General features: G+C 37.7%; 3 protein-coding genes and 1 long non-coding RNA gene across 6 annotated transcripts; 3 read left to right on the forward strand and 1 right to left on the reverse strand.

Annotated features, from left to right (window-relative positions):
* Positions 1-1,336: 1,336 nt before the first annotated feature.
* Positions 1,337-27,385, reverse strand: RO60 (Ro60, Y RNA binding protein). 2 transcript variants are annotated; one of them, XM_043567851.1, is made up of 10 exons: positions 27,271-27,385; positions 22,908-22,981; positions 17,254-17,853; positions 12,119-12,339; positions 11,474-11,620; positions 11,085-11,222; positions 10,199-10,315; positions 9,769-9,882; positions 9,345-9,491; positions 1,337-7,780 (listed from the first exon to the last, which is right to left on the reverse strand). In XM_043567851.1, exons 2-10 carry the CDS (start codon positions 22,912-22,914, stop codon positions 7,628-7,630), a joined length of 1,644 nt encoding a protein of 547 aa, XP_043423786.1. In that variant the 5' UTR covers positions 22,915-22,981; positions 27,271-27,385; the 3' UTR covers positions 1,337-7,627. The 2 variants fall into 2 exon arrangements, with proteins under 2 accessions (XP_043423786.1, XP_043423787.1); XM_043567852.1 differs by lacking the exon at positions 22,908-22,981 and having other exon boundaries at positions 27,271-27,373.
* Positions 8,506-9,542, forward strand: LOC122475767. The gene is made up of 2 exons (XR_006295302.1): positions 8,506-8,550; positions 9,363-9,542. It is a non-coding gene; the product is annotated as an uncharacterized LOC122475767 (long non-coding RNA).
* Positions 27,386-27,550: 165 nt separating the features above from the next.
* On the forward strand, positions 27,551-69,468 carry UCHL5 (ubiquitin C-terminal hydrolase L5). 2 transcript variants are annotated; one of them, XM_043567853.1, is made up of 11 exons: positions 27,551-27,855; positions 36,348-36,411; positions 37,353-37,458; positions 50,828-50,953; positions 51,045-51,106; positions 51,182-51,312; positions 52,124-52,187; positions 57,237-57,339; positions 58,443-58,556; positions 61,295-61,393; positions 67,121-69,468. In XM_043567853.1, the coding sequence occupies exons 1-11, from the start codon at positions 27,780-27,782 to the stop codon at positions 67,163-67,165; spliced, it is 990 nt and encodes a 329-aa protein (XP_043423788.1). In that variant the 5' UTR covers positions 27,551-27,779; the 3' UTR covers positions 67,166-69,468. The 2 variants fall into 2 exon arrangements, with proteins under 2 accessions (XP_043423788.1, XP_043423789.1); XM_043567854.1 differs by having other exon boundaries at positions 27,653-27,855; positions 58,446-58,556.
* Positions 35,062-35,602, forward strand: LOC122475766 (60S ribosomal protein L8-like). The gene has a single exon (XM_043567859.1). It carries the CDS (start codon positions 35,151-35,153, stop codon positions 35,589-35,591), a length of 441 nt encoding a protein of 146 aa, XP_043423794.1. The 5' UTR covers positions 35,062-35,150; the 3' UTR covers positions 35,592-35,602.
* Positions 69,469-144,179: the final 74,711 nt, after the last annotated feature.

Here is a 144,179-nt window from a genome sequence, read left to right on the forward strand (position 1 = left end):
AAGGAGACAGAGACAGCATGAGTGGGTGAGGGGCAGAGAGTGTGGGGACAGAGAATCCCAAGCAGGCTCTTAAGTGTCAGTGTGGAGCCTGACGAGGGGCTCAAACCTTTGAAACTGCAAGATCACAACCTGAGCCAAAACCAAGAGCAGGACGTTTAACCAACTGAGCCACCCAGGCTCCGCTCCCCACCTCCCACCACCCCCCTCCAAGACTTTTAGTTTTAACTGAAATGGGCTAGTTAACTGTTAACTAGCAGTTAACAGTGATTATACCTTCTCTTTTCAGAGAACATTATTATTTAAGAATTTTTTTAAGTGTTTATTTTTGAGAGAGAGAGACAGAGCACGAGTGGGGGAGGGGCAGAGAGAGATGGAGACAGAATCTGAAGCAGGCTCCAGGCTCTTAGCTGTCAGCACAGAACCCGACACAGGGCTTGAACCTGTAAACCGTGAGATCATGACCTGAGCTGAAATCAGACGTTTAACTGACTGAGCCACCCAGGCACCCCCGTCTATTTAATTTTTCATGTTACGATATGAAAAATACACTGTTTGCTGTAGCCTACCAATATTAAAAACATGGGCCATTTGTTTCTCATTTTATCACTGATCAATTTATACTTGAATCAACAACATAGCTACCAGGGAAGCTGGAAAGCTGTTAAGAAAAAAAAAGGGGTATTTTGTCTTAATATATCTGGATTGTTTACTAATATAAAAATTAGCATTTGAACAATATTTTTAAAGTCACGTCTTCTTGATTAAGGTTTAATATTGTTAATTACTTAAGTCTAGTTTTCTCATCTGTAAAGACATGTATAACTTGTGATCTTTCTTCATATAATGACAGTCATCTTGAAATAGAGAACTATAAAGTCAACAAAGATGTCCAAATTCTTCGTAGGTGTATTCTGATGTAACTTACTCTTTGCATAACCTACAGCTCAGATCTTAGCAGAAGTGTTATGAGAATTCAGAGAAAAAATAAATGTCTGCATTGGCACTAAAACAAACTTTTTGCTGGCATAATTGATTTTTGGTGTTAACATCACTTTTCCCAAAGGTAACTGAGTAATTTTTTCACGAAAGAAAACTATTTTAAAACTCCTTTAGAATGTGCATTTTGGTTAAATCCAGAGATCTACAAAAGAATCCTCAACCACATGTATTTTAAATATAATTATATACAATTAGAGGCATTTTAAAGCCAGTGTTAATTATCAAACTTTAATTTCATCTTATTCAAGTATTATAACATTACTAAGTGCCTTAGCTTTTATAAGACATATTATATAACCTTAAAATTCTTAGTTCGTTGAAGAAATAAAGACAATTATTTGATGTGCATAGAGTTTATTTGGTGTGTCTATCAATTTCTACAATACAGTTGACTAGAAACTGTTCCCGCAGTGTGTGTCTGTACCCCATGTCTAAAATGATGTATTCAGTATGGGATTTTGCAAGGCTAGAAAAGGAGAGAAAGTCAAAATTTCACAGTATTGGTGAAAACTTTTATCATGAAATAAATTTAATTCTTTAGTATTTCATCCATTTTCTACCAGAAAAACAGCAAAATTACATTGTTAGGTATATTATTTACAGTGAAAACTTGGAAGACTCAACAAAGCATCAGTAAGTTTATCAACAGAGCTAAGAACCCTCCCACCCCCCTTTCCAGGGTCCCTTCCTTTGAAATGAAACTTGTATAAATCAAACTTTGTATCCTTAAGCACCAGCTTGACAATTTAAAGTTTTCTTTCAATATTATAAAATATTCCTGCTTTGAAAGGCAAAGTGAATGTAAAAATGTGAATGTAATTAAACAAATCACTGGCCCGGATACTCTTTATTGCAACAATTGCAATGTTTTACAACTGTATTCACTTCTTTGAATGAATTTGCTTATAGGCTTGAAACAGTATTTGCCTTTTGTTTTCAAAAATTCCCTCAAAAAATTAATCATTTTTGAAACTGTACACCTGTATTTTTCATTCATGGTGTTTAAATATGCAGCTTGGTCCTTGGAGATTATGTTACGTAAAGTCCAGCTTCTTGGATAGTTTGTTATACCAAACAATAAAAAACCTTAAACTACCACAAAATATTAGTGATGTTAACAGTCATGTATGTAGAACTTATCAGTGTACCCAGATTATCCTATTAATAGGTGCTTAAACTACTAATGTACAATCAGGTTATGAAACTCAACCATTAAATTTCCATTCATTATGCAATGAAAGCTCTAAACACCCTCAGAGTTCCTGTACTTCAGAAACACTAACACTATTAAGGCATTACTTAATGAACAGACCCTATGGAAAGTAACTAATATGCCTGTTGGAGAGCTAGTCATATTTTAAGGCAGTCAGAAGATTCATTTTTTTCACTTTAAGGCTCTTACATACTTAAATGTTATTCTATGCAGGCATTATTCTGTGTAATTTAAATAGTAAGTGGTCATTTATGGAAATCAAAGCCTTTATATAAAGCAAATGGACAGTTTCGAACTAGATTGTAACACCCTTCCCCCAACCAGTTTTTTTTAAAAAGAGGATTTCAATCCCTTTGGAGAATTTCTTCATTATCAGAAGCTGGCAATAAAGTTAGAAAATGTAACTCAAATGCATTACAAAAGCTTTGTTTAGTCATACCAAGACACATCATGTATAGTCCATATTTAAAATAATAGAGCAACAGAAACATTTTTGATTACTATTCATTGTATAATATTTTAAGCTTAATTTGGCTGTATATAGATTCTAAAGTTTACATTGCAAATAAAGCCTAATAAGTATTTTAAACATAAGTTTCAATATTCACCAATTTTATGTGGTAATAATACATAAAATAGCAAGGTTTTACCTCATTTACTACCTCAACCATCCAAGTGTTCATTAAGTGAAACCAGCAGAAATGTAGTTAACTTACCATTTGTTTTGTTCAGTTTTCTTACTGAACTTCTAAACGTACAGAAATCTAAATATATTTTAAAATTAAGTATCAATTGTGTTCATAAAGTTAATATGATACATGGTGGTGCTAAATTAAATAGAAGCAAAGGGAAAAATCTCTTTAGGCTCAGAAACAGCTTTTGTGTATTTCCATTGTATTTACAAAATTCATAATCATTGAAAATAAATGCCTTAATTGTAGTAATAGGATGTTGCAATGTAACTCCTTCAGTTTATTTTTCTACCAATTTCCAATATAATTTGACACTTTCAGGGTTTAGGAAAACATGTCACATTATAATTTTATTCAAACAGTATGCTTAACTACATTAAATTTCTACATGAAAAAATATTACCATAGAATTTTAAATTAACTTCCTAATTTTTCAAAAGCAAATAAACTTACCAATTAAAGAAATGTTAAATGTGAATACAAATTATTTACAAGATCTTTTATGCTACAAAAGATGTATATATAAGCTCAGTGAAGTACTTAGATGAAAGATTTGAAAGTGATCATTATATGGAAATAAGAGTATGGAGATGTGCTCAGAGTATTCAGTTAATTATTTTTCTAAGAGCAAATTAGATCTATAATTGCAAACAATGGCTGAATAATCTTACCCAAAGGCCACAAAATTTCTGCAAACATCTAACATGAAGGATATACAATGTAACTTGATTTGGGGAGAAAACATACTAATCCAATTATTGTTCCTAGAGACCTGCCCATTATTAATTTGAAAAAATATGATCTTAAATCTATATTGAGCAAATGGAGATCTGCAAAAAGATTCATCCCAAACCTAACTATGTGTGATTTTTGTGTCATTCATTTTATTACCCAGGTAAGAGCAGGATGAGAAACAGAGGACACAAATGTGAGAATAAAGTAATTTTAAAAGAAAAAATGAGGTATAAAAGTAATTTTCCAACAAATAAGATTAGGGAGCAGATAATAGGAAAATACTAAATAAAATCTGTACAGTAAATACAACTAAATTCATAGTGTTATCTTTTTTTTTCTTTCTGATTCTTCCTTGTGTATGTTTACCATGAGCTCGTATGACATTTCTCTAGAGAGGATACTGCCTTAACCAGTCACCCCAAACCTGTGGTATACAAGAACAGAAATTCATTTTTGGTAACTTACTGTAAGGGCATCACTTTTTAAGACATTTTTCTTTGTGGGTATGAGATCTTTAGGTCAAATTACGGCACTTCCAGTAAGTGATCACAATGATTTCCCTTCAATTACGGTTTAGATGTACTTTTAAAAATGTTCTGCACTGAAATGTCAGATCCTCTGACTCATTCAGGAATTGTGCCTTAAATTTCCAGAACGATCTTATATTATTTCTGCAAAATCTCATAAAATGAGGGGAAAAGCCTGACGAAATTATATTCTATCATTTGTGGATTTACCTGTTAAAAGATTAATCAAATGCTTATTAATAGTTTCTTCACTTAGACTATAAGTTTGTTCTTCTAGGTCTATCCAGGCGGATCTGAGACTCGGAATATGTTCTTTTCTCTTGACCAGAGAATACTGACTTCTTAGTCAACACTCACCTTCACTATAAACGTTTTTCTTTCACATTTTCCCATTCAGAACAGGAAATTTGTTAAAATGACAAATTATTGAGCCTACTGAATATTTTTCTAAACATTTGTTCAAAATATGTTAACTCCTGTGAAGAATGCTTTTAATTAAAAAAATTTCTAATTTGTATTGCAGGCCCTCCTCCTAATTTAAACTTCTATATAGATATTAAATAGTTGATTCTTCTAAGATCCAATCATCATCTAGGTTACATTTTAAAGATAACAAAATTGGTAAGTTAAATTGGTTGTCTACATTCACACAGTAAGTTAGATAAAGCAAGAGGTTCTAAAGAGGTAACACTAAATTCCACTCACTGGCATCTTCCTCACTAATGTTCCCATAAAACTAAACTAAATAATATATAATAGTGTTAATGGAATTTTCAGGAGGTTTCAACTAATAAGGAACGGTAGGATTTTAAGATTAGTTTTAGTTTCACTAATTACAACTATATCCTGAAAATATTTACATATTTTCTAGGAAATAAAGTTTAGTTGTTTTTCTTAGGATTGATTTATTTTAAAAGCAACATTTCCATAAATGTTAATGTAGCAATAATCCTAAAAGTAATTCAGAAAATAAAACTTCTTTATCACTTGAGTACATTTTACTCATAATGAGGTAAAGTTTTAAATTTTTTTCTATAGGACTATGTTATATATAGCAACACAAGTTATTAAGACATTAATTGTGCTTGAGAGTTACTATGAACTATAAAAGTATACATGTTCACAATTTGTGTTTCTACTACTAAACCAATCATGTATATACATTATTTCCTAATACCTAAAAAGATAAAAGTCTTGAATAATTTTATGTCACCCATTTTGTAGGGAGATGAATTCTGGAATGGGAATGAAGAGCCCAGATTGCTAGATTTAGTGCTCCAAAGCCATACTCTCTTAGACCTTGGATCCCTAGGCTACAGATAAAAATTAACTTTTAAAAATTTCTAAGGTTTCTTCCAGCTCTAAAACTTCATGATTTGAAAATAAAGCTACCTTCTATAATGGCCTCCTTTATATATTTTTTCTTCCCTAAATCTTACCCTAATCCAGTTAATTGTATGTATCTAAATATTTCAAAAAGGTGACATCTAATCATCTCTGATGGACTGAATATTACTATTAGCTTGTGAACACCTAAAAGCACTATATGACCAGTACATGACTGAAGGAAATAAACTTTTATGCTTTATTCCAGTTAACATTTCTATTAGGAATAAAGTTAGATCATGTTGTCATTTTTAATTTAAGATCTTGGGTTTACTTTGAAACTCCAAATACTATTATATAATAGGCTCTTTAAACTTTAAATTCAATCTGAACATATATTTTAATGTATCAAATGTAGCTAACACCTTACATCCAATGCTTGGCAGGGTGACACCAGAAGCAAAGTATAGAGGTGGTGGTGGGGTGTGTGCACTACTTTGCTGACCAAAAAAAATCTCAGATAAATCATTCTTGCAAACTGCTACCAGCAGAATGGCTATGTAATAGAGCCAGCATTAGTATGTCAAGTATGTTTGAAAGGGACCATTTTCTTGTCACTTCCAGAGCCCAAATTTCTTATAAAAGAGAAGATCTCTTCACAAATTCTAACACTACTAAAGTTTCCCCTTGGTGCTCCAAACAAAACCTGTAATTCCTAAGTACACAAAAGGCCATAATTTACATTTACTAGTCTGACTTTCCCATGACAGTGAGAAGAGCATTATAAATCCTCAATAAATCATTATTATGAAAAGTATATAAATATTGAAGTTTTATGTTCTCTTAAACAACCATGATATAATTATGAGCAGAGATATTGGCATTTCAATAGGTTAAACCACCCCAGAAAGAAGGGACATTTGCTTAAGAAAATAATGCACTTTAGTGTAGTGAAAAGGTTTATACACAAATTAAAACAGAAAAAAATTTTCTTACAGACTAGTGATAATGTTACTCAAAAGTTGACTTTCAAACCTGAAAGACCTAGCTTGCTTTATTATTTTTTTTACACTATCAAAAAAGAATGTTTTGTCACAAATGAATGGACAAAAAGATATGTCACTGACATGTTTACAATTAGGAAATATCTAAAACCCATTTACAATTGGCTAAAAAAATAAAGGTAATTAGAATATTTATTTTAAAGGAAAAAGCTAATCTGGTTATAGTTGAGTCTAATGGTCATACTTTCAGATTTATGAGTGGGGGAGTTAAATGATTAAAACATTGTATGTCCTTTTCATTTAAGAGTGTGAGAAAAAAGTGTAATTACATGTGGATATGTTATATTTTAGCAAAAATTGTGAAGTCATGCCCCACTCACAGCAATAAAATGCACCAAAACAAACAAAACGTAAACCAGATAGACCCTCACCTGACACAAACTTTATAGTCTCTTCTCAGGGGTCTCCACCATGTTTCTTGTTAATGTTAACAATCCTACAAGTGTAAAAATATCAGATTCAAAGTATCTTTTTCATTGAGTATGAAAGCTGCTATTTATGTGATCTTAGAAAACTCCAAGGAATCTGTAAAACTGATTCATAATTTAATCAAATGTCTTTTTTTTTAAAACCCCTTGGTATAAAAATTTACAGATGAATTTCATATTCCATCACAGTTACATGGTCCAGTGCATTTCAGAGTATTTGGACATTACCAAAGCTGTCCTTTTCCAATGCAAACATTTAAGAAAATTTTAAGCACTTCTCAAACAAGTGACATGATGTGGAACTACTTACACTTTTGGCTCTTACTTCTTTTAAGTATAAATGTAATTATTAACCACAGCAAAACTGTTTGACTATTTTATGGTATCTATCAATAAGAAGTTCTCTGTTAGACAGAAGGAGCTACAGTGTATGCTGAAGCTATTTCCCAAGAGCTAGTTTAGTAGACAGAACTTTGGGCTCATCTTATTTTTCCTTCCTTTTTGTTTTTGTTTTTTGGTAACATACGCACATCCTATACTATCATCATCACTGGATTAAGTAAGATCAGCTGGGAAGTAGCTACATATTTTTAGCGAGATCACTGATGGCAATGGACCTCTTAGATCATGCTGGTGCTTATGGTTAAATCACATCTAATGTGAAATTTCGAATTACATCCAGAGCTCCGGTATCAAAGCCACACATATCCAACATGCCTCTATCATCTGGGTCTGCAATGGTAAAACCATTTGATGTCATTCCACAAACAATCAATTTAGCTGGAATGTCCATTTTCTGTAGGAAGATCAAAATACATATTAAAAAATTGTATGCAAGCAAAAGCAAATAACCTCCAAAGTTAAAACACTTCAAATATTATCTAGCTTTTCATTACAAAGTCAATCTTTTTTTTTCTCCATAAAATCTGTTCATCTTTCAGTCAGACTCTGTGATTTCAGAAAAACAAAAAATAAAATTGTGTGAACAATCTGCCTGAAATTCCTGCTTCTGTTCTGTGGGCCAGAGTACATTCCTGAGCAGCCTAGAGACTTTCTACTTATGAAACCTGTCAGGATTACTTGGGGGCATCAGATATTTTTACCAACATATCAAACAGTGGGGCCAGTGTGTGTGGGTATATGTAAAGAGGTATTTCCTGATGATTAACAATGTTAGATCTATGATTTTATTATATATATAACATACACATGTCACATGTAAGACCCTGTTCTCTATAGCTATAACTTAAGGTTAAAATAATTGATTTCTGGAAAAAACCCAACAATCACTGAGTATGCACTATGTCAGAAACTATAATTAGCTCTTTAAGTAATTTATCTAATTGTTATAACAACTCTGAAAGGTAAGTAGTACTACTTTTTTTTAAAAGTTTATTTATTTTGTGGGGGGAGGGGTAGAGACAGATGGAGAGAGAGAATCCCAAGAAGGCTTCACGCTGTCAGCACTGAGCCTGACGCGGAGCTCGAACCCACAACTATGAGATCATGATCTGAGCCGTAGTCAAGAGACAGATGCTTAACCGACTGGGCCACCCAGGCACTCTGGTGAGTAGTACTATTAACTACTAAGACCTATACTATAGTAGTAATATACTACTATGACATACATCAGTTAAATAATTTGCTTAGATCCACAATGGGTAAAAGAGACTCAAAACCCAGGCTGCCTTGACTCCAAATTCTCTTCTCTCACTTGTTCTCATACTTATTCATCAGAATCCCTAGGAGAGTTTTGTTAAAACACAGTCTGACTCTCCAGTTTCTGATTCAGCAGGTCTCCTATAGGGTCCAGGAATTTGCATTTCTAACAAGATCCTGGGCCAAGCTGCTGGTAGGAAAAACACCTTTTGAGAACCAGAGCTCTTCAGCAATTTGTTTCTTTTTCCAGTCACATTAGCCATAATTCAAGTGCTCAACAGCCACATGTGACTAGTAGCTACCACAATGGATACTGGAGATAACATTTCCATGATTTCAGAGAGCTCAGTTGGAGAGCACTGATTAGAACAAAGAAGTAGCCATAAAACTTAAAACAGAGATTATAGCTTTGCTTTAATTTTATGTCGTCCTTTAACAAAACTCACAATTGATACTTTATTTTGATTGTTACCAAAAGCAGTTTAAAGAGGATGTTTTTAGTAATGTATAGAATTGGAACTAGTTGAAATAAATCATGTATGTATAGCCAATACTTTTTATTTCAAGTGCTGCTGCATTCAGAACTGGCGTGTATTACTGTACAAAGCTATAGACTTATCTTCGATATCAGTTTTTGGAAAAACGGTGAATATTTGAGAACTGTGTCTTATTTTGGGATGAAAGAATACTTAAAATGTTACCTTTCGATACTCCCTCAGAGCAACAGCAGGATGGACACTTCCAGCAAAGGTCTCATTATCAGTGAAGACAATGAAGACATCAGCAGCTGTGTTTGTCATTTGAGCCCAGATCATCGGAAGAGAGCAATCAGTTCCACCTGCTGGGATCTAATGCAAAACAAAAACATGGATTAGAATAAAAGTGCCCTAGTTTCCATACTGAGATGGCTGAAATAATTAAATATTTAAAAATACTATTTTTTACATTATCACTTTACTTAGAGCCACTACACAGACCTTCTCAAAGTGTGTATTTTTATTTTGTGCTCATGAGAAATTGAGATGAAACAATTTGTTCTCATGAATTTACTAGTATCAGTCACGACATCAATATAAGATTATTATATAACACATGTTAAGTAAACTTAATCAAACTGTTATTTACCTGATTCATAGCCATTAAAACCTGTTGTAATGTCATATCTGTAGTCACTGGACAAGGTACCATTTCATCTGAAAAAGCAACTACATAAGAATCTTTTTCTGTTCGTGTGACAACCTGAAAAATTCAAAGGTGGTAAGTTTTAGCAGATTAGGGTAAAACAAATACAGTATCTTAAATTTCTTAAAATTCATCTTTGAAAGCTTTATAAATATACCTATATTACCATATGCATACAGTATACTCAAAACTTTATTTTTAATTATATTTAGATATGAAGTATTTAACTGAAATAAAAATGTGCCAAATAAAATGAAATGACAGAAACAAATGAAAATATAATCCTTGATCATTATCTGCCTTCATAGTTTTGTCCCACATTAAACATTTTTTAGGGTGGCAAAAATCCTGAAATGGCCTTAGGGGTTCTCACCATACACATTGCTGCTGCAACTGTGCTAGCGTTGAGCACACTGCCCAAAACTCTTTGGTTCATCGATGCACTGACGTCAACAGCCAGCAAGAAACGCTTTCCAGTAGGCTCTACTGTCTAAAGAAAACCAAAACAAATAATCATGAAAAACAACCAAAGAAATTAAAATTAAATTTCTAAAACTCGCATTTACTTATCTTTCACTCAGACTTCTAAGATAACAGGTCTTATTTTTGATGTACCAATTGACAAGTATTTGAAAATGTCTGGCCTTTTTTTTTTTTCTTTATTTATTTTTGAGAGAGAGCAAGCGGGAGACAGAATCCAGAGCAGGCTGCAGGTTCTGAGCTGTCAGCACAGAGCCTATTGTGGGGCTCGAACTCACAAACTGTGAGATCATGACCTGAGCTGAGATCAAGAGTCAGATGCTTAACCGACTGAGCCACCCAGATGCCCCTAGTTGCTACTATTTTGCTGAATGGCCAGAATATTTTAACACCAAAAATTTTAACTTATGGCTTTAATGTAGGATTTTCAGTCCTAAAAAAAAAAAATCACTTCCCATAAAGACAGAAGAGATGCCCTACTGATTAACAGAATGACAGAGGACCAAGTCAAAGGACTCAACAGGAATAAAAAAATTTAAATTTGGTATTTCAAAACTTATCAAAATGATAAGATAATTGGGTATCATCCAAAGGTGAGGAGAAATCCTTAAGCTTACAATGCTAACTATATATCCACATTTACATGAACTGTGGAAAAACACATGAATATATAATAAAAAATGATTACACTATAAGTATCATCTTTAAAATGTGTTTTTATAAAATATATGAAGTCCGAATTGGGTCATTTGTTATGAAATGAAAAGTCAAACCATTACCTTAAATGTTTTATAAAAAGCAGTATCCAGAGCTTTCAAAATTTCTTCATCAGGGAGCCACTTCAGTTTTCCTCTGAGTCCATGACCTGTTTTATAAGTTTCTGATGCAATTAAAACATGAAATGGATGTATGCGAGCCTAGAAACAAGACAGAGACAAAAAGAAAATCAAAAATCAAATGAAAAATACTCATTATGTCTTTAGGTTTTGTTATTGTAGCTAATAAATAAGTTTCATAAAGAAAAAATGAGGACATATTAATCTTAGATTTCAAAGTCAAAATGAAATTTGGTATAAGTCTCAGAACACCTAAAACTCTACTGACTACAGTTCTAAAACTTAGGTGCTGACTTTTTCAATTAGTAGTAGCTAACAAAGGCAATACTTACCTTTTTTAACAGCTTTTCATTACACAGTTTTTCACATACTAAAGATACTTCTGAATTTCCTGGTTCAAGCACTGAATTAGCAGTCATCTTTCCTAGATTCCTTAGTAATGCAGTAAGAGGCATTTCTTGTAACAAAGCCTTCCATACCTATTGCAGTAACATAGATTGAAATGTAAGGAATTGAGAGGAAATGAATCAATATGTAAACTGTATAATATTAAGAATATATTCCTTAAGGTTTTCTTATGGGGTTCAAAGTATTTCTAAAATAAAAATTTGTGTGCATTGGTCAAAGACTTATCAAATTAACTTGCTCTTCACTAGAGTAAGAAAGTGAGGTCTATTTTACGAAGGAATCACATAGAAGAATTTTATTTATTTTTAATTAACAAGGCAAATTAACCAGCCTTTCTGAAGCAGAAATAACACTTAACTGAATGCAAACTCCATCTGGACATTGTATTAAGTGTTTTAAATAAATATTAACCTCAAGATATATTTAGATTTTTGTTAAAGAGAACTGAATGTATAGTTATCCATATAAATCACATATCATAAATTACTTTTATACATAGCATAAATTTTAATACCTGATACATATCAAATTACTCATGCTTAATCACATGCATACTATAAGCCACTTACCTCTTTAGACTTTAAATGATTTGTTAGAAGATGTTCCCTAACTAATCTATGCTCTTCTATTAGATGAATGACTTCCAGTTCATCTTTTGTGCGTTTCACTTTCTCTACAGCCTCCAGATACTTTAATAATTTTTCAGTCTCCACAGAAAGTGCTTTTTCTTTATACAATTCATGGACTTCTTTCCAGCCCTTTGTAATATATTTGGTTACAATAGCAAGTCCTTTAAGAAAATAAAGAAGTCAAACAGCATGAGAATATGGTATGGGATATACATAACTAGACAGAGAGGAGCTTAACCTTTTAAGCTGTGAGGCTGCTTTCTGTGATATAACAAACACATTCAAGCCAATGGAGTCAAAGGATTTTGCTTATTCCATCATAATTGTTTTAAAAGAAGCTCTGGAGAAAAGTCTCTTATACCATTAGTCATTTTACGATAAACCTTTTTTTTTCTTTTTGAGACACCAGCATTAGAAACTTGGGTAGACAATACCTATCTCAGGTTCACAATCTTAGAAAATTCACAAAAGTACAGATCTGTCTCAGTTAATCTCCTTTCACTTGTCCCTTTCTGCTGCTAAATAAATAAGCATTTATAAATAGCAGAGGTAAGTGGAAGTGGACAGTTAGGTAGGTAATTTGTAATTTTTTAAAGATAAAGTATTACAGTCCAAATTAAAAAAAGGAAAACAATGTGTTCATTTCTTCTATAAATTCTTAAAAAAAATTTTTTTTAATGTTTATTTTTGAGAGAGAGAGACAGCGTGAGTTGTGGAGAGGCAGAGAGAGAGGGAGACACAGAATTGGAAGCAGGCTCCAGGCTCTGAGCTGTCAGCACAGAGCCCGATGCAGGGCTCGAACCCACGAGCTGTGAGATCGTGACCTGAGCCGATGCTTAACTGACTGAGCCACCCAGGCGCCCCATCTTCTATAATTTCTTTTTTTTTCAAATTTTATTTTGTTTCCATTTTCTGATTTTTATAATTTTGTTTTTTAACGTTTATTTATTTTTGAGACAGAGAGAGACAGAGCATGAACGGGGGAGGGGCAGAGAGAGAGGGAGACACAGAATCGGAAGCAGGCTCCAGGATCTGAGCCATCAGCCCAGAGCCCGACGCGGGGCTCGAACTCATGGACCGCGAAATCGTGACCTGAGCTGAAGTCGGACGCTTAACCGACTGAGCCATCCAGGCGCCCCTATAATTTCTTTTAATAGTGAAAGAGTTCTTGATTGCGGGGCTGAGGAAATTTGGGTTCTAGCCTACATTCTGCCAATAGATGGCTGTGTGATCATTCCAGGCCTTAGGTTTTACTTCTGTAAAATGCGGAAGGGGAGATTTGAGTTATCACACTCAAAAAGGTCTATGGGGTAAATGTTGGTAAAATAAACAAATGGAACAGGTTATATAATAAAGAGTGTTTAAGACTATGGGACTAGAGGGGTGTCTGGGTGACTCGGTCAGTTAAGCGTCCAACTGCTGGTTTCCACTCAGGTCATGATCTCATGATTTGTGAGTTTGAGTCCCACATGGACTGATAGCACGGAGCCTGCTTGGGATTCTCTCTCTCCCCCTCTCTCTACCCCTCCCCTGCTCACACATGCTCTCGCTCTCTTTCTCAAAATTAATACATAAACTTAAAAAAAGAAAAAAGACTGTGGGACTAGTGAGTATGCCCTACAAATGTTTTAGTGAAGTTTTGGCTTAGTGCTGCCAAAAAGGGTATTTTCAAAAGTATCCAGGATAGGTATTTTTATGTATCTTCTGAATTTTCCAAAAGTGATATTAGCAAAGAATTCATTTTTTTTCTAAAATATTGTGCAGGCCAAGTAAAATCCATCTCTAAGGCAGATTGAGCTTATGTGTTGTCCCTAGTCTCTAATTTAAATAATTTGATCAAAAGTCAACATTAGTATGTAGAAACTTGTAAAGTACTGTGACTTGTTACCTTCCAGATTTTAGTACAAAATCTTATATTGCCTTAAATTACTAAATGTTTCATATGTAAGCATGTCTTCTATTTTGTCTTTCCAACTAAAATAAAACTTTCTTAAAGGCAGTCTTCTTATTTTTATCATACCCAAATTCTATGGTGGCCACACAGTTAAGTACACAATAAATACCTGATTAATTAAATCATATTTTGACTTGTTTTATCTGTTTTAAATACACATTACGGTCAAAATGTTAAAATTTTACTTATTTGGGGGGCGCCTGGGTGGCTCAGTTGGTTAAGTGTCCGACTCTTGGTTTTGGGTCGGGTCACGATCTTGTATTTCCGGAGTTCAAGCCCATCCGTGTCAGGCTCTGTGCTGATAGTGTGGAGCTGGCTTGGGATTCTCTCTCACCCTCTCTCTTTGCCCCTCCCCTGCTCACTCTCTCTCAAAATGAATAAACTAAAACTTTTTTTTTTTAAATAAAATATTACTTACTTGGTGGCTTAGAGTTTGATTCTATATTCTTTTCACTCTGAGAAGCCTAGGGATCTCTTATGCCTGAACATACTGTTATGACCGCCAGATTTTAAGTATGAGTTCTGCCCTCAAAAAATTTAGAATTAAAGAATACTGTCTGTGGGAACAAGTTTAGGAAACATTTACTAATTCTTCATTTTATCGACCAAGAATTCAAAACCCAGTATAACCATTTGCACAAATTCAGAAACCAACTTTTCCAATTAGAACTAGCACTTAGGTCCACACCACCATTTGGTGTCTCAACAGACAAATAAAGCTGGATCCCTACATTCTTCTCATACTGAATCAAAAATTTAAAAGTAAAAAATTAAAGCATGAATATTTTAAGGAAAAAAACACAGGTAAATATTTTTATGACTTTATGTTGGAAAAGGCTGCTCTAAATCTAACACAAAACAAAAATCTATGAATAAAAACACGTAAGTTTCATTACATTAAAATTCCAAACTTTAGTGTGCCAGAAACTCCAATCAAAAAAATTGACAAAAAAAAAAAAGGGGGAAAAGTGCATGATAACATGTTATTAATTCCTAAGTGTCCCAAGTTCTTAGAACAGTGCCCATCCATAGTAGGTGCCCAATAAACATTTGTTGAATGAATAGTGACTATCAATATTAAGAACAGCAACTCAATGGATAAAAGGGCAAAGATACAATATGCTCCGCAACAAATTACAAATCAGCAGCAGCACATGGAAAGATAAACTTTTGCCCACAAACACAAATTCAAGTAAGGTATAATTTTTCACCTATCCTATTGGCAAAGATTAAAAACCACTGGTAATAGTCACTGTTCAAATGTCAGGAAACTGGCCACTTCTATATACTCTTTGTGGGTTTAGTCTTTATAAAAATATTTACATTATACACATTTTTTCTCTATTTTTGTAATAGTATGAAAACCCAGAAGCTACTTAACTGTCTTCAATGAGACTAAATAAATTATAGTGTATTCATTCAATGGTATATTTGCAACTATTTCTACTGACTTGAAGAAATACCAATCTGCTTTTAACTGAAACAAGGTCTAGGGGCACCTGGGTGGCTCAGTCGGTTAAGTGTCTGACTCTTGATTTCGGCTTAGGTCATGATCTCACAGTTTGCGGGTTCAAGGCCCACACTGGGCTCTGTGCAAACAGTGCAGAGCCTGCTTGGGATTGTCTCCCTCTCTCTATGGCCCACCCCTCCACCTCAAAATAAATAAACATTAAAAACAAAACAAACAAAAAAACCCAAAGAAGGTCTATAAAAAAATTTTAAATAAAACAATGTATTTTAGGAAAAATCTGGAGTAATATACAATGTATACAGCAATTTCTTTTGAGAGGCAGGATTCTACTTTCTGTATTATATTTTTATGTATTATCCAGCTATTTAAAACAAGCATGTAATTTCTAATAAAAAAACCAAAACATCCAGGTGTTTGTATATGTAAATATTCGCAACAATTTACTGCTTAAATTTCATTTTAAAAAGTCCACTCATGGGGCGCCTGGGTGGCGCAGTCGGTTAAGCGTCCGACTTCAGCCAGGTCATGATCTCGCGGTCCGTGAGTTCGAGCCCCGCGTCAGGCTCTGGGCTGATGGCTCAGAGCCTGGAGCCTGTTTCCGATTCTGTGTCTCCCTCTCTCTCTGCCCCTCCCCCGTTCATGCTCTGTCTCTCTCTGTCCCAAAAATAAATAAACGTTGAAAAAGTCCACTCATAATAAAAAATGATAAATTAGGAATTCATGAGGAGCTGTCTTTTCAAGTTTCATTTCTGGTATTAAAAAAAGCAAATTTTGGACATGTTGATTTTTGTGGATGTTTATACTTTACATTCTTCTTGACCAAAAGTTTTTATTTCCCTTCTAAGAAGGACTAAGTAATTAGTGTACATCCAACTAACTTCTCAAAAGTCTCTTCCCATAGACACAGAAAACTGCCCCAAGTTACCATGTCCCCTGGCTGACTGCTCGGAGACAATTAACATCCTGAATTGTTAAGTTCAGCACTATTTCAGGCAGCCTTTAGGTTCCATGGAACATATGTCCTAGGAAGACAGGGAGGGAAAGAAAAATCTTAAGGGGCTGGAACAGTACAGCCTGGCTATCTGCCATCTACTGGCTAGGAGCCGCTTTGCTTCCTACAGCTTTCATCACGTCCATGCTGCTGTCATAGTCCGTAATCACTTGGGTAAGCATTCTAGCTAGCACAGTGACACTGTGAGATCTCGAATATTAAATTAATCTGTAAATCTGTCATTTGATTCTTGATTACTAATGCCCGGATTGCCTGTGGTAGGTGTTTAATTCCAAGGTAGTAGTAAACATTTGAATTAGTCAACCAATGTGTTTTGAGAATGAAAGCCTGTTTCAAATAAAATTTTTTTTTTTTTTTAATTTTTCTTTCAACGTTTTATTTATTTTTGGGACAGAGAGACACAGAGCATGAACAGGGGAGGGGCAGAGAGAGAGGGAGACACAGAAACTGAAACAGGCTCCAGGCTCTGAGCCGTCAGCCCAGAGCCTGACGCGGGGCTCGAACTCACGGACCGCGAGATCGTGACCTGGCTGAAGTCGGACGCTTAACCGACTGCGCCACCCAGGCGCCCCTCAAATAAAATATTTCTATTTATCGGTATTTGCAACTTCCCCCAACCCAAAGGTTGTTATGCTTACCTTCATTGGAAGGTTTAAGATGTGACAATCTTAATAGATCTTTGTGAGACCAGCCATTTCTTTGTTTATACTTTGTAACTGCCAGAGCAAGGGCCATGCCCCCCTTTTCATTGTACCAGTCTGCTATAGCCTTCCGGAGGGCACGACCCCACATGCCACATTTCATGCTTTCCTTTAGATCTTTCTTAAACTGGATAAAAGTAAACAGATGTGTAGGAATGCGACAAACTTCAGAAACAGCTTTGAATGCCGCTTGTTTTGTGCTTATGTCGGAACACTGGGAACAAATGGCAAGTGCGAAGAGCATAGGCTCTTGCTTTGCCGTTCTGCCTTCTTGACTAAATGACTTTATTTCCTGTATCACTTCACATCCTCTGCCGTCTTCAATCAATCTAATTAAAGCTTCAGCATTTTCAAGGCCCAACTTTTGTTCTTTGATATAATAAGTCCCACCTTCAGAACCAAAACATAAGAACCGGTGTAGTCGATTCATATCAGTGACTTGCCATACATATCCATCTTCGGAATTGGTTATCTGCTTCTCATTCAGTGGTTGCATTTGGTTCACTGATTCCTCCATTCTTCTGTCTTTTAAGAAACCTATCAAAAAGCAAAATGTTATTATAGTTAGAAAGAAACAATAAAATTATAAGAAGGAATACATTTATTTTTATTTATTTTTGAAAACCTTTATTAATGTATATTTTTTGAAATCTGTTACAAAGTCTTTTAACTTAAAAGCATTTTTTAGGCTCATTAAGTGGTAGTATGATAACCAGAAACAACAAAGAGGTTATATTTTGGAGGTATAAGTTTGTTGCGTCAGAGACTAAGCAGGCAATTTAGCATGCAGTCTGAAGGCCCAGAGAGAAAATAAAAAGGGGTAGGGAGAGAAGCTGTGGTAGCTGAGGCTAAGAACGGTCTTACTCCCTGAATAACTGCATACACAGTTTTGGTTGCATATCCAACATCCGTTCCTTCCCTCCCCTCTCTTCCTGGCAGTAATGTCCTTTAGGGGAGGCTAGACCTTTTTCCAGACCTATGGGATGAATCTTCATTTACTCTAAGCCAGTGGTTCTCAAACTCTGTGTGCATCCAAAGTAACTGAATTGCTACTTAACATCCAGAATTGTGTGTTCCACCCACCACCCCCAAAGTTTCTTTCTTAATTTAGTTTATGTCTGGGGTGAGGCCTACACATTTGTACTGATCACAAATTCTCACTCAGGTAATGCTCGCATTTCTTTTGCCATGTGACAAGTATAGGGGATGGGCATCTAACTGGCCAGTGTGCAGTAAGTCTGCAGAGAATACTTCTGAGGTTTTCTTCACTCTTAAAAGTGGGCTTGGGCTCTTACTAAGAACGCTCCGTTTCTACCCTGAGACATTCATTTAAAGTGATGCTTGGAGTGTGGCAACTATCTTGAGCCACAGGGGAGCCAGTTTAGGAAGACACACTCATTTATAAGGATGGTAGAAGGAATCTGGGTCCATAGTATCATCGAGCAACCTGGAAATGCCTTACTTAGAAATTCTGTATCCTTGCATCTTTACTTAGAAATTTTGTATAGCTAAGCCGTTTGTAAGTTTTCTGTTACCTGTAGTTGAGAACATACTGATTAACATCCTATTAACTGTGCTCATTTGTAATTTATGTGATCAACTACCTGTACTTTCTTCCTCCCATTATCTCTAAAGCTACTAGCTGTATGGCAACAATATCGTTTTTTATCCTCCTAATGGAACAACCACAATGTCCACTACTTTATCAGTCCACTGCTACTCCAACTATAGTACAGCTGCATATCTAGATGCCCCAAGTCTCCTGTCTATACCACTATAGTGCACTAGGTTTCTCCCCATGACAAACAAAACAACACGACCAGAAAATAAAGCTCAACCAGCATTTATTGCATATTAGATGTAAGACATGAAAGAGAGCCCTGTTCCACTAACAGGATTTTTTTAAGTGTTTAAGAAAAAGAGTGTGTGTGTGTGTGTGTGTGCACATGTGCATGTGGGGGAGGGACAGAGAAAGGGGGTGGAGGAGGGAGAGACAGAATCCCAAGCAGGTTCCATGCTCAGTGCGGAGCCTGAAGAAGGGGTCAATCTCACGACCCTGAGATCAGGACCTGAGCCAATATCAAGAGTCGGATACCACAGAGCCTGCTTGGGATTCTCTGTCTCCCTTTCTTTCTGCCTGCCCCCTCGTACCCCCCCACCCCACCCACTATCTCTCTCAAAATAATAAACATAAGAAAAAAAAAAAGAGTCAAACACCTAACTGACTAAGCCATCCAGGTGTCCCTAAAAAGATTTTTTAAAAATGTTTTTCCCTGCCCTCAAAAAAACCCCACATTCTAGTCAGTGAGGTAGAAATATACATATAATACAAAGCAAACTGTAATTAAGTGCTCTAATAGAAGTGTACTGAGAGTCAGCAGAGAATAATGTTGTCTCAATAATACAGGAAGACTTGTGCAGAATAGGCAAACTGAAAAACTGGTATATAAAGTTTGGGGGAATGTATTCCAGAAAGGGATTTCTGAAATCTTGCTGTCTTTAGATTTTAGAAAAAGAACTAAGTATATTGACACAGCTGTAACGTAACGTTAACTGATAAGGTAGTAGTAGCTTAAAGGGCAACACAAGATAAAAGAAATTCTGTATTTCTTGTACATCATCATAAAGATGATACAAGCTTAAGCACGTTTATATATTGTAGGGAAGGCTTAAGATGGAATCCTCGTGAATATTAACAATTAAGAGCTAGTGAGAAAAGGGCCCTTTAAAGGAGAAAGAGAAGGTGGGGTACACAGACTTAAAGTGAACCAGGGGCAGTGGTATCACGGACCACAGGGAAGAGAATATCAAGGAGTCCATAGCTGTAATGTCAAATGCTCAGAGATGAAGTAAAGTCTGGAAAATGACTACTGGATTTAGCAAACAGGAGTGAATGAAGAAGGGCAATTGTTGTAGAATCCTGCAAGAAGGAGCCTGAACAAAGTGAGATTAGGAGGGGCGCAAGGGTCGCTCAGTAGGTTAAGCATCGGAGTCTTGCTTTTGGCTCAGGTCATGATCTCACAGCTGTGAGATCAAGCCCAGCAATGAGCCCAATGTTGGGCTCTGCGCTGGGTAGGGAGCCTGCTCAAGATTCTCTCTCTCTATCCCTCCCCCCACTCACACGCCCTCTCTAAAAATAAGTAAGTGAGATTAGGAGTATGCAATGAGGGAGGCTTCACAAGTGGACTACTCTTTTACAGAAGCATAAAGGGAAGGTAAGAGAGATGAGAAGACATTGAGGTGAAGTGGAATGATTCAATTTGGAGTGGAAGACAGTAAAGGATGTAACCAAGGGGATGAGATCACTAAAAGAAGTCAAACAGAGTAAGCTTTAGAGCTTATCCAGGTTGAGACTGGCCTACTGACAGCAAGAGAGACATCTCTTTCACTAAGGGTGTACACAGATTTGAGAAAAGAGAGGAATAAGGAGATTGAGGGAAGTCTGGCAGGTAAGGGAGCCATGAGGTTGGGTCTCAGAGAGGGGAACACATCATGATATGGGGATAAATGCATGGGAGAATGGAGAGCCTCACATTTTGAAGGTGACTGGGGGCAGGGGACAGTAATTTGAATTGTGTTGGAAATAATCAGTGTCATTATGAGGCCTAGGCCTCAGATGGTGTCACCGTGTAATGACCATATTATATTAGTCATTAGGGACTGATTTACTGAGTGCAGCATAGGCTGAAACTGCTGCTGCAGTAATGATGCTTCTGCTATTTATTCTTACCCCCTCTTTAACATGGCTGTTTAGCTGCCTTTTAATCCAAAAAACTTTTGAGAAGGATAAGAGGCTTCTCAAAGACTGACACCTTAACTGCTAATTCCAGTAGAAAATTTTCTATTATTTTGACCTTTGCACTGCATTTGATATTGCTAGCCCCATCTTTAGCTTTTACAAAAATACCCTTGGGTAGTACTTTCACCTGGCTATTGCTGCTTATTAGTTGAATAATATAGAAATGATATTCAATATCAAATTATGCTAATACAACAGCTTTCCTGAACCAAAGCCCAAGAAGTGTGATTTAAAGGTCCCAGTTCAAATCTCAAAGTTCTTTCCCTTATTATTTTTTGTCAGCATGTCTGGCTGGTATCTTTAGTTCCACTAAGAGCAGGGACCGGGTCTTAGTTGTGTATCCCTTCTCTGAACCTAGGATATCACTCTTAAGTAATTAGTAATATATATTTAAGAATAACAGAGCAATATTAAAGTAATTTTCTGAACCATCTAAGAATTATGTATGATTGCCTTTTCTTTCCTCTAACATTTTTAAAAATAAGTCTCAACATGTGCAATTAAAAATATAATTCAAGCCTTTAAGATAAATTCTGTAATTAGAAAAAAGTACTATATGCAGTAAATGGATATACAATAAAAAATAATACATGAGAAGTTATGAAGAGGAAGTAATGAATACTAAGTAAAACTGTCTTTTGAGAATAGTATTTCTTTGAAAGTTTTTCTAATGCATTTAGTATCAGGTATAAGTATCTTGTTGAGCAAGCAGCAAAATGAACTTTTAAATCTAGGGAAGATGCCTAAGAAAAATCCCTAAATGTAATCCTTGTAATCTCTACCATAAGAAATGTAGTTACTTATTCATAGCTGTGTCAATGGAATCTTATCCTTGCATATATTAATGACAACCATGAAGACATACCCTTTCAACATTTTTACAGGAAAAAATGCCCAGCTTTTCACATGGTTCTATGACTATTCTTTCCAGGATGAAACATAAAACAGTAGGACAGATTGCATGAATGGCCCCTCTCTACTTGCTTGTGTAAATTTATCAGACTCAAAAATTTAAAGTTAAATATGAAAAGCAGAATGGCACTACTTCTAAGCTACTCTCCTGGTACCTGACTGCTGATATATAAATTAACTTCAAAATTGTCTAGGTGGTAAGACAGCGGTATAATAAAGAATATCTAGTTTTTTTTCTTGGCAGAGCTTCAAAAATGCTAGGAATTTCCAGATTGATAAGTCTTTTTGTTATGCTAATGTGGTGATTTATTCTGGGCTTCAGGATGGGGGCTGGTCACCAAAAAGACTAATCATTTGATTAGAGGGTTGGAATTTTGGGCCAGATCAAACTCCCAGGAGGGCTGTAGGGCCCAAAATTGGGCTCAACCACACAGTCAACCAATCATAACCAATCATGCCTAGTAATAAAATCCCATATACAAACTGTGAATATCAAAGTTCACTGGTGCTTCCTAACTGGTAAACAAACTGATGTGCTGGGAGTGTGACCAGCCAGGATTCCACACAGAGGGTATCCCTCTCCTGCCTCCAGAGTTTGGCTTATAGGTGTCTTCCATTTGGCTGGTCCTCAGGCATATCATTTAACTGTAATCATTAGGATAGCGTTTTTAGAGAGTTATGTGAGTCATTCTAGTGAATTATTGACCCTGAGGGGGTTGTGTGAAGCCCTGAATTTATAGTTGGTTGCGTAGACTAGAGACCCTACTTATAACAGGTGTCTCAAGAAAGAGTAGTCTTGTTGGGGATCTTGCCCTTTAACTTGTGGTGATGTAGGAAACAAAGGCAGAAGAATAAAAGATTAAATTTCCTTATAACTTACAGGCCATTGACAAGTCCTCAAGACAGGCAGATTGACATTCCTCTGGGAGCTCAGCTGCCTCGATGTTGACTTTGCTAAGGGCAAAAGGCAATCTTATTAGCCTGACCCCCCAGAATCGTATGTCTACTTAACATATAAAAACTCCTTTGGAAACTTCCTTTACCTCTACTACCTGCCCCCCCCCCCAAGATATATCTTGGCAATCATACTCCAAGCTTATGGTCCCCTGATAGATATCTGAAGGGTCTCATTACTGAGTTTTTACTAAACAGTAATAAATGACCTTTTCCTAACAGCAGCTAGCCTCTCAAGGTCCTGGAAACCTTGTTTCCAAAATACCTTCGAGACTAGACCCTGAAGATATATAATCAGTCACCCATCGCAACCCCAGTGCAGCTCTTTCTGCCCATGGGTCCAGTCCCCGCGTTTTAATAAAACCACCTTTTTGCACTGAAAACATCTCAATAATTCTTTCTTGGTTGTTGGCTCCGAACCCCAACACTTCAAACCGCATCAGTGGGATCTTAAGCTAACTCTGGAACTGAACTGAACTGAACTGCGGAACACTGAGTTTGTGTCAGAGAACTGGGTCAAAACAGACACCAAAGGCACAAGGACAGTAGGAAAAAAAAAGATAAACTGCACTTCACCAATATTTAAAATCTGTGTTTCCTCAAGAAAGTGAAAAGAGATCCCAGAGAATGGGAGAAAATACATGCAAATCATACCATAAGGAACTTGTATCTAGAATATATAAAAAACTCATAACTCAATAATAAGATAATAACCCAATTAAAAAACAGGCAAAGCATCTGAGCAGGCACTTCTTCAAAGATGTACAAATGGCCAATAAATATATAAAAAGATGCTGAATATCATTACTCATCAGAAAAATGCACAACAAAACTGAAATGAGATCCCACTTCACGTTCACTAGGATGGCTACAATCAAAATGACAATAATAAGAAGTGTTGGTGAGGAGCTGGAGAAATTAAGACCCACATACATTGTAAAACGAAGGATCATATGGTAACTCTATATTTAACCTTTTGAAGAATTGCCAAAGTGGTGAGGGGTTTCTTTACGGGGTGATGAAGATGTTCTGAAATTAGACAATGGTGAACGCTCACACTGAGCTACAGAAACTAAAGTGACTCCACGAACTGTGTTTTTGCTCCTTTTCCTGCTTCTACACTTGCTAGGACCTGCACCCCACCTTACACACGCTTTACACTTCTAGTACAAAAAATGTATTCCCTTTCTGTAAGGGTCAAGGAGCTAATGATTTCTTTGGAGTCTTCCAGCACAGATCGGAGTGAAAGAGCAAGGTTGCAGACACTGACTCCAGGCACACTGCCGCCAGATCCCTGGCTCCAGGGCACAAGTGACTCATGGAGGACACCTGAGCACTCCTCGTTCTGACCAGTTTCTGGATGCCTGAGAAGACATATGGACCAGACCACAATCCTTAATAAAAGCACCAGAGCCCAAACAAAACTGAGACTACTCTACTCTCCTTTCTGAGTCTCTCAGATACTCTGTATCTGTCCCCTCTCTGTATCTTCAATAAACTCTGCTCTCACTTGATGTCTATCCTTCCTAAGGCCAAGGATCCTCTTGGCTGGTCCTGCAGGACTCCTTCTGGGTCCATGGACCCAGTCTGCCTATGTCAACACAAGTCTGTGAATATACTAAAATTCACTGTATTGCATACTTAAAATAGTGAATTTCATGACACGTCAATTCTATCTCCAAAATCTGTCATTAAATGAAAACTAAAAATTGGCTATATTTGGGAAGTTATTTAAATAGACATTCAAATGATATTTAACTATCTATTTAACTATTTATCTATTTAACTATTTATCTAAATATTTATCTATTTAACTTTTTATCTACCTATTTATTTATAGGTATTTCCTATATTTGTCTTTAGAAAGCAATTTGAGATACACACAGATATATACAGTATCTTAATTTCTCCTCTCCCCAACTCCAATCATCTCCCCCCTCGGAGCTTAAGCTCCACTGTCAGTGATTTAGAAGGCAGTTGGGCAGTGAGTGAGGTCAGAGCCTGGTCATCAATTAATCCACTCCTGAATAATCAAGTGTTGTAAATCCAGATTAACAATTAAAAAAAAAAAGACAGTTAATTCTTTGGGTTGGCCTGTCCTATCCAGAGCTCTTAAAGCACACCATTCTAAAGACTCTAATATAGCTGAAGTTATTTTAAACTTCTGTAAATTAAAATTTGGGGAAGAATTAAACAGGTCACAGTATTTTTAAAGGCATAGACACAATTTGGAAGTTGGTTGTGGACATTTTATACATTGCCCACTTCTTTCTTTCTTAATATTGACTGCAAAATCAGTGAATGCCAGTAATTAATATACAAAATGTATATTGTATATTACAGTATACATATTGCCTTGGGTACTGTCGTATGTATGTAACAGCAGTTCTTTCTGCTTTGTATTCATTAGAACAACGTTTACTGTTATCTTTTAACAGTACTAATAATACAGTGTTTTTGAGGATTCCTGTTTTTCTTGAATGTACACATCTGAATATCTTTGCAAACTCTCTTGACCGTTTATTACTTGAAAATGTTTCATCCCATGAGGTCGAACAAGTTTTGCAGCTTAACCGTTTTTAAATGAGGTCAAAGCTGATGTACACCTATGAGAGAGTGCCAGACAACTTAAAAGAAACAATACTGCAAAAACTGGGGCCACAAAGTCAAACAACTGTCATTCAGACTGCTGGTGTACCTGAGTTGATCATGTCATGGGGGATGCAACAAAAAGTGGTGAGGACCTGTTGCAAACATGACAGCATGCCATCCCGAAGGCGTGCATCTTCAGCCAAGTGGTCGCCATGTAGTATGCACTTTGTATTACCAAATCTTCTCATTTTCCTCAAAGACCCAGAAATCTGGATTTTTTATGCAAATTTAGGATTAAATGTGAAAATAAGTGAAAAAAATTTAAACTCCCTTTCTGGTTACTTCTAGGCTGTATAAAGGGCTAATTTTTCAGTTAGGGGGGGTCTTTCTACCACAGCCACCAAGTTCATAAATAAATGTTAGTTATGATGTATTTATTCAGCACAGAAAACACTTTCAAGTTCATGGCAATATCATAGATTAAAAAATAACACACATTATCACAAACAGCTATGGACTCCAATGACACTCATTCTAGGGATGGTTCATTAAGGAAATACAGCTAGACTCCTGTGCGTCACAAACATTTTCCCTGTCTCCTAGGGACAAACTTCAAAAGTTTCAAATGAAAACAAACAAACAAACATTTTATACAAATTTTGATTTCTACTCCACAATATAGCCAGGACTTTTTTTTTTTTTTTAAAGTAATCTCTATGCCCAACTTGGGGCTCTAATTTGCAACCAGGAGATCAAGAGTCTGATGCTCTACCGACTGAGCCACCCAGGCGCCCCATAACCATGCTTGCTTCAATATAAAAACTGTTCTGTTGTTTCCCTCAGTAATATTTGTCATGTTAATTTTATGGCTTCACCTAGTCCAAAACACAGGGCTCGCTAACTCCGATGCATAGGACACCTGTTTGTGAAGCAAGGAATCAGTTTTGTCTACCAAAATATTTTTTTCTGGAAGCCAAAGGCCCTTCTTGGAACTCAGAGCTTTAAGGAGTGATGCATAAATACACATACTCTTAAAGATTTATAATCTTAACAGAGGTCTGCTGAACGAGGGCATTTTCACGGTTTAGCGAAAATAGGCATTTTTGGTTTAACTCCTTTAATCTTAGAAACATTACAAATGTTCGATTAATACATTACGCTTTTTTCAATCTAACTTTCTTTTAGGCATCGCATCCCCTTACACTTGTCTATCGTCCCCACGGATTACAGAACAGATCTCACTCTTCTCGTCATTCCATCGAGGATAAATTCGCCTTCTGTCTTTGCACCAAAATCCCTCTTCCAAACCCCCGAGCCGGGGCAACGCCTCCCGGCGCAGAAGCCGCGGGAGGAGGAGGAGGAAGAGGAGGAGTAAAGCGTACCCTCCGGACGCTGGCCTGTGGGAAGCTATGGAAGCACAAGCCGGAGCGGTCCGGGATTCGGGAAGGGCCCACCCTCGGGAGCGTCTCAGCCTGGCCAAGCGAGGTTGTGCCCACAGCGATGCTGGTTTCGTTACCCAGCAAGGGCAGGACGCGGAGGCAGGGCGGTGGAGAACGATGGTTTGGCGAAGTGTTTGCTCCGGCCTCGGTCGCAGGGATGCGGGATGAGGGACATGGAGGATGAGCTAAACCTTGCGCGTCCCCGGGGCCGCTCAGACCGCACAAAGGGCCCCAGTCGGCCTCCCGCAGTTTCCTCACCTGTGCTTGCCGGCCGACCCTCCGAACCCGCAGCGCCACTGGGAGAAGCCCTGCGAGGCGCGGGAAAACGACTAGAAGCTGCTGCAGCCCTTAGGGCGGTATCTGCTCCCAACTCCACCAACGCCGGGGCCTGCAGGTTCGGCTCCCGGGAACGAGCCCCGCCCCTCTACTTTTGCCCCGCCCTCGCTCCAGACTGGCGAGGATCCCGGATGTTACCTCCTCCGGCGTACTGAGTCCCCGCCCTTTCTTCTTAGGCCCCGGCCCCTTCCGAATCCGCTACGGGTCCTGCACGGCCTAGGAAGAGTTTCACTGTCTCTTGGGTGGCTAGAGCGTCCTCCCGCGCTTAGTCGCGCTGCAGGTGACGGCGCCCGGAGGCTGTCGGGAAGTAGGCGGGGTGACGTGGGGTTGACGAGCTCAGCGGCGGGTTTGCCGAGATCAGTGCCCGGCGGCATCTGGTGCGGGGGGCGGCCAGAGCCTTAGGTGGAGCGGGGCGGTGTGTGGCCGGGGCCATGACGGGCAATGCCGGGGAGTGGTGCCTCATGGAAAGCGACCCCGGGGTCTTCACCGAGCTCATTAAAGGATTCGGTGAGAGCCAAGGGGACCGTCCTGGGCCGGGGGTCACGGGAGGAGGCCCAGGCTGGGCATAGAGTGGTTCTCCGCGGTCACCGCCGCCTCGCGTCTGAAGGGAAGCGACTCTGGAAACCTGGATCGCGGAGGGCTCTCGTCCCCGTCTCAGTCCTGGGCAGTCGCGTTTCCGCAGTGATTCCACATCACGAGGGCAGGGATCGTATCTGCCTTGTGCACTGTCGTATCATCAGGATTCGGCAGTTACTTGCTTAATTGACTGGAGCGCTTCCCCCCGCCCCCGCCCTTCCGTGTGTATCTTTCCCTTTCTACCATCGCTCTTCTGCGGAGCGCTCCCTATACCCGGCAGGTGTGCCCAGGTGCACGTCTCGGGCCATCAGTTCTGCAAGAAAACCTAGGGTGTGCCTCCTCCACGGTAGGGTATATGGCCCAAGCCGCGCAGGAACCCGAGATTCTAGTTACTCAAAGCCGAACACCTTGAGTGTGTGATTAGTTCTGCGGATGTTCCCACAGGCTCACTGCGTGGGACTGACGAGCCACTTCGCTGGTTATTCTCCCTGATCGTTTTTTGGCTTCCGGTAAAGTGGTTTCTTGAGCTAGTGCTCTAGACCAGAGGCCACATGCTTTCCTCAGCTTTTTTTTTTTTTCTGGCTGTGTTCCTTGTCTTACATCCTAAATAGTCAGCATATTTGACTTTTTATCCTTTCCTGCCCTTCTTGTTCCCATCCTTTTCTTTGGGCAGTAAGTTTATTTTTATGGCTACGTTTTTTTTTTTTTTCCAAGTATTATTAATTCTAGCTATTATGTTAAAACTTGTACTGGAGATGAAAATTAAACGTTGATATAGATACTATCGTACATAGCTGAATGTTTGGAATATAATTTATCAAGAATATGTTTACCTACGTTTGCTTACCTACGTATGTTTACCTATCAAGCGTATGTTCATAGGCACACTGGGAGGGTTTGGGAATTTTCATTGTGAATGAACCACGAGTGCTCCTCTAAAGAGCTGACACTCCAACTAATATGGTGTATTAATTGCTGTGTTAGAGTGTGTATAGAATGTAACGGGAACACAGGTCATGGAAGAGCACAGGCAGAAGGAAAAACATAAACAGTAGTAATGTTAAAGTATATGGCATAGGAAACACCTAGCAAAGTGACTAAAAATGTATGTGACAGACCAGAGGAATATTTCAATCTGAAGTTGAAAAGTAAACTGAGGCTAGATTGTTTGCTGAGTTGTATAGTTTGGACTGCCCTGTGGTTACTGGGGACTTAACTGTCAAAGATAATGGAATGCTGAAATGACATTTTTATAATTAAAAAAGGCTTACCAAGTGTAGTGTGCAGGGTGGAGTGGAATGAAGCCAGAGAAGCTAGAAGTCTCTTAAAATGGTTGGAGTCAGGTGATTAGCTTGACATAAACTAATAGGTTAAAGAGGAGGAGGTAATTGCAATAATTTTGCTATGTTTAAATCAATAGGACTGCTGACTGACTGGATGTAGGGGAAAAGGGGAAAATGACTCCATAGTTTCTAGCTTGAATGGCAGGTGAAGTATAAGAGAACAGGCTTGATGGATGAGAAAATTCAGTTTTGGACATTGAGTTTGAGATGTCTGTAGGTTTAGCCATAAAACTTACCTTTAAAACCTTAGCTATTATGACATAGTAAAGTTAACTTTAAGAAATACTATACTAGGCAAGTTTGTTTTTAAATTAATCCACTCCATTAACAGTTATTGCTTCAGTCCCATACGTATAGAAAACTTAGAATTGAAAATGATTATAAAAGTCATGCATAAAAGAATATGTAACTGCGTCGTCTTACACTACCACAAATTAAAAGTAATTGCTATTAATGGATTGGCCACATTAGCAGAAAAATGTTGCAAAAAGTTAAATGATGGTAGTTGTATATCATCATCAGATAGTTTCAAAGAGAAAACAAGTGTATTTCAATCATTTCCATTTTTTTCTTAGCCAGTTCTTGGCTTTAAAAAAATTTTTTGAAGTTCATTCTTTCAAAAGTGGACAATCTTACTGTGTTCTGAATGCAAATGTAAATTTATTTTAAAAGGCAGTTCATTGGAAGGGAAATTATTTGTGGAGTCAGTGAATATATAAATACAAATTTTAGTGGACTATAGCATCATGGTAAAACAAAATCCTTATTAAGAAACTGATGGAGCAGACACATACTTTTAATTGGTGTGGCACATACATAATTCATGAATGCACCAAAACAAACTATGATGGTCTACCAATTAAAAACAGAAGCTATAAACTTCTGTTTCCAGCCAGGATGGAATAGCAGGGACTGCATTTACTTTTCCCAGCTTTCATTTCAAGACCCCAGCTTTCATTTCAAGAAACTAGAAAAAAGAGCAAATGAAACCTGAAGTAAGCAGATGAAAGGAAATAATAAAGATCAGAGTTGAAATTAGTGAAACAGAAAAGAGAAAAGTAGTGGAGAAAATCAATGAAACTAAAAGCTGGTTTGTCAAAGATCAATAAAATGGACAAACCCCAAGTCAGCCTGGTCAGAAAAAAGAGAGGAAAAGGGCACCTGGCTGGCTCAGTTGGTAGGGCATGAAACTCTTTTAAATATTTATTTATTTTTGGCAGAATGCAAGCCAGGAAGGGGCAGAGAGAGGAGGACAGAGGATCCGAAGCTGGCTGTGTGCTGACAGGCTGACAGCAGCTAGCCCAGTGTGGGGCTTGAACTCATCAAGCATGAGATCATGACCTTTAGCTGAAGTCAGACACTCAACCCACTGAGCGACCCAGGTGCCCCAGTAGAGCATGCAACTCATGGTCTCAGGGTTGTAAGTTCAAGCCCCATGTTGGGTATGGAGATTTCTTAAAAATAAAATCTTAAAAATAAAAAATAAAAAATAAAGGAAAAGAAAAAGTAGAGGAGACACAATGACCAATATTAGGAGTAAGATGATACCACTATGGATTCTGTAGATTAAAAAGATAATAAGGGAATATTCTAAACATTATTATGCCAATCAATTTGACAACTTGGGTGAAATGTATAAATATCTTTAAAGACATAAATTACCAAAGCTTATACAAGAAGAAATGGATAACCAGTATAGCCTTACTTTATTAAATAAATTGAAATTGTAACTTAAAATCTTCCCACAGAGAGAACTGTAGCCAAAATTGCTTCACTGGTATATTATTTCAAATATTTAAGGATTAAGTAATACCAATTTTATACAAACTTTTCCCAGAAAAAATGGAGAGGAAGGAATATTTCCCAATATTCTCTGAGGGCCATCATTATCCTAACACCCAATACAGAAAAGACATTACAAGAAAAGGAAACTACAGACCTAACTCCATCATCAACATAAATGCAAAAATTCTTAAAAAAATATATTTTTTGATGTTTATTTATTTTTGAGAGAGAGAGAGAGAGACAGATAGAGCATGAGTGGGGAAAGGGAGACCGAATTAGAGCAGGCTCCAGGCTCTGAGCTGTCAGCACAGAGCCGGATGCGGGCTCAAACCCTTGAGGCATGAGATCATGACCTGAGCCAAAGTTGGATGCTTAACTGACTGAACAACTCAGGCGCTCCATAAATGCAAAAATTCTAAACAGAATTTTAGTAAATCAAATCTAATAATCTATTAAATGGACAATATGTCATGACTGAGTGGGGTTTATCCTAGGAATTCAGTGTTGGTTTAATATTTGGGATTCAATGTGATTCACCAAAGTAACACACACAAAAAAACCCAAAAAACTATATGATTATCTTTTTTTTTTAAATTTTTTAATGTTTATTTATTTTTGAGAGAGACAGAGACAGAATGCCAGTGGATTAGGGGCAGAGAGAGAGGGAGACACAGAATTGGAAGCAGGCTCCAGGCTCTGAACTGTCAGCACAGAGCCCGACGCGGGGCTCGAACTCACGGACCACAAGATCATGACCTGAGCCAAAGTCGGACGCTCAACCAACTGAGCCACCCAGGCGCCCCTATATGATTATCTTAATAGACACAAAAAGCATTTGATAAAATCCAACATCTGTTAAGAAATATGTGCTATTATATTTTACCCTGTTTGCCAGCTAACAAGTTAGCCTGTTTATATTATAAAGGATTGTATTGATATATTGATAAAGAGATAAAAGACTGTATTATGTATTAGCCTTGGCACAGTAGGCAACAGGAGATTCACATTTGCATTGGATCCCTTGCCCTACAAGTCCATGGGAGTGGCAGTAGATAGAGGTGGATGTTGCACACATGGGTCTGTGTCATAGCTAAGGAACCCTGAGTTTAGGGAACTTCTAATTTTATTAAAGAGGCTGCTAGCAAAACTGCTCGGCCTTTGGCTTTAGGAAGATACTATGGACAGCAAGTAAGTCTTGTCTTTGCACCAGGGGGAGACATTATCTATCTTTTAAGTCTGTTTATTGAAATAACATCCTTGAAAAGATAGTCCAGAACTCCTCCCAGAAGATAAGCAGAAACAGGAGAAACTCATTGAGAGTTGTCTCCCAATAAAATCCATTTTTCCTTTCTACCCCAAACATGCCAAACCTTCAGCTTCTCTGATTAATCTGACCTGACCCACAGAGCTGGTACCGAATCTGTTTAATTTATCTCTTATTGTGTTTACATTAGAAAGCAGTGGCTTTCTCCTTAAGTTTTTGTTTTGACCTTTCATCTTGGCTGAAGGCCATAATTCAGGTATAGGTAGTAATTGCACAGACTCCTGGGCTTGCCAGGAGGGAGTCTTGCAGAATTCCATCATTCACAACAACTCTGGCCCAGGAGTTGAGACAAATCTGAATGACTTTTGGGGCCAATATAGTGTTTCCTTGACATGAAGCTCTGTTAGGAGTTCTCCTGAGGTACATGTTTCCTTGTTTGGAGGAGAGAGGCAAGTTAATGCTTGGCTTTCATACAGAAAGTCAAAGTATACTTATGAGAGTGCATCTAGTATGCTTAGAAGCAAGTATTGCTTATAATTGTTGAGGACCCCAAAATGGAGCCTTCTCATTAGGGATACAAATTCACAGCTCTCCAGTTTGGGGTTCACAAATATTTGAGTCTAGTCCTTGTTTTTGGGGTGATTGTCCACAATGCAGATTTTCCTACTTGGTGACATCACTAACTAAAAGACATTTGTCCATACCATTGAATGACATGGTTAGGGATGATATCTGGGACTATTTTTTGTAGGAGGTGTAGAAGCCAGGGCCATGTCTTTACTTCTCGTAGATTTGGTGAGGTTAGGGGAATAACAAATTGTCAAAACTTTTGGAAGATAGCATTACATTTAAATTTAAAGCATTGGCAACAGAGGGCCCTCCCAGAGTTATTTTTCTTCAGGAGAAAAGCTCCAGGTGTATTTTAAAGAAAATTATTTTTGAAATTAGTTTTTGAATAGAACTATTTTACAGAGCCACCAGTATCATAATACAAATGTGTTAGTCAATACACAAATATCTCAAACATTTTCATTTCAGTACTTCCTTTCATTTTGGAGCAGAGTCCTGGTTTGGATGACAAATCCTATGTTAATCCTGTTTAAGACCTAGTTCAACTATCCATGAAAGTTGCTCTGATCAGCAAGGATAGTAATGATCTCTCCTGCTTCTTAACTTCCAGAAGGCTCTCTGGTGTACCTCTCATAGGCATGTTATGCATGCTGCACTTTGAGTTGTATATACCTGTTTCCTACTGGTTGTGAAGTTTTGTTTTGTTTATTTTTAAATAAAGTCTACCCACTACGTGGGGCTAGAATTCAGGACCCTGAGATCAAGAGTCACATGCTCTACTGACCCAGCCAGCCAGGCTCCCCTTAGTTGTGAAGTTCTTAAGTATTGCGACTATTGTTTATTATTTTCTGTCCATGCCAGGACCTAGTACCATGCTTGGCACATAAAAGGTATTTGTAAAATACCAGCATTTTGTTAACTTTTTAAAGCCTTCTCCCCACACCCACCTTTTTACTTAATATATGTTAGGGAGTCTGCATTAAGTGATTCTTTGTATTTAGTGTTTGATAATGTATACCTCACAAGAATTGTGTGGATTGGATGAAGCAGGAAGTATTCTTGTTTTATACATGAGGAAAGTGAGGCTCTAGGACATTATGTTCTTGCTCAAGTTTAAGAACTTTAAGGCAGTGCTCGGATTGGAACCAGGCCTCTTGAATCATTGCTTCTCTTTCCTATACCATGCATTATTTGAAATTGAATGTACATAAGGGAATTATTAGATACTGAATGTATATAAGGAGATAGGTATTAAGAGTTGAGTAGTATGTTTTTTGTACCCCAAAAGTTGTGTGTTTGTTTAGCTTAAAGTTGTTTAAACAGGCGTGATCACTTGAAATTCTACCCGTGCAAAAGATTTGGGGACACTTTTATGCAGTGGACTTTTGTTCTTTTAGTATACTATGTTTTAATGTTTGGCCTTTTTACAATTGATTTCCAATAGCAGTAACCAGTGTTAACAATTGCATTAGTGTCCTTTTGTGCCCTTTTCAATGCTCATAAATACAGGTTTACATTTGTAAGTTCTTTCCCCCAGCTTCCTATATGTAAATGTCTATCAAGATGTTTTCTACTACAAACAGCCTAGTAACTCTCCTTGTATATATATCTTTAATACAAGAGTGAATTCTTAATAGATAGTTGCTGAATATAACAAATTGAGTCCTGGAATGGTATGAATGCCCAAAGTCATGTAGTTGGTTGACTGAATTTTTTTTGTAACTTCTTTTTTTTTTTTTCCAGATAGGCCAAAGGCTTCTCTAGCTTTTACTTGACAATAATCTGGAATATTAAAAACTGTCCAGACTTTGGAACCAGATGTGGATTTTAATTAGTTTTTTTTTTTTTTTGTATATACTAGCTGTAGTGAATTTAGGCAAGACACTTAACATCCCTAACCCTCTTCTGTATAATACTTGCCTTGCAGTGATTAGAGAAAATGCATTTAAAGCACTTTACACATAGAAGGCACTGGTAAATATGGCTGTTTTTTTTGTATTTTGATGATACTAGCTAACATTTAGTAAACCCTTAGAGTGTGCCAGGCACTGTATTAAATGTATCTCATGCATACAAAATTATCTCATTTATTCCTCACAACAACTCCATGAATATGGGAACAGAGAGGTTGGTTATATAGCTAGTAAATGGAGGAGCTGGGATGCAAACCGTGGCATTTTTGAGGCCAGCCTCTTACTGGCCAGTTCGTGTACTGCGGCAAGAAGGCCCAGCTCAACATAGGCAATGTGCTCCCGGTGGGCACTATGCCTGAGGGCACTATTGTGTGTTGTCTGGAGGAGAAGCCTGGTGACCGGGGCAAGTTGGCCCGAGCCTCCGGAAACTACGCCACTGTCATCTCCCACAATCCAGAGACCAAGAAGACTCAAGTGAAGCTGCCTTCCGGCTCAAAGAAAGTAATTTCTTCAGCCAACAGAGCTGTGGTTGGTGTGGTGGCTGGAGGTGGCCGCATTGACAAGCCCATTCTGAAGGCTGGGCGTGCTTACCACAAGTATAAGGCAAACAGGAATTGTTGGCCACGTGTGCGTGGTGTGGCCATGAATCCCGTGGAGCATCCTTTTGGAGGTGGCAACCACCAGCACATTGGCAAACCCTCTACTATCCACAGAGATGCTCCTGCTGGCCGCAAAGTGGGTCTTATTGCTGCCCGCCGGACCGGGCGTCTGCGGGGAACCAAGACTGTGTAGGAGAAAGAAAACTAGGGACTGTTACTCTGATATGTACTACTAGAGTGGGGTGTCTTAGTCTTGGCAGTGTTGACATTTTGGGCCAGATAATTCTTTGCTGTTTGGCTGTCTTGTGCAGTGTAGGATGTTTAGCATCTCTGGCCTGTGTCCACTAGATGCAAGGCCTTCCCACTGGTGACAGTTGTGACGAATGTCTTCAGACATTATAAAACCTTTCTTAGGGAGGCAAGGGACAAGAAAAGTTTCCCTGATTGGGAACCACTGTCCTAAGGAAGGGTATGTTTGGCGGACTCTGAGGTAGTTGAAAATAAAATAAAATAAAATAAATAAAAAGTATAGAATTGGAATTTAGGGAAAGGGTCAGAGCTAAATATGTGATATGAAAGTCACTGGTAAGTGGTAGTTATTTATTACCACTTAAAAAAAAAGTGTAAGTAAAAGGGAAACAGCAATTGAGTAGAAAGAGTGGATTGTAAAAGAGACAGATTGAGAGGGACTGAGAAGTCGGGGTGGTGTTTCAGTGAAAATAAACTTGAAACCTCTTTCAATTGTAAAAGTAATATACTCCCATTATAAATAATTAGGAAATAGTAAAGGAATTAAAAGGATTTGTCTGTGAGCTTTATCAGTTTTACCATTTTAATTTGTCATGTCTCATGGCCCCTAAATGTACATTCCTTTCAGTTAGTATTTTATTTAATGGTGAAGGAAAAAATGAGTTATTTTGTTTTCTGAAGAAATAATTTCTTATTTCAGGTTGCCGAGGAGCCCAAGTAGAAGAAATATGGAGTTTAGAGCCTGAGAATTTTGAAAAATTAAAGTAAGTATTATCTTAGTTGTGTTAAAAATAATGTCTGTACTTTAAGCAGATTGTTGTCTATTTTACTTGGATTACAGTAGGATGAATATGTCATCTCCTTAAGTCTTTTTTCCATCTTGTGAGAGAGGTATTATTACTCTCATATCATAATCAAGACCTGAGACTCATATAAGTAACTTGCAAGGGATTAAAAACTAAGTCTCTGTAATTCCATATCAAGATGGTTGATTAATTTATTATAATATTCACTTATACATCAATAGGACTAGAAGACAGAACACATTTTCACATTAAAAATGTGAATACCTGAATATTAGTCTACAAAGCATATTTAGTACATAGCATATATTAATAGTAATTCAGAATCTGTCTGTGTGTTATTGCCTTGCTTCTTGGTGAGGTTAAAGTTCAGATTCCAAATGTAGATGCTAGGAAGTTTCTTCCTTTCTCCCATGCTTCTGACTTGTGAGCCTCTTCTTATCCCCAACCTTGTGCCCGTAAGAATGGACCCTGTATTGCAAATGGAGGACTAGGGAAATTTTCTTTGGAGGGAGAGTTGTTGGATTCTTGGAATATGACGAGGAGTAGGGTTTATTCATCTATATTGGAATTCAGTATAGGGTTAACTGCTTCTTTTAGTTTTGCTATGTTCTTATTTTCAGTTTTTAAGAGAGGTGATACAAGGTAGAAGTGAAAATCCAGATTTGAGAATAAACCTTTCATTATAATTCTGTTTTACCTGATGTAATTTTAAGGTTTATTAGCCTTGTCTTAGGCAACATTTTAATGACAATGAATAACAATAGAAATCTTTAAAAAATTTCTCAAACTTACTTCATTCGCAATATATTTGGTAAGTAACTGACTGAAATGTGATGTATTGACTGTGTGTTAAAAAACAAGAAAGGTTTGGTGCCACTAATTTGTACTTTCTTTTGTAGGCCAGTTCATGGGTTAATTTTTCTTTTCAAGTGGCAGCCAGGAGAAGAACCAGCAGGCTCTGTAGTTCAGGACTCCAGACTTGACACAATATTTTTTGCCAAGCAGGTATGGTCCTCGGATACTCTGAAGTCTTGAGAGCAATCCTTTTGATAAAAAGAACTGTATTTCACTTTTGTGTCTTTGGTATAGTAGTCCTCAAACTTTTTTGCCTTAGGATCCCTTTACGTTCTTAAAAATTATTGAGGTCTCCAAGAGCTTCTCTGTTTATGTGGATTATATTTATCAATATTTATTATATTAGACATTAAGACTAAGGCATTTGAGAGTTACTTACTGATTTAAAAATGACAAATGTATTACATGATAACATAAATAACACATTTTTAAATGAAATATAATCACATTTACCAAAACAAAATTAGCAAGAAGTTTTACATTTGCATTTTATGTTGTTTTTGCAAATTGTAAATATTTTGCAAATTATAAATATTGTTTTTGCAAATCTAATGTCTGTCTTAATAGTACATAGCTAGATTCTCCTATCTACTTCTTTATACTCCTACTTGCAGTGTTTTTGTTTTGTTCTGTTTTTGGTTGAAGTATATGAAGAAAATTCAGTCTCACACATATGTAGTTGGAAAGGGAGGAGTATTTTAATAATATTTTTCAGAGAATTCTATTCTTTGATATTATATCAAAACTCTAAAAATGTTTCTTTTTTAAATGTGAAATCTGAAACTTTTAAATCTGAAATCAGTAAACTTTGTTCTTTGTTATATTAAATTTTTTTTGGTTTATCTTTCTCTGCAAATGGATCTTATACTCATTCAGCATTCAGCAACGTTGTGCATTGGTCATTTCAAATATTCACCGACTTCTACAGATCTTCTGAATGTTGCCACATTTGTTTACATACCTTATCAACAAGTCACATGTATTAATATTACCATCTGTAGAATTAGAAAAGTTGTTAAGTATCAGGAAACTTTTAAACTCACAATGGAGGATCTAAGTCATACCAAATTCTAGTTTTCACTTGAAAGTTTAAATTTTATCAAGACAATAAATACTGTCAGGTTTTTTTCTTGAAGTAACAGACTCATTTTACACAATTCTGAGAAAAATATCTGCCACATGCCCTGTCTGAAAAACCGTATTTGTCTTCCATTTGTGCTCTCAAGTGAAAATGATGTTCCAAGATGTTAAAAGCAGCCAACTTAACTCACAACTCAAAACAATCATACCACTGCCCTTCCTTGAAATGATTAGCATGTTTTGGTTTGCAGCAGAAAGTGCTTTAATTTGTGCTACGTATTTCATTTGATAGACTATTAAAGACTTGTACTCCAAGGTCAGAATTTAATAAAAATAACTTTTACTGCTTCATTAAAGACAGTCTTCAGTAAAATTGGCTTTTTTTTTTTTTTAAACTGTGTATCTGTGTCAGTGAAACAGTTTAATGCCACTGCCTAGATTGGTGCTAAAATACCAGCAGTATTATCTACCATTGGTTGCTATTTTACTATCAGTGCAAATATGAAAGCAGGGAAGTAGGCAAGGACTGTCTTTGAATTACCATAGAAATGATTTTGAGCTCATGAACATCTTGAGAAGGGTCTTAGGAATTCCCAGGCTTCCATGGACCACACTTGACAAGGGCTGTTCCAGGACATACAGTGAAGTGTTTAGTATTAGGTGCTGCCGTATATCTATCTGGTCCATTGTTTGGAAAACAGAGAGTAAGTAAGACAGGTTTGATATTGAAAACTAAGCTAAGTATAATTGCACTTGTTTGAAAATTGCACTTATTTCTGAGACTCAAAAAATTGCTTAGGATAATCTGTTTAACCTTTAGAAAGGTCGAAAAATAAAAGTGCTAATTCTCATTACTGCACTTTAGCTCAAGGCTTTGCTATTCCACGTAGTAACTTGTTTTCCCTTTTTCTTTTACTACTTCTTTCCATTTCCCCCCAACTTTTTAAAATTGAGTGTTTTTAGAGAAATTAACACTGTCATGCTTTTACTTTACAGGTTAAGAAAACATTATTGTGTTGTTTTTTTTTTTATGATAGAACTTAAACTACAGAAATACATAGTGATAAAAGTGAATATCTTTGTAATCCTACACCCATTTCTACCAACTACTTTTAACAGTTTGACTCATTCATTTAGTCAACAAGTCGTTATTGAGCACTTTGTGCTAGGTATTAGGTACTAGGTATATATAATGGTCAACAAGACAAGGCGTGTCTCTTCTTAATAAGAACTATAATGATAACTATGCCAACAGTAGCCAACATTTATCATTCTTATTGGGTAGCAGATATTGTGCTTTAGATATATTGTTTATTTAATCCTTGCAACAACTCTGTGAGGTTGTTATCCTCATGTCACAGATGAAGAAATTCAGATGAAGAAATTGAAGCCTGGAGAAATTAACTTATTTTCCTGAGGTCACATGAGGTTTTTTTTTTTTTTTTTCCCCTTAAGTGTTTATTTGTTTGTTTTGACAGAGAGATAGAGAGAAAGGGAGAGAGAAAGAGAAAGAGCATGTGTGCAAGCTGAGGGAGGGGCAGAGAGAGGAATAAGAGAATCTCAAAAGGGCTCTGCGCTGACATGGGCTTGAGCCCAGGAATCATGGGATCATGATCTGAGCTGAAATCAAGGGTTGATGCTTTAACCAACTGAGCCATCCAGGTGCCCCGATATGTATTATTTTTTTTTTATTATTAATTTGTTTGTAGTAGTTGATCCTCAATAACACTGTGGTTTTTACAGATTCCTTATTATTTCACAAATGTGGAAACTGAGTCCCAGAGAGATTATGAAACTTGCCCAAGTTAAGCAGCTAGTCATTGGCAGAGTTGATGTGCAAACCTGGGCACTATATCTCTGAAGTGTCTGCTCTCAACCACATCACAACACTGACTCTTTAAAAGTATTCTTGGTATAAATGTCCTACAATTTATTTAATCTCTTAGTGATCAATATTTTGAGTTTCTAACTCTTCCCCTAACACAAATAATTTGTATATCATATTTGTGTACTTCTGTACTACTAATGTACTAATATTTGTGTCTGACAATTATTATAATTTTAAAACCACAGTTTGATTTTCAAGATCTAGATAGTAGAGAAAAAGTAGGGGACAGACAATTTTAAAAGTCCTTCAGGTGTTTTTTTCTCCTTTTAAAGACATTTTTTATTTTTTAAGGTATATAAAAATATGCACTCATTTTATAAAATTGAAGCATTATAAATATATAATATAGAAAATAAAAGTCCCTTTTATAATCCCTGCTTCAGAGATAGCCACTGAAAATCATTTATATTCTTCCAAATTTGTGTGTGTGTGTGTGTGTGTGTGTGTGTGTGTGTTTAATTTCTTCCATGCTATATTTCTTCCACACTAAATTGTGAACCTAAGAGTCTGGGATTTTATTTTTACGTACCATTCCTGGTACATAGTAGATATCCAATAAATGTAGACTGAGTTCTTCATCTCTAAGAATATTACAATTAACAGTGGTATTCACTAACAGTAAGACATTAATGATGTCTGATTTATAGAGGTCTAGGTATTTTTAAGGTGAAAGAAAGTGCTCTATAAAGAAAATAAATGTTACTAAAGTTTCAATTTATAATTTCTGGAGTTCCTTGATATTTTTCTAGTTCTGTATTTCTGTTTTAACTATAATTTAATGGTTTATTTGTATTATACTTGCCATGTTTATTAATGTGTAGGATTAGTGATTTTCTAATAATCCTGGGTGGTTTTTGTTCTATATTATGTCAACAGTTCTTATTGAACTGACCTATCAGTAATTCCCCAGTAATATCTTTTAATTGTAATTCCCCAATAATATCTTCTGGTCTTTTTAGTGTATGCCTCCTATGAGTCTATGCCAGAAACTTTATATTACATAAATAATATAATCCTTAATTCTAGGCTTCAAGAGCTAATAATGATTTTATCCAGGAGTCTCCTATTTTTAGAAATTTTAAAAGTATAATTAAAATTACATTTATTTATGATACGGTCATACATATTAACTAAATACATATTTTTGGTATTTATGGATGGAATTGCATCAATTTAGAAAGGTAATACTAATCCTGGCCGTCTTAAACTAATCATTCATATGCTGTAATTATAGGTGTGCATGTACATGGTTCACTGAAGAAATAAAGTAGTAACTGTAATTACTAGTAATTATAATTGTGTTTAAGGAATGCCAGGAATGACATTTCGGTAATACTTCTCTACAAAGCATCATTGTCTTGTTACCAATTCACTGATTTACTTGCTAAGATTGTGCCGTAGTGGTACTGGGTTTGTCTGACTCTAGTCTGTTCAGTCTTTCAGGAAAGGATGATTGCTTACTGTGCTAGGTGTTTGGAGAATGATATGCAGTCATAATCCCTGCCTGCAACATGCTTAGAGTTTAGTGGCAGAGATTGGTCTTAATCAATGAAATGCACAATTATGGTGTGATAAGTGCTACCTGGAGTGAAATGAGGACCATATTATATTGCAAAATTCGAGAACAATCTGTGAGACTATGCTCACTCCCAACACTGGCTATGGAGTTCAGGGTCCCCAAACCATCCTCACTTCTGGCAATTGCACGTTTAGTTAGGGGGGTCCCCAAGACCACCCTCAGTTTCTGTAATTTGCTAGAAAAACTCATAGACCTTATTGAAAACTGTTATGGTTTATGACAGTGAAAAATACAGATTAAATTTAGCCACGGGAAGAGATACATGGCGCAGAGTCTGGGAAAGTCCCTTGCTAAGAGCTTCCAGTTGTCTTCTCCCAGTAGTTACAGATGGCACTAACTTTCCTGGCAATGATATGTGACAATATGTGCAGAGTATTGTTATCCAGAGAATCTCAACCAATTCTTGGTATCCAGAGTTTTTATTTGGCCTTAGTCACGCAGACCCGGTTGACCACCCACGTGGCTGACCTCAGTCTCCCGGCACCCTGGAGGCTGAGCTGATATTGTTGACCCCAGATTCCACCCTAAGTCACAGTGTTAGACTGCCTTTGTGGACCAAATCCCTCAGGTAAACAAAGATGTTCTTACGGGGCCTGGCTTCTCAAGAGCTAAGTATACCTCCCAGGAGCCATGGGCAAAGGCAAGGTCTCTCTTCGGGCAAGATTAAATTTTTTATTATATATAACAATGGGACTTGACCTTTTCAAGGAGATCTGAGAAAGCTCTGCGTAAGTGACAATTCAGCTGAAGTCTAAAGTTCAAGTAGGTATTAACTGGGGAAAGAGGTTGAGGATCATCCCAGATTAATAACAGCTTTATAGCAAAAGGAAGTAATAACTAGTAAAATGTACTAGAAGAAGGTCAGTATAACTGGAGTATAGATAGCAAGAAGGGGGATGGCATATGATATGGAGCTGAGCAGGGCATATGTTAATCAGAATTGGGTATAGTTAGGTGTAGAGATACAATGACTTATAAGAAATAGACGTTTTTCACTTCCAAGAACTGTCAAGATTACAGGCTCTTTTGTTGTTGTTGTTCCTTTGTGTGTGGATTCTATTCCAAAGATTACTTTGTGGCTCAAGATGATTATTGGAGCCTTCGCCATTCTACCTCAATTCTACATTCCAGACACCAAGAAGGGGACAGCACATTTCTCCTTTAATGAACATTTTCTAGAATTTGTCTATGTCACATGCTTACTTCTCTGGCCAGAACTTAGTCACATTGCTGTTCTTAGCAGCAAAAGAGAGTGGGAAAGTTGTCTTCATTCTAGGTTCATTCATGAACCCCGATAAAAATTGGGTTACTTTGTGAATATGGAAGAAGGAGAAGGTGGTTATTAGAGAATAACTATCAGCCTTCTGCCACATATGTTGACAAAATTCAGATCATGTAGGGTATTTTAAGCCATGATTGAGACTTCTGTTTGTATCCTAAGAGTAAAAGAAGGTTATTAAAGTGTTTAAAGAAGGGTGACAGAGTCAGATTATTATTTAGAAGAGATCCCTGTAGCCATAGTGTGGAGAATGCATTTGAGGAGAAGGTGGTAGTATAGAATATTAGACTAGTAATCAGGAGGCTTTTGCAGAAGTATATGCAAGAGTAGATAAAAGACTGGTGGTAGAGATGGATGTGAACAGATCTGAATAATACTCAGTGGATGATAAAGAAGCAGCCTTAATGGGTAATGGGTTGGATGTGGAGATGAAAGCAGCAGACATAGTAGGTACGTGGAAGGGGATTATGACATTCCTTGATTGATGACACACACTCATGACTCCTGTCTTTTGTTTGGTTATTGTAAGTAATATAGTAAGCACTGAAGAACTCACTACCCAAACAAACTTCATCTAGTTATTTCCTTCTCTCTCACTGATTGTTCAGCAAAACTCTCATCCTCCCTCCCTTCATCCATTGCAATCCTCATGTTGAATTTGGTATATTATTTCTTTGCTTTCCCTTTTATGTATTGTAATACTAAAAAGGGTCTGTGTATATAAAATTTTTAATAGTTAAAAAGTATCATACTTCTCAACTGAGAAAAGCAGTGCTGAAATAAAAACATTTATTTGGGGTCTCAATTGCAATTCAGGGAGCGTAGATTTGGGTAGCAACCCAAATCATGTTCCCCTAAGGAATGAAAGCCAAGGGTTTTAAAAAACAAAACTAATGCTTATTGTGTTGTTTGCAAAGAATTTTGATTGGTGTTGGCTCACAGAAAACTAATCTTGGCTGAATATAATTGGTTGCTAAGACTATCACTAAGCAAATTTTAACTGTAGAAAGTTGCAGGTGTTTGGGCAGAGTCCTTGGAATTTATGCCTTTTGGCCCAGTTCAAAATTCCTGGTTTTATCCCGTGAGGATACCTAAGGCCCATTTCCTTAATGGCCTCCTGGCTCCATTTTACAACCCTTTGACATAAGTGATTGATTTCATTTCATTTCTCACATCTGTGTAATTTTGGGGGACTTACTCTTTTGACTTAATATTCTATCATTAAGTTTCTCCTTTAAGTTGTTAATCATAGTAGTAGTTCCTTAATTTTGCATATTGTTTGATATCAATTACATGAAAATGCTGGGTTTATTTGCTTTCTCTTCCTAGATGGGCATTTGAGTTTTACATTTGAGTTATTGTCAATTGCGTGGCTATAAACATTTTTGTACATGTCTCCTGTTGTAAATGTGCAAATTTCTCTTGTATATAGAAGTAGAGTTGACTACATAAATACATCAAAGCTGCAATTATACTTCCACTAGCAATCTCTGAATTACTATGTAGCCACATACTCCAATGTGTGGTGTTGTCAGGCCTTTTTAATTTTTGCCGGCCATGTTGTTCTAAAATGGTACTTCATTGTGGTCTTGGTTTACATCTCCCTGGTCACTTAATCATGTTGAAAGCGTTTTCATATCCTTAGTGGCCTTAACTGTTTCTTTTGTGAAATTTCTGTTGAAGTTATTTTTATTTTTATGGGGTTAGTTGTGCTTCTTTTTTGATTTGTGTGAGTTGTTTATGTATTCTTGATATTACTTCTTTAAGTTAGCGTCTTATTGTTTTATTTTTTCTGGGTGTCTTTTGGTGAATAGAATTTTATATTTTAGAGCCAGTGCTTTTTGTACCTTGTTTAAGAAATTGTTATCTATCTGAGGTTGTAGAAGATATTGACCTGTGTATTTAAATTTTAATTTTTGACATCTATGTCCATAATTCATCAGGAGTTGGGTTTTGGTGTATCATGTGAAGTAGGAGTTCAATTTTATATTTTTCCATATGGATTATCATTTTTTTTCTATCCTCAATTTATGAAACATCTGTTGTCTCCCCTATTTGTCTGACATGCCACATCTGTTGTGTATCAGTTCCATACGTGTGTGTGTGTTTTCTGGACTGTACTCTGTTCCATTGATCACTTTGTCTGTCTCTGCCAATATCACTGTCTAAATTTTTTTCACTTCTTCATAAGGTCTGGTATCTAATAGACCTGTCTCCTCTCTTTGCTCTTTTTCAGAAATATCCTTCTATTCTTGGCTCTATGCTCTTCATATAAATTTGAGAGGCATCTTATCAAGTTGTATGAAACATTCTGTTGAAATTTTGACTGGAATAGCATTGAATATAACAATTTGGGGAGAATGTATATCTTCATATGAAGTCATGAACATAGTATGTTATCTATTTAGATCTTTATTATCTTTAACATGTTACATTATTTTCTCTGTAGAGGCCTTTTACATCTAATTCATTTGTTAGATTTATCCTAATTCATTGATATTTCTGTTACAATTATAAATTGTCTTCTCTTCAGTTACATTTTCTTTTTTTTTTTTTTTAATTTTTTTTTTCAACGTTTATTTATTTATTTTGGGACAGAGAGAGACAGAGCATAAACGGGGGAGGGGCAGAGAGAGAGGGAGACACAGAATCGGAAACAGGCTCCAGGCTCTGAGCCATCAGCCCAGAGCCCGATGCGGGGCTTGAACTCACGGACCGTGAGATCGTGACCTGGCCGAAGTCGGACGCTTAACCAACTGCGCCACACAGGCTCCCCTTCAGTTACATTTTCTAGGTGTTCAGTGTTGGTGAAATGAAAAGGCAATTCACTTTTATGTTTTAATACTGTATTTAGCTATCTTGCTAAACTCTCCTATTATTTCTAATAATTTGTTGGGTTTTTTTTTTTTTGAGTGGGTTCTCTCTTAAATTATTATATCAAATAATAACAGTTTTGTTTTTCCCTTTCAAATCCTTATGCCTCTAATTTATTTTTCTTTTCTTATTGCATGGCTAAGACCTTCAGTAAAATCATCATGATTTTAAAGGGAATACTTTCACCATTTTCTTGTGCTGGATGATGTTTACTCTAGTTTTTATTTTTATTTTTTAAATGTTCTTTTTCAGGTAAGGATGTTCTGTTATTAATTTAGTAAGTTGTCTTTATTAAATTTTTTTTCAAATGCTTTTTCTGTACTTATTGAAATAATCATGTTTATTTTCTTTAGGTTAAATGCAGTCAGTTATGTTAATGACTTTTTAAAATATTAAATCATCCTTCCATATCTGGGATAAACCCAGTTGGTCATGATGTATTCTCTTGTTATGCACTGTCAGATTTAATTCAGTAGTATTTGTTTAGCATTTTTGCATTTGTTATTTTCTTTTTTCGTAAAGGCTTTGATTAATTTTAGTATTAGGGATTTGCTGGCTTCATGGCACGAGTTGGAATTACCTCTTTTTTTATTTTTCAAAGAATTTGTATAAAATTTAGATGGGCTGTTTCTTTATATTTTGATAGAATTGGCCTGTACAGCCATCTGGGCCTGATATTTTCTTTGTGAGTATATGTTTTAACTACTGGTTCAATTTAATAGTTAAAAGGCTATTCAGGCTACTTATTTCTTCTTGATTTAGTTCTGGTAAGATTTTTTTTTTCTTTTGAAATTTCTCCATTTTAACTTAATTTTATGAAAGTGTTTCATATGGTTGTTCTTAGTATTCCCCTGTTCTTTTTAATCTTATTTTTAGTTGTTTTCCTGACTCCCAGAATTCTGACTAGCATATTTGTGTAATAGAGGTTTTATGTACTCTATTAATCTATCACCTTTTATTTCCTATCTGTAGTAGGGTGGAAGTCCAGCTGATCTTGTTTCTGTTTTCAGCCATCTTGAGTCCTTGCTGTAAATCATCAAGCTGAATCTTTCATAATAAAAAATCTATTTTGATTATGTTATTTCAGCATGAAAAAATCTCTTATTCCTAGGGCAAACTACTAATTGCACAAGGTCAGTGATTTTCTAGGTAGCAAATATCCTCCTGTGGCGACTACAGCCATACTAATGCGAACCAGCATGCTCCTCTCTTGAAGGCACCATGTATGTCACTTTGTTTCTTTGCTCACACCCTTCTTGCTTCCCTGAATGAATTTCCTTCTCTGTTCCCTGGGTCCTGTCAAGCTTTCAAAGCTCTATTAAAATTTTACATTCATAGAGAAACCTCTGATACTTCAGTTAAAGATTATTTCTTCCTTCATCATTTTGGTTTTCTACTCATCTCTTTTTCATGTATGGGTTTTGGTTTTTTTTTTCCCTAAATTCTCCACAGGCAGGACATTTATTGTATCCTTTCTTTGTTTTGTCTTTTTTCTAGAGTCGTCTTCTCTTTAGGAAGTCACGGTTTTATTCTCAACCTTATTTTTCCTTGACTATAAATAAATATTGAAAATGTATTAATTTATTTTATAGCTATACCTCAGTGAAGCTTGATGGTCATTTATAATGCGCTATTTCAAGAGCATTTCTCTGAGCATCCACTATATGCTTTTGTAGCAGCTCTGAAAAGAAGTTATTCTCTGGTCCAGGGGTTGCAGGTCACATGGCTGCAATGTCAGGGTGGCAGCGTGCATGTGTGACTCGGGTCATGTGTAAGAAAAGGGATTGGAAGAGTCTGGACAAACTAAAGAATATATGTTCTCTCAAAGGAATTCAAACCAAATTCTTCAGGTTCCAGGGGAGCCCTGCTTGTGACCTCTTACTCTAGCCTCCTTTTACTGTCAAACTCTACTACTCTGTTTGAAAACGTGTTACAAGCCAGAGCACATATTAGAATACCCAGGATAAAGATTTAAAAATTAAAGATTTAAGAAGTTGGGGACTAAATAATTTATGCTGCAATGAATTTTTTGTGACATGAACTAAAGTTAAAGTTCTCCCAAATAGATGTATATAAGGTAATTTTTATGGGAGTTTCATGAGGCAAAAAACCTCTCTAAACTGTCTTGTTCACTGTGCATGCCACACTTACCACAATGTCTGGCACACTATAGATACTTAGTAAATATTTGAGTGACTGGCATCTTTTTTAAGTTTTTTTTTTTTTTTTTTCTTTCCAAAATGTTGGCAATTCTGTACTATATGTAATATAACCACTTGGTGGCGCTAACCTCATTTGTAAACCCTGAAAGGTATTTTTATACTTCTGCACACCACGATTACTATTTTTCATATACACACGGAATGAGTTGTAATAAATCGTGGACAGTGTGAATCATTATTAACATCGAAGAATAAATATCATTAACCGCCGGTTTTTTTTTTACCTTTTAAAAAAAAACCTTGAGATTTGATTGATTATACAAAAAACCACACATTTAATGTATATAATTTGGTGAGTTTGGAAGGAGTTTTTTTTCTGATTCTTTAGAAAATGTTTCTCAAGTGATGGATTACAGATTTCAAGTCCTTAGGTCATAGTAGTAGTTGAGCCTGTCTGTTAGAGCCTCAGCATCTAGCACTGGGTACGTAGTATATCTTTAATGTGTGAATTTGAAAGAATGTGTGAATGAGTATAAATTTTAACTTCTTCTGACTTCACTTCTACCAGCCCACTCCCAGATAATTTCACCCCACATAATTTTGGTCCAAGATAAAGGGGCACTGAGTCTTAACAAAGTTTTTAGTTAACCACCTTTATGAAATTTCTTTTAATCATTAAAATTTTTTATCCAAATTTATGAAAGAACTGTGATTCATAACAAAACACATATTGAAATAAATCAGCAATATTAATTGGATTTTAGATTTCCTGTTACTTTTTTTCTTATTTGTCAATTATGGGATAGTTTTGAGTACAAGATATTATTAGAGAGGAATAACAGAAGCATGGTTGTATCATTATATTTGTTTGAGAATTGGGTGTAAGAGAATGTTCCCTAGTGGAGAAAGCAGTCTTACTAAGGAGTTTTTCAAACATACAGGAGGAAAAAATTGAAGAATTGGTGGATTTCACAAGACCTCAAAAGCCTCTGGCAACATGAAAAGTAGAAGAGTATAAGAATTTAAAAGAGAAGATAATTGAAAGTTTTTCTTCTGAAATCAAGCAGGATGTAAATAGTTTACTAAATTGTAAAATCATAAGTGAATTAGCCTTTTGGAAACACTCATTCCAAAATAGCATTTAATCATAGGGGCACCTGGGTGGCTCAGTCAGTTAAGCGTCCAACTATTGATTTTGGCTTAGGTCATGATCTCACTGTCATGAGATTGAGCCCCAAATCAGGCTCCGCAAAGAGTGTGGGGCTTACTTGGATTCTCTCTCTCGCTCTCTGCCTCCCCATCCCGTTTGCGCTTGCTTGAGCATGCACGCACTCTGTCTCAAAATAAACATTAAAAAAAAGAAATAGTATTTAATGATAACATAGTAATAAGGTATAGAAATAGGACTAAGTTGTATTTTTAAAAATAATTTACCAAATTTACTTCAACTTTACAGTTAATGTTGCTGTGGTATTCACAGTAATCGTCTAAGGTTCTTTCCAGCTCTATAATCTCAACACTGGAGGGGCTAGAGGGAATATGGAAGAAGCCCTTGTCCATAGTGGGTTATAATCTGGTTAGAGAGACCACATGTATGTACAGAGCCAGCCTAACATGGTGGCTAAGTGTACAGATTCTAGAACCAGACTCTGCCTCTTGCTTAGCTCTGTACCCTTTGGGCAAGTTACTTAATTTCTTTGTACCTTAGCTTCCACAAATGTAAAATGAGAATAATATTACTCCTTCTTCATAGGTTGTTGAGAGAATTAAAAGAATTAATACATATGAAGTGCCTAAAAAGTACCTGGCACATAGTAAGGAGCTATCTGAATGTTTTTTCACTCCGATTAGAATGTAAGGTCCACTCATTTTTTTAAATAGTTAACAGCTAAATGACAGCACTGTAAAGACTATATATGACTGAGATGAAAAAATGCGTGGACAATGTATATCCTTTTTAGGAAATCAAAGAAGGGTAGAAATAGCAGTTGTTGGATAATTTCTCTAAAAGCCACATTAAGTTGGAGCTTGTGCTGGGTTCTGAAATATGGGTTAAATTTGGATAGGTAGAAATGAATGTAGGAAGACGTAAATAGGAGGGAAGACAAGTTCTGTTGGTTTCATCAGCTGTGTTTAGATCAGGAAAGAGTGGCCTTGCTACCCTAACTGGATTGGTTTCTTGATGTTCTGAGTTTATTTGGTTTCCTAGAATTCTCAACTGCAGAATTGCAGTAAATTCCTAAAAAATATATTAGAATGGAATTAAACATGTTTATTTAAAAAATTTTTTTTAAATGTTTATTTATTTTTGAAAGAGAGAAAGAGAGAGAGAGAGCAAGCACAGGCAGGGGAGGGGCAGAGAGAGAGGGAGACACAGAATCCGAAGCAGGCTCCAGGCTCTGAGCTGTCAGCACAGAGCCTGACGTGGGGCTCTAACTCAAAAACTGTGAGATCACGATCTGAGCCACAGTTGGATGCTCAACTGACTGAGCCACCCAGGTGCCCGAATTAGACATGTTTATTATGCTTATGTTAAGACTATATGAAATAAATTTTGAAAACTATTAGCTTTATTCATATTTTGGAGGGCATTGTCATCATTTAAAAGCTGCTTTTTAAACCATAAATTTATAATATTTTGCTTTTATATTTTATAGGTTATTAACAATGCTTGTGCTACCCAAGCTATAGTCAGTGTGTTACTGAACTGTACCCATCAAGATGTCCATTTAGGAGAGACATTGTCAGAGTTTAAAGAATTTTCACAAAGTTTTGATGCAGCTGTGAGTATAATCATATTATTCCTAAAATGCTCCATTTTTGATAGTTTGTGATAATTCTTTTTTTAATAGGCTACTTTAAAAATTATTTTAGATGAAAGGTTTGGCACTGAGCAATTCAGATGTGATTCGACAAGTACACAACAGTTTTGCCAGGTAAAGAGACTTTTTGTTAAATAAACACTTTCTTTCATGCTTGTCTGTGTCTCACTATTTTTTTCTTCACTGTAGACAGCAAATGTTTGAATTTGATGCAAAGACGTCCGCAAAAGAAGAAGATGCTTTTCATTTTGTCAGTTATGTTCCTGTAAACGGAAGATTGTATGAATTAGATGGATTAAGAGAAGGACCGATTGATTTAGGTACTCTGGTTCCTGTTCCTGGTATTTCACTTTTGACAAGGAAAAAAGATTGGGTATTCTCCTTCATTTTAGCCACAGTACTGCTTAGATTTTGAAGGGGAAGGTAACTGTGAGGTAGTATAATGTCGTCAAAGTCTTAAGTTTTTCATTACTTTATGAAGTTAAATAACACAGGAAGGACATGTTGCTGATCTCTACATTTTCTCTGTTGGCTTCTATCTGGTCACCCATTCTGTATTCCTTAGAGCCTATCAAATATAAAGGAAGTAAAAGATCAAACAGAACAGTCAGTTTTGCTATAAAACTGGTTGCTATGCTAAAACTTAAGATGAAAAAGAGGATTAAAACAACTGGATAAAATTGGTTTTGCATTATGTGTGAATTTCAGTTTTTAATTTATAGTTATTATGGTTGGGAGTCAGGATTATTTTGCTACTAGTACGATGATGATTTTTCTTTGCTCTCAGTTTTATCACTAAAATGGAGGTAGTTATTCTTATTTCACAAAGTTGTGAATTTTAATAGGATAACTTCCTGATTCGTGACTTTTTTGAACAGTTGTTCAGCACTTACTAAGTGACACAATAATGTGGTAATGCAAATTGTATTAATGCTTTTTACCCTTACCATTACTAAGAAAATAAGAATTGAAGCTTAACATAGTTAAGTTTTATAAGGATAGTTAATCCTAAAAGGATTTTTGCCATCCTGAATTTGCCAAAATTTTTATAAAAAGATCTTTTAGACTAACTTTTGAAATAATTTTAATATTGATTTTATTTGATTTAATTGCTTTCAAATTTTTTTCTAGGTGCATGCAATCAAGATGACTGGATCAGCGCAGTGAGGCCGGTCATAGAAAAAAGGATACAAAAGTAAATGCTCAGCTAATCTTACTAGCATAGTATTCTGGGATTTAAACTTGTTTTTTTCAACTTTTATTATTATTTTAGCAATGCTTGTTGAACATCTACTTTGGATTGGATTAATGTGTTCAGGAAGAAATCTCTAAATTCTACATAGTAATATGTCATCTTTATAAAAGTTAGACATGCAGATCTCCATTTAGATATTTTGTATAGTTTTGTAGAGTTTTGTTTTTAGGCATCTATTTTTTTTTATTAAATTAAAACTTTTATTTTGAGATAATTGTGTATTCATATTCAGTTATAACTATAATACAGAGAGATCCCATGCACCCTTAATCCGCAGTGGTAACATCTGGCAAAACTGTAGTACAGTGTCAACAGCCAGAATATTGACATTGATATAGTCGAGGTGTAGAATGATTTAATTACCACAAGGATTTCCTCTTTTAGAGCCACTGATGCTTCCCCCTGCTGCCACTCCTCCTGCCTCCTTAATCCCTAGTTTTATAATTTTTTGTCCGTTAAAGAATGTTGTATAATTGGAATCATACGATATATAAACTTTTTGGACTGGCTTCTTTCACTCAGCACAATTTTCTGGAGATTTATCCAGGTTGTTTTTTTTTTGTTTTTTTGTTTTTTTTAATTTTTTTTTTTTTCAACGTTTATTTATTTTTGGGACAGAGAGAGACAGAGCATGAACGGGGGAGGGGCAGAGAGAGAGGGAGACACAGAATCGGAAACAGGCTCCAGGCTCTGAGCCATCAGCCCAGAGCCTGACGCGGGGCTTGAACTCCCGGACCGCGAGATCGTGACCTGGCTGAAGTCGGACGCTTAACCGACTGCGCCACCCAGGCGTCCCTATCCAGGTTGTTAAAAGTAGTTCAGTCTTTTCTCTTGATGGGTAATAGCTATGGTATGGATATACCTTTTTTTTTTTTTTGTCCATTTACGCATTGAAGGACATGTGGATTGCTTTCAGTTTTTGGCTATTATGAATAAAGCTGCAATAAACCTTTGTACAGATTTTTGTGTGAACATAAGTTCATTTCTGTGGGATAAATGCCCAAGAGTGTCATTGCTGAGTTGTAAATGCATGTTTAATTTTTTTTTTTTTAACATTTATTTTTGAGACAGAGCATGAACGGTGGGGGGGGGGGGGCAGAGAGAGAGGGAGACACAGAATCTGAAACAGGCTCCAGGCTCTGAGCTGTCAGCACAGAGCCCGACGCGGGGCTCGAACTCACCGACCGTGAGATCATGACCTGAGCCGAAGTCGGACGCCCAACTGACCAAGCCACCCAGGCGCCCCGCATGTTTAATTTTTTAAGAAACTGCCAAACTCTTTCCCAGAGTGGCTGTACCATTTTACATTCCCACCAGCAATGTATGAGTGATCCAGTTTCTCCGCATCTTTACTAGCATTTGGTTTTGTCAAAACTTTTTATTTTAGCTATTCTAGTAGGTGGATAGTGATGTTTCATTGTGGCTTTGATCTGCATTTCTCTAGTGACTAATGATGTTGAAAATCTTTCCATGACTTTTGCCTATTTTGTAATTGGATTGTGTGTGTGTGGGTTTTTTTTTTTTTTTTGGCTGTTGAGCCTTGAGGTTCTTTACATATTCTGGATAGTACTAGTCCTTCATCAGACACATTGCCTGCAAATATTCTCTCCTAGTATGTAACCTGTCCCCTAATTCTCCCACACAGTCTGTCACAGAGCAAAAGCTCTTAATCTCAGTGAAGTCTAATTTATGAATCTTTTCTACTATGAATTGTATTTTTGTTGTCAAGTCTAAGAATTCTTTGTCTAGCCATAGATCCTAAAGATTTTCTCTTGGTCTTTTTTTCTAAAAAGTTTATATTTTAACAGTTTACATTTAAGTCTGTGATCTACTTTGAGTTAAGTTTTGTATATGTTGTAAAGTAAGTCTAAGTTCATTTTGTTGCCTGTGCATGTCCAGTTGCTCTAGCACCATTTGTTGAAAAGGCTATCCTTCCTGTAGAAATTTGGGTAGAATTGTAAAAAACCAGTTTGAGTATATTTGTGTTGGGTATTTCTGGGTTCACTACTCTGTTTTGTTGACCTATTTGTCTGCTCTTTGCCAGTACTACACAGTCTTTTTTCACCTTTATTTTTAATTTTTTTGAATGTTTATTTTGAGAGAGGCAGAGGGAGTGCAAGCATAAGTGGGGGGGGGCAGAGTGGGGGGGGGGTAGAGAGAGAATCCAGGCAGGCTCTGTGCAGAGCCTGTCTGACAGCACAGAGCCCAACATGGGGCTTGATCCCATGAACTGTGAGATCATGACCTGAGCCAGAATTAAGAGTTGGATGCTTAACTGACTAAGCCACCTACATGCCCCTGTACTACACAGTGTTGATTACTCTAGCTATAAGTCTCAAAATCAGATAAACTGACACCTACAACTTTATTCTTTTTCTTCAAAATTGTTTCAGCTATTATAGTTCCTCTGTCTTCTCATATAAATTTTAGTATAATCTTGTTCATATCCATAAAAATTCTTGCTGGGATTTGGTTACGAATTGTGTCAAACATTTATATCCATTTGGGGAGAATTGACATCTTTTCTATGATGAGTCTTCCAGTCTATGAACATGGTATGTCTCTCTATTAACTTTGATCTTCTCTAATTTATTTGATCAGCATTTTGTAGTTTTCAGCATACAAATCCTGTACATGTTTTGTCAGATTTACAGCCAAGCATTTCTTAGTCTTTTGAGTGATTACAAATAATAGGATTTCTTTGATCATTGTTAATATGTAGAAACACAGTTGATTATTTTCTTTCTTTTTCTTGTATCCTTTGACCTTGTTGATCTTACCCACCAGCTTTAGAAGGTTTTTTTATGAGTTCCTTGGCATTTTCTACACAGATAATCATGCCATATGCAAATAAGGGCAGTTATGGATTTGTCTACTTTTAAAAAATTTTTTTTAAATGTTTATTTTTTTTGAGAGAAAGAGAGAGAGAGAGCGTGCACATATACACAAGCTGGGGAGGGACAGAGAGAGAGAGGAAATTCGATGCTCAGTGCAGAGACTGACATGGGGCTCGATCTCACAGCCGTGAGATCATGACCTGAGCCAAAATCAAGAGTCAGATCTTAACTGACTGAGCCATCCAGGTGCCCCAAGGATTTTATCAGCTTTATCAGTTTATCAGCTTTCCTTTACATATTTTGCAGGTCTGTTGTTTGGAGTTATAAACATTTGTTGCCATTTCTTCTTGGTGGATTGATCTTTTTATCATTACATAATGTCCCTTTTTAGTAATTTTCTTTGTTTTGAAATTTACTTTATCTCATAGTAATATAGCCAGTCTTGCTTTTTTATTTTTGATTAGTGTTTTCAGTCAAGTTGAGATTTTCATCATTTTTAATATGACAAGTGATTACAGATTGAAACCTGGACATTTGGGGTTTTATATAATAAGTGTCTGGACTCTGTATAATAAAACTTCTTGTTAAGCTGGTTTATATGGGCACTGCTCTGGCAGGGTATGTCAGGGATGCTACCTCATTACTGCAGGTGGGAGTAGAAATTCAGGTTCCTCACTGTCCCTCCATTGATACCTAAGGTGGGAGGGTTTCCTTGTTATGCTAGGCAGGGATGGGAGTTCTGGCCCCTAAAAGAGTATCTGCTGATACCACCCTGGCTGGGTTTGCCTTGTTACTGCTTGCTATGTGGCTTCACTGTTGCTAAAGTGGGGGAGGCTTCTTCACCATGGTATGGTAGTGACTTCCCACTTGGCTTCCCATTTGGTCTCCTCTGGACACTGCACATAGGTGTCATTACACCCACAGGGATGAAAGTCCTATCTCCCTGCTCAGCCTTTGCTGTTGATAGGGTTGGGGCCACAGTTTTTCCACTGTGTTTAGCTCTGGTAGAGTGGTTATTGTCTAAAGGTTTTCTGTCTCATGAATTGCCCCTTTCCGATTTGGATAAGAAAGAGCAGACTTTTTTTGGTACTTCTTTTTGGTCTGTGCCTGTTGGCATTTCTTGGTTGCTGGCTTCTTCTCCAAGTCTAGGATATACGAAGGCAAATGAGATAACTCAAGGAGTGTACCACTGTGTCATTTTTGGGTCCTGGTTCCCTAGCTTGCCTGCCTTCTCTCCACCTTTCAGAATTTTCATTTTTCCTTGCCTTAAAAAAAAAAAAAAATTATATATATATATACATATGTATGTATATGTATGTATATATATGTGTGTATATGTATACATATATACATGTATATATTATGTCTAGTATTTTGGTTTGTTATTTTCTTAGTGGGAGGAATAGGGAAATGGAAGTTCCATAGCAGTTTTATAAACAACATTTGTACGTAGTTCAAAGCACTATAGGTTATATTGTGCCATGTGCTTTCCAGTGGATAGAATTTTGTATGAGAAAATGTTAGAGGTGAATAATGCAAAGACAGGCTTACATTTTCTATATACATCTTGAATAAGCACCATTCATGTAATATTGGCAGTAATTTTTCTACTGTCAATCCCTATCATAAACAAGCTTATATCATTGTGATACTCTGGTATCAGAGTAGCGAAAATAGCATTCGGAAGTTTTACAACAGGATATAATCACATTAATAAAATACATAAATATTTCACAACTTATTTATAATGAAATATAAAGTATAAAGTGAAATTTAAAAATATATTAATTAAAAATAGCAACTATATAATGACTTAGAAAAAAGTGTAAGTTAGGAATGTGGTTAATTACCATAAAAATGCCAGTATAATTAATCTAACAAATGTGAGGTCTTAGTTTAGTTATTTTTTTCTGAGGTCAGAACATTTAAAAGTTTGTGATTAAATTTAGCCAGGTGTTTGTTGTTGTTGTTGTTTTTTACTGCAGTTGTACCCTTTCATATATGAAAGCCTTTTTTAAATGTCTATTTTCATTGTTAGCCGTTGATAGATTTGTGTTTATCCTAGAGAACCATAGGGTAATCACAATAGATTATTTTAATTGTAATAGTGTTACAATTCTTTATTACATTATAAACTTTAACTTTTTTGTAGGTACAGTGAAGGTGAAATTCGATTTAACTTAATGGCCATTGTGTCTGACAGAAAAATGATATATGAACAGAAGATAGCAGAGTTACAAAGACAACTTGCTGAGGTTTGTGGCCATGTTTTAAATTTTTTTTGTTGTTGTTAAGCATTTATTTATTTTTGAGGGAGAGACAGAGCATGAGTGGGGGAGGGGCAGAGTGAGGGGGAGACAGAATCTGAAGCAGACTCCAGGCTCTGAGCTGTCAGCACAGAGGCTGATGCGGGGCTTGAACCCACGAACCATGAGATCATGACCTAAGCCGAAGTTGGAGGCTTAACCAACTGAGCCACCCAGGCACCCCTTTTGGCCATGTTTTTAAGTGCAAAGTTCTAGTTTAGTTATTTTAGGGAAAGTATTCTTTATCTCTCTTTCTTGCTCTACTTCCTTTGTTCTCTCTCTCTCTCTCTTTCCCTCCCTCCCTACCTCCTTCTCTTTCCTCATTCCTTCCTTCCTGATTTAATCAAGTGTCCTGAGTGGTGATTAAGAGAATACACTCTGGAGTCAGGTTGCCTAGATTCAGCTCCTGGCTTTGTCACTTAATGGATGCATGAATTGGAATATTTCTTTGTGCTTCAGTTTCTTAAGGTCAAATGAAAATAGTATTTACCTTATAAGGCTGTTGTGAGGATTAAATGAGATGATATATGTAAGCCACTTAAAACAAATATTAAATGGATATAAGTATTAGCAATTAACTAATTTCATTATATAATTAAGCAAGTTAGAATATATTTCTCAAAGAATTAATTGGGTACATTTAGATACATGTAATCTTTACTAGCCTATATGATTGATTATCTTTCTGTAGTAAATATGATTGGAGAAGATAATTAGTAATAGTACCTTTTTTACATTCTTTGATCCCATATTCTTAAGAACATATTTAAGCATATTTATTTTATAGGTGAACAAAAGATTATAGCAACACAGCATATTGCAGTATAGATTGTTTTTAGTTAAAAATGCATATGTGTTATTGTAGAACATAGAAATATGGATGGTACTACTTAGGGCTTTTGTCCTTTAATATTGCAGTTAGTAGGCTGGAATTCTGTCACTAATATTAAGAGTAAAATTTGGAAATAATTGTACTATGTATATAATTTTAAAATATTTTGGACTCAAGCCTCAATCATTAGGGTATGGTGTTTCTTTTTCTTTACCCTAAGGAGGAACCCATGGATACAGATCAGGGTAATAATATGTTAAGTGCTATTCAGTCAGAGGTTGCCAAAAATCAGATGCTTATTGAAGAAGAAGTACAGAAACTAAAAAGATATAAGGTATGTTTTCCTTTTATTTGTTCCTTTATTGTTTTAATATAGAGTAGTATATTTTAACATGAAAGTATATTGAATACTTGATTGTTTTCCCCCATCAATTACTAGTTTTCAGAATAATGAGTTGATTCCGTGGCACCCCACAAAGGGTAACTCGTGAGATTTCTTTCTTTTTAATTTTTTTTTGAAGTGTTGTTATGAACAGATTTTTTAACTGATTTGATGCTTCAGTTCACTGCAGTTATGGATGATCAGATTATTTCATCTTTGGCCATTAGGATCAACTTCAAGCTGTCTCCTAAGTTCTTTTGATGGGATTCTCTTTATCTCTGATAGTTTCCTTGCTTTCTAGCATGACTAGATGTTTCAGAATCACCTTGTAGATCTCCTGCTTCAAACTTGGATTAGCCATTTTTTCAAGAAACTCTGTGTCCTATTGTTGGGAAATGGTATTTAGAAACCACTCTTTGGGTACACAGTGATACCAATTGGTCATTATGTCTAGGCCTTTTCAGAGCTAAGAAATACATTTTTGTTTGCTGCTTGTTTTAGTTTGAAGAGAAAATATAATGTGAATTCAGTATTCAAATTTAGAATTAAAGGACTTGGGGTGCCTGGTTTGCCCAGCTGGTAGAGCATGGGACTCTTGATCTCAGGGTCATGAGTTCAAGACCCGTGTTGCATATGGAGCCTACTTAAAAAAAAAGAAAGAATTAAATGGCTTTATACTTGAAATTAACTATTTGCATCTTCTCCCTCTCTCTTTTTTAAATGCTTATTTTGAGAGAGAGAGAGAGAGAGAGAGAGAGAGAAAGCATGTGAGTACATACATGAGTAAGGGAGGGGCATAGAGAGAATCCCAAGCAGGCTCCGCGCTATCAGCGCAGAGCCCTATGTGGGGCTCCATCCCGTGAATCCTGAGATCGTGACCTGAGCCGAAATCAAGACTCGGGTGCTCAACTGACTGAGCCACCCAGGCACCTCACATTTCTCTCTCTTAAGCTGAAAATCTTGATTCCTAACAATATTAACGTAATTACTTATTTGCTTTATGCTGTATATATATAGTATATTCATGTATAAGCAAATAATTATTTGCTTTATGCTATATATATATAACATGTGCATATATTTGTAAGTATATATAAGTGTATATATATAAAGGTACAGAAACAGCAATAGTAGTAAGTAGCATTAATAACAACTGAAAGTTTTTTCTTAGGATATATCCCATTTTGGATATATAATCAAACTACTATGTTTTTAAAGTTATTTCAGAAAATTTTCTCTTGGTGTGATTCTATCACCAATTTGGTACACAGTTGGGTTCATTTATTTTATTTTCCTTTTTAATTTTTTAGGGTGTTAAAATTTTTTTTATTTAATTTTAATTATGGTAAACATGTAATTGAAAGGCAAATATAAAGCAATGTGATCTTTAATAATGTCATTCTCCTTCATTTGCAATCTGATAAGCTTTTTTCAGAGACAGTAAAAAGTGTGAAGGGAGCTCTGAATTTTGTGTGAGTTTGGAAATGGTAGTTATATTATTTCTCATGTGTATCATAGTAGGAAAAGCATTGGTTTTCATTTGAATCTCACTTTGAAGGCAAGGATTGTCTTTTTTAAAATTTTTAATGGATCATCACAGTGTTAGCATAGTGCTTTGCATCATATTTAACAGTCTACAAATAACCGTTAAATAAAATAAGTGAACCTGGAACTAGTAAGATTTCTTTAGTTGGAAGTAGGGGCTGGCTCGAGTATTCCAGGCAGGAAAAAGGTGGGCCAAGTTCATGGAGACAGGGAGGTAAGGAATAAAAGCTTGAATGTTTATCTTCCATTTTATGTGGTACACAAAATAACTACCCACCACTTATGCATTCTTATGCAGGGTTATTCCATAATTAACCAAGTTTTAATATTAGCCTAAAGTAAAACACACACTTGGTTTTCAGAATCTCTACCTGCTACACTGTTGGAGAATGCTTTGTTCCAAAAGGTAAAATGATTCTCCTACTGATATAAAATGAGCATATGTTAAGATTTTATTAAATTCATTATTTAATTTGAGGAACCTGTAAGATGTCACAGCTAGTTCAAGTGAGAAGTCAAGAAGCTCAAGTTTATCTGAAGGAATATTGAAATGAATTTACTAAAGATGGAAACTTTTCTCTACGGGAGAAGGGAAATAAATTGCTAGACAGAATATTTAATAGCTTAATGGCAGTGAAAACCTCGAATTGGGTAACTTGGGAGAGGTGTCCTAGACAATTTATAGTTTTCCTTTGAAGTACAGGTCTTTCCCTATAGTCCACCCTATTTTGATTAAAAGTAATTCAGAGAAAAATTATTCTTGATCGCAGAATAAAGCTGCTTTCATTAGGCTTTCCTGATTATTTGCATAGTTATAGTAGCAAATAGCAAGTTAATTTACCACGTGGGCCTTCTTAAGTTTGCTTTCGTAAGTTAAGTTTTCATAAATAATTTTAGACTTTTAAAAGCCTCTGCTATTTGCTAAGCCAAGGGTGGGAAACCATAACCCAAGAAACTCCTCGTATTTTTTATTGTATTAGTCTTTATTCTCAGTGGGGATATAATCTCATTATTTCTAATATTTTTTTCTCATGAGAATGGAAGATTTTTTCCCCATTTCTATTGAGTAGGTTGCAAAAATTACAATATTAGGAACTTAGTAGAAATGTAAAGTTAGTGTGTTTTGATATTTGTTTTACTTTCAGATCGAAAATATCAGAAGGAAGCATAATTATCTGCCTTTCATTATGGAATTATTAAAGACTTTAGCAGAACACCAGCAGTTAATACCACTAGTAGAAAAGGTAAGTTACTGGTGAATACTTATTAGATTTAGATTCCCCCAAAACAGTGTTGTGTTTTTTTTTTTTTTTTGGCTTGAGTAGAGGTGAAATTTGTTGAAGCATTTTTATTTTATTTTTTTGGCTTTCTCCTATTGTTTTATATTCCAGATAAGCATTAATTCAACCAGATATTGTAAAATAAAAATAAGGAATTGCCCTACTGTTTAGCCTTCCAGAATCCTTAGTGTTACGAACTCAGAATGTACCTAATATATTAGAATAAAATTTAAAACATTTTCCTTTCTTTAAGCTGAAAGCAACATTTTAAAAAATATATATACATATATATTTTATTAAATTTGCTTATTAAAAACAAATTTGTTTATTAAATTTTGTTTATTAAATTTGTTTATTAAAAACTTTTTTAACGTTTATTTATTTTTGAGAGAGAAAGACAGCGTGTGAGCAGGCGAGGGACAGAGAGAGAGGGAGACACAGAATCTGAAGCAGGCTCCAGGCTCTGAGCTTGTCAGCAGAGCCTGACTCAGGGCTTGAACTCATGAACTGCAAGGTCATGACCTGAGCTGAAGTTGGACGCTTAACTGACTGAGCCACCCAGGTGCCTCTGAAAGCAAATTTTTAATGTTAATAATTGAGATAATAGATTCTTTGTTCTTTAGTTTAAGAAAAATTTGAATTATCGTAGAATTTAAAACTAGAATGGACATTGAAGGGGGAAAAAATAACCACAGCCTAGACTAAGAAATAGGTTTTTTGTATTCATTCCTAAGCTAGTATTCTTTCCGCTGAAGAAAAACTAACAAAGGTTTGTGAAAAATTCTGATTTCTAAGATTTTTATCTTCAGAACAAGGCACTTAAGTATTTATTGAATAAATGCAATGCAATTAAATTGTTTTTAAGTTTATACTGTAAATCAGTGTTTCTAAAAGTGACCATCACTGGATACTCTTTAAAATACTTGTTACCTGGCCCCTCCCCAGCCTAAGTGACTCTAATGCAGCTTGTTTGTGTACCATGTTTTGGGAAACACTTTGAGAAGACAGTACTAGGCAAATAACATTTTGGATCATTAACTTAAGAGCAGAGCACATGGTAGGTATGTGTTTCTTATTAATTTTAAAGTATGAAGCAAAGAGGGGCGCCTGAGTGGCTCAAGTTGGTTGAGCGTCCAACTTCGGCTCAGGTCATGATCTCACGGTTTGTGAGTTCGAGCCGTGCATTAGGCTCTGTGCTGACAGCTCAGAGCCTGGAGCCTGTTTCAGATTTTGTGTCTTCTTCTCTCTGCCCCTTCCCTGCTCATGCTGTATCTCTCTCTGTCTCTCAAAAATGAATAAACGTTAAAAAAAAAAAAATTGAAGTATGAAACAAAGATACATTTCAACCCAGCTTTTTTATATCATCATAAATTTTAAATTTTAAACGATACGAAGTGAAAGTTATGGTTTTTGTGTATACCTATTACCCAGATCCTGAAACATGTGCTTCTGCTTTTAGCACTGAGTACACAAATTATTGCAGAAAACTGCTAAGTCTTCCCCTTTTTAAAAAAATGTTTATTGGGGTGCCTGGGTGGCTTGGTCGGTGAAGCGTCCGACTTCGGCTCAGGTCATGATCTCACGGTCCATGGGTTCAAGCCCCGCGTCGGGCTCTGTGCTGACCGCTCAGAGCCTGGAGCCTGTTTTGGATTCTGTGTCTCCCTCTCTCTCTGCCCCTCCTCTGTTCATGCTATGTCTCTCTCTGTCTCAAAAATAAATAAACGTTAAAAAATAAAAATTAAAAAAAAATGTTTATTTATTTATTTTGAGAGAGAGAGAGGGAGAGGGAATCCCAAGCAGGCTCTGCACTGTCAGCACAGAGCCCATTTCGGGGCTCAATCTCAGGAACCGTGAGTTTGTGATCTGAGCCAAAACCAAGAGTCGGATACTTAATCGACTGAGCCACCACCTAGGGCGCCCTCAATCTTCTCTTTTCCATATAGGTTTTCTATTCATGTATCCCAGGGTATTAAAGCTATAAAAGTGTAAGATGGGAAACTGATTTTTAGATTTTCAGATTAACAATTAGGATTCTGTGAGTCTCCGAAGTACCTCCATAGTGTGTTCTTTGCATGCAACACTATGAAATATTTCACTATTAAAAATATTAAAATATTAATATGTAGGCTGTTATGTTAAATCATGTTACATCAGATTCTAAATATACATAAGTGTTATTAAAGGCCAGACAAATGTTTATTAGGGAAATTTAATATGTATGTATTTTGCTTCAAAATTGATCTGTGAATAAACTTTTTGGTGCAAATTGGGAAAACGACCATTCTTGTTTGATTTTAATGACCGTATATCCCCAGAGTTTTTTGAAAGTGTAGTTGGAACAGCTTTTCAGCTTTTCCATTGGAACTGTAATTTCTGAGTTGACGTTAGTTTGGACACAGGGTGGCAGTATGAGCGTCTGGTGTTGGTGGAACACCAGCTCAGTGTGTTCTTGTGTTTGCATCTGTTTTTTTGAGGGGGTAGTTATTGATCTTCTACCTCTTGCCTCTTTCTTCCAACTGTTTTTTGATTAATAATATTGCATAAGCAATATTGAGGTTACATTTATTCTTTGTGCATATGCAATATCTGTTATCCCCTAAGGGATTCCCCTAAAGGAATATATCCTTTAAGGAGTATCCCCTAAAGGAATTCAGATGCATTACTTGATAAAAGTTTTTGAAATTTTAAAATCATTCATCATTTATCTAGTTGCAGCTTTATTCCTGGACCTCTCTTAAAGTCTAGAGATGTCTTCCCTCTTAAGCAATTCATGATATAGTTGGGGCAAGGAATAAACAACTATAGTATCGTGTTGAATAGAATTGTTCTGATAGGTGCCAGAATAAATTCATGCTGAAGATCAGGGGGGAGCACAGCGGGGCTCCTAAATAGCTATGCCCCTTGAAGTTTCACATCCACAAAATTTTAAATCTGTAGTTAGAATTAAATGCTTATTGTCTACCAATAAGTCCGCTTCCTTAAGCACAAATATATTTTGTTCATCTTATTTGGAAAAAAGGAGTTATTGTATCATATTGAATATCACTTTCTGCTAATGTTACAAATGAAAGAATAAAGATGAGATTTTATAATTATATACAAGGGCTTTAATAGTGATAAATGCTTAATGGTAATACTTCTAAGAAAAATTACATGTAGAATTCAGAAATGGATAAGTTGAAGTTAACTAAGAAATTAGTAAGTTGAAATGCTCCTCCCCTCCCCCCCAAACCCCCATGCCAAGGGAAAGTAGAATAAAGGAACAAAGCATAAAAGGGGTAGAAGGAACCAAACAGGAAAGATGAGACTACTCTCGGCAGTGATGCTGAATGCCAAACCTGTCCAGGATCAGATCTCAGAGTAACTCAGACAGTTGCTTATAGCCTGTGATGGCATGAAAGTGTTTGGGTTTGGAAATCTTTTTGTTTTACAGAATAATAAAGAAAAGATCAAGACTTTGTTCCAAGGGCATATGGCTATAATGAATTAGGTTAAGATCTTGGCTTATAAGTACTTTTGTTACATAAGGCTTCTACTCTTATCTGAGGTGTTGAATATACATTACATAAACACTGCTCAGGATGTAACCTAAAAATACATAGTTATAAAACTTATTTAACTTCTTCTTAATTTTATCTGAATTATATATTTTAATAATTATATGGACATTCTCTGCATTATGTCTTTGCTCATTTAATTATGTTATAAAGTTTATGTCATAAACCAGTAAATTTATTTTTGTTAATCCAACTAAACATTCTGTATATTCAGGGGTCAATAAGGAAAAAATATGTATTTTAATTTCAAATTATATCTGAAGTTGAATTGTATTTTCATTATTTGGAAACAGAATTTCTGTTGTAAAAATTGTATACATATCAAATTACAAGTTATGCCTGTTAACTAAAAATGTTCATGCAAGCAGTTTTATTTTACATTTTATTTATTTTTGAGAGAGAGAGAGACAGAGCACAAGTGGGGGAGAAGCAGAGAGAGAGGGAGACATAGAATCTGAAGCAGGGTCCAGGCTCTGAGCTGTCAGCACAGAGCCCGATGTGGAGCTTGAACTCAGAAACCGTGAAATCATGACCTGACCTGAAGTCGGACACTTAACTGACAGAGCCACCCAGGAACCCCAGCAGTTTTATTTTATATGATACACATAACATATTTCCTCTTTTTTTTTTTAATTTTTTATTTATTTATTAAAAAAAAAATTTTTTTTAACGTTTATTTATTTTTGAGACAGACAGAGACAGAGCATGAACGGGGAAGGGGCAGAGAGAGAGGGAGACACAGAATCGGAAGCAGGCTCCAGGCTCTGAGCCATCAGCTCAGAGCCCGACGCGGGGTTCGAACTCACGGACCGTGAGATCGTGACCTGAGCTGAAGTCGGAGGCTTAACCGACTGAGCCACCCAGGCACCCCAACATATTTCCTCTTAATATTCTAAGTCATAGCACTCTATTTTATCATAATAAAATACACTATTTGTATAATAATTATACTACCTAATGCATTATAATTTTTTTAAATGCTTATTTATTTTTGAGAGAGAGAGAGAGAGAGAAACAGTGTGAGCAGGGGAGGGGTAGAGAGAGAGGGAGACACAGAATATGAAGCAGGCTCCAGACTCTGAGCTGTCAGCACAGAGCCCCGTTGTGGGGCTCAAACTCATAAACTGTGTGAGATCATGACCTGAACCCAAGTCGGACACTTAACCTATTGGGCCACAAGGGCACCCCTACCTAATGAATTATAAAAAAGATTGTAATTGTCCTAATTACCCTATTTTTTAATCTAAGGATGTTTTTTTCTTAGTTGTATAATAGCAAAACTCTATTCCTTTCTGATTCAAGTGGCATAGTGGAAAGACTATTATATTCTAGTACTCTGAATTATTCTCAAAGTATCATTTGAGGACCAGCAGAATTGGTATCATATGAGAATTTGTTAGAAACTTAGAACCTCGGTTATTTTTTTTGAATCAGTTTGTATTATAACAGGGACCCCAGGTTATTGGTATGTACATTGAAAAGCACTGCTCTAGGACAGGTGTCTTTGACCTCTCGAGGTTTTATTTTCTTCTAGCTGTGTGACTTAGGTCAAGTTTGTTATCTGTAAGCTCTGTCTTATTCATCTGCTGAAAATAAAATAGAATTACTGGGTTCAAGCTATATAATTGTTATGAGGATAAATGAAATAAAGTGTGAGAGCATTTTTTGGGTTGTATAAATAAAGTTTATCAATACTACAGATACATAATCCCTTAGTGAGATGTTAAACTAATTTGTTCAAATATGCAGAAACTAATGTAAGATTTTTCTTTTACTCAATTTGAATGAGAAATGGACACATATGTAAATATATTGTTTTGAAATATTTATGAGTGAGTATGATTTTATGGAATTAGTAATTATGTATTTTTAGATCATTATAATAATACATTTTAACTTCAGATAGGAAAGAACTACAAACCAAACATGATCCTTTTTTACTGAGCGTAAAGCATAACTATAATTTGTCCGCAGTAGTTTGTTGTAAGTCTCGAGTTATGAAAGATAATGCTCTAGAAATCTTAAAAACAATGTGTTTCAATCTTTTTAATTTAAGGATACCCTCTTACACAAATTTTAATGTGACCTAAAATGGACTTTTAAGATTTTATAGAATACAATCTTTAACTTCTAGGCAAAAGAAAAACAGAATGCAAAGAAAGCGCAGGAAACCAAATGAAGAAGATGCTTTGGGATGTGTCCACATTTCTGCTTCTGCACTTATTTTCATGGAAACCATTAAGTATAAAGAACTTTGAGCAACATCCTAATTGACTCAATGCACGTTTGGCGTAGTACCAGTCTGTCTTGTCTTTAATGCATGGATTCCTTCCCTACCTGCATCATGTGCATGTGGTGCATATTAAATAAAAGTGATGTTGAGAGTGCTTGCCCAAATCCCATTATTTGACATTGGATCTGAGAACTTCTGTTGGTTCTCTGGATATATACTATCACAATGAACCTAGAAATTGCACAAATGATATTCTCTACCTGTAATTGTTAAAATTAATCTTAGTTCAGTTACAAGCTTAAAATTTATGAATGTCAGATCTTGATTAAACTGGATCTCTTGTTTTCTCTTCATCATGAAAAGAAAATTGGTATATGTCTTTGATATCTAAACATTTTGAGGATTTTAAAGCTGAATTTTATCTTGAGAAAGTATGGTTTTAATGCAGACCATTTGAAAAAGACAAAAGTATAGTTTTTAGTGATTTTCATTGCTGCCAGTAGAAAAAGTAATAAACGTCCAAATTATTTTAGCAGACTTTCTTTAAGTGTTTGGGGTTATTTATTTATGTATTATAGAATTATTTTAGGAAGGTGTGAGTATTATTCTTCAAAACAGAATTTCAGATTAAGAACAAATGATAAATTTTCAAGACTTTCGGTGTTGCTCTCAGTTTGGCAACATTTTTCAAACTGCTAAGCTGTATGTATCTATAAGAAAATCAGAGGTTTGACAATTCAGGCTATCTGCTTTTTTAAAAAAATATGATGTCATGGTGGAGGATCCTTCTATGGCAATTTGAATGAAATTGGTGTAGCCAATAGTTTCCAAGAACCATGTATAGTTAGCTGACAATGAATTTTTTAAAATTGCTTTTGGGATTTGCTTTGTTTTGATTCTATGAAATAATTGTATTCTTGCTCCTAATCTTTTCCAAGTTAAACTTTAAAGGAGATTTTATAAAACTTCTTTTTATAAAGGCAATTATCTACTTTTTTTTTCTAGATACGTTTCTGAAATTGATACATGACTTTTTAACATTTTATTATGGAAAAGTTTAAACATATGTAGGGGGACTGTGTATTCATCTTCTAGCTTCAAACACATGAGTTTTTTAAGGATTGTTTTAGAACTTAACTACATTGTGGTATTATTAAAAAACTAATGTGAGAAAATCTGGTGGGAGATTGAGTAGAAAAGTTAATGAATATTTTTCATACACAATTTCAGTTGAAGGTAATAAAGAAGAATTTGTAGTTTCTCATTTGTTTGTGGGTAAATGTATTTTGCTCTGGATACAATAGTAATTACAGAGTGTTTTCAAAACCATGATACAATTTTAAAAAATGATTTCATAAGGATTATTTTAGGCTCATCTTGAGATCATTCAATTATTTCAACTTAATTTATATATCCTGTTTTTTTTTGTATTTAAGATATTTTAAGTAATCTCTACACCCAATGTGGGGCTTGAACTCATAACCCCAAGATCAAAAGTCGCATGCTCTCCTGACTGAGCCAGCCAGGTGCCCTTATATATCCTGTTTTATAGAGGCCCAAATTTTGTAAAGCAATACAAGGAATATTGTAGTCAGTAGTATCCATTAATCAAGACAGTGTGATTCTAGCATAAGGATTAACAGTTAAATCAGTGGAATACAAGAGAGAGCCTATAAACAAATCCACATTTATATGGTTACTTGATTTTTGACAAAGGTAGCAAAGCAATCTGACAGACAAGGAAAGTCTTTTCAATAGATGAGGCCAAAACAGCTAAACATCCATGTGGAAAAAAATGAACCAAGACGCTCCTCCCCCATTCTTCACAAAAATGAATTTGAGATGGATCATAGGCCTTTATGTACTAGTTAAAATACAAAGGTTTTTAGGGGGAAACATGGGTGAATATATCTTTGTGACTTGAGGATAGCCATAGGTTTCTTAGGTCACAGAAAACAATAACCATGAAAGATCCAAAATCAGTGTTTATAGGAATTAAAAACTTGTCATTGAAAGATGCTTTTAACAAGAGTGACTAGTATCAAATGATATTTAAAAATAGCTTTATAAAACTGTGTTAATAGGTATAAGGATATTTTCTTATTAATCTAATTCTAATAAAATTCTTTGATAGGAATTTCCATAGCTTAAGAACGATTTATTTTATCTGCTTCTTTGATGACTGTAAATGCTTTGTGATCTGATCCTTCATGGTAATGTCTGCCAGTGAATAAAGAAATATGACTTGCCTTTGTCTGGGTCTTAAGTCATGAAGCTGGTGAGTAGAGAAAATGGACAAATAAAGAGCAATCCAGAAATATATAAATGTTACTTAATGTGGAAAAATTTTTTTAAAAAAGTATTTAAAGTCTTCTTTGTTCGTTTCACTTTTGCCCTTTCTTTTCTAAAATCTCATTTAATGCTTCAGTAGGTGAAAGCACTTCCATTCTGTTGTGTGCCTTTTAAAATAGCTAGCCAACTGTAAGCAATATACTTTTGCTATTATAAACAAAGAAAGCTTGCCAACAGCTGCGGTACTGGGTAGTCTCACCTCATATGTTTAGTTCCCAAGATAGCTGCCCTTTTTCTAGCAGAGAGCAGTCAGCTTGACTGTGCCACTAGAATAGACAAATATTTGTTCTGAGATCATGAACCATTGGGACTTGCTCCCCTCTTTAGACCATGATCCATACTTCAGTGTGTATATGGTGTTACATGCAGATTAATAACTTTAGTTAACCTAGTTGCCTAAAACATTTCAAGATGCGTTCAGAAATTACTCCATTTTTTTTCCTTCTCTACAAGAAGATTTTGTGCCTTTTGAGGAAAAACAATGACTTTTAAGGTTTTTCCTTTAAAAAAAATTCAAGAAAGATAAGCAAAAATACAATTTAAATCACCCATAGTTCTACCATCAGGGATGCCTACATTGACATTTTAGTGTGATCCTTTTTCCCCATATGTGTGCATGTTTTTGTGTGTTAGTCTTGCATGTCCTCCCCGTATTCCAAAATAGATTGATGTCGTATAAATTATTTTTATTTTTTTAACTTAAATTTTAGCCAACATGCCAGTACAATATGTGTTTCAGGAGTAGAGTTCAGTATAAATTATTTTTAGAGCAGATGATATGCAGTTTATCATTTTTGTATCACAACTTACTTGCAGGAAACAGGCCACTCCAGCTATTTGAAGAGGAATGGGGAGTATACTGGGAATTTTGAAACTACTTAGTTTCTTATAAAGTCATTGGAAGGTATGGAGGAACAGGCTCAAGTTTGGGTCTCCAGAAAGGACTCCTAGCAAAACATCTATTCCTCGCCCATATCGGGGGAACTGCTGCATCCGCAGCAGTCCAGGGGGTTCACGATTGGAGTCGCTGATGATAGGACTTGCTGCGGGAGCTGTGGTCCGGCAATGAGGAATGTGGTGCAGCTGTGTGTTGTCACCGAGTGACTAGACACGAACTGGAGAAAAATTCAACCTCTCCGCGGCTAAGGATGCCACTCAGAATAGGTAAAGCACCAGGTCGGATGGCCTCTGCCTTACTTTTAACTTTCTGCAAGGGAATCTAGGAAATTAGTTTTTAGCTCTCCAGGCTCTGCAGAGTAGGAAGGCATTCTAGGAGGAGGCTGGTAAATCCACTAAAACACACATTATTACATTCTTATACAGTAACAATTTTTCTTTTCACTGAAGTGAGATGTTTATTTTGGAGAAATGAGAAAATGTTAAGAAGAAAAAAAATGGTGAAAATCAAGTCTAATCCTGTTACCCAGAGATAATCAGCACTATTACACTCACATGTGTAATAATAGATACTTTATTTTTATGAAAGCAGGATTACAATTAAATATTTCGTTGCATGCTTTTCTCCCCACAAACCTTTCATGTTGAAAAGTAATGCTTGTATTACATCTTTTTAAAATAGCTGCTTAGTATTCCATTATGTAGGTATGCTATATTTAACAGGCTTGCAGTAGTGTGGGATAAAGCATAGAAATAAAATGGGCAAACTGGATAGTTTGATTTTGGGGGGAGGAATTTAGTTTTTAAACTGATATGAATTCCTAGATCAGTCAAACATGCAGGTTCTTCAGTTTGTTCTTTTCCTTAGCTCGTGGGTAATTGGCCTAAATCCAGTGGCTGATAGGTGACGGATTCACCACTTCTAGCATACTAAGTACTTCTTTTTATTTTTGACTTGATTATATTAATGTCTTGAGAACTTTCTTTGATAATGTATTCAACATATATCTGAGTTGTTCTAGATGCTGAAGATGTATTGGCGAACAAGATCAAGCCCCTGCCCTTGTGGTGAGACAGGTAATAGGCAAGCCTACTACTACAGGTAGTAGTAAGAACTATAAAAAAAAAACAAAAACAAAAACAAAAACCTGTAAAAACTAAAAAACTATAAAAAAAAAAGACAAAAATAAACCCCCAAAACTGTAAATAAAGCAGCTCAAAAGAATGGAGGGAGCTGAGGTTTAATGGGATGGCCATGGAAAATGCCTTTGAAGAGATGACATTTAAACAGAGATCTAAATGAAGAGCATTTTCTCTGTAGTACTGACTCAGCACTATGAAAGAGGATTTCATACAGACAACCAACATGCAATAATTTTGAATATTAATTTTTAATAATGTGTGATAGTTAACTGGTTTATAAAAGTTGATTTGTGATGATTGATTTGATTTTCAATATGAAAATAGGTTGAATAAAAATTGCATACAGAAAAGGCTAGGACCACTGGCCTATGTGCTTTTTTAGGCTATCCAGATATTCCCCATAATAAACTTATGTGACACTTTCTTGTAGCATTGTAGTATAATATTACATAAGCCATAAAACCAGTGGGAAAAGTCTCATGCAAGTGTATTTTAAAAACAATTTGATATATACCATGGTTAAAGAAGTAAACATGAAAACTAAAACACTGAAGTTTTTAGAAAAAATATGGGATAATATTTTATTTGGGGATAGAGAAAAGCTTCCTAGCCAAGAAATAAAACATAAAATCCAGAAGAGAAATACTTGACTGTATAGAAGTTTCTATACACAAAAACTTAAAAGCCAGACAATAAAATTTCATCATAACAAGATGTAAGATATATATTAGAAATTTAATTAATACCTAATATACAGAGAGCTTTCACCACCCCCCCCCCCCTCAAAAAAAAAGGGAAGGAAAGGTAACTCAGGAGAAAAATTGGCAAGTGATATGAACAGGCAATTCATAGAAAACATTAAAATGGCTAGAGGCAATATAAAAGATGGTAAATCATTTGTGATCAAGTGATCAAGAAAATGCAAATCAAAATATTAAAGGGATGCCTTTTTCCTGTCGGATTATCAAGAAGTTAGAGTGATTGTAAACTCCCACTTTACAGGGTGGGTATAAATAGGCAGGCTCATGAACCAGTTGGTGGAAGTCTTTTTGAAAAGTAGTTTAACTGGTTGCCTGGCTGGTTCAGTCAGTTAAGCATCCAACTCTTGATTTTGGCTCAGGTCATATCTCATAGTTTCATGAGTTTAAGCCCCGCATCAGGCTCTGTGTAGGCAGCATGGAGCCTGCTTGGGATTCTCTGTCTCCCTCTCTTTCTGCCACTTCCCCAAGTGCAGTGCTGTCTCTGCCCCTCTCAAAATAAATAAATAAAACTTAAAAAAAAAAAAAAAAAAAAGTTCAGCAATTCTCAAACTTTAGATGGTACATATCCTTACAGTAATTTCACTTGCAAGAACCATATTATCTTTGTATTCGCAGAACTATATAAACTATATATAAAGACATATATTTGTAAACTATATACAGATGTGTAAGAAAATTCATCATAGGATTATTCTTGATACAAATAATTAGAGACAACCTAAAAGCATAGCAAAAAGGAATGGGAGGATAAGTTATAGTATGTTGTTGGAATACTATGCCAATCACTGAAGATAATGAGATAAATTTCTATGTGTTAACATGGAAGGACGTCTGATATATTTTTGAGGAAAATGGAAGTTGCACTATAGTGGTGTAGTATAAATCCATTTTCATTTTCTGAAGAAAAACCTTAAATGTGTATATGTAAGAACAGAAAAATTTTTGAGAGTATCACACCAGATTCTCAACAGTTACTGGCCCAGGGAAGTGGAAGGTTGAAGTGGGGAATTTTTCATTTTAAATTTATAGTGTCCTGAGATGATTGAAATGTTTCCTACCAGAATATATTACTTTTGTATTCTAAACAATAAGTAAATAAACCATATCAGTAAACTAGCCAATTATTCTTGTGACAAAAGTATTGCTATAATTTCTTTTAATAAGATGTCCCTAAAATGCAGTTAAACATGAACAAAACATAAATAAATGCAGTATATATATATGTATATGTACATACACATTTGAGTAATACATTTATTGTACAATCTGAGGCATACCTATAATGTCTTCCTAACAATAATAATACTGATGATTACAGGGTACTCCCCACTGGTAGCCATTCTCCTAGCATTTTCTTTTATTAATTATTATTTTTTTTAGTTTCAAGTTTTTATTTAAATTCCAGTTATTAACATATAGTGTAATATTAGTTCAGGAGCAGAATTTAGTGGTTCATCACTTACATGTAACACCCAGTGCTCATCACAAATGCCCTCCTTAATCCCCATCATCCGTTTAACCCATCCCCTGCCCACCTCCCCACTATCAACCCTCAGTTCTATAGTCAAGCCTCTTATGGTTTGCCTCCCTCTTTTTTTCCCTTCCTCTATTTTTATTTGTTTCTTTCCCTTAAATTCCACATATGAATGAAATCATATAGTGTTTGTCTTTCCTTAGCTGATTCATTTCACTTAGTATAATACTCTCTAGCTCCATCCCTGGCATTTTGTTTTATTTTTTAATTTAAATCCAAGTTAGTAAACATATAATGTAGTAATGGTTTTAGGAGTAGAATTTAGTGATTGATCACTTATACATAACACCCAGTGCCTAGCATTTTAAATGTTTTACTTTGTTCATTTTATTATTTATTTATTTATTTATTTATTTATTTATTTATTTAGAGTCAAACCGTCTATAACTGGGCTACTTAAAGTGTAGTTCTTAGACCAGCAATGTCAGCATCACCTGGGAACTTGTTGGAAATGCAGAATTCCAGGCGAATGGAATTAGAATCTGCATTTTAACAAGATGCCCAGTTAATTTCTGTGCTCATTCAAACTTAAGCACAGCCTCATTGGTTATTTTTATATTTGTGGAAATGTTTTCATAATCAGTGGGCAGTGTGCTATACTTTCTGCAGTTAAGAACTCGATTTTATTGATTTTAGGATATTTGCAGTTTCAGTAGCAAAATTCAAAAGTGTAATGGATTAGAAAATTCATTAGAAATAAAATGCAAGAGGTGCCTGGCTGTCTCAGTCAATGGAGCATGTGACTCTTGATCTCAGGGTTGTAAGTTTGAGCCCCACATTGAGTGCAGAGATTACTTAAAACTCAAATCTTTAAAAAACGGTGGGGCGGGGGGGACCTGCCTGGCTCATTTGGTAGACAACATGATTCTTTAAATTTCCCTTAATGTTTATTTTTGAGAACCAGAGAGACAGAGCGCAAGCGGGGTCAGGGAGAGACACAGAATCCAAAGCAGGCTCCAGGTTCTGAGCTTTGAGCACAGAGCCTGCCATGGGGCTCAAACCCATGAACTGTGGGATCTTGACCTGAGCCAAAGTCAGATGCTCAACTGACAAAGCCACCCAGTTGCCCTAAGTTTATGACTCTTAATCTCAGGGTCATGAATTCAAGCCCCGTGGAGCCTACCTAAGTAAAAAAAAAAAAAATTAAATTAAAAAAAAAAAGAAAGAAAATGCAAAACCATTCACAATGTGCCAGGTACTGTTCTAAGTATTTTTACATATTGTGTAATTCTCATAAGCTGTGAAGTAGATCCTGTTACCCTCATTTTTCATATGAGGACCCTAAAGCACTAAAACAGGAAGTAATTTTATTCAAGTTCACACAACTTGTAAGCAGTAAACGTAGGATTCAAACTCAACTAACTGGCTCCTGAGCCCTTTCTCCCTCCCTCCCTTTCTTCCTCCCTACCTTCCCTCCTCCTTTCCTTCTTCTCCCCCTTCCTCTCTCTCCCTATCATCCCCCTTTCCCCTACCCTGCCTCCCTGCCTCCTTCCCTCCCTCCCTCCCTCTCTCTCCCTTCCCCTCCTCCTCCCTCCTTTGCTCTCTTCTTCCTCCACCTCCCCCCACTCCCCGCATTCTTAGGGGTGAAAGTTGCATTATGGACAGAATCATACAGTGAAAATTTATTAAAAGCTTTATAAGAGACAGTAATTACCTTCGCTGAATTATTAAGGAATACATAGGGTAAGTGGTAATCATGAGCTCTGGGATCCAGGGGCTCTGTGTGGGCTGGTAATTACGATTTTGATTAGAGACTAACAGGCTCCAGGTTGGGCCTCCCAGGGTGTGTCTCCTAGTGAAGTTACCAAAGTCCAGGATCTGCCCTTTCAGCTTATGATTGGAGGCATTGAGTGTACACTCACTGAAGGTGATAAGGACATTGGGTAGTTGAGACAACTTAATAAAACTTGTAGACTAATGTACACCTGAAAGAGACTTTACCAATTTACTTTACAATTATAACTGCCAAGCGGACCAGACACTCCTATCAATACATTCTCTCCCTGGTAGATAAATTTACCAAGGAAACCAAATTAAGACCAGAAGGTTGGTTAACTGTAGAATTGGTCCAAAGGAAATTACTTATTTTTTAGAGACACTGGCTGTGACCACCTATGAGATGTTTTGCCAGACAACACACCAGCCAAATGTGCCTCGTACACTACACGCACCCTTGGTCAAAATGTTACTGCATCCTTCTGTATGTTGCTACAGGCACAATGACAGAATTTTAACGATCACTTTTCTGGTTGATATTTTCCTATTCCCCTTCTCATATCAACAAATGTTTTTAAAAAATGCTGTAATTGCAGTTTATACTCATTTTATTTCAGTTTTATTTCATGATATTTGGATAGCCTCCGTAATTTAATTTTTTAAACTGTCTCTAAATAAAGGGATGATTTTCTATAACTTGTTAACACCTGTGTGTGAGGAATCAGTTTCTATTGTAATATCGCCAATACGACCTTTCTTAATGTTGCACACCTGAACTAGTTTATAATTAACTTACATATTTGGAATGACCTGCACCCTTACAATGATGGGAAGTGTTTCATTTAGAGCACACAGGATCGTTATTGGGGTAGTTGTGTTGCTAATATACTGAATGCCTTGGGTGATGCAGTTACTCTTTCAGATATTAGGCCAAAATCTACTTGAATTAACACTTGCGATAAAAAACAAAGGTGGGTTGGGGCACCTGGGTGACTCAGTCATTTGAGTGTCCAACTCTTGATTTTGACTCCAGTCCTGATCGCAGTTTGTGGCATCCAGCCCCACATCGGGCTCTGCACTGACAGTGCCGAGCCTGCGTGTGATTCTCTCTCTCTCTCTCTCTCTCTCTCTTTCTCTCTCTCTCTCTCTCTCTCCCTCCCTCTCTCTGCCCTTCCCCTCACACACACACACTGTCTCTCTCACACTCAAAATAAATAAATAAAAACACCAAACAATGGTGTGTCAACTTAAGTAGCCTCATTATATGTCCCATGAGTGACTTGGTCACTCTAGCCTCTACTACCCCGTGTAAGAACTTTCTTGAAGTTGGCAACAGTGTCACAGGTGAAACACTGAACTTTCTGCATACCAATTTGTTCTCCAGTTGTAACCTAATGGTGCGGTATGTTGGAGGGCAGACTACCAGACTTGGACTTGGGAGACCTGGGTCTAGTCCTGCTATGCTATTAACCAGTGTATGATCTTGGCCTATGTTCTATTATCTGCAGAAATGTACTTTATCCTTTCTTATATATTTAAGTAGCACTTAAAGAGCAAACATAATTCACATATGTTTATACGACTAACCCCTAAAACAAATACTGCTCTATTAAAGCTTTGTTGGATTAGACACAAGCACTTCTGGCCCTTCTTGTGCTCTCTCATGGTTGAGTCTAAACAAAAGAAATCATGCTTATGTGCCTTTCTTTTAAAACACAGATGGTGTTCAGAAAAAGTTTCCTAAGCTTTTATCCCTATGTTTTGGGGACCTCTCTGCCTCCCCACACTGACAACCTTACAAACTCACACATCTGATTTGTATTATTATCTTGAAGCAGTTCTTTTGCTAATTTTAATCTCTAAGATGGTGTGAAGATTGTAAGCTAGTACACATCTTCTCAGCTTATGGTGGGGTTAAGTCCTGATAAACCTATTATTGTAAGTCTAAAATGCATTTAATACACCTAACCTACTAAATATTATAGCTTAGCCTACCCTGAATGTGCTCAGAACACTTCTATTAGCCTACAGTTGGGCTAGCCCTCGTGATCATGTGGCTGACTGGGAGCAGCCCAGCATCATAAGAGATCATCGTATTGTGTATTAACCAGCCCAAGAAAAGCTGAAAATTCAAAATTTACTGAATGTTTATTGGTTTTGCACCATGGAAGAGTCGAAAACCTGTAAGTTGAATTGATTAGTTGGGGAACATCTGTATAAACTATGTACTCTGACATAGCATCTCCAATTTTAAATCTAATCATTTGTATACACAATCTTTATTCACAAAAGGAAAATCAACTCCTTTCTGGAAACATATTTAAATAAATGTAGACAATTCTGGGGTCTTATGATAGAATTACCATTTAAGAACTTTGGAATGATATATTTTAGCATCAGTAAATGTCAGGACAGAAGCTCGACTATAAACACCACATGAGAGTGTTATAGTAGAAGAGGCAAGATTGAAGATAGGCTTCAGTGTCTGCTTGTTCATTCATTAATGAGTCAGGTTTAATGCTGGGTTGGGGATACATGGGTGAAATGACATAGTCTTGCTCTTGTGGGTTTAGGCTGGGATTTAGCCTTGTAGGATTATAAATCTCACTGGTGATAACTTCCTCAAAGAGCCGGGACAACATTATGGTAAGTAACTGTTGCCAGGGCGTTAGACAAAACAATCTTAAGTCTATTTTGCCCCATATACAGTAATAATGTTTGGACAAATATTTATGAGGATTGACTTACACTTGAGATATCAACTTACGAGTATATTTTGTGGTCACAGTATGAATATTCCTGTCAACTTTTTTCTTTTTTAACATTCAGTAACAGCTTATTTTGGGAGGAGGAAATGAGGAGAAAATAGAATAGGGGTCTTAGCTGAATTTCAGTTAAAGTTTAAGGTATAGAATAAGTAGCAATTACAACTTTTAAGTTCTGTTAGCATTCGGGGGTTACTGAGGTCCTTCCCAGAAACTTGGGAAGTAGAGAAGATTGTAGTCTGAAAGTTAAATTGTAAAGTCATCACGTAACAGAGTATGAATTGGGAAAGTTCCTAGAAGGTGACAGACTGTTCCCAAACCACTTGGATGTGACTGTAACTGAGAGGTCATTAACAACACCTACCTAGCTAGGTGAGTAATATAAAGGAGTGAAGCTGACCAGATATTGGCATACTAACCACAAAGTGATACTCGCCATTTCCACCAGTTATGTGCTTTCCTCCATTTCTCGTAACATATAGACCACTCTTTGTCCAATTTACTGTTTTCCTTCATCTGAGAGATAGAACAAGTATTTTATTTTTCTCTCAAGTTTACTCTAAGAGGGAGAAAGAAAGAACATATACAGATAAATAGCAAGGGACACTTGGCCAGGGTGGCAGAGACTCTAGGAAACAGGAGAGTACTCCACTCTAGAGTGTTCCACTCTATCTAAATGGAACAGCTATTCCTCAGCTGTAGCTGATTATTTCCAGGTAAAAATAGGGCTAGTATTGCCAAATATTTCTGTTTTTTTGAGAGAGCCAAAAATCTATATTTATTGGAGTTTCTTTTCACCATCTGGATGTCTTCTTGGGAGAAGTGTCTATTCATGTCTTTTGCCCATTTCTTCACTGGATTATTTGTCTTCTGGGTGTTGAGTTTGATAAATTCTTTATAGATTTTGGATACTAACCCTTTATCTGATAGGTTGTTTGCAAATATCTTCTCCCATTCTGTCGGTTGCCTTTTAGTTTTGCTGATTGTTTCCTTCACTGTGCAGAAGCTTTTTATTTTGATGAGGTCCCAATAGTTCATTTTCGCTTTTGTTTCCCTTGCCTCTAGAGACATGTTGAGTAAGAAGTTGCTGTGGCTGAGGTCAAAGAGGTTTTTGCCTGCTTTCTCTTCAAGGATTTTGATGGCTTCCTATATTACATTTAGGTCTTTCATCCATTTTGAGTTTATTTTTATGTATGGTGTAAGAAAGTGGTCCAGGTTCATTCTTCTGCATGTTGCTGTCCAGTTTTCCCAGCACCACTTGCTGAAGAGACTGTCTTTGTTCCACTGAATATTCTTTCTTGCTTTGTCAAAGATTAGTTGGCCATACGTTTCTGGGCCCATTTCTGGGTTCTCTGTTCTGTTCCATTGATCTGAGAGTCTGTTCTTGTGCCAGTACCATACTCTTTTGATGATTACAGCTTTGTAGGATATCTTGAAGTCTGGGATTGTGATGCCTCCTGCTTTGGTTTTCTTTTTCAAGATTGCTTTGGCTATTTGGGGTCTTTTCTGGTTCCATCCAAATTTTAGGATTATTCTAGCTCTGTGAAGAATGCTGGTGTTATTTTGATAGGGACAGCATTGAATATATAGATTGCTTTGGGTAGTATTGACATTTTAACAATATTTGTTCTTCCTATTCAGGAGCATGGAATATTTTTCCATTTTTTTGTGTCTTCCATTTCTTTCATAAGCTTTCTATAGTTTTCAGTGTATAGATTTTTCAGCTCTTTGGTTAGATTTATTGCTAGGTATTTTATGGGTTTTGGTGCAATTGTAAATGGGATAGATTCCTTGATTTCCCTTTCTGTTGCTTCATTATTGGTGTATAGGAATGCAACTGACTTCTGTGCATTGATTTTATATCTTGCAACTTTGCTGAATTCATGAATCAGTTCTAGCAGTTTTTTGGTGGAATCTTTTGGGTTTTCCATATAGAGTATCATGTCATCTGCAAAGAGTGAAAGTTTGACTTCTTCCTGGCTGATCTGGATGCCTTTTATTTCTTTGTATTGTCTGATTGCTGAAGCTAAGACTTCAATACTATGTTGAATAACAGTGGTGAGAGTGGACATCCCTGTCTTGTTCCTGACCTTAGGGGGAAAGCTCTCAGGTTTTCCCCATTGAGGATGATATTAGCATTGGGTCTTTTTGTATATGGCTTTTTTTTTAATTAAAAAAAGTTTTTTTTAATGTTTATTTATTTTTGAAACAGAGAGAGACAGAGCATGAACGGGGGAGGGGCAGAGAGAGAGGGAGACACAGAATCAGAAGCAGGCTCCAGGCTCTGAGCCATCAGCCCAGAGCCCGACACGGGCTCGAACTCACGGACCACGAGATCGTGACCTGAGCTGAAGTCAGAAGCTTAACCGACTAAGCCACCCAGGCGCCCCTGTATATAGCTTTTATGATCTCGAAGTATGATCCTTCTTGAGGGTTTTTATCCAGAAAGGATGTTGTATTTTGTCAAATGCTTTCTCTGCATCTATTGAGAGGATCGTATGGTTCTTGTCCTTTCTTTTATTGAAGTGATGAATCACATTAATTGTTTTGTGGATATTGAAGCAGCCCTGCATCCCAGGTATTAATCCCACTTGGTCATGGTGAATAATTTTTTTAATGTATTGTTGGATCCGGTTGGCTAATATCTTGTTGAGGATTTTTGCGTCCTTGTTCATCAGGGAAATTGGTCTGTAGTTCTCCTTTTTAGTGGGGGTCTCTGTCTGGTTTTGGAATCAAATGCTGGCTTCATAAAAAGAGTTTGGAAGTTTTCCTTCCATGTCTATTTTTTGGAACAGCTTCAAGAGAATAGGTGTTAACTCTTCCTTAAATGTTTGGTAGAATTCCCCACGAAAGCCATCTGGCCCTGGACTCTTGTTTTTTGGGAGATTTTTGATTATAAATTCGATTTCTTTACTGGTTATGGATCTGTTCAAATTTTCTATTTCTTCCTGTTTCAGTTTTGGTAGTGTATATGTTTCTAGGAATTTGTCCATTTCTTCCAGATTGCCCATTTTATTGGCATATAATTGCTAATAATATTCTCTTATTGTTTTTATTTCTGTTATGTTGGTTGTGATCTCTCCTCTTTCATTCTTAATTCTATTTATTTGGGTCCTTTCCTTTTTCTTTTTGATCAAACTGGCTAGTGGTTTATCAATTTTTTTAATTCTTTCAAAGAACCAGCTTCTGGTTTCATTGATCTGTTCTACTGGATTTTTTTTTTTTGTTTTGTTTTTGATAGCATTGATTTCTGCTCTAATCTTTATGATTTCCTGTCTTCTTCTGGTTTTGGGTTTTGTTTGCTGTTCTTTTTCCAACTCTTTAAGGCGTAAGGTTAGGTTGTGTATCTGAGATCTTTCTTCCTTTAGAAAGGCCTGGATTGGTATATACTTCCCTCTTATGACCGCCTTTGCTGCGTCCCAGAAGTTTTGGGTTGTGTTGTACCATTTTCATTGGCTTCTATGTACTTTTTAATTTCCTCTTTAACTTCTTGGTTAGCCCATTCATTCTTTAGTAGGATGTTCTTTAGTCTCCAAGTATTTGTTACCTTTCCAAATTTTTTCTTGTGGTTGATTTCGAGTGTCATAGTGTTGTGGTCTGAAAATATGCATGGTATGATCTTGATCTTTTTGTACTTGTTGAGGGCTGATTTGTGTCCCAGTATGTGGTCTATTCTGGAGAACGTTCCATGTGCACTGGAGAAGAATGTATATTCTGCTGCTTTAGGATGAAATGTTCTGAATATATCTGTTAAGTCCATCTGGTCCAGTGTGTCATTCAAAGCCATTGTTTCCTTGTTGATTTTCTGATTAGATGATCAGTCCATTGTTGTAAGTGGGGTGTTGAAGTCCCCTACTATTATTGTACTATTATTAACGAGTTTCTTTGTTTGTGATTAATTGATTTATATATTTGAGTGCTCTCACATTTGGAGCATAAATATTTACAATTGTTAGGTCTTCTTGGTGGATAGACCCCTTAATTATGATATTATGCCCTTCTTCATCTCTTGTTACAGCCTTTATTTTAAAGTCTAGATTGTGTGATATAAGTATGGCTACTCCAGCTTTCTTTTGTTGACCATTATCATGATAGATGGTTCTCCATCCCCTCACTTTCAATTTGAAGATATCTTTAGGTCTAAAGTGGGTCACTTTTATTTATTTATTTATTTATTTATTTATTTATTTATTTATTTATTATTTTTTTAATTTTTTTTTTCAATGTTTATTTTTTTATTTTTGGGACAGAGAGAGACAGAGCATGAACGGGGGAGGGGCAGAGAGAGAGGGAGACACAGAATCGGAAACAGGCTCCAGGCTCTGAGCCATCAGCCCGGAGCCCGACGCGGGGCTCGAACTCACGGACCGCGAGATCGTGACCTGGCTGAAGTCGGACGCTTAACCGACTGCGCCACCCAGGCACCCCTAAAGTGGGTCACTTTTAAACAGCATATAGATGGATCTTGTTTTCTTATCCATTCTGTTACCCTATGTCTTTTGATTGGACCATTGAGTCCATTGACATTTAGAGTGAGTACTGAAAGATATGAATTTATTGCCATTATGATGCTTATAGAGTTGGAGTTTCTGGTGGTGTTCTCTGGTCCTTTCTAGTCTTTGTTGCTTTCAGTCTTTTCTTTTCTTTTCTTTTCTTTTCTTTTCTTTCTTTCTTTCTTTCTTTCTTTCTTTCTTTCTTTCTTTCTTTTTTTCTTTCTTTCTTTTCTTTCATCTTTTCTGCCCTCAGAGAGTCCCCCTTAAAATTTCTTGCAGAGCTGGTTTAGTGGTCATGAACTTTAATTTTTGTTTGGGAAACTTTTAATCTCTCCTTCTATTTTGAATGAAAGCCTTGCTGGATAAGAATTCTTGGTTGCCTATTTTTCTGATTCAGCACATTGAGTGTATCCTGCCACTCCTTTCTGGCCTGCCAAGTTTCTGTGGATAGGTCTGCTGTGAACCTGATTTGTCTTCCCTTGTAGGTTAAGGACTTTTATTCCCTTGCTGCTTTCATGATACTTTCCTTGCCTGAGTATTTTGTGAATTTGACTATGATATGGCTTGTTGGTCGGTTTTTGTTGAATCTAATGGGAGTCCTCTGTGCTTCCTGGATTTTGATGTCTTTGTCTTCCCCGAGGTTAGGAAGGTTTTCTGCTATGATTTGCTCACATAACCCTTCTACCCCTTTTTCTTCTTTTCATTTTCTGGGACCCCTATGATTCTGATGTTATTCCTTTTTAATGAGTCACTTATTTCTCTAATTTTTAAATCGTGCTCTTTTGCCTTAGTCTGCCCCTTTTTTTCTGCTTCATTATTCTCCAGAAGTTTGTCCTCTATATTGCTGATTCTCTGCTCTGCCTCATCCATCCTTGCCACCGTGGCATTCATTAGAGATTGCAGTTGTTATAGCATTTTTTATTTCATTCTGGCTAGGTTTTACTTCTTTTATCTCTGCAGAAAAGGATTCTAATCTATTTTCGACTCCAGCTAGTATTCTTATTTAAGTGATTCTAAATTCTGGTTCAGATATCTTGCTTGTATCTGTGTTAGTTAAGTCTCTGGCTGTCATTTCTTCCTGCTCTTTCTTTTGGGGTGAATTCTTTCGTTTCGTCATTTTAAAGGGAGAAAGGAATTATTGAGGTAAAAAAAAATTAAAGATGATTAAAATTTAAAAAATTAAAATTCAAAAGTTAAAACAATACACACACACACACACACACAATCAAATCAATGGTGCTAGATACTAGGCGTGTTTGGGTCTGGGTGTTGAAAGGGGCTTGATAGATTAGAGAAAAAAGGGGAAAGAAAAAAAAGAAATCATTTGAAAATTTGAAGAAATGAATATACTGAAATAGAGTAAAATGAAAAGATGAAAGTAAAATAGAATTTGAAAAAATTTACACAGAAGTAAAAAATATAGAAAAAATGGAAGAAAAATATTTTTAATAAAAATTGAAAATAAATTTTTTTTATCTTTCTGTATTCAAGAAAAAGAAATGAAAAAGAGAAAAATAAAAGGAAAAAAATTGATTAGATGGACCAGCGAACAGACTGAAATATTGAAATTGCTTTGTTTTCCCCTAGAAGCCAAACTATGAAGCGCTTTATAGTCTGTAAACTAAGCAGGCAGAGAGACTTGGGTCCTGAAGAGTGAGTTGGGCCCAGTTGGGCGGGGCTTGGTGTAATGGTTCTGTTCTCCACTAGATGGAGCTGCTTAGCTTACTAGGGTGGATTGTTGCGGTGCTTGTGGGTGTGTATGCGCATGCGCGGGAATGGTGAAAATGGCGTCGCCCACCTACCAGTCTCTAGTATCAAACCTCTGTTCTTCCCGACCAGCAATCACGCACCTGTCCTTTGCCTTCGGCTTCCGTCCACTCCCTGCTTTTACACTGTCGTGACCAAGCCCCAGGCAGCACCTCTCTCCTGAGTTTCGTCTCAGATGTGGCTGTTTTTCCCCCGACCCCTTACTTCTGTGGGACTGCGGCTTTGACCCTTTCTGCCTCTCTGTGGGAGGGTCTCACCGAGCAATGGCCAGCTGCCAGCCGCACCCAGGAACATTCGCGGGACAGTGCTGCTGCTGAGGCCCAGAGACTGCGGCCAGGTGCCAGTCCACCCCAGAAAAAGTTCACACAATCATGTGGCAGCAGCGTTTCAGGGATTATGGAAAATCACAACACGCATCTGGCACCAGGCTTCACCCTCAATGACCTTGTTCCAGCACCAGCGAATGTGGTTGTTCTCCTGGGTCCACTGGCGCCTTTGCGTTTGGGGGAGCCACACAGCCTCTACGAGACGTCCTCCCAGCAGGGGAACCGCTTTTCCTCATGTGGCTCGAAGCCCCGGACTTCACTCTGCTCCTGGGGATTCGCCCTTCCCACCAGAGCACCACCAGGTATGGAGCTGTAGAGTTTCAGACTCTGCTTTCCCCTCTGTTTATAGAGTCTTAATGGAATTTAAGCCATCTCCTTTCTCCTTTTTCCCTTTTTAGTTCAGTCCCTGCGGCTGTTTCCACTTTTCCACTTTCTCTCCAGCTGCTTTTGGCCAAGGGAAGGGTGATTTTCCCGTATTCTCCCCCCACCCCCATCTCCATCCTCTCTGGATGCAAAAACAGCTCTCTGCCCTTCGTGGCTACTCTCTCCCCCAGTTCACCCCTCAGTGCCGCGTACCTGCTGAGTTCTGTGGTTCAGATGTGTGCAGATTGTTGTGTTAATCCTCAGATCAGCTTTCTAGGTGTGCAGGATGGTTTAGAGTTGATCTGGCTGTATTTCATGGATGCGAGACACACAAAAAAACTTTCATGCTGTTCCACCATCTTGGCTCCTCTGTTTTCTTCTCTTTTAAACTGTTCTTTTCTTTTTTCTTTTGGTCTGGTAATTCCTTACTATTTTGTTGGTACTTTGTTCATTTCATCCATTTTTTAAAAATTAGTTAATTAGCTTTAAGGTTACTGTGAGCAGGAGATCTAGGCCACTCCCAGGACAGCATTAGTAGACAAAGAAGTTCCCTCTCTTTTCATTTCTGTATATAAAAACTATCAAGCTTTATTATTTTCAAATAAAAAACTATCAAGCTTTATTAGTTTCAAATAAAAATATAAAAATAACATGTAGTTTTATATCTGTAGTAATGGCATACTTTGTGATTCCATGTTCCTTAATTATTAGTGGAGCTAATAGAAATAGAAATCTATTGATTTCTCCATCAATAGGAAGGAGGAACATTGACATGGATGGCTTAAGGCTAATGATATTTGTGTCATTGTACTGCTGGAGACAATATCTTTTTCAAAAAAAAAATTTAATGTTTATTTATTTTTGAGAGAGAGAGACACACACAGAACGTGAGTGGGGGAGGGGCAGGGAGAGAGGGAGGCACAGAATCTGAAGCAGGCTCCAGGCTCCATGCTGTCAGCACAGAGCCCGATGCAGGGCTCAAACCCACGAACTGTGAGATCATGACCTGAGCCGAAGTTGGCGCTTAACCAACTGAGCCACCCAGGTGTCCCTAGAGACAATGTCTTCTGGATCAAGTCATTTAATAAATATTGATTGAACATGCACTAAGCATCAGGTTAATGAGGTTCTGGGCATGTAATGGTAAAAACAACAGATATTATCTTTGTCCTTATGGGATTTATCTAGTGAGGTTGACAGACATGAACCAGATAATCACAAATACATAATTGTAAACTATTATAAGTGCTATGAAAGCAAAGAGTTCTGTGAGATCATCAAACAGGGGAGCTTGACCTACCTGGGTGAGAGTTCGACCTGAAATCTGAAGGACAAGTGGGAATTAAGTAGACCAAACCTGGGGGTTATGTGGGAAGGGAAGTATTCTAGGCAGAAGGAAGTACAAAGTCTGTGAGATAGGAAAGAGTTTAGAGTGTTTTAGAATATTAAAAAGGCAATGTCGTGACTGGAGTGCACAAAGCAAATGCATGTGTTGAGTCTGGAGAGCTAACAGTGCTTGTGCATATTTTTGTGAATTACAATAAGGAGTTTAGTCTTTATACTAAAATTAGTAGATACCATTAAAGAGATTTAAGAAAGGGAAGGATATGGTCAAATAAGATCACACTTGCTGTGATATAGAGAACTGATAAAGACTGTGCAAATGTGGATCTGGAAAAGAATGGGCAAATAAAGCATTGTGCTCACGATGCTCTTTATACCTATTTATGAACCATAAAGCTCCACATACTCCTGCTTCCCTATCCTCCTCGCTGTAATCATCTTTAGATTCTATGTGTCCTTTTGCCACCCTCCCCAACTTCAGAAACCCATAGTGCCCACAGTGTGATTTATGTCATTTGTGTTCTCAATCTGGATTTTCAACATGTCTTGCAAGTTCTTTCTCTAATGAAAATGTGACTTTCTCCAGTGCTGAACAGTGGTGGTTATTTCTTCCTTCCACTTGGTCTGGAGATTGAGTAGGTCTTATCTTCCTTGTTCACCATTGACTCTTTTCATTCTCCCTCTTTCCTCCTTGAAACTTGATCTTTTTGAATTTCATGTCATCAAATTATATGACTCATTGTTGCTGTCAACACCCCTCACTTTTTTGTAATTTTAACTCCTGAATCATGTTATTTACTCCTACACAACTCTTGTCTCAATTCTTGATGGTTTCAATGTACAGCAGCCTGGTCACTCAGTGCTTTGAAGTCTTTCCCTTCAGTGGTGTTCTTTATTCTTGCCTTCAAGGCACTCAATGCTGTAATCATATCCTTGGTTTTTTTTTTTATCACCAATAATTGCATGTCTTTAACCTGAATTTCATGTCCCTCTTTCTCAACACCACCTCTTATCTTCCTTATCTCACTCCTTCCAGCATTTTAATTCCAGCAATCTTTTGACTCCACTGGAGTCTTCATTTCCATCAATTCCATAACATTTCCAATTTTCCTTTTTTTTTTTTTGATATCTTTATTCTCTCCTTTCCCAGCCTAAGTTTAATGGTCAGTTATTACATGCCCTCTCTTGCATACATCCTTCATTCTTTTTCCCTTCTCTTTGTGCTATTTTTTTTTTTTTTTTGGCAAAACTACATTCTGGTTAAGTCCAAATCACTATTTTTCTGAACCTGCATCTGATCCACTGAAGAAAAAAAACACTAAACCAAGTTACCTCGCCTCTCTTGAAATTCTGATCATGAACCTCAAGTGGGCCCTTAATTCTATCAGGTAAACATTCTATACATTCCTAGGCTACTTCATCTCTCTTTTCTAGGTGATTATATGGGAGCTTTCTTCATTTTACTTAAACTTCATCATCCCTCCTGTGCTCAGCTGATGGTCATACTTCATCCTTTACTGAGAAATGGAACCAATCAGAAGAAAATTTTCATAGACTTCCACCACCACATCTACTTACTTAAAAGCATTAACACTTCTGTCTGCCTTCTTACTTGTTCCTGCAGATGAACTCCCCATATTCCAATCTAAAGCTGGCTTCTTTACTTGTCTTTAGATACTATCCCCTCTTGTCTACTCAAGGACAGCATTCCAGAAATTCTCTCCTCTTTCTCCTACATCATTTTTTTTCCATTTTTTTTTTTACCGGATTATTTCAATTAGCTTATAAAAAAAAGTATCTTGACTCTGTTTCCTCAATAACTAACACTCAGCTTCTTTTCTCCCTTCTGCAGCAAACTTCCTTAAAAGCACTGCCTGTACTGACTGTTATCAATTTCTCTCTTTTCCTTTTCTCTTAAAACCATGGCAACAGATACTTGCCATTACTGCATGGAAACCGTTCTCTTCAAGTTAACTGATGACCTAACCTCAGTGGTTAATATCCAAAATGTATAAAGAACTCACATAACTCAATAGCAGCAGACAAAGAAAGCAACAAACAAACCAAATAATTCAATTAACAAATAGGCAGAGGAGCTGAATAGACATTTTCCCAAAGAATACAGATGGCCAATAGTCACATGGCAAGATGCTCAGCATCACTTATCATTAGGGAAATGCATATTAAAACCACAATGTGATGTTCCCTCACACGTGTTAGAATGGCTATTATCAAAAAGACGAGAAATATGTATTGGTGAGGATGTGGAGAAAAGAGGACGATGGCCTATTGTTGGTGGGAATGTAAAGTGGTACAGACACTGGGGAACAGTGTGTGAAGGTTCCTCAAAACATTAAAAATAGAGCTACCATATGATCCAGAAATTCCACTTCTGGGTATTTATACAAAGAAAATGAAAACACTAATTTGGCAAGGTATATGTACCCTTATGTTAATTGCAGCATTACTTATAATAGCCAAGGCATGGAAACAGCCTAAATATCCATTGATGGATAAATGGATAAAGAAGATGTGGTAATATTCAGCCATAGAAAATAATGAAATCTTGCTATCTGTGACAACATGGATGGACTTTGAAGGTATTATGGTAAGCAAAATAAGTCAGATAGAGAAAGACAAATACTGTATGACTTCACTTATGTGGAATCTAGAAACAAAAATGAAAAAAACCAAAACAAAACAAAACTCGTAGAGAAGAGCATGGCAAATGCTAGAGGGGAGGCAGGCTGGGGCATGGGTGAAATGGTAAAGGGGATCAAGAGGTATAAGCTTCTGGTTATAGAGTAAATAAGTCATGGGATATAATATACAGTATGGTGACTATAGTCTGTAATATTGTAGTACATACTTGAGAGTTGTCAGGAGAGTAAATATTTTTTAAGTTTATTTATTTTTGAGCAAGAGAGAGCTGAGGAGAGGCAGAGACAGAGAGAGGGAGAGAATCCCAAGCAGGTTCTGCACTGTCATTCAGAGTCCAGCACAGGGCTGGATCTCACGAACCATGCAATCCTGACCTGAGCCAAAATCAAGAGTTGGACACTTCACCAACTGAACCACCCAGGCACCCCAAGAGAGTAAATCTTAAAGGTTAGCTCTGTATGGGGACAGATAGGAACTAGATTTATTGTGGTGATCACTTTGCAACATATACAAATATCAAATCAATTTTTGTACACCTGAAGTCAATACAATGTTATATGTCAATTATACCTTTAAAAAATAAAATTAAAAAAACCCAAAGAGATAAGAACCCTTTCTTTAACCTGGACTGCTCTTTAAATTTCTTTCTTTAAATTCCCCTTTAGCTGGGGTGCCTGGGTGGCTCAGTTGAGTGTCTGACTTTGGCTCAGGTCATGATCTTGCAGTTCATGAGTTCAAGCCCTGCCTTGGGCTCTGTGCTGACAGCTCGGAGCCTGGAGCCTGCTTCGGATTCTGTGTCTCCCTCTCTCTCTGCCCCTTCCCCGCTCATGCTCTGTCTCTCTCTGTCTCTCAAAGATGAATAAATGTTAAAAAAAAAATTAAAAAAAATAAATTCCCCTTTAGCTGATATCATAAGAAGGCCTTGGTATGGGTGGAGCCTCTGACTTGGAAGGGATTCTCTAGCTGTCTATCAGGGTCAAGGTGGAATCTAGTGGGAATGGAGGTATGGATGGACTATTAGGTTGCGTATGCTCAAGACTTTAAGAAAAAACTCTCTTTTCTTTGAGTTTGTCATTCTTCTGTGGAAGGTAGAAGACTTTGATGGCTAACAGTGGGATGTAGGCTTAAAGAAAGGAGCTATGGGGCAACTTTTAGTCTAGGACTTAGGAAAATGGGCAAAGGGACTTCTTATGGCATATACAGCTCAGCCCCCTACAAGGTGTATTAATTTCCTAGGGCTATTGTAACCAAAGTACAATAAACTGGGTGACTTAAAACAATAGGAATTTCTTTTCTCATAGTTTTGGACGCCAGAGGTCTGAAATCACGGGGTTATCAAGGTTGATGTCTTCTGGAGGCTCTGAGGGAGAATCTGTTCCATGCCTCTGTCCCAGCTATTGGTGGTTTCTGGTAATCCTCAGTGTTCTTTGGCATATAGCTACATAACTCCAATATCTGCCTCTGTTGTCACATAGACTTCTTCCTCATGTGTTGCTCTGTTCTTTTCTTCTGCTCATGTGTCTGTTCTTTTCTTATAAGACCACAGTGATTGGATATAGGTCCCCAACACCATGCTTCAGTATGACCTCATCCTAACTAATTATCTCTGCAAAGACTTTATTTCCAAATAGAATGAACTTCCAAGGTTCTGAGCAGACATGAAGTTTTTGGGGACACTATTCAACCCATTGCATTAAGAGTGAGAGTCTCATAGGAATTTTTAGTCTAAGCCCTATAGAATAAAGTATATATATTTGTAGAGTATCCATTCTGCAAATGTCTCTCACAAATTGATTACGGCAGGAAGTTGTGGGTCTAGAATCCCCCCCAAATTTTTTCTTCTTATTCTCATCATAATAAATTCTTATTTCTTCTTGCTACCCTTATCATAATGAATACATCTAACTTTGATTGCAACTTCTTAAATTTGTTAAAAAATTTTTTAATGTTAATTTATTTTTGAGAGAGAGAGAGAGAGAGAGAGAGAGAGAGAGAGCGAGCAGGGGGAGGGCAGAGAGAAGAAGACACAGAATCCAAAGCAGGCTCCAGGCTCTGAACTGTCAGCACAGAGCCCCAGTCAGGGCTCAAACTCATGAACTGTGAGATCATGACCTGAGCTGAAGTTGGATGCTTTGCCAGCTGAGCCACCCAGGTGCTGCTGGCTTGTTAAATTTCTTAGAGATACCCTTATGTATTTGACTTATCTGATAATGTTCCATTTAAATGTTTTCAACTGACCAAAGTGAATAGTTACATAACAAAATACTAACCAAACGAAAGATTGGAGCAGGTGCATTGAGGTTTCATTAAATATCAATGATGATTATTGAGTCAGGAGAATCAGCCAGGTAACATAAAAGGAGTCTTAGTGCTTTATTCTTGAAATTCAAAACTCACATTTTTCCTGTTTAGCACTTAGATATTTTATTAACCCAACCCAAACTCTTTTTCTCTGTAGACCATAATTAACGAAATATCAAGCACTTAAAGTAGTGATTTAAAAAAAAAAAAACAACTCAGAAATCAGAATTGCTGGTTTTGTGGCAGTATTTCTTAAAGGGAGCTGGAGAAGGAGGGTGTCACAACCTGAGTTTTAGCAGGAGACATTACTGTAAGCTGCATCACGAGTGTCATCTGCAGTGATTTGAAACCATAGAAACAAATCAAAGCTACTGCCGGCGTTTGCATTGAGCTGAGATTGCAGGCGCGTGACTGTTCACACCGCCAAAAATGGTAAGAGTTTTCGCCAGCCAAAAATAGATTCAGGTACGTTTGCCCTGTCTCAATGCATTTATGAACGCTGACTTATTTTGACATTTATGCAGTCATCTCCCTGGTCTCCTGACATGGTTGAGAAAGTGACTGCAGTTGTCTTTTATGGTAATTCAATTTGGGGTGAAGAATAGTATGAAGAAATAAGATTGCAAAGCTGAGCTGCAGGGTGACTATTAGCACTATGGTTGTAAAACAAAACCCTGTATAAAATCGTGTAGGAAACATCCACTCTCTTTGAATACTTTTGGCACATAGAGCTAAGAATGCTTAAAAGAGAGGTGGAAAGTAGCCATCTTTGATTCACTGGATAAAACAAAAGTACATTAAATTCCTGCTCAATTCAGTGCCACTTGAGTAGAAATGGACAGGATGATTGAATTGCCTGGTTATTTAAGAATCTTACTGCTGAGGAATATGGGCTATTTTACTGATATTGAGAATCAGTCTTCAAAACATAAAGTTGTTTGGGATAATAATTTAGATAAACTCTTTACAGTTGATATGATATGTGAAATCCATACAAATGAAATAGAACCAAATAGAATTTTTTTTTAGAAAAGAATTGGATATATGAACAATTTAAATAAAAAAAATAAAGGATGGACATGTTTTAGAAAAAAAATTACCAAACTTTAGGCTTCTGCAAATGTTTCTACATTTGAATATTAGAAATTAGACATCTTCAATCTAATTGGTTGAGTCCTCTCAACCAGTAGTCAAAGATTGGCAGCCCAAGAACCAGATCTGGCTCTCCAGTGGTTTTCTTTTTGCTTTTACAGCTAGCTTGCTTTCTTTCTTTCTTTCAGTGTATTTATTTTGAGAGAGAGCACAAGAGGGAGAGGGGCAGAGAGCGAGGAAGATAGAGAATCCCAAGCATGCTCCATGCTGCCAGCACAGAGCCTGACTCTGGGCTCTAACTCACAAACCCCAAGATCATTACCTGAGCCAAAATCAAGAGTCCAACGCCTAACTGACTGAGCCACCCAGGTGCCCCTGCTTTTGCAGTTTTGTCAAGCTTGTTTTGAATGTGAATGTCTTTCTCCATTTGGACTGTCATGACAACCTTGCTCTTTGATTTTTCACTTTTTGCTTGACCTCCCTCATGTGTTCAAACACATTTCCTATGTCATTCTTGGATCCATCTGATGCCATTTTCTCTACCTCAGATAATAAGTTTCCACAATTTCCAAACTGATGCTGCTCTTCTTTCTAGATTTCTGAAAATCTGTTTTCTCCATTAAACTTATAATTATTTACACCTTGCTTTTATGTTTTCAGCATGGTTCTCCTAATGCCACCCAGCAAGGTAACATACAACAGAGAAACAAAATAGTGACCAAACTCCAGCTGATTTAGTTTCTAGGGACTCCCCAGTGTTTAATAATTGACAAGCTGTGCTTCTGCCAGGGCCACCACCTTTATTGATAATTGCTGCCTAGGAGGCATGACTAATGACAAAGACACAGAACAATGAGGAAGGTATGGCACCAGAATCTCCCATCTCTTCTTCCTGATTTTGCTGAAGTATCCAACTCTTCACTATACAACTTAAGCCCAAAGAAAAGTTGGCTTCATCTGCCACTTAGGCAAACACATTCTAATTATCCTAAGCCATTCATAGTAGTTCTGTGTTATCCTTTTCAAGCTAAAGAGATATAGGCCTACTGGAGGCTTCTGGAAAAGTTTCTCTGCTTTTAAGTAGGAGACACTAAAGATGTAGACCTTTTCAACAACTTTATCCTGTTGGGATGTGATACTCAGAAAAGTTATAGTCATCTTGCTACCAGCTGAGGAAGAAGCAACATATGAAGAAGGGCAGACCCAAGAGAATTGCTAAGACGCTGAACTGGGGCCCTGAGAAACTATAGCTGAAGTTGTCCTACCTTTATTTTTTTGGATACTCTGAGTCAGGGCTTCCTGGTCCTCACAGCCAAAGGCCTCCTAAGTGACAGTCTCCCAGATTCATTATATCTTTGTTTAATGGGCAAAATACTCTGACTTGCGTAACCCGAAGAACATAAACTCATTTGCTCCTTTGTTGTTCTTTGGAATATCAGCTGCGTGTACATAGGGATTCACTGTCTTGGAAATTTCCTTGTGGAAAAATTAGCTCCATGCTATGCCAGGAACAGTGACTGAACAGCTATTGATGATTACTATGATGACTTTTTTCTTTTAACCACAGTTGTAATTTGGTTATAGATTATACCTCATATTTGCTAAGTGGTTTATAGTTCACCAGAACTATGTATACCTTTATGTGTTATTTTATTTAATTCTAATAACAGCCCTGTAAGATAGAGGAAAAGACGAAGATGCAGAGAATGAAGCTCAGGAACGTTACGTGATTTGAGCAAGAGCGTAAATCTGGAGTGTCAAGGCCAGGACTTACATCTAGGCTCTCTCATCCGATGTCCAATGTTTTTGCCACCAAATCACAGCTAGAGGCTGGAGCAAACCAGTGATTTATGCTGCAGAAACAGCTTACAGAAGGGAGGTAGTAAGGTGGCTCCAGACAAATTGTAAGGAAATGGATCTGCTCGCTCCTGGCTGTGTCATTCACTAGCTGTGAAATCTTAGGTGAAGCATTATACCTCCCTGAGTCTCAGTTTCAAGGAATTATACTAGATGATCTGTTATGTGCTTCCTGATTCTAACATCCTGTGATTCTGTAATGGAGAATTGCTTATGCAAATAGGGTACAAATCATGCTTTATATAAGCTCCATAGCCTCCCCTGTGACTACCAAAGAGATGTCTACTCTGTGTGTTCTGCTTGTGCTTCTATTTGAGCCTCCATATTCACGCTTCTTGAGCACCTATGAAAATGTCAGCAGTTAACAGATGTGTTGAACATCAACTTAAACTCACTTTATAACCCAAGTCATGGGCTTTTCATTTGTAGAATAATTTTACTCTAGAGCTGCAAAAATCACTTGTTTGATGAGCTAATCTTGTCACTATGATTCTTGAACAGATTTAAAATGGTTTAAAAAGCCAGCACCACAGAGTCTTCGGGATGCTTATGTATTAGGCACTTGAGTGGCAGGTTTCCATAATTAATTGTCCTATGACTGACTTCCCTTCACTATTCTAATGAAGCATGTTATATTTGCTGCCTCAACAGATTGAGGTTTGCAAATTTAGCACTACAGAGGCTATTTTTTGCTAAGCAATATGTCAGCAGTTGGGAAAAATTGCCATCAGGGAAACCACGGCGCTTTGGTTGCAGTTTCACACTCCAAAAGCTCATTTGCACACAGACAAATTACTAAGAAAATGTAGCACACCAGGACTTAAGTCTCTTGAACAGAAACTGGTCTGTGCTCAAATATAGGAAATGATTTTTACTGCAAAATGGTAAAGTAATGCTTTATGAATAAATGTAAGCACTGGCTGACTAAAAATATCAGGTGTTATGGCTGCATAAGGAAAATAGCTAGAGGAGGGTGGAAAAAAGACTGGGAAAGTCTAGTTGAGTATGGAATGCAGTGGCCCTTGCCTTTGTTCTTAGAAAAAAGGTTCTGGAAATTGAGTCCTCAGAGGGATGATTGTGAGTGTAAAGTTGGTGATGTATGGGGCGGCTGGGTGGCTCAATCCATTGAGTGACTTTGGCTCAGGTCATGATCTCATGGTTTGTGGGTTTGAGCACTGTGAGCCTGCTTTGGATTCTGTCTGTCTGTCTGTCTGTCTTTCTCTCTCTCTGTGCCTTCCCTGCTTGTTCTCTCTCTCTCTCTCTCTCTCTCTCTCTCTCTTTCTCAAAAGTAAATAAATAAACATTAAAAAAAAAACCTTTGTGTTAGGTGGCTTTTGAAGTGACAAAAACCCAACTCACTTGTCAAGTAAAATAGAATTTATTGGCTTATATAATTGGGAAGTGCAAAAGACAGGCTGGACCCTCCACCCTCCCCTCTGTAACCAGGGGCTTGAATGATATCATCTTTCAGCTTTGCTTCTCCCTGGGCTTTGGCTTCATTTTGTTGGCAAGATCTTGGCATGTGGAGGAAAAAGTGGCTCAGGAAGGTCCATGGCTACATCCTTTTTCTTTTCTATCATGTGTATATCAATCCCAGGGAAGATTCTCTTTTGCCTTATTTAGTTCATAAACTCACTCTGCTAAGGAGATAGAGTACTCTTATTGCACAGCCCAGATCACTGCTCATGCCTTGGGCTAGAGCAGCATCATGACTGACACCCCATCAGGACCATAAGTTGTAGGGATGGGGAATTTCTCCATAGGAAGGGATGCTGGACAGACAAAATCAGAAGTACACTTGAAGTGTCTCTTGAGATAAAAAAAAAAAATTCTTCATATTTAACAGTGAAGCTAAAGCTTTGAAACTAAAAACAAAGGTAAGTTATGCACAAGCTTTTTTGAATTATATAGAAATGCTTTGCACTAAAATTAGGACAAATGAAATATTCAGAACTGAATAAAATGAGTCAGTGAGATTTTCTCATCTAATTCATATTTCCTATAAACTCATTATTAAAAGAGCTAAATGTTGGTAAATACAAATTACTAAATGCAAAATGACCAATAATTTGAATGAATATTTAATTATGAATTATGTATTTCTTTCCTAATGGCAGAATCTGCCCTCAATTATTAATTTCTGTTTCCACATTTCAATAGGTCTAATGAATTTCAAGAGATCTATCTAACCCGTAAGATATTGAAAATGGAGTGATCATTAAACCTTAGTAGTATTAGTCTTTAGGTTGGGTTCCCTGGGACAACTCAGAGATGAATGGTCGCATGTAGAAGTTTTATAAAAAAGGAAGGGAGAGCAAGAAATTGATCTACCATGATTTTAGCCCATCCTACAGGAGTTCTGGAACTGGATGGCCTTCAAAATTGTCCCAATTAAGGCAAGGGGGCCAAGCCTTTGTATCTATTTTGAAGCAGGTTGATCTGGGGTGGGGAGACAAACGTGAACATAGTCAAGGCAGCCTCCTCAGCTGAGGCCAGTTCCCTGGGAGGTTTTCAGCTGTGAGCAGACAGCACTGCCAGGAGTTAAGGGAGTGAGTGCCTGAGTCTTGGAGTGAGTGCCTAAGTGGTGACCACAGTTCCCACTACTGAAGGACATTTAATGGCACTATGCAAGTGTTAGATGTATTTTCATTTTGGACTCATTTTATTTCATTTGGACTCATTTCCAGGCAGGAATAGTCTCTTTTAGCCAGAGAACCTTTGAAATGTCTCCCATTGTCACAACAAACAAGAGAACAAAGGGGTCAGATCAAAGAGTGCTAATTCTGCCTAGAGAAGGTAATTACTCAAGAGAGCACATGTGATAACGAATCAGGTCACTCCAGTGGGAGGAAAACAGAATATTACACAGTCACTTCCAGGGCTAATAAGCAAAGACCAATCTGCAAAGGGTCTCAAAGAAGGATTAAAATATCTCAGAAAAATCTTAACAGAACAGCTTGAGAGAAACCAAAGATCCTCTGAGCCCAGAGTCAGTTCCTTTAACCCAAACCACTTAATTGTGATCACCAGTACCTTGGTGAGTAAGAACTCACCAATCTAGATCATTCAGTATAACTGCTATAACTCAGGTGCCAGTTTTTGCTTCTCCTTAAATGTCCTCTTATGCTGGTATATGAGGGTCAAAAAGGAGAGTGTTTTATATCTATTCTCAGGTTTCTGTCCAGCAAATATTCTCCAAATCATGTTCTCCTTCTTGCCATCTCCACTTCTATTACAAGCCAAATTTTGCCTCTTAACCCAATTTTCTAGAGCAGTAGCAGCCCTGTTCCTATGCATACCAAAAGGTACCACATCATGAGATGTGTGGCAAATCATACTTTCCTTTACTGCCCTGCCCCTTTGTTCTCTGTATACCACACAGAAGACTTTGGAGGCATGTTAGATTTTACTGATGAGTTTGGGTGATGAATGGAAATTATAGGGTAGGATGAGAAAAAAAACCTTTCTGAATGTGACTTTTCTTCATGTCCAAAGGAAAAAAGCATGTACAAAATTGAATCTGTCATGGACTAGTTACCTTAGAGTTTGTCATCAACCCTTTTCCCCTCTTTGCAGGAGCATTACCTTCTAAGTCTGCCCATGGTGTTCCATGTACTTTTTTGGGTGTGTGATTTGTGATGTATTTGGAATTATTTCTATTATATATATATATTTAAAGTGCATATTTAGTGTATGCAACTCTATGAGTTTGGGGATAGTATACATTCATGAACCCACAATCATTCTGCATATAGTTTTTAGGTAATTCTGTCTTTAATCATGAGAGTTGACATTCCCCTCAAGATTTACACTTTCCTACTCAGCAGTATCATTGGCCAAATCTGAATGGATCCGTTCAGAATAAAATCTGGTAGGACTCATGCAGGACAGTCTTTGGTGGATGTTGGTGCTCTCTAAGTCCCTAGGGCACTTTGGGAGTGATAATGGCTGCATCAGATATCTTAGTACCCCAGGACCCTGAAGAACTGATCAGGTCAGTCTTGAGACTGGTCCTCTTTAAGGTTTCCACTAGTGTGAGTTGTAGTCTTCTCTTTATTCTTTCCCTTGTCTCACAAATAACTGTTGAATCCACTCCTTCCTCCCAAAAAACAAAATGACCCACATGAACCCCTCCAAGACAGACTAAACCTTTAAGAAAGAAGAAAAATATTTTCTTATTATCAAATTTGTGAATTCAAATTATTCTCCAAATGTATAATTCATATTATACATAGAGTATTTCATTTAATCCCACTCTGGTCCCAAGTTTTGAATTGTGTAGATTTGAGTCTGTTAGAAATATAGGTAGATGACCATTTACTGAGTATTTCTTTTTCAGCATACCTCTAGCTACATAATGACAAAATAGAAGTTGGAAAACTACCTTTTTGCAAGGGTTTGATTAAATTATTCTTTAAGGGTCTGTCTTGGGTTAATTAGAGGTCAAAAGTGGGGAAGAAAGGACATAGAGATCTACCTTCACAGATATGTGGTACGAATTTTATATAATACTCATTTTATTTGTTTACTTTTTAAAGTGTTTTTATTTATTTATTTTGAGAAAGAGAGAGTGAGGGAGCAGCAGAGAGGGAGAGAGAGAATCCCAATCAGGCTCCAAGCTGTCAGTGCAGAGCCCAATGTGAGGCTCAAACTCATGAACCGGGAGATCATGACCTGAGCTGAAACCAGGGGTTGGACATTTAACTGACTGAGCCACCCAGCCACCCCTACAGTAACTCTTTTTTTTTTTTTCATCTTTTATTTTTTAAATTTATATCCAAGTTTGTTAGCATATAGTGCAATAATGATTTCAGGAGTAGAATCCAGTGATTTATCCCCTACATAGAACACACAGTACTCGTCCCAACAAGTGTCCTCCTTAATGCCCTTTGCCCATTTAGACCATCCCTCCACCCACTATCCCCCCAACAACCCTCAGTTTGTTCTCTGTATTTGAGTCTTATGTTTTGTCCCCCTCTCTGTTTTTATCTTCTTTTTGCTTCCCTTCCCTATGTTCATCTGTTTTGTATCTTAAATTCCACATACGAGTGAAATCATATGATATTTTCTTTCTCTGGCTGACTAATTTCACTTAGCATAGTACCCTCTAGTTCTATCCGTGTTGTTGCAGATGGCAAGGTTTCATTCTTTTTGATTGCTGAGTAATACTTCATTGTATATACATAACACATCTTCTTTATCCATTCATCTGTCAATGGACATTTGGACTCTTTCCATGGTTAGCAGATTTCCAGGATCCTTCCTTGCAATAGCAACTGCCCTCAGTGGAGAGGGAGACAGAAGCTCTTCTCTGGAAGGGGTACTTTCTTCCTTCTTGCTTCCTTCCCCAGGGAGGATATTCTACTTTCTCTGCCTTTGTATGGCCTGGTATGATATTATGATTGGGACAGTATTTTCTGTTTTTATACGCTGTGTGTAAGCTCACTGTAAACCTGAATCCAAACAATAACCTTTAAGTTATTTGCAAATCTTGAAAACAGTTCTTTTCAAGGTCTTATGCTTTCAAGTGTTAGAAATGTTGTTGGTTGGGACTTTGTGTGAGTCAGAGCCCACGGCTGCAAGTAATAGAAAGGACTTCCCAAATCAATTTCTTGAAAAAGAGGTATTTGTTTGCTCACATACCTGGAAGTCTGGGATACAGCTGACTTCGGGTATAGCTGGGTACAAGGGTTTAAGTGACACTGGCGGCTTCTCTCTGTTCATTTCTATTTATGTTAGCACGTTGGCCTCTTTTTCTTGTAATATAGAAAGATTTCCACCATGTGACTTGGGAAGATGACAGTTAAGCAGGCTGAAATTTAAATCTTCCCATATCTGTGACTCCAAAGACAAAGGGGAATGTGCCTTATTTGAACTAACCTAACAGGCACATGGAAGGCTCTGATTGGCCCATGGGGGGACTTTATGCTCATCTTTGAATGAATCACTGCTATTAGAGGTATAGGAGACCCTGACTGGTTTGACTTGATCCCTTGCTCCCACCTGGGGCAAAGTCCTGTGATATGGAAGAGATCTTTCTCCAAGAAGAGGGAGTGTGCTGTTACTGCAGGTTTAGCAGATAAAATGACAGTTACCATATTTTGCATCGTGAGAAAGAGAAGAGGGGGTAAATCTGCCTTTGTTTTCATTCTATCCTTGACTTGATCACCATGTTCAATCCTAGCTCCTCAAACACACGGTAGACATTCTTTCAGCATGTATTGGTTTTTAAGTTAGTGCTTGGCAAGATACATTTGGTTGGCTGTCACACACATACACATACGATATTATGAGAATTCATTGTGAATAATGCTCTTCATTGAGCTGTTCATTCATTCATTCACTCACTCATGAATTCATTCTTACTTCTATCACCCTTTATCAGATACCTAGTATAGGCCATATATAGAAAAAAAGAATCATGGTATTTGCCCTCATCAAATTTATAGGCTGTCAAAAGAGAAAGACAATCAGATCTATACACACACACCCTCACACACATACAACTTGAAATTGTTTTAAATGCTCTCAGATTATATAACAAAAGTGGACATCTGTGTTATATTGGTGTATTAGAGAAGCCTCTCATAAGAAGTTAGATGGATCCTTGAATAATGAGCAGAAATGAACCAGTTAAGAGTATGGGGATGAGCTTCCAAGAGAGAAGAAAAACAGCATGTGTGAAGTGCCTGAATTGGGAAGAAAGTACTGAATGAAATCTGTTGTCTGACTGAAGAGAATGAGGGGCCTAACAAGTGAGGCAAAAGATGAAGTTGGGAGATCATGCAACACCTTACAGGCTGGGCTAAGAAGTTAACATTCGTATTACACATACAATGGGGAGTCTCTGAAGGGTTTGAAGCAAGCAATGATATAATTTCATTTATGTTGACAGAAATCATTCTGGTTTGTTCATTCATCTATTTAGTTAGGCTGTAGATTATGGATCTATGGAACAGAGACTGCTACACTGCTGGGCTTGAAGTCTAATTCTGCCACGTTCTACTTATATGACCCAAAACATGTTTTCTAACTTGTTTGTGCCTCAGTTTCCTCATCTGTAAAATGGGGATAGCAACAGTTCCTACCTTGTAAGTTTGTTGTGAGGATTAAATAGTTAAAATACATGAAATTAGAAAAGTCCTTGGAGTATGGTGCTGTCAAAGTGCTTGCTATTATTATCACTACTACTACTATTATTATTATTTAATTTTTTTAATGTTTATTTTTGAGCGAGAGAGACAGAGTGCGAGTGGGGGAAGGGCAGAGAGAGAGGGAGACACAGAATCTGAAGCAGGCTCCAGGCTCTGGGCTGTCAGCACAGAGCCCAACATGGGCCTTGAACTCACGGACCATGAGATCATGGACCTGAGCCGAAGTCGGACGCTCAACCGACTGGGCCGCCCAGGCGTCCCTACTACTATTATTATTATTAAACAACTATTTATTGAGAGAGGCTCCAGTGTGCCAAACATTGAGGAAGTATGAAATGGTCTTTGCAAGGGGTAAGGGTGTTTTCTTACTAAAGAATTTATAATAAGGTTGTCAGAGAGTGTTGGTATTATACGAGTTGAGTGACCATGAGTTATAGGGCTACCAATAGGTAGGCCTACATGTTTTATAATTATCCAGGCTATTCCTACGGATTTCAGAGTTACACACACAGACCTGGATTTCATTTCTGGCTTTGTGTCTTACTAACCAGTGCCTCCATTCAATAAGCCTCAGTTTCCTTATCTGTAATATGGGGGCATTAAAAGCACCTGTGTTATAGTGTCATTATAAAGAATAAACACAATTACATATGTCTGTTATGTATGTATGAATATGTGTCTGTGAAGTTTTTAGCATAGTGCCCTCTGTATGGTAAGTATTCATTAAATGGTAGTTATTACTGATCTTAAGAAGTAGTGATATTGGTGGGGTGGCTGAGTGGCTTAGTTGGTTAAGCACCCAACTTCGGCTCAGGTCATGATCTCACAGTTTGTGAGTTCGAGCCCTGCGTCGGGCTCTGTGCTGATAGCTCGGAACCTGGAGCCTGCTTCAGATTCTGTGTCTCCCCCTCTCTCTGCCCCTCCCCCACTCACGCTCTGTCTCTATCTCTCTCAAAAATAAGTAAACATTTAAAAAAAAGATATTAAAAAAGGCTAAATCTAATTTGAAAATCTGTTTGTCTTTTTCAAACCTGTCTTCAAATTTACCCTCCTAATTTCTATTCTTCTTGTCTCTAACTAAACATACCATGCATATGCTAGGGACAGATGGATTTAATTTTTATTATGATCTAACATAAATGGAAAGTGAAATATGAAAAGGATATTTCCATTTATATAACAATAAATTAACATTAAATCTATCTTTATGATGTTTGACTTTGAGATATCCTGCCAAAGCACATTGATTGATAGGATTGAAATTAAAACCACTCATGGTTTAACCTCAGTCTGTAAATCAGGGATGAGGATTATGGAGCTAAGGTCATTGTCTTTATTGCTCTCTGTGGGAAGAAAAAGGCAAACAGACCTACAGGAGTCTGTGGACCTGGGTGCCCTGCAGGAATACAAGCAGAAGAGGAGGTAAGTGGCCTCAAGGGGTTTACCTGCCAGTAGCATGCAGAATACGACCAGTCAAGAACAAACCAGCCCTTACAAGTAGATGGACTACAGAATGAAGAACACAAACAACATTGAAAAAAGACCATGCAGAGGAAAAGTGAATTATAAGGTGAAACTCCCAGCAAATATCCTGCCATTCTGCTGCACTCCACAAGCCAGAACAATTCCTTCCTGTGAGACCTGTCAACACAATCTACTGAGGCAGGTTTTTCAGCATTAAAAAAATGGGCAAATAAAGATTCATGTGGTAAAAAATTTTCCTGATAGCCAGTTGTGCAGAAGACACATATCTCCTAAAGAGGAAATTTATACCGCCGCCTTGTATTTCAGGCCCCGAATGATTCTCCTAGAAATACAAATGTGTAAACTAGATTTTTGGCATGAAAAATCTAAAAGAAAGATGTACTGTGTCTCTCTTAAAATAAAATTAAAGATTTATTCCAACCATGCCGGGAACAAATGCTTTATTTGCTATTAAATTTAGTTCTTTTTCCCCCTCCACACTTTCTCCTAGACCATTGGAATTTCCTCTAACTCTTTGATTCCTCTCTTGTTTTTCCTGTGTTTTTGCTCAGCTTATGTTCCTTTTTCTGGTTATTTTCAGTGTCTAGTGAAACTAGACAGCTATACTCTAGTGGTTTACTGAACTTAAGCTTTCTTTCATGGATGAGAAACTAAAAACAAACTCGGGTCACTAACATAGGATTGTCAAATTTTTTTGTTGTTAATGAATGATATAAAAATTGAAGAGATTAAGTTGTATACAAAATTCAGTACATTGTACTTATTTCTCTTATTGCTTCTTAGACTGATGAACATTTATCACTGGCTGATCCTAATCTGGGGACACACTTTGGATAGACTACTCTAATCTGAAAGAATTAGTCTAAAGGATCAAAAGCTTTATGTTATGAAAAGAGTTAATTCTCTTTTTGTTCTATGATTACAAAAAAATGTACATTAAAAAACTTTAAAAATTGTGCTTACTTTTTTGTATATAATTTTCGGGGCACCTGGATGGCTCAGTCAGTTAAGCTTCTGACTCTCGGTTTCAGCTCAGGTTATGATCTCATGATTCATGAGTTCGAGCCCTGTGACGGGCTCTGTGTTGACAGTGTGGAACTTGTTTGGGATTCTCTCTCTCCCTCTCCTGTGTGCTCACTCACTCTTCTTCTCAAAAAGAAATAAACTTAAAAAAGGTTAAAAATATAATTTTCAATGGCTTCTTCATGAAGTAAAGGTTGTATTTTCATTATCTGGTCGCCATCTACAATTATAGCCTCTCCTTTTTCTCACTTCTCCTCCCTCCCTATGTGAGTCTCCATACACACCCATCTGTGATCCAGTCCTACTGGGCTGTCAGGCTTCTTTGTGCTTTAACATGTGGTATTCTCTCTGAGAGATTTTGGTTTAAAACCCAATTCAGAAGCCAAATCCTAGGGCAAGCTTTTCTATGAGCCTCCAGGCAGAGCTGGTGGCTTCTCCCTCTGGGCTTTCATGAATATACACTGTATATGTATCTCCCCTCCAATGCCCCCTATCATATTGTATGGCAATGTTTTATTTATAAGTTCTTTTCTAGAAGAGTTCCTTGAAGATAAGAAATTATATTATTTTAGATTCTTGTAATACAAATAGTGCACATTGCTGGAAAGTTAAAATGTATCAGGCAAAATTAATCTACCTGTGTGTTTTGAAATTATAATCTTTCTTTTGATTGTTATCATTCTCAGGCAAAACTGGTTTGCACTGGTTTGTGTAAGCAAAAGGAAGTAGAACAGAGATTTATTCCCCACCCCCCCCCGCACAAATTCTGCCACTCCTTACCACCCCCACCAACCCTTAGAAGTCAGAATGACTACAGTCAAGTGTTTCTGTTTTCTTAAAATAACATTCTCCACCTCCACATGTATCTATGGATATATATATGTATATATATATGCATATGTATGTATATATATATGCACATATATATAAATAGTGAACTAAAAAATATCTTGATATTATACACTTACACACCAAAGTAAACTATACTTATAGATATGTATTTTCATTTATTGTAAACATCTTTCCATGCCAATAAATGGGCTTTTATTTTATTGTTTTTAGTAGCTGCATAAAGTAGATGTCTGTATCTTATTTGGATTTTTTTATTCTCTGGCACAGTGTCTGGAAAAAATATTTGTTGAATGAAGGATGAAATATCTGTTCAATACTTTTATCTAACACTGATTTGAGAATCTAATGAGCCCTTACAAACAGACCTTACAAACAGCCTCCGATGGGAAAACCGGAAGGAAAATGAAAGGGAAGTGGCAGCCATGGAGTGACTCATTCTGTTTTTGTGTTCTCTCTTATCATAAGTAAAAAACAGTGGAAAAAAAAAAAAAGACGTGGTTTCACAAAACATCATCATCATTTCCTTACTGAAATGACAATGTAGCAACGTATGATTATGAAAATTGATTTGGGTCCTCAGATTGTATGCCTTTGACGCAGGATGCAACAGTTACCTTAACCAAAACATTACCTTTACTGAGGTGTTAAGAATTCTGACATCATGTTATGAAATAAAGTAATGGAGAGAATAATAAATTAATTTGAGACATCTTTAAATATATGTACTGAACATTATATTCCTGGCAAGAGGCGTGCAATTGGGAAGGACCTGCCTCCAAGTGTTAAGGCTGGTTAATGAGGCGATGGGGCAATCTTGCCCAACATCAGGAGGGCAGAGAAGATCCTACTTTATCTCCAAATGTCTTCCTTAAATTCTTTGAACCTTTGCTTGACACGTTGAACTACCTCCTCCCTCTGGTCCTCTCCTCAGCACCTGACTGCCTAGTGATTTGAATAGGATGTGAAGCCGCTGTGGCCCCAGTTCCAAACCATTATTTATCAAACCAAGTCTGCTGCTGCCTCGAGGAACCCCCAGCCTTCATCTTCTCCAGGCTTTGTGGATGAGCCGTTTTTGGGAAGAGGGAGGGAGGGCCTTTACTTTAACGTTTCCCCGAAAGAGGTTTTAGAAAATAGGTGTGGTCGCTTAAAAGTATGAGTTGTCTGCTGAAAAGCCAGTGTCTTTGTTTCCTTGCTGGCAAAGCCCTGGCCTTGTTTAGCTGTTTACTTCTCCCCACTTGACTCAATGATCAAATCCTGTTTGTTTTTGGTAATCCTAATCCCCTTCAGAGATTGGTTTAGGAATGATTATATGATGTAGTTCAAGCCAAATGAGAAGACAGCTGGACAGCTCATGGGAAAGATCTCCTTGTTCTTAAAAGGAGGCCCAGGATGAAGCAGTCTCTCTTCTTATATTGATGCTGTGGTGTATGCAGTGATGGCAAGAACTGCAGAGGCCACCTTGTGACATGAAGACAGGTCCAACCAAACATGGCAAGATGGCACAACACAGAAAAATGGAAAAAACAAGATTCCTTGACAAATTTGACAAACCACTGAATAAACATATCCTGGAAGTACCTACCTCTGGACTTCTTTTGCACATGAGATAATAAGTTGACTGATTTGTTGAAATTGAGGCTGTCTCCTTCTTGCAGACAGAAACGTCCTTACTGCTAAGCTTTCAACACTAGGAGGCCCTAATCCTGATTTAGGAGCCTTGGCAACTCAGTCAATTTTTGACTCCAATGCTATTACATATATAATCCCTATTCCCTCTCCTTTTTCCAATCAAAAATTCCACTTAATACAAAATCCTACAAAAAATAATGAAAAAGTAGTTAGACTTCTCCACCTGGCCTAATTGTGTACCTTCCCAACTTTGGATGTTTTTTTCTTTTTCTTTTTTTAAGTTTATTTATCTATTTATTTATTTTGAGAGAGAAAGAGAGAGAGAGAGAGCACGAGTAGGGGAGGGGTGAGAGAGAGGGAGACACACAATGTGAAGCAGGCTCCAGGCTCTGACCTGTGTGCACAGAGCACGATGCAGGGTTTGAATCCATGAATTGTGAGATTATCACCTGAGCTGAGGTCAGATACCTAACTGACAGAGCTACCCAGGTGCCCCAGGATACTTTTTCCATTGCTTCTATCAACTCAGATTGGAGAGCTCCTGGGCCACACATGGTTTTTGTTTGTTTGTTTGTTTTTACTATTAATCTTTACCAACACAATTCCATCTATGGGAAACAGCTTTTTACTGCACTTATATCTAGTGAAACTATACTCATTCTTCAAATGTAGTCCAAATCCTATTTACTTCCCACATTCTACCAGCCAAAATAACTTCCTTCTGTTGATATATTGCACTTTGTTTGAATCCATCTTTTTGCAATTAGCCTTTTCTGCGTATATACAGCATCAGTTTCTTCAAATAAATATAAGACTTCTTTAAGTCATAAATGAAATTATTTTTGTTACATGATTCAAGGAGTCATGCATTTTTCATGTTAGTATCTCTCCTGCTACATGGCTTCGTAGGTAGCAGGTGCTTAGGTAGCCATGTCAAGCTGGTCATGTGTGAAATGAAAGGATTGGATTAAATGATACTTAGGATCCTTTCCGACTCTAAGGGACAGTGCTGATGATGTCTAAAGGGAAGTGAAACCATGATTCTTAGAGATATATAGAAATTTGAGAGTTGAAAAAGAAAGAAAACCATAGGGTGGGTGGTGATGAAACACTTTCTTTTTAGATTAGTGTTTTTGAAACTGTCCTTTTATTTTTGGAGATCTTTACTTATGATATTTACTTTTGGATGACTGTCTGGAATTGCAAATGCAGAAAGTCCCGTTGTTTGGGAAGAAAGTGATAAAAATAGTCTCTCATAATACATGGCCAATCATAGATCTGTTACAGCCTGCCAATATTTTGGGCTTTGTGGTAGAGTTATGCATCCTTGTTTTAAACTTTGCACACCCCTGACATGTTGGACTTGGAGGGGGATTTGCTTTGCTGAAGGGAAGCACTCCAATGGGCTATTTTTGAACTTGCTTTGACATTTAGATTTGGAAATTTTGTTTTTCCAAGATACTTATCCCTGGATAAGCTTGCAGTGCAGATGTAAAAGTACATCAAGTCAAAGTATTAATCATCTGCTAACATTATCTTTCATAGGAGATTTGCCTACTGTGGACTTCTCTCTGAGTAGATTAAGTAATGGGTACAAATTAATACAAGATGGGGAAAAGTATGGAAGGTTCAAGGACTAAAACTTATCCCTTAATTACCTACTTCATCTCATCTGTAAGGTTTATGAATATAGGAAAGACACACACACAAGACTTCCAGAGTTTGTTCCAGATTCCGTGTTTTGTTTTAGCTTAATGATGGGTAAAACCTCTGCTTGTTTTTCCACCACTGCTTCAATTAGGTCTACTGTCTCACATGAGAGGTGGTAGCTAGGTGCACATTAGCCACTTGGAAGGTTCCACCGAAGGGAAGAAATGGAGGCGAGATGTGGAGGAAGCAACAGGAGGAAGAACATGAAAGTTGCTGCAAGAGGTAAAAAAGTAGGAGCGAGAAGCTTGTCTAGTCCTTGACCAGGCACAGGAAGTGGAGGCCTCAGCGCTGACGCTGCTGAAGCAGAATGCCCGTGTGCTTGGGAAGAAGCAGGCGCGGTGGGGGAATTCGGCAGGCCGCCTGCAGCTCGGGCCAAACAAGTACACGCTGCAGAAGTGGAAAGCACCCATGAATGCTTGTTGGCTTACACCGACTTCTGGTTTTGACTGATGGCCATTGTTTCGCAATGAAAAGTAGCCACTAAACCAGCCTTTAGTTTTGAGTTTCTTTAAAACACAGTGGCTCAATATCGCTGCACCTTTGCTCGTGTTATTCCTTTTACTCGGAAACGTTCTTTTTCCCCACGAGAATGCTACTTTTTCCTCTAAATTTAGGAGCGCCTAAGCAGTCCTTAAAGGCTTCCTTTGTCTGAAGTCTTTCGTGATCCCACATCAACCTGTCACTACGGAGAATTTACCAATATGCTTTCTGAGCTTCTCACTGTGCATGGTAAATATGTATAGCCCCTGTAACACTTTAGTGTACTTTTAAAAAAATGTTTATTTATTTTTGAGAGGGGGGAGGGCAGAGAGAGGGAGACAAGAGGATCTGAACTGGATTCCCCGATGGCAGCAGAAAGCCTGATGGGTGCGCTCGACCTCATGAAAGGCAAGATCATGACCTGAGCTGAAATTGGGCGCTTAATAGACTGAGCCACCCAGGGGCCCCTTTCGTGCACTTATTTTATATATCTTTATCCTGTTACTGTTTTTGCCCTCTTTAGGCCAGGGGCTGATTCCTAATTATCTTTATATCCCTATAATTCAGCAGAGAGGCTGTCTCATTGTAGGGATTCAATGTATGCTGGCTCAATGAGTAAATAAATGAATCAAGAGGGGTGCGGGGGAGAGGTTCTGAGAATAAATTGGCAAGAGTTAAAGGATTTTAAAGCTTTACCTGGTAGCGCGTGCATTGGTAGTTACCACCCTGCAACTAACTCTTTGAAAACTATCATTCCCATCAGGGTGTGGAGTGCTGCACTGACAGCATCCCTTCCCTTCTGTGTTTAGGGATCCTGCTATTAGTACACTACCTGGGGTTATCTTCTCGTCTCCCAACCAAATGCCCTGTGATCTCATGGAAGAAACGAGCAATAGCTCATCCTTTGAAAACAGTTGCAAATTTGCATCTAAGTTTATTCAGTAACGTTCACCCATATTTACGAGGTATTTATAATGTTCTGGGCACTATGCTAACCCACATGAGGGGTAAAGGATGCTGTAACTTGCAAAATTCACACAGCCACTATCTTGCCTTTGAAGTTCCCAAGAAAAAATTTCCAGAAAGAAATCCACTAGTGCTCTGCATTTCAAGTTTCCCCCCTCTGGTTATTGATAGTGAATGAAGAATTCAGCAGGAAACCTCTCATTCTTCTTGGAAGATATTTGGGTTTTTGGAAGAGTATGAACTTTGGAGGCAGGAAGATCAGTCTTTGAATTTCTTCATAACACTTGAAACCGTATGGTAATTTCCTCCATACATATAAACATCAATTTCTTTATCAACAAAAATGATAATACCTATCATTAGTGGTTGTAGTAAGAATTAAATGAGATAATGAACATGTGAAGGTATCTGGGAAATAACAGTGCTCAGAAAATAGTAGTTATGATCAGTATTATTATTTTTCCATACAGTTCAGAATCATAAAAGTAATTCTCTTCAGCAAACCTTGGGACGTATTTATCAGTGTGTATAACTTGTACATTTAGAGCTGACTTGTTCTGTTAAACTCTTCCAGAGTGACAGGAATCGTTTGTCACATTTTGTAAAGATATCTCGGTGGGGAAGAGCATCCGAGAGAACACCAATGTTGTCACTTTTACTGTAACGTCAGGATTTCTCCCTCAGAGTCTCGGAACCACTCCAGGCTGAGTTCTCCTACCAGGTTTTGCTGGACAGGTGATGCTATGTCTTGGCTTCACAGCACACGCCATAGAATTTTCACGGTGGAGTCAAAAAACCTCCAGTTAAAAGCTCATCTTTGCCACTTGCTAGCTAATCGACCTTGAGAAAGTTACTTAAATGTCATGTGGTAGACAGAAAAACGCCCCTCTCCCCCAACGATGTCCATATTCTAATCCCTGGAATGTGTGGATATGTTACCTTACACAGCCAAAGGGATTTTTGGTTACAGATGTGATTAAAGATGTTGAGGTGGAGAGAATATTCTGGATTATCCAGGAGGGCTCAATGTTATCACGTGCATCCGAATACACAGGACATAGGAGGAGTCAGGGTCAGAAAAAGGACAGGTGTCAAGAGAACTGGAATTTGGAATGATGAGCTTTGAAGATGGAGAAATGAGCCACGTGCCAAAGAATACAAGCAGCTCTAGAAGCTGGAAAAGGCAGAGGCAATGGTTCTCCCTTGAAGCCTCCCTCCAGAAGGAGCACAGCCCTGCCAACAAATGTTGTCTGAAGCTACTAAGTTTGTGGTAATTAGTTACAGCAGTAGTAGGAAACTAATACATACCTCAAGCTTTAGTTTCTTATCTCTACAATAATAATGCTATATAACAAATACTTATTATGTCTGGTATTACTTTAGGCTTGGAAGATATAGCACTGAATAATACAAAGTCTGTGCCACCAGGGAGCTTACATTATAGCGGATAGACAGAAAACAAGTAAGAAAAGATTTTGAAGAGGTACAAAGTTCCGTGGAGAAATAAAACAGATCAAGAGATGAGAGAGTGTGAGTGGGTGTGGGCAGGCAGGTCTATGCTAGAGGGGTGTTCAGGGACTCTATGCAGAAGGACACTTGAGCAGAGACCTGGAGGAGGTGCCTGCCCAGTGAAGATTGGCTGGAAGCACTTCCCAGGGAGGAAATGACACATCCTGTGGTGCTTCCTTTGGCTGGGACAGGAACTTCCAGGAAGGCCAGTGCAGCTGGGTGGAGACGAGGTGGGGGGGCGGGTGGAGATGACAATGCACAGGAATGCATTCAAGTGCTTTCGAGGTCACTCGAGATGTTTGCATTTCATCCTAAATGCAGGAGGAAGTCTTGGAAAGATGTAAACAGAGGCATAACTTAAATTAACTTAAATAGAAAAACTCATTGTGGCTGTTTAGTTTTAGTTTGGAGCTGAGAGGAGAGGTCAAAGCTCGAGGCGTTAGTCAGGATACAGTTAGTACTGTAGCTGCAGGATCGGATAAGCTCATCCTGGCACAGCGTGCAGGCAGAAAGTCTGGGCCCATCCGTTCTGGGAGAGAAGGACAAACTGACAAAGGATACTGAGAAAGAGCAGCCAGAGGCGGGAGAGAACATTAGAGGTGCATGTCCCGCATTACAAGAGAAGAGCATGCTTCGAGGAGGCCGGGATAGCACTTGTCAGAAAGCCTTCCTCTAAGTCTTGTGTGAACAAAGTTTAGAGGTAACATTCAGCCACAAGGGTTAGCTCTTACAGAAAACTCTCCAAAATGATAGTTGTATTAATTGAGTTCCCTTGATTACTTAGAAACAATACCTTAGCTGCAATATTGCAGCTGCGCAGTTTCTTTTTTTCTTACTTGGAATGTCTTTCCTCTTTGTTCTTGCTGGTTGCTTGTAATCACAGGTTGTATAGACAGCGAAGACCAGTCAACACTAAATGGACTCTTTTTTATCCTTGTGTAAGGGATAGCTCTTGAAAGACAACAGCAAGGGTTTAACAAAAGATGATACCTCGGTACAGCTAAGGAAAATACTGTTTACTAAAGTACCCTGCCTGGTCTGCATCATTTCCATTATAAAATGACATCATGAAATGACAATAAAATCCCACATTATAGGGCACAAACAATTGCACAGTGGTGAGATCGGAAACTTCATTATGCATTTATTAACTAAAGGTTTGAGCAAATGATTTCTAACCTTTTGGTGTTGTGACAGCCTTTGATTTTTTTTTTTTTTTCATCTGTCACTCTCTACTCTTTCTCATAAAAGCTGTAATGGGATAGTTTTACTGTTTGAATTAAATATAATTTTGTTTTGAACATTCTGACGCCACTTAAGATTATTGAAGATAGTCGCGGTGTTGCGAAACTGCAAAAGGGAATAGCTGTGCTCAGAGGAAAAAGAAGTGTACAGTGGGGCCTGTGATCCATTCCAACTTGAGAGAACTTCTTAGGATTTGGTGCCATTTGAGTCACTTTGAAGCCTCATCTCTTAATTAAGGGTTTCAGAACAGTATTCTTGCCCCGTCCTAGACTATGATATAGGGAAGTCTGTCTTGCCCCAAATACATAGATTCTCATTCTAGCTCTGTCTGACACCTCTCTTTTCCTGGGTCTCTGCATTCCAGCAGTCTTTTTGCAAAGGATGCTTCCTCACTGGCAGCTGAAATAAACTGGTTAGAGTAAGGAGCATCAAGTCAAATAGTTAGGCTTTCCTGTGGCTCTAGGACCTGAGTTGAGGTCCCTGCAGGGAGGCCCAGCAAACCTGCTAACATTCTGGCCAGTGTCATGGCATGGGACCTACGTCTCTGGGGAACCACCCCCTCACCTCCATGTTTGGTGGCTCCAAACCACACAAGACTGAAGGACGTCTCTACAGCCACATGGAGCCTGCTGTTCAGGCCAGTAAGAATTGCCGCAATATCGTGTATAGCAGGCTTTCCCTTAGCGTGGCACATAGCATGTTTTAGACCCTCAGCTGATATTCAAACAGTAAATGTACTGATGCTCACACTCTTTGACTGTACCTTACCCTCCTGATGTTCCCATTTCCCTCCCCACTCAGCTTAGTTTCTGTGATCCTTCATTATAATCAGTTGTCATCTGTTTCAGATTTGTAAGTGGCAGTAACAAATGGTCACAGACTTAGTGGCTCAAGGCAACACCTATTTGGTATCACACTATATCTGAAGGTCAGGAGTCCAATCACATTTTAGCCAAATCCTTTCCTCAGGTCCTACAACACCGCAATCAGCCAAGATATCAACGGGCTGCTTTCTCATCTGAGGCATGGAGTCCTCTTCCAAAGTCACAAAATTCATTTCTTGCATCTGTAGCACTCACAATGGTTTACTTCTTAAAATGATTGCTTTTATTAAAAAAAGTGTTAACATTTCCTTATTTATTTATATATTTATTTAGAGTGCAAAAAGGGGAGGGGCAGAGAGAGAGAGAGAGAGAGAGAGAGAATCCCAAGCAATCTCTGCACTGTCAGCATTGAGCCCGACATAGGGCTTGATCTCACAAACTGTGAAGAGTCGGATGCTTAACTGACTGAGCACCCCTAAAATGATTTGATTCTTTTTTAAAAATTTATTTATTTTTGAGAGAGAGAGAGAGACAGAGTACGAGCAGGGGAGGGGCAGAGAGAGAGGGAGACACTGAATCCAAAGTAGACTCCAAGGTGTCAGCACAGAGCTCAACACAGGACTTGAAATCATGAACCATGAGATCATGACTTGGGCCAAACTTAGATGTTTAACTGACTAAGCCACCTGGGCACTCCTAAGAGGATTTGCTTCTTAAAAGCCTCTGAGCTCAGGGAAGACCTAACCCTTCTCCAAAGGCTTGATTGGTCAGGCCCACCCTGGATAACCCCTTTTGAAGAACTCTAAGTCTACTGATGAGGGACCTGAAAAATCTCTTCCTTCTGCACATAACATATGTAATCATGAGAGTGGTAACCCATCATACCCACAAGCACTGCCACCCTCCAGGAAAAGGCATGTACACCCGGAGGCAGGGAATCTTGGGAGCCATGTTATTCTGTCCATCACACTGTTGTCCACTTCCACTGGAACACCAGCCCCTAGTTACATTTAACATTTCACCTGAATATGTATATTTACACGGTTGAGGAAAACACAAACACACTGACCGATCTCACTTTAAATTCTTAACCACAAACAACCACTAACTTCAATTGGGCCTTCAGGGTTTCCAGTTATCTGGTCTAGTTGTTCTCTTCCTCCTCTAGATGAACACTCCCCCCACCCCACTAACTTTCTATTACCTTCTCTCTGCTTTTTTATTATCATTATTTTTTTAATATGAAATTTATTGTCAAGTTGGTTTCCATACAACACCCAGTGCTCATCCCAACAGGTGCCCTCCTCAATGCCCATCACTCACTTTCCCCTCCCTCCCACCCCCCATCAAACCTCAGTTTATTCTCAGTTTTTAAGAGTCTCTTATGGTTTGGCTCCCTCCCTCTCTAACTTTTTTTTCCCCCTTCCCCTCCCCCATGGTCTTCTGTTAAGTTTCTCAGGATCCACAGAAGAGTGAAAACATATGGTATCTGTCTTTCTCTGTATGACTTATTTCACTTAGCATAACACTCTCCAGTTCCATCCACGTTGCTACAAAAGGCCATATTTCATTCTTTCTCATTGCCATGTAGTATTCCATTGTGTATATAAACCACAATTTCTTTACCCATTCATCAGTTGATGGACATTTAGGCTCTTTCCATAGCTTGGCTATTGAAAGTGCTGCTATAAACATTGGGGTACAAGTGCCCCTATGCATCAGCACTCCTGTATCCCTTTCTCTCCACTTTTTAAGTGAGACTGCAGAAGTAAGTGCTGGATGGCCTTCACATGCTCCCATGACCACATCTGCCATTTTCCCTGCCCACACATTCTGCTTGCCTGCCTGTCCCTGTGGATGAGTCGTCTGCATGCTCATCACAGGCCAGTGCTCCCTTAGGTCACCCTGAATCCCTTTCCTTCACATGCTGAAGGACAGTGCTCCTATAACTGTCTCTTTTGTATCCTCCATCATTCAATCTTCCTGCTCTAGAGGATCATTCCTCATTTCATGCAAACAAGCTATAATTTCTCCCATCTTAAAAACATTCCTTTTGTGTCCCCAGCTACACCTCCACGATTTTCTATTCCATTTTAGCAAAATTCCTTAGGAATTTTCAATGGTGAATTTGTCTCACAGAGTTGTCTACACTTCCTTTCCTCCATTCTCCCCTGAATCCACTTCATTAGGTATTGTCCCCACCATTCCCTAGTAACAGTTCTTGCCAAAGTCATAAATGGCCTCCTTTTTTGCCAAACTCAGTGGTCAATTCTCAATCCTCATCTTAGTTAAGCATTTCACACAGCTGAGAACACCCTCCTCTTTCAAATACTGCTTTTAAATGGTTTTCAGGATACCATTCTCTACCACTTTCCTACTTCATGACACAGATATCCAAAAATTAAATGCATAAAAGGGATGTACAAGTGACTGTGTCCATAGTGCTACTGTTTTGTAAACAAATATTTTGAATTTTTTGCCACGTGACTATGTTCAAAATAAATTAAATTAAAAGCACAAAACATATCTTGAATTGGTTGCCAGAACTAGTGGCAAATTTGTAGCTGCTCCAAGTATCTGGTGCTACTAACCTCTTGGCTGGAGTCACTAGGTGGCTGGAGCCACAGAGCCCTCTGACATCCTCAGTGCTCTCCTGTCCCTGGACAATGGCATGGAGATTTCTGGAATATATTTTTGGGAACAGGGCCAATGAAACAATTTAATTTATTAGTAAAACAATGTCAAAGGGAAACAATGCTCACAAATCCCTTACTGCTTATGGGAAAAAACACATAAGACAGAATTAATGGAGCAAGAGGAGGTCATGAACTTGACATAGTCCTCAAATTGTTGTAATACCAGAGAAATGAAAAGAAGAAGGAGAAAAATCCACCTCAGAAGGAAAAAGAAGATAGAACAGTTTGATTAAGATGCAATTGCAAGAAACCTTGGGGGCATACTAATTTTTAATTAAAAAAATTTCCCCTAGGAGCCAGTGTTATTATTGCCAAGAGTTTTATTTAAGAGTTTTATAAAGGCACAATATTTCTATTATTTGTTGCCCATAAACTGTCAGTTTTTGTCCCTTATTTCCCAGCTAAAACATAGTTTTAAAAAAAATTATTAAAAATTAAAAAAATGTTTTTATTGTTTATTTATTTTTGAGAGAGAGAGAGAGGTGGGGGGAGGGGCAGAGAGAGAGGGAGGCACAGAATCTGAAGCAGGCTCCAGACTCTGAGCTGTCAGCACAGAACCTAAGGCTGGGCTTGAGCTCACAAACTGTGAGATCATGACCCCAGCTGAAGCTGGACATTTAACTGAGCTACCCAGGCACCCCTAAAAAATTTTTTTTAATGTTTGTGTAGTTTTGAGGGGAGGGGAAGAGAGAGAGGGAGACACAGAATCCAAAGCAGGCTCCAGGCTCTGAGTTGTCAGCACAGAGCCTGATGCTGGACTCGAACTCACAAATTGTGAGATCATGATCTGAGCCGAAGTCTGACACTCAACTGACTGAGCCATCCAGGTGCCCCTAAAACGTTCTGTTTTAACTCACAAAAACAGATACATTTAAATGCTTCAGTATTGTTTTCTATTATGGAAATGATGACGGTGGTGGTATTAAGGTGAATGTATATGTGTGGAGTGTGTGTGTGTGTGTTTGTGTGTGTGTGGTATGCAGTGTGTGTGTGTGTGTGTGTGTGTGTGTGTGTGTGTGTGTGGTACAGGGGAAAATTCTTTTCAAAAAAATTACTAAATGTCTATATGAGTCATGGGAAGTTCTTTTCTTATTTGGTTCTACACAAATATTTACTTCCCCTCTTCCAGCCCTCCAAATTATCCTTCTATCGTTTCCATTTTTTGACTTCAGGGATATGAGAATAAAATGGCCATTTCCTTATTTATCTAGAGCCCTTTTTGCTAACTGTAAATCCTCAGGATCTTTTAATTTTTGTTCACTCTTTCATTTATTTATTTAGTATCTAGGTGGTGAGGAGTTTGAGGAAATGTCATATTTTAATACCGAGAATGTGAGAGTACCTGGTTCATATCTATAGATTTGTGAAAGCAAATTAAATTTTATTTATTTGTGTCCTTTCCTTTTTCTTTTTGATCGGACTGGCTAGGGGTTTATCAATTTTGTTAATTCTTTCAAAGAACCAGCTTCTGGTTTCATTTTATCTGTTCTTTTTTTTTTCCATAGCATTAATTTCTGCTCTAATATTTATTATTTCCCATCTGCTGGTTTTGGGTTTTATTTGCTGTTTTTTTTCTAGCTCTTTAAGGTGTAAGGTTAGGTTGTGAATCTGAGACCTTTCTTCCTACTTTAGGAAGGCCTGGATTGCTATATACTTCCCTTTTATGACTGCCTTTGCTACGTCCAAGAGGTTTTGAGCTGTGGTGTTATCATTTTCATTGGCTTCTATGCACTTTTTAATTTCCTTTTTAATTTCTTTGTTAACACATTCATTCTTTGGTAGAATGTTCTTTAATATCCAAGTATTTGTTGTCTTTCCAAATTTTTTCTTGTGGTTGATTTCAAGTTTCATAGCGTTGTGGTCTGAAAACAAGCATGGTACAATCTTGATCTTTTTGTACTCATTGAGGGCTGATTTGTGTCCAGTATGTGGTCTACTCTGGAGAATATTCCATGTGCACTTGAAAAGAATGTGTATTCTGCTGCTTTACCATGAAATGGTCTAAATATATCTGTTAAATCCATCCAGGCCAGTGTGTCATTTGAAGCCACTGTTTCCTTGCTGATTTTCTGTTTAGATAATCTGTCCATTGCTGTAAGTGGGGTGTGGAAGTTCCCTACTTTTATAGTGTTATTATCAATGAGTTTCTGTATGTTTGTGATTAATTGATTTATATATTTGGGTGCTCTTGTGTTGGAGGCATAATTATTAGATATTCTTCGTGGATAGACCCTTTAATTATGATATAATGTGCTTTTTTTTTTTTGGTCTCTTGTTACAGTCTTTATTTTAAAATCTAAACTGTCTGATAGAAGTATGGCTACTCTAGCTTTCTTTTGGTGACCATTACCATGATGGATAGTTTCCCATTCCCTTACTTCCAATCCAAAGGTATCTTTAGGTCTAAAATGGGTCTCTGGTAAACAGCATATAGATGGATGTTGTTTTCTTATCCATTCTCTTACCCTATGTCTTTTGATTGGAGCGTTTCGTCCATTGACATTAAAGTGAATCCTAAAAGATATGAATTTATTGCCATTGTGTTGCCTGTAGAGTTGGAGTTTCTGGTGGTGTTCTCTGGTCCTTTGTTGCTTTTGGTCTTTTTTTTGTTTTGTTTCGTCTTTTCTCCCCTTGGAGAGTCCCACTTAAAATTTCTTGCAGGGCTGGTTCAGTGGTCATGAACTCCTTTAGTTTTTGTTTGGGAAATTCTTTATCTCTCCTATTTTTAATGACAGCCTTGTTGGATAAAGAATTGTTGGCTGCATATTTTTCCAATTCAGCACATTGAATATATATTCTACCACTCATTTCTGGCCTGCCAAGTTTCTGTGGATAGGCCTGCTGTGAACCTGATCTGTCTTCCCTTATAGGTTAAGGACTTTTTTTCCCTTGCTGCTTTCATGATTCTTTCCTTGTCTGTGTATGATATGCCTTGTTGATGGTCAGTTTTTGTTGAATCTAATGGGAGTTCTCTGTGCTTCTTGCATTTTAATGTCTGTTTCTTTCTCCAGGTTAGGAAAGTTTTCTGCTATGATTTGCTCACATAAACCTCTTACCCCTTTTTTATCTCTCTTCATCTTCTGAGACTCTTATGATTTGGATGTTATTCCTTTTTAGTGAGTCACTGAGTTCTCTAATTCTTATACCATGCTTTTTTGCCTTAGTTTCCCTCTTTTTTCCTGCTTCATTATTCTCCATAGTTTTGTTTTCTGTATCTGTGATTCACTGTTCTGCTTCATCCATACTTACCACTGTGGCATCAATTTGAGATTGCATCTTATTTATAGTGTTTTTAATTTTGTCCTGACTAGATTTTACTTCTTTTATCTCCACAGAAAGGGATTCTATGCTTTTTTCAACCCCAGATAGTATTCTTATTATCGTGATTCTAAATTCTAGTTCAGACATATTGCTTATATCTGTGTTAGGTCCCTGGCTGTCATTTCTTCCTGTTTTTTTCTTTTGGGGCGAATTCCTTCATTTTGTCATTTTGGAGGAAGAAAAAATTAATAACATAAAAGAAGAAAATTAAAAAGATTTAAAGAAACACATACACACACACTCACAAAATAAAGGAAGCTAGATCCTATGTATGTTTTGGTCTGGTTGTTGAAAGAAGCTTGTTAGAAAAGAGAAAAAAAGGGAAATAAAAGAAAGAAAAAAAAGTAAGAAAACATTTAAAAATTAAAAAGAGGTATACAATAAAATAGAATAAAATGAAATGAAATAGGTAAAATAGAATAAAAATAAATATACAAAAATATTAAAAATATACTAAAAAATTCAAAAAAATTATATAAAAATGGAAAATAAAAATAATTTTTTTCTCTTTCTGTATCAAGAATAAGAAAAGAAAAGAAAAAGAAAAAATATAAAATGAATAGGTGGACCAGGTGGACCAGCAAACAGAATGAAATCCTAATGAAATTACATACAGTTTCCCCTAAAAGTCAAACTATGAAGCACTTTATAGTTGGTACCCTAAGCAGGTGGAGAGACTTGTGGTCATCCTCTAGGGCTTTGTTGGCACAGTTGCATGGGCTTGGTATAACAGCTCTGTTCTCCACTAGGTGGCGCTGCTTAGCTTACTGGGGTGGATCCCTATGGTGCGTGTATGCACAGGTGCAAGAGAGGTGAAAGTGGCATCACCCAGCTTCCCAGTCTCTAGCATCAGAACTCTGTGCTCTCACCAACCACAATCAAGCTCCCCTTCTTTGTCTCTGGCTTCTGTCTACTCCCCACTTCTACACTGTCCATGTCCAAGCTATCAGCCTCCCAGGCAGCACCTCCCTCCTGAATTTTATTTCAGATGGAGCTGTGTTTCCAAACCCCTCACTTCTGAGGGTCCTGAGGCTTGGACCCACTCTGTCCCTCAGGGGGCCTTCTAGGGGAGGGTCTCTCTGAGCAATGGCTGGATGCTGGCTTGCCCCAGAATAAGTTCATGTGATTGAATAGCGGCAGTGGTTCATGGACTATGGTAAATCACAACACAACCAGCTCCAGGTTCCACTGCACCCTGGTGTCTTTGTTCTAATACCAGCAATCATGTTCTCTGGCATCTGCTGGGACCTTTGCCTGTGGGGAGGTCGTCAGGCCTCTACTGAATGCCCTCCTATCAAGGGAACTGCTTCTGTGTCCCAGGGACCCCTCAAACCTTGCTGCCTGCTGCTGGGGATTCACCCTTACCACCAGAGCACTGCCAGGTATAGAGCTGTGGAATTTCTGATGCTGCTCTCCCCTTTTTATGGAGTCCTAATGGTTTTGAAACCCTCTCCTTTCTCCCTTTCTCTTTCTTGTTCAGTCATTTATGGGTGTTCCCACTCTTTCTCTCTAACTAATTTTGGGGGAGTGCTTTTCCTGTATTCTCCCCCCTTTCTCTGTCCTTTCTCCTCAAATACTGCTCCCTACCCTCTGTGACTTCTCTCTCCCCCAGTTCATCTCTCTGCGTTGCATACCTGCTGAGTTCTGTGGCTCAAGTTATGCAGATTGTTGTGTTAATCCTCAGATCAGTTTTCTAGGCGTGCAAAATGGTTTGATGCTGATGTAGCTGCATTTCAGGGATGAGAGAAGCAGAGAACTTCCATCCAAATTAAATTTTAAGTTGTATTAATACATGAATGGGGCCTATGGGGAAGACTATAATCATCCTCTCCATGTAGACTTGGTAATATGCAGAGTATATTTTTTCCTCCTGTGAGTATAGTTTTCCTCCTGTGAGACTTCTCTTGGGAAAGTCAGAGAAATCAGGAAGAGGAGAGAACATGATACCTGCTTTCAAATATTTTAAGGGTGAGGATGAAGGACAAGAGTTTGGCTTTGTGATAAATGTCAAGTGGTAAAATTTGGACCAAGTGTCATTGCTGGAAAGTGCAGAAATTCAGACCTAAGGTTGCATGAAGTTGCAGAAGAATGATTTCTTTCCAAATGTCTGAATCCCCCAGGGACAGAATTGGAGTTCTGAGGAAAGGGCACACACAGTTTCTGAGGGTGTGCCAGCATAGGCTGGACAGGTTTAATTCCCAGTTGGATAATTGGAGAAGATGACATTTCACATATCTTCTATTTCTCTATGTTACAGGATAGTGGGTTTGACCTTCTATGGGTCTTGAATTCTTTTGAGACTCTAATAAAAGTTATCAGCTCTATTCTGGAAACAAACATACATTGATACCATTCACTTCTGCAATCAATGTACAATATAGATATAAAGAGAACAGCTCCAGGGGCAGAACTTCTAGGTCTCCATAGATTGAATTTTGGAAACTACTGCTCTGAGTTATTTCTTGCTTGCAGAGGGTTTAAATAATTAAAGCCTTCATCAGAAACTAAAGATGCTTTTTCATCATGCTTCAAGAAATAGTATTTTCTGACAAGTTCATTTAAACATAGCACATAGATCTTTGAAATTAATTTGCTTTTATGATTGCTATTATAAGCAATAGGTCAGAAATAATAACAGACTACATACTTATTAATTTGAAAGGCTTTTTGACAACCATGATTATAAATTTAGCTGAATTTAAGTGCTAACTGTAGATTAGTTTATAATGTATAACTTTGCCTATCTTCCTCTTTGGTGCTTGTGAGAATCCTGTGATGCAGGCAGATTATTTATAATCACTTTACTTTACAAATGACCAAACTGAGATTTAGAGTACTTAATTGGATGATTGAGGTTAACATTAATGGAAGTATGTATGTGATGAAGGGTCAGATATAACTGGATTCAGTTCCTGGTCTGATGTGTGACCCTAGAGAACTGGCTGTTTCTTTAACTCGGTTTCTTTCTTTCCAAAGTGGGGATAATAGTACCATTAAACTTCTAGAGGTGTTGTCAAGATTTAAGTGAGATTTATGGTCTTCTTGCATTTCAGTGAGGTACCTAAGGCATGTGTCTTGAGAGTGAGAGCCAGGCAGAAGCCATATCCCCTCTCCCAGCCCAGACTCAGAAGGCATACAGCATAGTTTCTGCTGTGTTATGTTCATTAGAGGCAAGTCACTATGGTCGCCTGTATTCAAGGAAGGAATTAGCCTCCAACTTTTTATGGAAGGTTTTAAAACCGTCATGCTCTCCAAGCCTCATAACCTCTTTATTAATTAATAACATGAGCAAAGTCTTGTATGCGTGTTGGTGGGGGAAGCAGGTGTACAAAAAGAGAAAAGACTATCTCTGCCCTCAGGGAGATTACAATCTAGTTAGAAAAGGTAATGCTTTCCTAAGAAAAGATAATCAAGAATGTCTTTGAAGTAAAAAGTTCCAAATGATAAATTGTGTTTAAAGTGAGGGAACCTGTGCCCTAGCTGTAGTCCTAGCACTAACATGCCATGTAACAATGGCCATGCCATTCGGGGTCCCTGGATTTCCATTTTTTTTATCAGAGCATACAGAAGTGGAGTGGGGCCTGTGTGGAGACTGGAGAGCCCTCTGCTACTTCTTTGGTGTTCCTCTAAGCAGTAAATCTGTGAAAGAGGGTTAACTTTAATTTACTGACTTCTTAAATTTATCAAATATGTCATTTGTGTAAGGTGTCCTGCTAAGTGCTGTAAGTAAATTACATCATATGTCTTTCATGAACAGGTATGTCTATATTATTCTATATGTTGTGTATGTAGTATATATATTCTTACAATACAGAGGCAGAAAATTTTTATTTCTTTGCAATTGTTATATACAACATAAAACAAATATAAAAGGATACATGTGAAGACTATGTACATACAATATATAAAACATTCACATCCCTAAGAGATATATACAGTTGATCACTAAACAACATCATTTTGAACTGCATGGGTCCACTTATATGCAGACTTTTCCTTTCTTTCTTTTTTTTATGCAGACTTTTTCAATAATTCCCATACAGTGCTGTAAATATATTTTTCTTCCTTATAATTTTCTTAACATTTTCTTTTCTCTAGCTTACTTTATTGTAAGTCAGTATATAACATATATAACATACAAATATGTACGTGTGAATTGACTGTTTATGTTATCATTAAGGCTCTGGTCAATAGTAGGCTATTAGTAGTTAAGTTTTTTGGGGAGTCAAAAGTTACACATGGATTTTAGACTGCATGTGGGGTCAATGCATGTTGTTCAATAGTTGTCAGCTATATATAGAATTTATGTATAAATTTTGCAATCATGTCAAATAGTTGTCTATATCAATTGACACACTTCGGGGGTAGTGAATGTGGACTCTCTCCAGAGGCAGCAGACTCAGTGATAGTTGCTTCTATCATAACCTAGTTTAGGCAAGTTACTTATCTCACTAACCCTTAATAACCACTTTAATAGAATATTAGGCTTGAACTACTTTACAAATTTCCTTCAAATTCTTAAAAAAGCACTGATTTAAGGACTTCTGTTTTGTTGTTGTTATAACTCTGTGACTCCAAATATGTGTTCAAATATTCTGCATTCTAACATGTATTGAGTGTCCTTGGTGTAAATGCTCGAATATATTAAGAATGTCCTTTAAATAAGATTTTCTATTGGGTACTTTATTAAGTAAAAAGAGAAACCTGTCTTCTAAGAGCAACTCTGTACTGTACTCATATTTTTTTATATTATAAAATACATCATATATTATCTAATATACATGTATCTAAAATAATAGTGGCTTGCCTTATGTGTCCTTGGACATTATGAAAGTCTCTCACTGGGTACAATTCTGATTTTATCTATCTCCTGGGCTTCTCCATTCTTGTCCTTTTAAGGTCCTTCTCTGGCCCGTTACAGCACTTCTGGGCCCCAGCCCAAAGCCTTCTTGATGGATAAACATTATATTCCCATATAAGAGGGATGAGACTAAATCTTAGCAGGCAGCACTGCTGAAGAAACCATCTATTAGGTCCAGGCAATCTGCACTTTAGGAAAATTACTAAATTATACTCAATTATAAAATGCCCTATTCCTTATATCCTGGCAGAGAGGAGCCTGGCCTGCCTGGATTTGCAAAGAGGAGGATAAAGTCCAGTTTATACATATTACTGCATTTAATCCTCAAATAAGCTTATATGGTGAGTAACATAAGGCACAAAAGGGCTATGTAACTTCTCTGAAATGAAAAATCCAGTAAGGGGCAGAGGCAGGAGCTGAAGTTAGCTGCTAGAGCACACAGATCTGCCCAGCAGTGGAATGTGAGCAGGTTGGGGAAGGTCTGTTATCTGGTGCCCTGTTCCAGGGCTAGTCTACTCTAGCATGGTGCCATGGGGCAATGTGATGGAGGTGGAAGGCAGAAAGAACTACAGAGACAGTTTAAAAGAGAAAATATTAGGGGCGCCTGGGTGGCTCAGTTGCTTAAGCGTCTGACTCTTGATTTCAGCTCAGGTCATGATCTCACAGTTGGAGGGTCTGAGCTCCTCATGGGGCTCTGTGTTGACAGCACAGAGCCTGCTTGGGATTCTTTCTCTCCCTCTCTCTGCTCCTTGCCACACCCCTCTCAAAAATAAATAAGTAAACTTACAAAAAAAAATAAAAGCAAAAATATCAGAGCTTGGCAACAAAGTGGGAAAAGGGATGAAGGAAGGGAAGAATCAAATTACTACACATTAAAATTTGCTGTGAAGAAATGTAAATGTTACTTATTTGCCTGAGGAGTCTTACCTCTTTGCTGTATAAATAGAAACTTTTATTTTTTTCCCAAAGCTACCAACATTAAGCCAGCATTTCCTGCTGGCTAACAGGTTCCTTCAACATCTGGCCTAGTCAGTAAGTTTTCCGTCAGTTTTAGTGTCAGCAAAATCTCATTTCACTTATTGTCTGGGCTGGCTTTGCAGGCTGTGTGCAGGGCCCAGCATGGCTATCCAGGGCCTCATTCTCAGAAGGGCCCAGGGCTTAGAGTTGAATACTCTGCAGTTGCCATCTTGAAATTCTTAATGTTCTCTTTGGGTTCCTGCTTTGTAAGTGAAGTCTGAAGAGACAATGGAGCAGGCACTAGGGGTTTGGAGGCTCAGTCCCACTGAGGATCTCATGCTGGATCTCCTGTTAGTTCCCTGGGACAGGGACCCCACTCCTTAGAGTCCTAGCTCCACACAGATACTCCCTTCCCTGTCTCTGCTCTGTGACCACTGCTGACCCTGTCCCCAGTGGGGGCCTTGAGGAATTGCACCCCCACAGTCTCTGCATAGCATAGCTGCCTGAATTAGAAGCACCGTGCTGTGTTTGGGTGGCAACATGGCTGGAGTGGGCCTCTCACTACCCCCAACTCAGGTGCCAAGTGCATTCCAGAGCTGAGGTTACAATATCCTTACAGATATAGCAGCTCGTGGGAAGGGGAATCTGGGACCTATCAGGCCCAGGTGCAGCATGCACCCCTGTGGGGTCCGCCAAAGGCTGCAGGGGTCCACACGTGGGCACACGTATGCCTGTGCCTGAGGGAGAGTGACATTAGACAAGAATAAAAAACCTGAATGACAAGTTGAGACACCATGAGTGAAAGGAAAAAAGTTTTAAATGTGAGTATCTCCACGGGTGAATTTTCTTGCTTTAGGACATGGAGCTTCTCATTTTCATTTTGCACTGGGTCCTGAAAATTATGTAACCAGTACTGGTTATTGTAATCATCTTAATCTTGTACTAACTCCAATGTCATGTTCAACTCAGAGTGCTTCCACTACCTCCCCCTAGTCTCTCCCATGCTTGCTCTTCTAGTGTTGGGATGGAGAAGGGCAAGGTGTATCTGGTGGGTGTGGTGGGACAGTCCCATGTCAGTGATGGTGAGGTTTCTGTTTGCTCTCTGTTTTCCATCATGTGGTAGTTTCCCCTTATCCACTGTTACACTGATCCGTGGTTTCTGTTACCCAGGGTCAACTGCAGTCCTGAAGCAGGTGACCCTCCTTCTGACGTATGGTCAGAAGGTCAATAGCAGCCTAATGCCACATCACAATACCTATGTCATTCACCTCACTTCATCACATAGGTATTTTGTTATCTCACATCATTACAAGAGGAAGGGTGAGTAGAGTACAAAAGACATTTTGAGAGAGACCACATTCACTTAATTTTTATTACAGTGCATTATTGTAATTGTTCTGTTTTGTTATTTGTTGCTGTTGTTAACCTCTTAGTGTGCCTAACTTTTAAGTTAAAATTTATCATAACTATGGATGTATACAGTATATAGCGGGTTTGGTACTATCTGCAGTTTTAAGCATCCACTGGGGGTCTTGGGACATATCCCCCATGGATAAGGGGAACTACTGTAATTGCTTTAGCAACTTGTCCACTTGGGGTGGACAAGCAGAGGCCCTTGCAATACTGCTGAGAAGGGACTCAGCCTCAAGGAGCTTTTCTAGGTAGTAGTAGTCTCTTCTGGGACCTGGCTATCACATTTACTGATGTCTGGTTGGTAGTTATGCAAAACATTCATCTGAAGCAGGCAGCACTGTGTTGACCAACCAAGGCCCCCAGTCTGTCCTCTGTGGTCCAAACTCTGGACCCTAAAGGCAGAGGCAAGTACCTCTACAAGATTACTTGGCGCCTCTCTGCCATATTAGTTCTCCCCTATGCTTTAATAGCACTGGGGCAGACTGGCCATTCTGGCGGCTCAGAGGACATCCAACTGGGATGGGAACCAAGTACCATTGTCACCACCTCTTGGTTATGCAAAAACTTCCAAAGCAAGTCTCTTGAATTTAGAACTATAGTTTTTGAGACAGAAACCAGTCAAAAAAGGATGTTAATGGAAGAGGATGTCCTCTCCTTACGAGCACAGTATTCCTACTCCACCCCCTCAAAACACCCTGTTTTGGGGACACAGAATTGCCACTTACATCTCTTGTGGGTAAAGGCTGTCAAACCAGATCATTTTCTCTTGCATCTGGGGCAGAACAGGGGGCTACTTATAAGAACTGAGCCCTCTTTGAACTTAAATTTACTATCTCTACCTTCGACAAAACACTAACTCCTCTTCAACCCCGCAATCATTTGGTAATCTCTTAGGGCAGGAAAAGATCTTAATTAGCAGACCTCACAAAATCCTGTTATCCACGTTAAGACATATCATTTTCCAGGTCCAGCAATGAAGATACATGTCAACATCATTAATAAATAGTTACTTAGTATCCTGTAATGTGCATAATATTTAGGGAGATTCTGCATAGGGTCTAGTCTTTATCCTCAAGGACTTTTAAGTAAGTTGGAGAGAAGCAACATAAACATAAAGATAACAGGAACAGTGCACGAAAATGTACACTAAAAGGATGGTATAAACAACAAGGGCTGAATAAAGCAGGAGAGAGGAGAGATCGCTGTGGCAGAGTGTTGGGATGACGTAGAGCATGGGGACATAGAACACAGCGGTGCCTTGAAGTGTGTGTGATTTAGAGAAGATGTAGGAGGAAATGCTTTTCAGAGAGGGGGAAATAAATAAATGAGGGGAGTTCCGATTGTCCATGGTATTTGAGGAATATTCCACAACACACAGAATCTTTGTCCAGTTTTATTTGAAAGAACTCCCAGTTCCTGGCCATGAGTTTAGTCTAGCCCTGGGTATCATTCCTTCTGTAGATGATCAGCAGGGAGAGTGATTGTTATTATTCACTTTAGACTGCTACCATGATGGGGGGTTTTGCTGGACTCTCCAGCCTGGCCTTTGGCATACCTTCAAATATGCAAGACAGAAAGACAATTTGTCACCTACCATGACAACTAGTGGGTCACCCCACTAGTGAGTCACCCACAGCCATTTGCAGACACGGGTATGCTCAGATACACAGATCCAAAGGTCAACCTTCGTTCTTGGATATAGTGCAATCCATAAACAGTGCAGGCCAGCCTGGAGGGTCAGGCAGAAACAAGTCCCCAACAGGTAGGTAGTAGTCTAAAATGAATAACTCCTATCCTTGTGTCTCTGCTGATCATCTACAGCAAGAATCCAGATACTTGGTCAGGAAATAAAATCATTTCCTCAAACCAAAATCTCTGTCTTAGGCTGGGCTCCCTAGAGGCAGAGCTTGAGCCAGGGATTGGGGTTCCTGTGATCTGTTCTCTGCTCTTCAGGAGAAACCTCACAGTGATTGAATACACAAGGCAGAGGATCCCTGTGAATACACAAGGGATCCATGGTGATGTGTGGCCCTGGTCCCGTCTGGGGATGCAGTGGAATGATGGGACTGGGTTGTGGAGCATGAGATGGCACAGTGTCCTTCCTTGAAATGGGGAGGGGGGCATAGTTTTGTGGTTTTTGTCAGATCTGGGCTATAGGCTCTGGTGGGAGGAGAAAACAGAGTGAGCTCCTAGGCTTGGCTCTGGTCAGCAGAGGACTTGAAGGAGGGGAGTACTTGTGAACCATGGGGAGCCAGCACTCCTAGCTGTGGGTAAAGGATGAATAAGCCCAGTAGAACTGGGTAGCAGTTCTGGGTAGAACTGTGAGCAGAGCTGGGTAGGCACCCCACAGCATCTAACACAATATTTATACAGGGACTTTGATTCTTATGCATTTCGAAGTCATTCTTCATCCTGCCCAACCTACCTGGGCCCAGATCAGGTCCCAAGGTCCATCTAACACAAGAAACCAGGGCCCGTCACAAAACCTCCTATTGTTAGAGGCACAAAGACAAGGCCAGAACTTTGACATTTCTTTTCCTTTCCTTCCTGCTGGCTTTTCTAGGCTAGTCAGGATGTCCCAACACCATTTTCTGTAAGCCCAGCAAAGTGATTATGATTTCTTCAGTACACAACAGCCCCAGGGGTCAGGAATTGGGACAGACTGTGTGTAAGGTTTCCGCTCTTCCAGTTATACAAGAAAGTAACATTGGCTTTGAAGCTGCAATATCTATGATTTATGGTATTTTGAAAATTGATTCATATTGAATCATTTTTATATTATCAGAACCACATACTTCCTTATTAAGTGGAAAAACAAACCAGCAACAAATCTACTTTAGACTCTCAGATTCTCTTACTGTAATTGAACCCTGAAGCTTTTAAATTTAAGTGTAAAAAGAAATGGAAAGATGCAGTTTTAAATTCTTATCAATTGTGATGAGGATAAAGGAAGTGGTGACTTTTGTAGAGTGGGTGGAAATAAAATGGGGAAAGAGAATGACAGGAATGAATTTTTCCAGATAAAGGAAAAAACAATGTCATATTAAAAAAATTTTTGGCAAAACATTTTGCTCAAAATTGACTTGAATTTTCTCATGTAATCCATTTTTAGAATTTTATACACAGATTTAGAAAATGGGGATCATAGGGTGCAAAAAGCTTGTTACCTGTTTTTTCAATTAATAATGAATATTGTCATTTATAAAAATATATATTATTTTCTAAAATATATTTTTAAATAGACAGTCTTCCAGTTTATGAATGTGTCACAGTGTGTTCAATTAATTCTCTACTGAATATTTCAGGACAGGACAGTGACTTTTTTTTTTTTTTTTTTTTTTTTTACTTTAGTTGATGGAATAAACTTTTATCTTTTAGTTTTAATTTTTTAAATTCCAGTATAGTTTTTTTAATGTTTATTTATTTTTGAGAGACAAAAAGAGGCAGAGCGCAAGCAGGAGAAGGGCAAAGAGAGACGGAGACAGAATCCAAAGCAGGCTCCAGGCTCTGAGCTGTCAGCACAGAGCCTTGAAGTGGGGCTCAAACTCATGACCTGTGAGATCATGACCTGAGCGAAAGTTGGTCACTTAACTGACTGAGCCACCTAGGCGCCCCCAATTCCAGTATAGTTAATGTACAGTGTCACGTTAGTTTCAGTGTACAACACAGTAATTGAGCAGTTCTATGCACAATTCAGTGCTTCTCATGGTAAGTATACTTTTAATCTCCTTCACCTATTCCACCCATCGTCCTACCCACCTTCCTTCTGGTAACCACTAGTTTGTTCTCTATAGTTAAGTCTGTTGTTTTTTGTTTGTTTGTTTGTTTGTTTCTCTCTCTCTCTCTTTTGTTCACTTGTTTTGCTTCTTAAATTCCACGTATTAGTGAAATCATATGATATTTGTTTTTCTCTGACTGACTTATTTCATTTAGCATTATACCCTCTAGATCCATCCATGTCCCTGAAAATAGCAAGAGTTCATTCATAGGGTAGTTCTATTTAAAAAAAATTTTTTTAATGTTTTATTTATTTTTGAGAGAGAGAAAGAGAGATAGAGTGTGAGTGGGGAGGAGCAGAGACAGAGGGAGACACAGAATCGGAAGCAGGCTCCAGGCTCTGAGCTGCCAGCACTGAGCCCAGACTGCAAGATCATGACCTGAGGCGAAGTCGGACTCCCAGCCGGCTGAACCACCCAGGTGCCCCAGGGTAGTTCTATTTTTAATTTTTTGAGGAACCTCCATACTGTTTTTCACAGTGGCCACACCAGTTTGCATTACCCCCACAAGCACTCCTTTGTATGCACATCCTTGCCAATGCTTTTAATTTTAGCCATTCTGACAGGTGTGAGGTGGTATCTCCTTATAGTTTTTGATTTGTATTTCCCTGATGATGAGTGATGCTGAACATCTTTTCACATGTCTGTTGGCCATCTGTATGTCTTCTTGGAGAAATGTCTGTATATGTCTTCTGCGGGACAGTAACATCTTGGTTTTAATTATGCATAGTGCCAAACAAAGAATCATGAATAAATAGGCTGGATTCATATTGTTTGGTTGCAAAATTTCCTTTGTCAATGAATGAAATTGGTAAAAGTACATTTGCATTTCAGAACAACAAATTTATTTAGTGGTTATGTTCTTGATGAAATGCCTCAAGTGATGGAGACCAGTACTATTTAAAAGTACAACTTTATAGGGGTGCCTGGGTGGCTCAGTTGGTTAAGCGTCTGACTCTTGATTTCAGCTCAGGGTCGTGATATCAGGGTCATGATCTTGGGGTTGTGAGATTGAGCCCCACATGTGGCTTCATACTGAGTGTGAAATCTGCTTAAGATTTTCTTTCTCCTCTCTGTCTGCCCTTTCTCTGCTTGCTTTCTCTCTCTGAAATAAAAAAATAAAAAAATAAAAGTACAATTTTATTTTAAAATTATCTAAAAATATGTGCTTCCACAAGCAGAATTTTCCATTCCAAGACTTCTGAGGCAAAGGAAATTGGCATAATCCTTATTTCTATAGTAATTTTAAATGATGCCACAACAAGGTCATTATACTAAGCAGTTAATGATTCCTAGAAAATGATTTTTTTTAATTAGAAAAAAACAACAAATGACATTTAATCACTAGCTTTTTTGTAAGTCATTCATTACTAAGAAAGTTTGGGAAATAGCAGTTCGTTTGAAAGTCAGTACAGACAACAACATCATTCAGGCCCTCAGATATTCTAGGGTCTGAGATGTGCCCCCTGTTCTGGTATTCCAGTGCGGCGTCTGTCTTACAAGTTCTTCCTTATAAATTGGGGACCACTGCACAGTCTCTATGGTCCCTAGAACAGAAAGGTACAGAAATTCACACAGAGTTCCAGCACCAGGGGTGTTGCATTCTTAGGATCCTGAGTTCTTCAGGATACCTTGACACACACACACACACACACACACACACACACACAGTTAACTGAAAATAAAATATCAGTGACTTTGATTCCAAACTCAGCTATATCACCAACTAGATATCCTAGAGTTCACCTTTTTGTGTGCTAGTTTCTACACCTATAAAATGAGGGGTTAAACTAGACCAGATGGAAATTCATAGACTTTCAGTACTGGAAGCTACTCTGTAGAATTGATGCACTTGCCAAATAAGAAACTATACTACACTTCATATACTAGTCTAGAAACTATACTAGACTTCTAATGGGGACACAGAGTCAGGGCCACTGCTCAAGTTCATTTAATACTCAAATCATGTGTGCCTTCTCCTGACACTCTCTACAGCTCTTTTGCTCTAAAACTTATGAATTTATGATCATCCACATGAGAGTTTACACTATGAACATTATGACTAGAACCCCATATATCTGTCAAGTGTTTATGGTTGCTCAACATTGGCAATTAGCTAACCAACTCTGAGTGCTCTTTGGACAGGAGATGATTGTTTTGGTCTTTATGCTGGCAGAATAAATTTAAACCATCATCCATCTCTCTTGACTCCTATCTGCTTGCTCTCAGACTCCCTGCTGTGGATAAAAGCATGGCCAAAAATAGTAGCACAGAAAAAGATATAAGAAGTGGTAACAAGTGGGTAAGCAAATGATGGTAGAGCAGACTGTGCTGTTTATTAGATTCAAATCTTAAAATAAGAACAGAGACAATCTTGTGGACACAGTCTTCTTTTGAAATAAAATACTTTATATTATTTCAAACAGCAGCCAGCCTTGGGCTTAATGTTAATTCAGCCCTGCAACAAATTATTTTAGGATGACATAGTGTATGAACACTGTGACCCATGTTAGGATAATACTCGCTCCTTCTCTGGAAGCCAAGGCTTCAATCAAGTCTTAGCTTGTAGATAGTGATAGAGCCTTCCTCAGAGGCTACAAGGTGGCGGGCAGGGGAGGATTATTTGATCCCAATCATTTTCTCTGATGTAGGTGTTGTTAGGTGGATTAGGTGTGACTAACAGCCAGAACCAACAGAACAACATGGAAAGTAGGGGTGGGGATGTGAGAAATACACGGAGAGCTGAGAACCAGAGGTTGCTGGGTCATGCAGAAATTCACTCAGAGTTCTGCCCAAGGCCAGGGGGTGGGGCTTTCTTTTCTGTTTGTTTCTTCATCACTGACAGGGCATTTCTAGCAGAGTTCTTAGACAAGTTTTTTCAAGGGCTGAGAAAGCAGGATTACCCCACTCCCATGTACTGATGAAGCTGGAGTGTGAATTTTGGCCTCCAGTTCACTCAAGGATGGGAAGGGTCATGGTGGCTACCAGAAAATTCCTAGAGGAAGTGAGCCACCTCTCAGTTCCTTATATGATGATGCTATGCAACATGCCGGAGAGAGGGGTCAGTAAACTTTCTCTAAAGAGCCAGAGAGCATTTTTTTTTTTTTTTTAGTTTTGTAGGCCATACAGTCTCTGTGGAAACTATACAACTCTGCTGTTGTAAGCTGAAAGCAACCCCAGGCAGCAGATAAATGACACAATGTGGCTGTGTTTCAACAACATTTGGTTTACCAAAAGGGGGCCAAGATGATTTTGCAGTTTGCCAATCCCTGCCAGAGAACATAGGCCTATTTCACATCTGCTATAGATAGAGTAGGTGCTATTTTCTCTCGGCGACTCAGATAGAAATCTTGGGATTGTGTTAAATGCTTTTTGTTCTTTACTTTTCATATGTAATCATCAATCGGTATTATTGACTTTACCTTTTCCGTTTCTTCTTTTGTCATCTCCTCCAAGGCCTCTGTTGATCAACCCAGCTAAAGCAGGTGGAACCAATTCATTTCCCATGTCATCACACTGTTTTCCATAAGAGCTCAGGTTACAGACTGAAATTACCTCATTCCTTCATTCACTTGTTTATTATTTGTCTCTTGTATTGAAATGTGAACTTCTTGACACAGGGACTTGGTCTCTCCTCTTTTCCTGCTGTAGAATGGCATCTGGCACAGGGCAAATGTTCAGGAAATACTTATTAGAAGAGAAAGGACCCAAACCAGTCCCCCTGGCTTTAATTTCCTACTTTATCCACTTCATCCTTCACATGAAATCTAGAGTTATTAAATCAGTCAAGGCTCCATAGAAGAAGGATGGCATGCTCAAAATAGGATAAAAAAGAAAGGCTAAATAGAAGGGCTGTTTATAAAAATATGTGCACATGAGGGAAGTTAAAAGGAAAAGTGGGGCTGTTAACTGCCCGTAGGTCTGAAGTGACACGTCAGGGAATTGTTACGAAAGCCTGAAAAGAGAGGGTCCTATAGAGAGACCTACTGGTCTTAGTCAACTTGTGCTGCCATAATAAAATACCATAGACTGGGTGGATTAAACAACATTTATTTTCTCACAGTTCTAGAGGCTTGGAAGTCTGAGATTGAGGTGTTAGCCAATTTGGTTTCTGGTAAAATCTCTCTTCCTGGGTTGCAAATAGCCTCCTTCTTGCTCTGTCCTCACATGGAGGAGAGAGAGAGAGAGAAAGAGAGAGCGAGAGAGGGGGAGAGTGTGTGTTAGCTCTCTGGCATCGCTTCTTATAGGAACACTAATCCTATTGATCAGGACTATACCCTTATGACATCATTTAACCTTAATTAGTTCCTTACTCTAAATACAGTAGGGACTTCAACACACAAATTTGAGGAGCAGGGACACAATTTAGTCTATAATGGTCACCATGGCAGGAACTGTGTCCTTTGCTCAAGGGATGCAGCCAGAGACAACTCCCAGGGTGGGAGCAGAGTGATAAATGCCCTCATTCTTATCCTTTTGTCCAATCTCCTGCTAGGACTGTGCAAGAACAGAACTGTAGCCCAGAAGGCTAAGAAGACCATTGGTATAACCCACCAGGAATAGCCTCCTGGATCTGCAGCAGTAAACAAGACATCTGGCAACATCATTCCTTTGGGCCGTTAGCATCCATTTCTGTTTGTGGGAAAAGTTTGTGTCTCCATCACAGGGAACCCATGAAATCTCTTCAGCTACTGAATTGTCATGGGATGATGTCAATTCAGTCATACCTGTGTCCAGAACTACAACACTGGTAATGACTGGGGTTCTCCACATAAGGCAGCTGGGGAAAAAAAGGCAGAAGAATAAAAGAGGAACACAAACAGTAGTTGATACAGTCATGCATCTATAACTGGACACAACATAGATTGGTAATCAGAGCTTCCTTTTTCTGCCACACATTGTATTTCTATGTTCTCCTTTCTCTCTGCCAGTACTTCAGTCCTGTCCTCTGCCAGGACAGGAGTCCTCTACTGGTATGATTATTCAAACTGCATTCTTCTAAGATCCTCAAGCAGATAAGCAAATCAATCCTAGAATCTTGTTTTGAGGGTCTATTTCCTACAGTAATTATACTATTATACTGTTAATACATGTAGCAGGAAACATATGGCAACTTCAAATTCAAGGACTTAAGAAAGCGACTATATGCACAAGGGTATGGGCAAGACCCTAGTTGTGATTTTGGTATTCCCTGAGCTACTAACAAGAGGGATTCTTTAGGTCTAGGCTTGAAAGGGAGGGATTCTTTCCTATTATCATTTGGTTAAGCCTATTACTTCGGTGGCTCAGGTCATGATCTCATGGCTTGTGAGTTCGAGCCCCATGTCAGGCTCTGTGATGACAGCTCAGAGCCTGGAGCCTGCTTGGGATTCTGTGTTTCCCCCTCTCTCTGCTCCTCCTCCTGCTTGTGCTCTGTTTCTTTCTCTTTCTCAAAAATAAATAAATAAACAAACAAACAAAAAAAAGAATGAGACAGTCCTGTGGAGAACATGTGTTCAGAGGAACTGTTGTCTTGGGTGGAGAGTCAGAGACGTCCTGAAGTAACCCTTCAGGAGGGAAGGTGGGGGACGTACTGTTATCACACTCTGCTCTCTTTGATACTGTTGGGGCTCCTCACTGGTCAAAACCAAGTGGGAGCGAGAAACCAAGACAACTTGTTGATGTGGCCCAAACAGAGTGGCCTCTTGGGGCCTAGAAATAGGTGGAGAAAGGTGAGAGAGGACCCTGAAGGACAAATGAATGATCTCTGACACCATCATATTCTTGAAACAGCAGCCAAGTGATTCTTAAAACAAAATCTCACCTTTGATGGCTTCCTGTTGTCTACGAAATAAAATTGAAAGTGCTTAACAGGATATCTATATCCTCCCACAATCTCTTCTTATCAGTTTTCCCGCCTTGACTTCCACGTCTTTCTCAATCCATGCTACTCTTTGTACCATGTACTTTGTATTTTTGTTCTCCTTTGCAACTCACATTGGAAGGCACTTCTCCATCAGTTCCTAAAACTCCATTTAAAATAAACTCCATTTAAAATTCTGTCCTTCTGTGAAGCTGTCAAGGATACGTTCATGTATAGTTCCTTCTCTTCTCCACCTGTACTTAATCCCAGATGTATTATACTTTTCATTAGTGTAGCTCCTACAGTATTTTTTTTTTAATTTTTTTTTCAATGTTTATTTATTTTTGGGACAGAGAGAGACAGAGCATGAACGGGGGAGGGGTAGAGAGAGAGGGAGACACAGAATCGGAAACAGGCTCCAGGCTCCGAGCCATCAGCCCAGAGCCTGACGCGGGGCTCGAACTCACGGACCGCGAGATCGTGACCTGGCTGAAGTCAGACGCTTAACCGACTGCGCCACCCAGGCGCCCCGCTCCTACAGTATTTATGAATGATGTTTTTTATTCCAAATACTGTAAAGACTTCAACATACACGTTGCTTTGACTATGTCATTTAATTCTCATAGGAATCCAGCAATAGGACTACTTGCACTCCTCATTATAAAACAAAGAATCTGAGTGTCAGAGAGACCTAGCCAAAGCCACCTTACCCACTGATGATCTTAGCATAACTAATGGTAGACCATCCAGACGTAGTGAGCCCCCTGATGTGATGCAATGTGAGGTACAGATCACTTCCTATGGATCCTTGCCAAAATGTTTAGATGGGGACAGAGCAGATATAACAACAGCCAAATAAAATGTGTCATCCTTGATGGGATCCTTATTTGGCCAAAGTCATAAAGCATGTAGCATCAGAATCAAAAGTCAGGCTTATCTTTGTCCGAGATTGCAGAGATGCTGTCCGTGCTGTGCCCAGTACCTCGTGGCACTCACTGTTCCCATCTATACTAGCCCTTCTGTGTCAAAGGCTTGTGACTTCAAGCACCAAAGACTCTCTGCCTGAAACCTTTTTATTTTTTTGCCCATGCCTGGGGCAGTCCAGAAGGGGTTCCTTTCAGAGTTAATGGCCCTGGGAGCAGCCCTTAGCAAATAAATGAGAGAGTTTGAAGAATGGATGTTTCAACTTCCTCTTTTAGGAAGACCTGATGACAGGTCTCCACCATTTCCCAGAGGTGGCCAGTAGAATTTATTCCCATTTACAGAATGAATCTTCTCTTTAATGCACTTTTATGTGAACTCCTTCCCTCCCCATCTCACTTTCCCACTGCACGAGGCAGGGCTTACTGGAATCACTTTCCAAATAAACCACTAACACTCAAATTCCTTCCCTGGGATCTGTTTCTGGAGGAACCCAGCTAAAAACAGGGGTCAAAACTTGTTCTTTCCGTTAGACAACAGTGCTGCCCTCATTCATTCTGTCTATGGTACAGTTGGTAAGAGGCTACATGGCAAAGTTCATAGAATGGGCTTGGGTTTTGCAGTCATGCAAAACTAGAGCTTCCCCTGGCCTTTGCACTTGCTCATTGCCTGATGTTAGGCAAGTGAAACCTTTTGAGTCTCAACAGTTTCACTGGTGAAATAGGATACCAATAGAGAAGTTCCTCTATTTACATGCTTTCAACTTATGAGCTTTCATAGGTATAATGATTTTGTTCCCCTTGGCTGCTGTTTCCGGCACTGGATTTATTTATGAGCACCTATGAAAGTTCATAAAACTAGGTAATAACAGAAGTAACTCACCACAAGTCATCAGTGATAGCTTGAATAAAGTCATTTTGTACTTTTGCCTCTAGAAGGTGATGCACTACTTTTGCCTCTAGAATGTGAGTCGAGGAGTCTCTGAGCTTGAATAAAGTCATTTTGTACTTTTGCCTCTAGAAAGTGATGCACTACTTTTGCCTCTAGAATGTGAGTCGAGGAGTCTCTGAGCTTGAATAAAGTCATTTTGTACTTTTGCCTCTAGAAGGTGATGCGCTACTTTTGCCTCTAGAATGTGAGTCGAGGAGTCTCTGAGCTTGAATAAAGTCATTTTGTACTTTTGCCTCTAGAAAGTGATGCACTACTTTTGCCTCTAGAATGTGAGTCGAGCAGTCTCTGAGCCTCCAAGGTAGAGAGAGTGTGAGGGTGACACATAATGGTGTGAAGAACACAGCCTCTTGCCTGATAAAAGAGGTGCCTAGTAAATAAGAGCCTTTGTGGTTACAAGTCTGTCTCTAGATTTTAATCTCCTAGGGGGCAGAAACAGTGTTTTCTTCATCTCAGATCTTTCCTTATAGTAGTTGTGCAAAAGTGAATAAGACAAATTTTATACTCTGCAACTTTGTTTTCATTGTATATTTGCACTATTCATAATGTATCACATAAACCAAGTAACCAGCAGCATACCATCCTGGGAACCCACTTAACCAGATGTAATCTCATTCATTTTCAAGATGTCCCTGTGGCAAATTTTGCTCTTTCATTTCTCTGTCTCGTTATCCCATCACTGGGATTGTTTTAAGTCATCCAGTCCTTTCAACACTAGCACCCTTGGGAGGTTTCCTTCCTGATGCTAGCCTTTGGATCTCATCTTTGTTTTGTTTTCTTTTCTTTTAAGTTTATTTATTTATTTTGAGAGAAAGAGAGAGAGTCAGCAGGGGAGGGGCAGTGAGAGGGAGAGAGAGAGAACTCCGAGGAGGCTCCACACTGTCAGTGCAGAGCCTGACACGGGGCTTGACCCACAAACCCTGAGATCATGACCTGAGCCAAAACCAAGAGCCCACGCTTAACTGGCTGAGCCACCCGGGTGCCCCTGGATCTCATCTTTTAACAATCAGCTTGGTCTTCTTTGTCTCCTTAGCCCACTGAGATGATTTTTGGAGTTTGAAATGTTTTTGTTTTTTTGTTTTTTTTGTTTTTTGCTTTTCATATTACTGATTTCATCTAGTTTTCAACTTCAGTAAGCATAATGGATATAAAAACTAGTAACATTATATACTAATAACATTAAAACTATAATTTAATAATGTTACCTAATGGTTCTATCATCTTTTTAGCATTTCTTATTCTTTTCTTCAACAAATATAGTCAAGTCTCTCTGCCTCATTTTATTATTTTGCTTCTTTCATCAGGTTAATTACCCATATTTACAATGCTCCCTTATTTTGTGGCTTTACATCTAGGCCAGCACTGTCCAATAAAAATTTCTGTGATAATGAAAATGTTCTATATCTGAGTTCTCCAATATGGCAGCTACCAGTCACATATGGTTAATGGCCACTTGAAATGTGGCTAATGTGTCTCAGGAACTGAAATTCTCATTTGATTTACTTTTAAGTTAAATAGTCACATATAACTACTACATTGGATACAACAGATCTAGATTTTTAAAAAATTTATATGACAAATATTTTTCACATTTGTTTCTTTTATTTTTTCTTCAGAAATTTATATAATCTCCTCTAGACAGTTGTGACTAAAAAAAATTATTGGTATCTGCAAAATATATATTCCAAAATTATTGATTTCTACTATAAAATACTTGAAAAGACAAGTTAAGGAAAGAAATGTGATGAAATCTTCTTTGTTATTCTGATTAACATACTATTAATTGGTTTGACCACTCAGAAATCTGTTACTGTGCACAAAGTAGGACAAAGAATATGATGCTACTCAGAATAATTTTTAGATGAGGAGAATTTTACATAGAAGCCAATGAGTTATTCAACTTGCTCCTGGATGTAATTGTAAAATAGGTTAAATATTTTTAAATGATTTCTTACCCCTTTTTTCCTCCATCCTCTTAGAGTCTCCTTTCCAGGAAGGTGTCCAAGGTCATCATTTTTCTTCAGCTGATCATATTGCTATGAACCCTGAATCCCATTTCCACTGTAGAACATGATAACTGTGTATACTCCTCTCGTCAACTCATTTGCACTACAGTGTTACTAATTGGTAACATTCTCTCCCACAGAGAGCTTACATTCCTTGTCTCCCCACAGAAAGCCTACACTGCAGAGCAATATAGCACTTTGGGTCAGAGGGCAGGCTTTGGAGTGAAGCAGCCCTGGGTTTTCATCCTAGTTGAGTGATCTCCGGTTTCCTAGCTCAGGGACCTTGGTTTGAACAAGTCACTTCACCTCTGTAGGTCCCTGTTTCCTCAGCTATGATATGGGAATAAAAATAGTTCCTACTTCATGGGATTAAAGTGAATAGTTAATAAAATACCAAATGCAAAGTGGTTAGCCTAGTGCTGTAATTATCAAATGAAGTTATTGTGACAAATGAACTTCTTTTTTAGGAAAAAATTACTTTTACAAACTAACTTCTTTTTTAGGAAAAAATATACCCTCAAGTGAATCTCTAATGATAAAAGTGTAGCAATAGTAGACAGCCTGGGGAGAGAGTCCCAATGCTATCCATAGGGTCCTCAATATATATATTTGTTGAATGAATGAATCAATGATGAAGTCCTAGCTTCATGTGACAAACTGAGTCAAACTGAGTCCATAAATGCAACCTTAAGAATGCCAGCTTTAACTAAATTTGGTTCTTTGCTCTCAAAAAGTTTTGCTATTCAAAATGAGCATAAAATTATCAATGACAAGTGTAATTTGGCAGGATGGGACTTTAATTTCTACTTCACGTTATGCCTTGTTTAAATTTTTTTTAATTAAAATTTTTTTAATGTTTATTTATTTTTGAGAGACAGAGAGAGACAGAACATGAATGGGGGAGGGGCATAGAGAGAGGGAGACACAGAATCCGAAGCAGGCTCCAGGCTCTGAGATGTCAGTACAGAGCCCAACAAGGGGCTCAAACCCACAAATCAGGAGAACATGACCTGAGTCGAAGTCTGATGCTCAACCGACTGAGCCATACAGGCGCTCCCTTGTTTGAATTTATTATAAACATGGATTACTTTTAGAATAAAAAAAAGAAATTATATATAATTATATTAATCAAATAGCCACAAAGTAGCGTTAAGTACCTTGAATTAGTACTACAGTATTTATGTGGAGCTTCATGATACAATTCCTGACTGAAGAAAATTTGTAGTATTTAGTAGTCTTGCTTAAAAAATCTGATAGGTGGTTTCGTACTTGTATTTTCTTTATGGTCAGCAATGTAAAAAAGATTCATCTGAAACTGATACAACAGGCTCTCAACAGACACACAGACATAAACACACACACACTTTTATAGAAGTCTCACGCAGGATATTCTCAGTAGAATGAGGTAACACACTGAAGTACATGGTGATCAAAGCTTTGATGTCGCTGTGTATTCCTAATATAGCTGTATTTTTCTCAAAGAGAGAGAAAGGAGAAAGGAAAAAAAAAAAGACTGTCTTTCCTCACAGCCAGTAGTTGTTGCATATTTTTTCCCCCAGGCCACATGGAGTATAGTGGTAAATAATGTCATAATTTCCTTTAAGAATTGACATGTGTATTTAGAAATGTTTTGCAATTAATGGGATATGATATATAAATAGATGAATCAGTTTAATAAACATGCTATGGTTCATATTTTTCCAGTTACAGCTCCTAGATTAAATATAACAACAAAAAATAAGGAAGCTGATTGTTTGTCATTATATGCTTAAATCAAGGGAATCATTCATTATTGATTTGGATACATTTGCAAAACCTACGTGATGTACCCCTGGTGAAGTCCTGTGAATGTGACCTCTGCATATTGCTAAGTTGTACAAAACTTCTAAATAAAACACAACTATCTCTAATTTGTTTGCCAAAATAGTGAATCATAGTAGGTTGCTGTCGGTAAGCTAGCAGCCAGTGACGTATGTTCCTTTTGCTTCTCTTTAATGTTGGAGGGGGTGGTTGGAGACTTTATCACCAAAACCAAACTACTGGGAGCATTCTGATCCCAGGACAGTTCATGCCTCACACTGCTGATCTTAAACAAGCTATGATGGGCACTTATCACTGACTTAGTTACAATTTGTCTAAATCATGAATATGTCATTTCTCTTTTTCCTTCAACGTTTTTTATCACTCCACTTCCTTTCTCTGGCATGTCAGTGTGGAGCCGGCAGGGGGATTAATTGAAAAGTTGGCAACTATAAGAAATAAAGAATATTCAAACTTTGAAGCAAATTACTACCTGTACTGACTGAGCAATTTTTTATTTGTTCTATGGGGATATAAATACAGAACATGTGAGCACTTAAGTGAAAAATTTTAAGGCATTTAAAAATACTATTTAAAATGGTAAGGTAGTAAATTTTCACTGTAGAAGTCTTTTAATTACAAAAAAGTAGAAAAAATAAAAGTAATGCATTATTCTACTACCTAGAGATTACCACATTTTTCTTTTTTTTTTAACAATACTTATACAATTTTGTATCCTGATTTTTTTCACTTTATCTTATAGCAAGTCACTTATCCCGTGTCACTAAGTAACAAAGCTCCATTTTTAAATTGCCAGGTTCATGCCCATTGCTATTTTTTAACCCTCAATTCTGAGACTAAGAAAGACTAATGCATTACTAAGGAAAGTCAAGCCATTTCCTTAGCGATTTTCAGGACAGTGTGATTCCTCCAGGCCTGAACTGATCTGAGCCTGAGATGGGCTTTCTATTTTTAAGTTAATATCAGATTGAAAAGTGAAGTACTTACCACCAAATAATGGTAGATATGGGCTAATGTAAAAAATACATTCACAATTTAAGTAAAGAAACATCTTCAAATTTTATTTTACATTTCATAAGCATTCCACCAAGCAGCGTGGGAAGGAAGTATAGGTTTTTGTCAACAGCAACTCTTAGAGAAGCTGGGGCTATTTTGTGGAAACTTTGCAGCAGATGGAAGAACTTTTTTTTTTGCATGTGAGCTATTAGCAAGCGTAAGAAATTAGAAAATTAGTGTAATGGTCATATATAAACTATGGGGATTTGGGTTGGAATAAGACATTTGGGGTACTCTAAAGTCAATGGGGGCAGAAGAATAAAGTCGTTTTTATTTACTTATTTTTTTAAGCTTTTTTTAAAATTTATTTTTGAAAGAGAGAGAGAGAGAGACAGTGCATGAGTGGGGGAGGGACAGAGAAAGAAGGAGACACAGAATCAAAAGCAGGCTTCAGGCTCTGAGCTGTCAGCACAGAGCCTGACACAGGGCTTGAACCCACCGACCGTGAGATCATGACCTGGGCCAAAGTTGGATGCTTAATGAACTGAGCCACCCAGGTGCCCCAGAGAATAGAGTAGTTCTATACAATTTACATGAATGCCAAGAAATTTCTTTTACCTACTACTGTTATAAAAAAAGCAAAAGTGATGGTCTATGAAAGAGAAACTGTTTTGATTGTGCGTTGGTGATACAAGCATAAATGTCACTAAAGAGATACTTGGCCCTGTGGAGTCCCAAGGCCATACAGTTGTCTGGAATCCCACTTTACGTGAGCAATAGGGCATTTCCTTACAGCCTATATTTAAACTTGGCACCTGTTGGGGAATACCCCTGGCATGGCCTCAGAATCAATGGTGCAGCTGTTAATTTCCACAACTTGCTTTAGTTACTAGCAGGCTGCTGCCAGATTGGGGAGGCAGCATGCCATATGGACAAAAGAAGTATCGGAGCACAGGGAATTGCTAGAATATTTCAGAGAGATCTGGAGTAACAGGCCAGTTGGAACAGGTTGTGGCATAATTTATTTCTTCAATTTGGGCCTATAAACGCGATCATAGGAAAACAGCATGAAGTGAAACAGTGATCATTTATTCAAAGCCTATCAGTGGAGTCCCCACTATATGACAGACTTTCCATTTTCTGAGGACTGTGG

This window comes from Prionailurus bengalensis, chromosome E4, assembly GCF_016509475.1.
Source record: "Prionailurus bengalensis isolate Pbe53 chromosome E4, Fcat_Pben_1.1_paternal_pri, whole genome shotgun sequence".
NCBI classification, from domain to species: Eukaryota; Metazoa; Chordata; class Mammalia; order Carnivora; family Felidae; genus Prionailurus; species Prionailurus bengalensis.

Coding starts and splice junctions, on each gene's coding strand:
- LOC122475766 (XM_043567859.1), top strand. CDS start 35,151: ATGCCTGAGGGCACTATTGTGTGTTGTCTGGAGGAGAAGCCTGGTGAC.
- UCHL5 (XM_043567853.1), top strand. CDS start 27,780: ATGACGGGCAATGCCGGGGAGTGGTGCCTCATGGAAAGCGACCCCGGG. Junction 36,412..37,352: donor GAGAATTTTGAAAAATTAAA/GTAAGTATTATC, acceptor TTTCTTTTGTAG/GCCAGTTCATGGGTTAATTT. Junction 61,394..67,120: donor TAATACCACTAGTAGAAAAG/GTAAGTTACTGG, acceptor TTTAACTTCTAG/GCAAAAGAAAAACAGAATGC.
- RO60 (XM_043567851.1), bottom strand. Junction 9,492..9,768: donor TTTTAATGGCTATGAATCAG/GTAAATAACAGT, acceptor GTTTTGCATTAG/ATCCCAGCAGGTGGAACTGA. Junction 7,781..9,344: donor CTCTGAGGGAGTATCGAAAG/GTAACATTTTAA, acceptor ATCTTCCTACAG/AAAATGGACATTCCAGCTAA.